Source organism: Choloepus didactylus, chromosome 18, assembly GCF_015220235.1.
Source record: "Choloepus didactylus isolate mChoDid1 chromosome 18, mChoDid1.pri, whole genome shotgun sequence".
In the NCBI taxonomy this organism is placed as follows: Eukaryota; Metazoa; Chordata; class Mammalia; order Pilosa; family Megalonychidae; genus Choloepus; species Choloepus didactylus.
Window position 1 is genome coordinate 28,120,595 of NC_051324.1, and position 124,009 is coordinate 28,244,603.

The window sequence follows — 124,009 nt, forward strand, 5'->3', positions numbered from 1 at the left end:
AAAGCCCTTCCCCCACCCTTGAGGGAAGCAACGGCCGGTGGTTGTTTCCTTGCATTGGAGACAGCTGGAACACTGGGTCAGCTGAGGGAGTACTTTCCCACATTGAGCCAGATTTTGGCCAGCAAAGTGAGGGCACAGGAATCCTGCAGTTTCAGCCTGGCTGGGTCATACAAAGCCTAAGCTCTGAGGCAAAGCAGCCTCTGAAGATGATTAAGTTACCAAGCAGTGCCATCTGCTGGACAGTCCAGAAAGTGCAAGGGGAGGAAATACTTAAAAGAGGCTTCAGACCCTTCATTAGGAACACAGGAGCTGGTCTACACACCCTGTACGGAAACCCGGCCCTGTTTTAGCTGAGAAATAGGGAAGACCCAACTGTTAAAGTGGGGCCCCAAAACAAACCCAGGTCTTGCTAGCCAGTGGAAAATAGAGCACCACTGGAAGCCAGCAGATTTGTATTACCACACACTGTGAACTTGCTGGGGTGCCCAGTGCCTACCTCCCATCTCTGTGGCAGACCATGGTGGGCACCTGGCTTTGGGGAGAAGACTGGAGGGCAGAGCCAGTCTGACAACTGGCCAGGGAGAGAAAACAGAAAAGATAGAGATCAAAGTCAACCAACCAGAAAGCCTTAGGCCAAAGAGAGGAAACAACCTTCAGAATAAACCAATCAAGGAAATCAGATGCCTAGACACCAGCAAAAAATCCAAAGCCACATGAGGAAACAGGAAGATATGACCCAGTCAAAGGAAGAAACTAACATTTCAACTGAGATTCCGGAGTTGACACAATTAATTAAAGATGTTCAAACAAATCTCCTAAATCAAATCAATGAGGTGAGAGAGAATGTGACAAAAGAGATGAAGGATATAAAGAAGACACTGGGTGATCATAAGGAAGAATTCATAAGCTGAACAGAACTTATGGGAATGAAAGGCGCAATAGAAGAGATGAAAAACACAATGGAGACATACAACAGCAGACTTGGAGAGGCAGAAGAAAGGATTAGTGAGATGGAAGACAGGAAATCTGAAATCCTGCATACAAAGGAACATATTGGGAAAAGAATGGAAAAACATGAGCAGGGTCTCAGGGAACCGAATGACAACATGAAGCACACAAATATACATGTTATAGGTGTCCCAGAAGGAGAAGAGAAGGGAAAAGGGGTAGAAGGAATAATAGAGGCAATAATCAATGAAAATTTCCCAACTCTTATGAAAGACATAAAATTACAGATCCAAGAAGCACAGCATACCCCAAACAGAATTGATCCAAATAGACCTTCTCCAAGACTCTTACTAAACAGATTTTCAAATGTCAAAGACAAAGAGAGAATTCTGAAAGTAGCAAGAGAAAAGCAATCCATCACATACAAGGGAAGCTCAGTAAGACTAAGTGTGGATCTCTCAGCAGAAACCATGGAGATGAGAAGGTAGTGGTATGGTATATTCAAGACACTGAAAGAGGAAAACTGCCAACCAAGAACCCTATAACCAGTAAAACTGTCCTTCAGAACTGAGGAAGAGTTTTAAATATTTATAAATAAACAGACACTGAGAGAGGTCATGAACAGGAAACCTCCTCGAAAGGAAATACTAAAGGGAGTACTACAGATAGATAAGGAAAGACAGGAGAGAGAGGTTTGGAGAACAGTGTAGAAATGAAGATATCAGGCGATACAAAGAGGATAGAGATTGGGCATTTGATGTTGAAGGAGTATAGAATGTTCTAGAGGACTGATCGTGTAGATCTAGAAATGGATAGCACAGTACTGTGCGATGGTAGCACAATATTGTAAGTACACTGAAAAAAGATGACTGTGAATATGGTTGAATGAGGAATCTTAGGGCTCTGTGTGACACCAGAAGGACAGATAGAAAATAAAGACTGGGACTGTATAACTTAGTGAAACCTAGAGTGGTCAATGGGTGTGACTAAGTGTACAAATATAAGAATGTTTTTGCATGAGGGAGCAGCAAGAAGGAATGAAGTTGTGAGGTTTGCAATGAAGTGAATGGACTGTGAGGACAGTAGGTTGAGTAAAATAAGACAAAAATGGAAAGATAAACATTATAATGCCTCACTAATATGAAATGGACTAATAACAATGTGTAAACTCTGAGAATTGAATCTGGAAGTGTGGGTTAAAAGGGGAGGGCTTATGTAAAGGCTCCTAGATTGTAAGCTCTCTTACATCAGTCACATTTATTTATGAGTTATAACAGTTATTTCTAAATTTTGAGGTTCTGAGCTGTTTGCGTGTGATGTGGTCAGTCCCTGGAGCTTCAGGTATCTGTGTGGCACCTGGGACTCAGAGCCAGAGTTTGGCAGCTGTGAGTGTCAGCATTGCCCCATGAATCAATTGTTAAAGAGGCTGAAAAGGGGATCAGACTTCGATTGGAGATATGAACAAAATGGACTTGGTTGAGATTGGGGTAGATCAGACTAAAGGGTAAAGGATAATATTAACTGTGTTTTAAAACTTTGCCTTCTGCATGGGACCAAAGGAAAAGATAGTTATATGGTGCAAAATCTATACTTTTTGTAGCATACTATATAATTTAACTTGTATGGTCAATTTACTCAAATGCCATAATTACATGGAATCTTGACTAGGGAGTGAGACGTTGTTGGTTTGTACAAGTTATCATGAAGCAACAAAACAACCCAGAGTAACTTAGTCAGAGAATAAAATGTGTTTGCAAAGCCCCCTTGAGGGACTTTGGGAAAATGTGGAAATATTAAACTTCCCCATCTGGGGAATTCCTGATATTCTCGCAAGCATTGGGGACCATCAGCTTAGTAGGCCAAGCCCTCGATCTGGGGGCTTGCCCTTATGAAGCTTGTTACTGCAAAGGAGAGGCTAAGCCTACTTGTAATGGTGCCTAAGAGTCACCCCCAGAGAACCTCTTTCATTGCTCAGATGTGGCCTCTCTCTAAGCCAACTTGGCAGGTAAACCCACTGCCCTCCCCTCTTCATGGGATATGACTCCCAGGGGTGTAAATCTCCCTGGCAACATGGGACATGACTCCTGGGGATGAGCCTATACCCTGCATTGTGTGATTGAGAAAGCCTTCTGGACCAAAAGGGGGAAAGAGTATTGAAACAAAATAAAGTTTCAGTGGCTGAGAGATTTCAAATGGAGTCAAGAGGTCATTCTGGAAGTAACTCCTATGCGTTACATGGATTTCTCTTTTTAGTTTTTAGTTTATTAGAATAGTTAGAAGGAAATATCTGAAACTGTTGAACTGCAATCCAGTATCCTTGATTCTCGGAGGCGATCATATAACTATATAGCTTATATGGTGTGACTGTGTGATTATGAAAACCTTATGGCTCACACTCCCTTTACCCAGTGTATGGACAAATGAGTAGAAAAATGGGGACAAAAAGTAAATGAATAATATGGAGGAGGGGGGTATGGGATGTTTTGTGTGTTCTTTTTACTTTCATTTTTATTCTTATTTTTATTTTGGGGAGTAATGAAAATGTTCAAAAATTGATTGTGGTGATGAATGCACAACTATATGATGTTATTGTGAACAATTGTTTTACACTTTGGATGATTGTGTGGTATGTGAATATATTTCAATTAAAAAAATTTTTTTAAGTGGGGAAAGGGGTATGAGTTGCTTTCAGTGTTCTTTTACTTTTATTTTTAATATTATTTTCATTTTTATTTTTTGGAGTAATGAAAATGTTCAAAAATTGTGGTGTTGAATGCACAACTATATGATGAAATTGTCAACAATTGTACAGTTTGGATGACTGTATGGTATGTGAATATATTTCAATAGAATTACTTTAAAAAAAAAAGACATGAACTGTCAGAATGGATTAAAAAACAGATCCAGGTAAAATATTAGGATAGTCTCGGTTATGCTACAGCAACGTGCACCCAGTATCTCTCACTAAGCTTAACACATCACAAGTTTATTTCTCTCTCTTAGTACATATCCTAATATGGGTTGGCAGAATTTCTGCTCATCTTAACCATAGCTGTGGCAGGCAGTGGAAAAGGATGCAATGACTTGTTCATTAGCTTTTAAAGCTGGTGGAAAGTAACAGGTATTACTTCTGTGTGTTCCAAGTGAGTCAGAGAAGTGCCAAACCTACTATGTGCCAAGGATGGAGAAGAGTTGGAAACTGATAAACAGTACTGAGAACTACATGCCATTTCCCATACTGGAAAGAGGCACAAATGCATATTATCTAGTACCTACTTTGAGCCCAGGCAAGATGGGGTAAAATAAAATACAGAATATTGTTCATTCAGCCACCAAATCAGAGAGATCTGGTCTCTGCCATTCTGTTATTTCAGTTATTGTTATGTGAACTTGGAAGTTCCTTAGCCTCTTGGGTCTTTAGGGGAGGACTTGATGTTCTTCCAGCTCTAACGTCTTCTGGTTGTAATAGACTTAGGACCAGGATAAGAGGAGGGGAGAAAAAGCAAGCCCGAGCGATCGCAAGTCGCGCTATCTGAAGACAGACTTCCTAATATTCTTGTCTCCATGCCTGTTGGGTAACATGCTTTCAGCCAGCAGAGGGCAGTAAGGAGACAGCGGCACAATCTACATTGGAACAGCGATTTAAAAAGTTATGGGGTCACGACTCCCAGGGGTGTAAATCTCCCTGGAAATGCAGGATATGACTCCCGGGGATGAATCTGGACATGGCATCGTGGGATTGAGAACATCTTCTTGACCAAAAGGGGGATGCAAAATGAAACGAAATAAAGTTTCAGTGGCTGAGAGATTTCAAATGGAGTCAAGAGGTCACTCTGGTGGACATTCTTATGCACTATATAGATCTAACACCTCTTAGGTTTTAATGTACTGGAATAGCTAGAAGTAAATACCTGAAACTATCAAACTCTAACCCAGTAGTCTGGACTCCTGAAGACGATTGTATAACAATGTAGCTCACAAGGGGTGACAGTGTGATTGTGAAAACCTTGTGGATCACACTCCCTTTATCTAGTGTATGGATGGATGAGTAGAATAATGGGAACAAAAACTAAATGAAAAATAGGGTGGGATGGGGGAATGATTTGGGTGTTATTTTTTACTTTTATTTTTTATTCTTATTCTGATTTTTTCTGTTGTAAGGAAAATGTTCAAAAATAGATTGGGGTGATAAATGCACAACTATTGGATGGTACTGTGAACAGTTGATTGTCCATCATGGATGATTGTATGGTATGTGAATACATCTCAATAAAACTGAATCCAATTAAAAAAAATTCATGGGGTCAGTTATCCTGGCTGCACATTCAATAATCTGTGGGACATTTTAAAAATTACCGGTGCTGGGGCTCCACCCCAGATAATGAAATCAGAGTGTCCTGGTGGGGCCCGAACATCGGTAATTTTAAAGGGCTACTCAGCTCATGTGCTTCCTGTATTATTTAATCTCTTATTGCTTGTTGGAGGAGCTGGTTGTCACCTAGTGGGCATATTCTCAAAAATGAGCTTCTGTGGCTGGGAGATCCCAAAAAGAGTCGAGAGGCTATCCTGGAGGTTTCTCTTATGCAAGCTCCAGCTAGACATCCCAAATGGCCACAGTATGCCATGCCCTTACCAAAAGTAGTCCCCAGATACCTAGGTTCCTACCTGAGAGTCTATAAAAGATGCATTCACTAAGTTTTATCTTTCAGAAACTTAAATCCACCGTAGTGTTCCTATACCAGACAAGTCCTAAAACCCAGAGGCAACAGCCTCTTTAAGATCAACAACTAGATGCACCCCCCCTTCCCCATACTGTCAACACCCCCTTTAATATGAACAAATAGGGTGCTCACTGCCTAGACACACCTGAAGATGAAGAAAGAGATTGAGGGGAAGGGGTAGCAACAAACAAGATAAGATTTAACTAAGGTCTATGAATGCTGAAACTATATATATATAGCTGGAGTGTTGGAAGGGCTGGAAGGAGGTAAATGACATGGTGGAACTGGAGCCTATAGCATCCTTTGGAATTTGCTCTATAACTGCTCGTTGAAGTGTGCCTTGAAAGTCTTCACCTTTCTGTACATACCTGGTATTGCATAATAGGGAAGGGACTGAGACTGTGGAACTGTATCCCATAAGAATTTTTGAAATTACCTATATAACTGCTTGTTAAGCTGTACATCGAGAATTGACACCTTTCTGTATGTACATTTTACAATAATGGAAATAGCTGAAGTTGTGGAACTGTGACCCATGGCATTCTTTGAAATTTGCTCCCTAACAACTTGTGAAATCGTACTTGGAAAGTTATCACTGTTATGTTTATATGTTAAAGTTCACAATTTAAAAAAATTAGCTCTTGAAACCGAACTTCTCTTTTTCTTTCTCCCAAGATTTGTCGGGATTGCATTTTAATGGGGACACGAAGCTGAAGGAAGCCTTTGGCCATCATTGGGTTCCCAGCGGTTTGAGGCGAGCTGACTTCCAGTGCAGGGGTGCAGTCACCAAGGATCAATTCCCGCCGGAGGATGGGCGGTTTCCAGCAGACGCCGAGAACAGAAAACCGGAAGGATCAAAGCGAGAAGGGGAAGAGGCCCTGGGGAGAGGGAGGTGGGGAGAGGAAGAGCGAGGGAGGAGCCAGAGGAGAAACTGCTGAGGGCCGGCCGTCCCCAGCCGAGCGCTGACTTCCGCGTCCCCGCGCCCCTCACCATGGCCGGCTTGGGCCCCGGCCCGGGTGCGGCCGTCCCAGTGTGGCTGACGGAGGACGACCTGGGCTGCATCATCTGCCACGGTCTGCTCACCTGCCCCGCCACGCTGCCTTGCGGCCACAGCTTCTGCCGCGGCTGCCTGGAGGGCCTGTGGGGCGCGCGGGGCGCGGGGCGCCGCTGGTCCTGCCCCACCTGCCGCCAGGGCGCCGCGCAGCAGCCGCGGCTGCAGAAGAACACGCTGCTGCAGGACCTGGCCGACAAGTACAGCCGAGCAGCGCGCGAGCTGGAGGCGGATCCCGGCCGGGCCCCCAGCCGGGTCCCGGACCCAGGAGCCGGCCCAGCCCTGGGGTCCCCGAGCCACCCCGCCCAGCTGCCGGTAGGGAGGCGGATTCCGCAGCTCTTCTGTCCCCTCCAACCTGTCCGCACCCCTTCTTTCGCCACACACCCCCTCTTTAATTCCTCTTCTCCCCTCTCCCATCCTTTCTACTTTTACATTGCTGTTCTCATTCTAAAATAGAATCCAGTCGTTGGAGAATCTTTGGAAAGTTCAGAAAAGAATAAAGAAGCAGAAAAATAAACAAAATCTTCCGCACCCGTTACGAAAATAGTTGCTCTACACCTTGGCGTTTCCTCCGTCTTTTTAAGTAGAGTTCAGATCGCATTGTACAACCAGATTTTTTCCTCCTCTTTTAAATTATAAATACAGCATTATCTCTCAGGTCCTTAAAACTCTTTGTAAGCATAGATTTTACTGACCGAATACACTTTCCACTGGCTTTTTGAATATGTGATTTTGCTTCATTTTTTTTTTAAAGGAGTAAACCAAGTGCTTTTTTTGAATTATGTGAATTTGCTTCATTTTTTTTAAAGGAGTAAACCAAGTGCTTTTTTTGAATATGTGATTTTGCTTCATTTTTTCTTTCTTTCTTTCTTTCTTTTTTTTTTAAAGGAGTAAACCAAGTGCTTTTTTTGAATATGTGAACTTCCCATTGGCTTTTAAATTAAAACGATTGTCTTTGGGTAGTAGGATAGTGGATGATGTAAAAAAATTTCTTCTTTCTCATTTGCTGTAATTTCCAATAAATGTCCATTTCTTTATGGATGAAAAAGGAATGCACTTATTTCAAAAAGTTTTGAATTTGCTCAGGTGCCTGCATAAAGGCTCCACTTCCGAGTTGCACATGCCTGAATATTTAGGATGGGAGCCTGGAAACTTAAGAGCAAATAGTCTTAACCATGGTCAGCCACCTCCCTCTGTGAAATAGCCTGATTATGGCTTCTAGAACATGTGCTCTTTTAAGGGACATCAGGGTTTCTTAGAGATGAAAAAGGTCCTGGGTCACTTCCAGTTTTTGAGATCCCAGCATTATTTTAAAAATGAAAAACGCCAAAACAAAGTTCTAAAAACTGGTTTATTTAGAGTTGGATGAGGAACATCCTCTTGTATTTCTGTGACTCTCTAAGTAGGATCCTCTTTTGGAGGTAATACAGAGTTCTCCGTTTGATTTCGGGGCCCAGCCCCTGAGGGTCACCAGGTCTTGATGCCTTTGACAGAATGTGTTGGCTGCAAAACTTATTCCTACACCTAATCGGACAGCTGAGCAGATTAAGCTCTTAAGTGGAGTTGTTTAGCACACTTATCTGAAGGTTTCTTTAAATATGAAGGATGTCAGTAAACAAAAAGCCCTTACATCTGGGAAACACTTTGAAGTCTCCAAGACTCTTTCACAATGAACAGTTAGGTTGATCTTTTCACTAAGGAAGAGGACAGGGCAGGATGGTCACCTTCATTTTTGAGGGACACAGGATGAGTCAGAGGCAAGAGTGGAGCTCCTACCTGAGCAAGTGCCTTCCACTGTGCCACTCACCCTGGCAGCTTTGCCTGCCCTCGGAAATCCTCAGGCTCTGTCTCACTTCCTCTGCACAAAATAACTGATAGGCTCTCCTTCACACGTTGCTTCCATCACCCCTCTCAGGGAGGAACTAGTGTTCCCTGTTAGGGCCACTGGAAGATTGGTAGAGGGAAATGGGGGCTGCAAAAGGTTAGGGAGCCCCCCTCCTCATCCTCTGGACCATAGTTAGTTCTTTCTTCTTTCATGTCTTCCTTTATCTTGTGTTTATGGCCCCTTCTGTCACCTGCTAGGTGCAGGGTCCAGCTTTATATTCTGGCTTTGCTCTTTTAAAGGCGGCAGCACAGAGGAGCAGAACAGAAGTTGGTCTGGAGCTGGCAGAGCTGGCAGAGCAGCTTGGACACATCGCCAAGAGCCTTCAGAGTCAGAGACCCCTCTCAGAACCTGGGCCAGAAAGCAAACCAAGCATCCTGGGCACTGTAGGCTCAGCTGGGAGAGGAGAGGATGGGTGGGGGGTGGGGTGGGGCTGGGGAAGGTTTCTGACTGGGATATCATGAATATGTTTGCAGTTGAAGGATGCAATGCATCTTGATCTTTCACCATTGAAAGATTACTTCCAAACTACCAAACATGGACAATTGGAAGTATGGAATGCTTAAAGTGAAGTCAGGAAACTTCAAGCAGGCTAGGTTCCATCCCTCATCCTCCACTTAAGGTGCTCTCTCTAGGAGGTCACCCGTGACCTCCAGGTACATCCTGCAGACATTCTAGTCCTTATCTTCATTGACCTCCCAGCAGCCTTTGACACAGTTGGCCACACCCTCATTCTTGAAGCTGCTTCTTCCTTTAGTTTCTGGGATGTAAGTCTCACAGCCTGTCTGGGTAACACCTGCTCATCCTTCAGAACCCAGCTAGATTGTCACTTCCTCAAGCAAGCCTTGCTGATTTCCTTGAACAAGTCAAATCCTCCCATTAGAAGTCTTCTGATTCCGTGTACCTTACATTTGTAGGTTATCACAGTCGTAACTTTACCCCCAGTGGACTATAAGCTTCACGAGGGAAGGGATATTAACTGCTTTTGTCCTTTTGTTCACCACTGTATCCCCAGGCCCTAGCACAGTACCTGGCACATAGTGGGTATTCAACAAATAACACTGAATGAATGAATAAATGGGTCTTCAGGGATGCTGTGTACTGGAGCAGAAAGTCTGAGAGTCTGACTTTCAGACCTGTCTTTGACTTTGCCACTCATTAGTAATATGATCTTGGGGAAGTCATTTCATCATTCTGAGTCTCAGGTCCCTACCTGTAAAATAGGAATAATGTTACTTGGCCTGCCACCTTACTGATTAGTTGTGAGGATTGAAGAAGTTCTCAACTAAGCAATGCGAAAATGTAGGATGATATAATTAAATATGACAATTTATCTTACCTCCATGAACCTCCACTTCTTCTGCAAAATGGGGGTAATTTAACCCACCTTGTAAGGTTGTTATGCAAATTGGAAATAGTAGTGCCTAGAATGTGGAAAGCATTTAATAGGTGATGTCTACTTTTATTATTGGTGAAAAGAATGGGAAAATGGGTCATGTATGCAAAGTTGGGAAGAAAAGTTGAGAAGGAGATGAGAGGCTGTGTTGGGGAATAATAGTGTCTAAAGTTAAAGAAAAACAGGTAAAAGAAAACAGTTAAAGAAAAATGGAAAGTGGGGTCTGGATGCAGGGAACACCTTCCTATTGGCTCTCAAGAGGCAGAATGATGTAATGATAAGTCGGTGGAATATTTTTCTGGCCTCTGAAGCTTATCTCAGTGGCCATTGTAAAGCCCCTGAAAGATGAGCCAAACAATTGTCAATACTTTTTGGCATTACCTGAGAAATCCATGTTCATTATACACAATATGAGAAAATATATGGCAGTTTAAAGAACATCACCCTAAATAACCATTCCTTAATATTTTTCCCATACTATATATTATTTCCTGATTGCTTTCAATTCACATGTTTTGAGGGCTTAGTTGTGTTTTTAAAAACTTGTGAGGAGGTAAGCATGAAATTATAGATGGATGGTAGAATTTGAATATAATATTTGACAGATTCCACCAGGGACTTTGAGTTACTTATTTTTTAATGATTCATCAATAGGCTTTTTCTTGTGGGATGGGCCTTTCCTTGACTTCTCCAAAACTAGTGACTTCCAACACATTTGAGGGGACAATGAGAGACATTCCCCATGCCCTAGAAGAAATCCAGGAAAAATTACGAGAAAACGTGATGTGGAAAGAGGTCCTTGAAGAACAAACACAGGGTGAGTTGGTTTTATTTGGTGGAGGAGGATTAATTTGGAAGTTTGGGTGAAATAGTAAAGTACTCCATAGCCTTGTTCTTTGAAGACAGGATCCCAGAGCATGGCTGTGTTATCATTATGGTGCTGAAAAAGAGGTGGGAGTGGGCTGGGGTGTTTTGGTAGCTGGATAGGTTTTTAAACATGGTTGGAGATGTAATATATCATGGGCCCTTGATAGATAAAAATCCAAAACCTGGACCCATTTTCTAAGACCCCATAACCCCAGAAGCTCGACCTGATTTTGCTAGCTTACTGCTCATCTGTGTTATCTCTCCTGTGAAGATTCAGAACTGGACCACTTTTTAATTTTTAATGAGTAGATATCTTTAATAACAAAGCATACCACTTTGTAAATAGTTCTTGATACATTCTATTAAAATATAATTTCTGGGGAATGTTTAAACAACATTAAACAGTAACAATGGAGAATGGAACCTTTCTATCTTGATTTTGTAGATTCTTTGTTGCTCCCTTAGAATAATGATTGAAAAGATGAAAGTCAGTGTGTAGACATTAGATTTCCTCTCTCTGGCCCCGCCTCCTGCTCTGGCCACTCCCAGATTTACATAATTTAGATACATGTCTCTTAGAGCATTTTTATTTTTAAATATTGTTGCTCTGCTTAAAATGTCATTCATTATTTAAGTGGAGAAATGTGATTCCTTGGCAGAAAAATTCTGAAAGAAATCAATTAGCAAACAGTTGACCATTTGTTCCAAAAATTAGACTATTTTTTTCTTTTTGAAATTAAAAAAATATATTAATTTGGTAACATATACAATACAAAATTTCCCAAGTTTAACTACTTATATGTGTACAATTCAACGACAGCAATCACATTCACAATATTGTGTCACCTTCACCACCATCCATTACCAAAACTAGTTCATCAGCTTAAACAGAAACTCTGTACCCATTAAGCAATAACTCCCCAATCCCCTCCCCACCAATCTCCTGGTAAACTGTAATTTATTTTCTGTCTCTATTAATTTCCTTATTCTAGGTATTTCATAAAAGTGAAATCATACAGTATTTGTCCTTTTGTGTCTGGCTTATTTCACTCAACATGATGGTTTATCCATGTTTTAGCATGTGTCAGAACTTCATTCCTTTTTATGGCTGAATGATACTTCATTGTATCCATATACCACATTTTGTTGATCCATTCATCTATTGATGATTACTTGGGTTGCTTCCATCTTTTAGCTATTGTGAACAATGCTGCTACAAATATTTTTGTGCAGATATGTATTCGAGTCCCTGTTTTCAATTCTTTTGGAGATATACCTGGAAGTGGAATTGCTGGTCATATGGTAATTCTGTATTTAACTTTCTGAGGACCTGTGAAACTGTTTTCCACCATGGCTACACCATTTTACATTCCCACCAGTAATGTATGAGGGTTTGTATTTCTCCAATGTCTATTCAAGTCTTTTGCCCATTTTTAAATTGGGTTGTTTTTGTTGGTGAGTTGTAGGAGTTCTTTATGTATTCTGGATATTATACTCTTTTTAGATGTATGATTTCCAGTTATTTCCTCCTGTTCTGTAGGTAGTCTTTTTGCTTTCTTAATAATGTCCTTTGATGTATAAAAGTCTTAAATTTTGATGAAATCCAGTTTATCTGTTGCTGTTGTTGCTTGTGCTTTTGGTGCAAAGTCCAAGAATCAATTGCCTAATACAAGGTCCTAAAGATATTTCCCTATGTTTTCTTTTAAGTGTTTTATGGTTTTAGTTCTTATATTTAGGTCTTTGATCCATTTTGAGTTAAGATACATTTTGAGTTAGTATATAGTGGAAGTCTTTCTTTCATTCCTGCCTGATTCACCTATTCCCCCATCTCAGTCAAACACTTTAATGTCCATTCAGAATTTCTTTATGCAAATAACAGGAAATATAAATTCATGTATTCTTATTTTCCCCAATCTTCTTTTACATAAAAGGCAGCATACTATATACAGTGTTCTGCATTTTGCTTTTCTTTTTAAATGAATTTATCTTGACATCTTTACAAATCAGGAACTAGAGTTTTCTCCTTTATAGCTTCATAGTATTCCAATTTACAGATAAGCCAACATTTATTTACCCAATCTTCTGATGGATGCATGATTGTTTCCAATTGTTTATATTTGCAAACAATGCTGAAGTCAATAACTATGCACAGACATCTTTTCATATGAGTGCAGATATAATTGAAGGTTAAAAACCAGTACATGCATTTGTAATGTTGACATATGTTGCCAAGTCGTCCTCCAGTTGAATTTTAACAATTTATACTTCCTCAGAAGAAGTGTGTATTCCCACAGCCTCTCAACAGAGTGTATTGTCAAATTTGTAATTTTTTGCCAATCCAATGGCTTAAAAAAGGATATATCAGTGTATTGTACTTTTAATTTGCATTTCTTCATGAATCGTCCATTTATATTTATAACTTATGTTGCTGGTCTTTTTAAAATTGATTTTTAGTAACTCTTTGTAAGTTAGGGAGACTAGCCTTTTATCTGTGATATGAGCTTCAAAATTTATTTCCAGTTTGTCATTTACCTTTTCATTTTGCTTAGGGTGAGTTTTATAATGCCATATAGTCATTTTAAAAAGTTTTGTGTAGTAAATTTTATCAGTCTTTTTTTTTAATGATTTCTAGATTTTAAGTTTTAGTTAGAAAGACCTTCACAACCCCAGGTTTATAAAGGAATTTGCCTCTGTGTGTGTGCACACACTTTTATATTTTATATTTAAATCTTTAGTTTCATGTTTTAAATTTCAATCTTGGAAATTTATCCTGGTGTGTGACATAGTGATTTTTAAATAATATGATTTATATAGCACCACTTTGGGGAAATATACCTCCTATATCATTTTTATATTTAAATTATGTTGCTCTGCTTAAAATGTCATTCCCTCTTTAACTGGAGACACATGATTCCTTGGGAAATGTTATCAATTTCTGTGATTTTTTTTTTTTTTTTCAGATTGTAAAAGTTTATTGAAACAGTCAAAAGCAAATAGCCAGAGAGTTCATTATTTTTGCCACTACAATGTGTCATTCTCAATAGTATTTTAAAAATGCATAACAAGTGATGTTTAAACCATTACTAGAAAAGTGAATTAAGAGTATACTTAAGGCTCTGTGATTATTTTAGCATACATTTTAAGGATTTTTGTAAATAAAACTTAGAAAATAATATTTTTCTAAGTATGTCCTTGCAAGAATAACATGGTTCTTTCTTTTGATTATTTGGGCCAGTCAGGAAGATTTTCAAAATGCAAGATCTGGTTATATCCCTGCTTCCTGAAACATCATCCCCTGAAGTTTTCACGAGATTGTTTTTAAGACAATAGATTAGTTGTTCTTCAAGTCAGCCCTTTAAGAGCTGCCAAACAATTTGTCTCAACACAGTTATTCCCTTTGACCATAGGTAAGTACACCATGAGCTACCATGGAAATCACACACCTAGACCAAACAGTGTTTCTCAAGGTGTGACTCTTCTGCATCAGATTCCTGTGGGGCACCAATAACAATGCAGATTCTAGGACCCAGTTCCACTACTGAATCAGCATCTCTGGGAGTGAACCCCAGGAGTCTGCATTTTTGACAGTCTTCACAAGGAATTTTGATGCACAGTAAAATTTTGAGAATGACTTTGGTGCTGCATTCCCAGTAGGGGTGATTATTTTTGTGTTATTCAGTGTTCTCTAGGGAAACAACCGACAGGAGATATGTGTAAATATTAGGAGATTTTTATAACAGCTGTTTCATGTGACTGTGGAGGTGGGCAAGCCCAAATTCCAAAGGGCAAGCCATAAGCTGGGCACTCCGATGAAGGTTTTCCATGAATTCCCCAGGAGAAGCTGGCTGGTTGAAGTAGAGATGGAAATTCTCTTCTGACTGCTGAAATCTTCCCTTCTCCTATTAAAGCCTTCAACTGATAGGAAGAGATGGCCCTCATTGTTGAAGGCTGTCTCCTCAGTTGATTGTAGATGTAATCAGCCACAGATGCAATCAACTTACTGATCATTTAAGTCTACAAAATGTCCTCACAGTAACAATCAGGCCAGTGCTTGCTTGACCAAAAAACTGGGCACCGTAAACTGGCCAAGTTCACATATGAACTTAAGCTTCATAATTTGTAATATAAATTTAATTTGGGGGAAGTAATTTTACACTGAACTTTTCTATTAAAAAGAATAGTGCTTATAAGAGATCTGTTTCTGAAATTTTAAAATTATTTAAAATGCTCAAGGGAAACTGGCTGTTTTACAAGAAGAAAAAGCCCCTGGCTTTTAGTAGATAAATGAGATTCTTCAGACTCTATTACAAAGAAAATTCTCAGTAATTAAGTTTATAGAACAAATGTTTCTGTAAAATCAACGGTTGTGGTGGCCTAGTACCCAGGCCCCCTCTGAAAAGTCCGTTAGTAACAGACCTGCTTTGGCCAAGGACAGAGGTCAAAAAAGTAAACAGTCTCCCTGGAGGGGGAGGGATGTAGCCAAGGATGAAAAAATGGCATTGATTGCATCTTAATCTTAAACACTGACATTAGTAAAACATTGGGTCTTAGGCTCCTATAATGATTATATTAGAGATCTGATATCCTCATACTATATGGAACATCTTTGCTCTGAAATCACATATTGCCTAGTGCATTTCTTTTTCCTTCATGGAGCACTAAAGTCCAATGGCCACCACCAGAGAACTTCTCCTGTTCGTAAGTCCCAATAAACCCATGTCCGCTTCTGTGCCTGCTGTGTTTTTTGGTCTAGCAGCCATACCCTCCCAGACTCTGCACGAGCTGGGTCTGGGCCCAAACAATGGCTTAATGAAAATTTTTTCTTTTACAAAACCCATCTCAGTCAGAGGAGAAGCAATCTAGTTTATGCCCAGAGAGATTAACTTATCATAACACTTCATTTTAAAAATAAGTTACCAGTATTTTATTCAATAGTTACTCAGGATTTAAGGAATGAATATCATGTATACTTTTTTTCAAACTATTCTAAAAATAAGAATCAGTCAAGTTTTGATTAATTTTTCCTGTCAATAGGAGAAAAAATTGTGACTGTTAGGTAAAAAAAGAAAATAAGTTTCTACATCCCATGCCCTACCTAGACCATCTCTTTTTGGCCTGACTCTTAGATTCACTTTTTTTTTTTTTAATTTTATTTTGAAACAAATTCAAACTTACAGGAACAGTTGCAAAAACAATACAAAGCCCATACACAGAACTCCAGCATACCCCAACCCCCCTCCCCTGATACCCCGATCCACCAACTTTAACATCCTGTCACATCTCCATTTCTTTCTTTCCCTCCCTACCTCCCTCCCTATCTATCATCCATCATCTATTGCTCTGTCTTCTGAACATATGAGAGCAAGCTGCACATATCCTTGAACAAACAATATAATTCACATCTACAATTTCCATGAACAAGAACATTCTTTTATGCAATCCCATTAAGCACGGCTAAGAAGTTCAGGAAATTCAACATTGATACAAAGCTTACATTCTATATTTCCTTTTTCTTTTTTTCTTATGTCCCAGCTGTGTCCCTTTGAGCCTCCTTTCCTCCATCCTCAGATCCCATCCAGGATCATCCTTGGCATTTAATTGTCATCTATTTAGACTTTTTCTTTTTCTGTTTTTTTTTTTTTTCAATTGTGGAAACATATATACAGCCTAAATCTTCCCATTCCAACCCCTCCCTTGCATTCCATTAGTGGGATTAATCACATTTAGAATGTTATAATGCTATTACCTTTCCACCATCCATTACTAGAAATTTCCCTTCACCCCAAACAGAAATTCTACACTCATTTCTTAATTCCCCATTGCCCCTTCCCCCACTTCTCGTATCCCATACTCTCCTTTTCATCTCTATGGTCATATTCTCTGATACTTTCTTTGTGTTTACCATGGGGCTTAAATTTAACCTCTTAAATCTATAACAATCTTGTTTTTCTTTGATACCAACTTAACTTCAATAGGACACATAAACTATGTTCCTATACTCCTCCATTCCCCCACCTTTATGTAGTTCTTGTCAAAAATTACATATTTTATATTGAGTCCAAAACTACTGATTTGTCATTAAGTTTATGTATTTTAGATCCTGTAGGAAGTAAATAATGGAGTTACAAATCAAAAATACAGTAATATTGGTATTTATATTTACCATGTGATCGTTACTGGAAATCTTTATTTCTTCATGTGGTTTCAGTAAATTGTTTAGTGTCTTTTCCTTACAGCCTGCTCAATTCCCTTTAGCATTTCTCATTGGACTGATCTACTGGTGATGAAGTCCCTCAGCTTTTGATTATCCGGGAATGTTTTCATCTCCCGCTTATTTTTACCCTTCAGTTGTTTGTGAATTTTCTAAGTCTCTGATGGTTATTGACTTCTATTTGTATTCCATTGTGGTCAGAGAATGTGCTTTGAATAAATTCAATTTTTTTTTTTAATTTATTGACGCTTGTTTTATATCCCAGCCTATGGTCTATTCTGGAGAAAGGTCTGTGATCACTAGAGAAGAATGTGTGTCCTGGTGATTTGGGAACTAATGTTCTAAATTTGTCTGTTAAATTTCTCTCTCACTCTCTCTCTCCTTTCTTTGTTTCTCTGTCAGTAGGGCTCCCTTTAGTATCTGAAGTAGAGGAGTTCTTCATTAGCAAAATCACTCAGCGTTTGTTTGTGAAAAATTTTAGCTCTCCCTTGAATTTGAAGGAGAGTTTTGCTGGATAAAGTATTCTTGGTTGGAAATTTTTCTCTCAGAATTTTAAATATGTCATGCCACTGCCTTCTCACCTCCATGGTGGCCTCTGAGTAGTCACTAGTTAGTCTTACATTGTTTCCTTTGTATGTGGTGAATTGCTTTTCTCTTGCTGCTTTCAGAACTTGCTCCTTCTCTTCAGTATTTGACCGTCTGATCAGAATATGTCTTGGAGTGGGTTTATTTGGATTTATTCTATTTGGAGTTCACTGGGCATTTATGCTTTGTGTATTTATATTGTGTAGAAGGTTTGGGAAGTTTTCCCCAACAATTTCTTTGAATACTCTTTCTAGACCTTTACCCTTCTCTTCCCCTTCTGGGACACCAATGAGTTTTAAATTTGGACATTTTATTTTATCTATTGTATCCCTGATACCCATGTCGATTTTTTCGATTTTTTCCCCATTCTTTCTTTTGTTCTTTCATTTTCTGTTCTGTGGTCCTCGAGGACACTGAGTCATTGTTCAACTTCCTCTAATCTTGTATTATGAGTATCCAGAGTCTTTTAAATTTGGCCAACAGTTTCTTTTATTTCCATAAGACCTTCTATTTTTTTATTTACTCTTGCAATTTCTTCTTTATGCTCTTCTAGGGTCTTCTTTATGTCCCTTATATCCTGTGCCATGCTCTTCTTCATGTCCTTTATATCCTGTGCCATGCTCTCATTGTTTGACTTTAGTTCTTTGATTAATTGTGCCACGTACTGTGTCTCCTCTGATCTTTTGATTTGGGTGTTTGGGTTTGGGTTCTCCATATTGTCTGTTTTTATCATATGCATTAAGATTTTCTGTTGCTTTTGGCCTCTTGGCATTTGCTTTACTTGATAGGGTTCTTTCAGGATATAAAAAAATACCGAGCTCTAATTTGTCAGATCTACAGCTTGGTGGCGTACACTTTCTCTAACTAGCCAGAAGATGGCGTCCACGAGTCACCTATTCCCCTCAAGTCAGTTCTCCCCAACTTTGTCTTTGTGGTGTGTGGGGGTCTGATTTTTGTGGGGTTCAATTGATGCACTAAGTTTGGGTGTGTTGTTGGTGCTGTTCACCCTGAATGTGGGGCGTGTGTCTGTGTGGTTAGGGAGGCAGGGCAGCTTTAATAGTCAAACCTCCCAGGTGTTCCTGGAGATTTAAGGCTGTTGCAAGAGTCTAAGCTTTCATTTCAGTCTTGCTACAGATTGTCTCTGCCACTGAACCACAAGTCCTTGGTATTGGCATAGGGTCCCTGGGATTTCCAAGCGGGTCCCCCTTCTCAGCCGTGCCCTTCCAGAACCTCTGCTGAGGGAAGATTGTGCCATGTCACAAGTGTGCATCGGCCCTCCAGGGAAGCCCTGGGCCACTGTGCTGTGCAGGTGCGTTCCCAGCCTGCTTTAAAGATGGTTGAATGGGGCATGTTAATTTTCCCCTTTTCGCACAGCTCCACCTTCCCAGCTCCAGGATAATTAGCTGTGGGTGCACTAAAGGCCACTGTCCACGGCTGATACTGTGGCATGTGCATGGTGCTGCAGGAAACACTCCCCGTCACACTGAGACCCTTGGCGTGGCTCTGAGCTATGGCTCCGGCCCAGGCAGGAGCGTCTCCAGCCCGCCGGGGAGATGGCTGCAAGGGGCGCAGTTTCTTTCTCCTTTTGGCTCCCCTCTGCCCCCCTGGCCCCAGGACAGTCAGCAGCGGGCTATCCTCCATGCCAGACACCAAGAGGTTGGCCCAGCCTGCTCCTGCCGTGCTTCACTGCGTGTCTCACCGTCGTAACCACAGCCGCTCCCAGTTTTTTTTTTTTAAAAAGAACTAGTCCATCTCCAAACGCCAACCCATAGTTTCCCCACACCGCAGCGTGGCCATGGGACTTTCAGCCAGCTCACTCACTCATCTCAGAATGCAGACTCCTGGTTTCACCAAATGCACGGTCCCTGTAGATTTAGCAGATCTTGTCCGGCTGGTGCATCGCTGGAACTGGTGTTCTGGGTCACTTTCTGGCTTTTATCTAGTATTTTTCATGGAGGTGTTTTCTTGCTCTGTCTCACCTAGCCTCCATCTTAGGTTCTCCTCTCTTAGATTCACTTTTTGCTGCTGTCGCCTCAAGGTACAGGCGAGGGCAGTTTCACCTTCAGAGTCTACTCACTGGTGTTCCCCTCACTTTCTCTTCTTTTACCTAGTATGGTGTCAGGGTTTGAAGCTGTAGGTACCCCAGAAAACATCATGTTCTTAAAGCTAATCCATTCCTGTGGGTGCAGACCTATTGTAGGTAGGACCTTTTTGATTAGGATATTTCAGTTGAGGCATGCCTCAGGTGGGTCTTAATCTTCTTATTAGAGTCTTTTATAAGAGAAGCCGAGAGAGAAGCAGACAGAAGCTAAGAGAGAAAACACATAGAGAAGCTGTGAGCCAGAGAAGTGGAGAGAGAATGACCCAGAAAACAGAGAGAAACCATAGAAACAGGAAGCCAATGAAGCCAGAAGCTGACAGCAACAGAACCTGGGAGAGAAGGGAGAGACCAGCAGATGTAACCATGTGCTTGAGGATTGCCGGTAGCCAGTCTTCAGGGAGAAAGCATCGACTGTTGATACCTTCATTTGGACATTTTCACAGCTTCAGAACCATAAACTTGTAAGTCAGTAAATCCCCGGTGGAAAAGCCAACCCACTTCCAGTATTATTGCATTCTGGCAACTTTAGCAAACTAAAACATACAGTCATTGCAATCCAGCACACACAGTTGCTTTAAGGTGAAAATTAAACTTTTGTACATTGGGAGGCAATTAGGCGGTGTTCGCTATTGAGGTGACTCTCACACCGACTCATGTTACCTGGTTTATATAACTACAGTTTACTGCATTGACGGAGTCACGGATATTCTGGGTGTCAGGGTGGCACAGTTCCCTGGAACTGTATTAGTTAATTCATTCAACATATGCACCAAATACCTCCTATTACCTGGTATTGGGCTTGGTGCTAAGAACAAGTTCCCCACCAGCAAGGAACTTAGTGCATAGCGGGGAAATGGTAAAAAAGGCTTAGAGTGAGGACGTGGGGCTGGACATACCTGGGCTAGATGTACTGTTTGATAGAGACCCAAGCCTTTAAAATGTGCTAATGGGTGGTCCCAATCAAGATGGTAGAATGAAAAGCTTCTGGGCTTTGTTCTCCCAAAGAAGCTTTGAACAACCAGTAAGAATTGGCAGAAACATCTTTCTCAAAGCTCCAGAAAACAGTTAAAGGACTGCAGTTAACAGGGTGAGTGCCTGAGAAACTGGTGGGACACCATCAAGCGTAGCATTGTGGGGGTCCAAGGAAGAGAAAAAAAAGCGAAAGGGGCAGAGAGAATATTCAAAGAAATAATGGTTGAAAATTTCCCAAATTTAATGAAAGACATGAAAATATGCGACGAAGATGCTGAACAAACTCCAACAGGATAAACCCAAATAGACCCCCTCTGCATCATGTTGTCATCAAACTCTGCCAAAGGTAAAGAATTTGAAAGCTGCAAGAGAGAAGCAATCTGTCACATACAATGGATCCTCAATAATATTAAGTGCTGATTTCTCATCAGAAACAATGGAGGTAAGGCAGGGGGAAGACATTTAAAGTGCTGAAAGCAAAAATTTCCCAACTAAGAATTCTATATCAAGCAAAACTATCTTTCAAAAATGAGGGAAAGATTAAGACCTTCCAGATAAACAGAAGCTGAAGGAGTTCATCACTATACCAGCCCTAAGAGAAATGCTAACAGGAGTGCTGCCGGTTGAAAGGATAGCAGATAATTGACGGAAGCCATGTGAAGAAATAACGATCTCTGACCATGATAATGACATGGGCAAATATAAATACCAGTTCTATTACATTTTTTACTTGTAGCTCCAGTTTTTACAACCTAGAGGATCTAAGAGGCAAATGCATAAAATGTAATGATAAAGAAATGGTTTTGGAATCATAATGTAAAAATACGTGATTGGTGACAAGAACTACATAAAGGTGGGGGGACAGAATGGTATAGGAGCATAGTTTATGTGTGCTATGGAAGTTGCAAAGTTGGCATCAAAGCAAATGAGATTGTTGTAGATTTAGGATATTAAATTTAAACCCATAGTAATCACAAAGAAAATATCAGAGAATATGCAAACTCATAGAGACAGTAAGTAGAGTACAGGTAACCAGGGGTGGAGGGCAGCGGTAATGGGGAGTTAATGCAAAATGAACATAGGGCTTTTGTTTGAGGTGAAGAGAAAGTTCTAGTAATGGGTAGTGGTAGGGGTACTGCAACACTGTGAATGTGCTTAATTCCACTGAATGGTATTCTTGGGAGAGGTTGTAATGGGAAGAATTACGTTGTATATAAGATTCCACAATTTAAACAAAAAAGAAAAACTAGAAAGATAATGACAGTTTAATGTAATACATGATACTGGATAGGACCTAAGAACGGAGAAGAAAAGGCTCAAAAGGATATTATTGGGACGTAATAAAAAATAGGAATATAGACTGAAAGCTTTATATCAATGTTAAATTTCTTGAGCTTGATAAACTGAGTTGATTACATAAGTGAATATCCTTATTTGTAGGAAATGTACAAATGTAAGTATTATGTGTTCAAGGGATATGATGTGTGCAAACTTCTCTCAAATGTTCAGCAAATAGATAGCTGATAGATGCGGTCGCAGTTGATTTGTCTGGGGGGGGGGGCGGCCGGTTGCTGAACCCTCGGCTCTCGGCGTTGCTCGGAGGGTACCGGCGGCGGGGGCTCTTTCCCGGAGGCGAGGGCGAGGCGGGGGACTGGGCCCGGTCCCCGGCGGAGGCGTGCAAGGTGTGGAGGGCGGCGAGAAGGGAAAGACAAGACACTCTTCCTCCAGTAGGGGTAGAACAAAAGGGGGGTTTATTCAGGGGGGTAAAGCCAAGAGCGTTTATTAGGGGTGAGCACAGGTTATATAGGCTGGCATAGAGGGCGGGGGTTGTTACAAGCCAATGCTGAGGGGATAAAGGCTAGGATTGGTTCTGAGAGGGTGCGGAGGTTAGGATTGGTTCTAAGAGGGCACGGAGGTAGTTTGAAAAGGGGCGGGAGTTGCTCTGGCAACGGTGTCTGGCAACAATGTATGCGCACTGGTGGTGATGGGAGTTGCACTGGCAACGGGGAGTGTCCGGGCAAGATAAGGGGGTGGGGAAAAGGCGGTTCCCTCCGGCAAGCCTCCCCTAACGGTGGTATTTTGGGTGAGGAAATGGGGCCTGCCTCCGGCCTCACTTTCTCAGGCCTGGGGGGCAGTGGAGGGCGCTGTCGCCCGTGCCCACCACCCTCCCCAGGGGCTGATCAGGTCCCCCAGCCCAGGCCCGCCAAGTCGAAGCACGTAATCAGTGTCCCGCAGATAGATAGATAGATAGATAGATAGATAGATAGATAGATAGATAGGATGATGCAACAAAGGTGGCAAAATGTTAAAATTGGTTGGTGGATCTGGGTAAATGAGGGGGTGAGGGTATGGTGTAGTTCTCTGTGTGAGGTTTGCCTTATTTTTGAATTATTTTTGCAACATCCTATAAGTTTGAAATTATTTCAAAATAAATTTTTTTAAAAATGTGCTAATGATGAGGAAGACAAGCTGTGTGACCTGATCAGAATGTTTAGATATCTTCTGCTTGCCTTTTTCTGATGGGATTTCCCCCTGCCTCCTTTTTGTTCTTTTCTGATTCCTTAGAACTCCTGGAAGCTCCATCTTCCTCACCTGGCCCACTGCCTGACCAGAGCCACCCAGCAACCAGGACGGCCTCCCAGTTTGCTCAGTGTAAGTATGTGGTTCACTTCAAACTTGGGTTTGGCCTGCTGCAGAGAGGAACTGTGTGGAGGACAGGCCATGTCCTTCTCCCTGCTGCTAAGGCTCCCAGATTTGCTTCCCCCAGCCCAGGTCCCTCCCCATGGGGAGCTGATTATAAAGGTAAGGCAGGTTGAGAACTCCCAAATCCCAAGCTAAGTCAGACCCATGGGCACTCAGAGCAGAGCCCAGGCAACCTTTGAACATCCATGCTGGGGTCACCACTTATAGCCAATTGCTTGTTCCCCAACATGCTCAGGTACTCCAGCTGTCTCAATCTGGGGCAGTCCTCAAGAGTATGCATCTTGGAGCCAGACTGCTTGGGTTTGAATCTCAGTTCCTTCATTCACTAGTTGTGTGATCTTGGACACATCACTTAACATCTTAGAGTCTCAGTTCCCTTATCTGTAAAATGGAGATAATAGTAATTCTTCCCTCATGGGATAGTCATGAGGATTAAATGAGTGAATGTAAGTAAAGTACCTAGAGTAATAAGTGTTATATAAGTGTTAGGAATTATTTATTTACTCAATAGGAGACAGTATTATGAAATATAAAAAATGAATAAGATGAGGTCCTTAACCAGGAAGCTTAAGTTAAGCAGGAGTGATATAAATAGCTATGGGTATAAATCCATATATGACAGGTCGAAGGTGTAAAGAATCATGAGTGAAGAACAGGTAAAGCGCTAGCGGGTTTGAGAAAAGCAAGAGATAACTTTTTGCTAGGTGGGATTCAGAGAGGCTTCCTGGAAGATGGCTAATGCGTTAGTGGAAATCAAGATGGAAAAGGGCCATTGTGAAGAGAAACGTTTGGGGTATGTCTAGAGAACTGCAAGTTGATACGTGGGTTTTAATGCCAATCTAACATTATTACACTCGAAGATACAGGGCTGATTTTTTTGCTATTTGAGGACCTCTTAGCAAGGGACAATCAAAAACTGGCTGGTTGTGTTCTTGTTTTTTCCCCCAGGGGCCATCAATCCAACCTTTGACCTGGGGAGCCTCTCCTGTAGCCTGGAGGTGTCCGATGATGGCCAGACAGTGACTGTGTCACGCTTCTCACAGCCCTATCCCTGGAGTCGCCAGAGGTTTGCGAACTGCCAGGTCTTATGTTCCCAGGCCCTATCTTCAGGGAAGAAGTACTGGGAAGTGGACACTCAGCACTGTAGCCACTGGGCAGTTGGGGTGGCTTCCTGGGAGATGAGCCGTGACCAGCTCCTGGGAAGGACCAGGGACTCCTGGTGTGTGGAATGGAAGGGGACTGGTCAGCTCTCTGCGTGGCACATGGAGAAGGAAACTGTCCTTGGCACTGACAGACCTGGGGTTGTAGGCATCTGGCTGGACCTCGAGGTGGAAAAGCTTGCCTACTACTTAGTGGCTGATCAGGAGAAGCTTCTGTTTGAGTGTGCAGTCTCTACCTCCTGTCCTCTGCACCCTGCATTCTGGCTGTATGGCTTACATTGTGGAAACTCACTGACTTTAAAGCAAGTAAAGGCGTAGGAGCTCTGGTGGTGCTAAAACACAGTGGTTTTCTGTCTCCCTGTCTTGAAGCAGGGTGGTAACCTGACCTAAGAATCTCACTTCTGAGGTTAAAGGATGCTGCATAAAAATATCACTGCAATCTTAGCAGCTGAAAACAACACACATTTGTTATCTCACAGCGTCTGTGGGTCAAGAGTCTGGGGATGATGTTGCTGAGTCCTCTGCCCCAGGGTCTTAACAAGCTGCAGTGAAGGTGTCAGCTGGGGCTGCAGCTCATCTGAGGCTCAACTCACAAGTTGTTGGAAACATTCAGTTCCTTGAGAGTTGTTGGACCGAGGGCTTCAGTTTCTTCTGGTTGTTGGCTGGAGGCTGCTGTCATTTTTTTACCACATGGGCCATTGCAACATAGCCGCTTGATTCCTCAATGCTAGCAAGGGAGAGAAAGTCTCCAAGCAAGATGGACATTACAATCTTATAATGTAATCACGTCCATGTAATCATGCGCATCCCATCTCCTTGGCTGTATGCAGTTGGTTGGAAGGAAGTCACATGTCCTGCCCACACTCAAGGGGAGGGTATTACACCAGGGCGTGAATACCAGGATATGAGTTCATGGGGGCACCTTAGAGTCCACCCGCCACAGTGCTTTATTTCTTACTTGATTTCCACCTCAATTTTTAAAAATTTATCTTTTTAAAATTGTGGTAAAATATATATAATATTAAAAATGTGCCATTTTAGTAATGTATAATTATAATTATTCTACAATCATCTATAATTAATTCAGTGGCATTAATTGCATTCATGATGTTGTGCCACCACTGCCATGATCTATTTCCAAAATTTTTCATTGCCCCAACCAGAAACTCTGAACCCATTAAACAATAACTCTTCCCAGCCTCTGGTAACCTCTAATCTATTTTCTATCTCTTTGAGTTTGCCTATTCTAGACGTTTCATAGAAATGAAACTATACAATATTTGTCCTTTTGTGTCTGGCTTATTTCACTTTTTTTATTCAGATATATTCACATACCATAAAATCATCCAAAGTATATAATCAGTTGTTCACAGTATCATCACATAGTTATGCATTCATCACCACAATAAATTTTGAACATTTTCATTACTCCAAAAAAAAAAATAAGAATGGAAATAAAAATAAAAGTAAAAAAACACCCAAAACATCTCATACTTCGTTTACCCCCTTTTATTCATTCACTTTTTGTCCCCCTTTTTGCTATTTATTTATCCATACACTGGATAAAGGGAGTGTGAGCCACAAGGTTTTCACACACAGTCACACCTGTAAGCTACATAGTTTAACAATCATCTTCAAGAACCAAGGATACTGGATTGCAGTTCAACAGTTCCAGGTATTTCCTTCTAGCTGTTCTAGTACACAAAAAATAAAAAGGGATATCTGTAATGCGTAAGAATAACTTCCAGAATGACCTCTTGACTCCATTTGAGCTCTCTCAGCCACTGAAATGATATTTTGTTTCTCTTCCCCTTTTGGTGAGGAACGTTTTCTCAATCCCACGATGCTGGATCCAGGCTCATCCTGGGAGCCAAGTCCCATGTTGCCAGGGAGATTTACACCCCTGGGAGGCATGTCCCATGTAGAGGGGGAGGGCAGTTGAGTTTACCTGTTGAGTTGGCTTAGAGGGCGATGGGCCACATCTGAGCAACAAAAAAGGTTCTCTGGGGGTGACTCTTAGGCACCATGCAAGTAGGCTTAGCCTCTCCTTTGCAGTAATAGACTTCATAAGGGCAAGCCCCAAGATCGAGAACTCGGCCTACTTTAATGGTAGTCCCCAATGCTTGCAAAAATATTAGGAATTCCTCAGGTAGGGAAGTTTAATGTTTCCACATTTTTCTCCAGTCCCTCAAGGGGACTTTGCAAAAACTTTTTATTCTCTGCCCAAATTGCTCTTGGATGTATTGGGGCTTTGTGCTAGCCTGTATAAACCAACTAGATCTTACCCCCTATTCAAGGTTCCATGTAATTATGATGTTTGAATAAACTGACCATATAAGTTAAAATATTTAGCATGCTATGGAAAGTATAGATTTTGCACCAAATAAACATCTCTTCCTTTGGTCTCACACAGAAGTTGGGATTTTAAAAACACAGTCAATATCATCCTTTTCCCTTTAGTCTGGTTTACCTTAGTTCTAATCAAGTCCATTTCGTTCATATGTCTAATTGAAGTCTAATCTCTTTTTCAGCTTTTTTAACATTTGCTTTATGGGGTAATGCTGACATTCATATCTCCCGAACTCTGGCTCTGAGTCTCAGGTGTCACACAGATACCCGAAGTTACAGAGACCAACCAGCTCAGCATCTCAGAATTTAGAGATAACCATTACAACTCATGCTTACAATCTAGGAACATTTACCATAAGCCTTCCCCTGATAACCTATGCTGTCAGATTCAATTCTCAATTCTCACATTATAGTTAGTCTGTATTAGTGAGGCATTATAATGATTGTCTTTTTTATTCTGGCTTATTTCACTCTACATACTGTCCTCAAGGCCCATTCACCTAAGTGCATACCTCATGACTTCATTTCTTCTTGACACCACTCAGTATTCCATTGTATGTATACACCACAGTTTACCATTTTGTTCATCAGTTGATGTTGCCTTAGGCCACCTCCATCCATTGCGAATCGTGAATGTGGCTGCCATAGACACCAGTATACAATGTCCATTCATGTCCCTGCTCTCAGTTCTTCCAAGAATGTACCCAATAATGGGGTAGCAGGACCGTATGGCAACCCCATAGTTAGCTTCCTGTAGAACCACCACACTGCCCTCCAGCTGGGCTGCGCCATTCTACTTCCCTACCAACAGGGAATAGGTACTTCCCTCTCCACATTTTCTCAAGCACTTGTTTCCCTCTGTTTATTTTTATTCACACACCGTATAATCCACCCTAAGTAAACAATCAGTGATTCCCAGTATAAACATAATTATGCATTCACCACCACAATCTATATGAGGACATTTCCATCTCTTCCCCAAAGAAAGAGGAAAAGGAGAAACAAAAATGAACAAAAATACAAAAGATCAAAGAAAAATAAAAATAAAATACAATGAAAAGGTCAGGCAACATCACCACCACCAAGAATCCCATATCACTCCCTTATATCCCCCTCTTATAGACATTTAGCCTTGGTATATTGCCTTTGTTACAATTCATGGAAACACCTTACAATGTCACTGTTAACTATAGATTCTAGTTTGCATTGATTGTATTTTTCCCCTATACCATCCAATGTTCAACACCTTGCAATGTCGACATTCATGCTCCCTCATTTAGAAACAATCTTATATTTGTACCTTTAATCACCACCATTGACCACTCTAGGTTTTGCTAAGTTACATAATCCCTGTCTTTATCTTCTTTCTTTCTGTCTGGTGTCATATCTGCCCTTAGCCTTCCTCTTTCAACCATACTCACACTCATCTTTGTTCAAAGTGCTTACAATATTGTGTTACCATCACACACTATTATGCTATCCATTGCATTTCTGGATCTATGCAATCAATCCTGTTGAACCTTCTGTACTCTTTCAACATCAAATACCCAATCTCTAACCTCTTTCTTTCCCCTGATAACCTCTGTTCTCAACTTTCAATTTCACTCATCAATGTTAGTCCATATTAGTGAGACTACACAGTATCCATCCTAATGGATAATTTCACTCAACGCAATGCCCACTATCTACCATTTTTTCTTTTGGATTTTATGTCATATCTTATTTTATTTTTATTTTTTCCTCTTTCTCTCTTTTTACCCTTAATGATAGTCTTCATTTCTACAATCATCTCTAAACCTCTCTCTCCTGTCTTTTCCTATCTGCCTGTACTGCTCCCTTTAGTATTTCTTGTAGAGCAGGTATCTTGTTCACAAATTCTCTCAGCGTCTGTTTGAAAATATTTTAAACTCTCCCTCATTTTTAAAGGACAGTTCTGCCAGATATAGAATTCTTGGTTGGCAATTTTTCTCTTTCAGTATCTTAAATATATCATACCACTGCCTTCTCTCCTCCATGGTTTCTATTGAGAAATCTGCACAGAGTCTTATTGAGCTTCCTTTACATGCGATGGATCGCTTTTCTCTTGCTGCTTTCAGAATTCTCTCTTTGTCTTTGACATTTGATAATCTGATTATTAAGTGTCTTGGAGTTGGTCAACTTGGATCTATTCTCTTTGGGGTACACTATGCTTCTTGGATCTATAACTTTGTTTTTCATAAGAGATGGGAAATTTTCAGTGATTATTTCCTCCATTATTCTTTCTGTCCCTTTTCCCTCTTTTCTTCTGGAACACCCATGACACATATATTCATGTGCTTCATGTTGTCATTCAGTTCTCTGAGACCTAGCTCATATTTTTCCATTCTTTTCCCTATCTGTTCTTTTGTGTGCAGCATTTCAGCTGCCCTGTCCTCCAGTTCATGAATCCTTTCTTCTGCCTCTCCAATCTCCTGTTGTATGTCTCTACTGTGTTTTTCATCTCTTCTATTGTGCCTTTCATTCCCATAAGTTCCCATAAGTTTTTCAAACTTTCAGATTCTTCCTTATGTTTGCCCAATGTCTTCTTTATATCCTTCATCTCTTTTGCCATATCTTCCCTGAACTCACTGATATGATTTTTGAGTTGATTTAGGAGATTTGTTCAATTATTAGTTGTTCCTGTATCTCAGCTGAAGTGTAAGTTTGTTCCTTCAACTGTGCCATAACTTCATTTTTCCTAATGTGACTCACAATTTTTTGTTTTCTAGGCATCTGGTTTTCTTGATTACCCCAATCAGATTTTCCCAGACCAGAGGGGCTCAGGTTTCAAGAGGAGTCTGTATTCAGTATCAGGTTTCCCTGGGGGTGAGACCCAGAAGGTTGTCAGACTTTCCTGAGAGGCCTCTAGACTCTATGTTTTCCTATCCTGCCCAGCAATTGGAGCTTGTCAGCCCGCAGCTCCCCACTAGTGTAAAGAGGGCAGCCCCTTTAATTCTCAGCAGACCCTGTCCTGGAAAGGGGCTAAAGGTGTCAGAATCGAAGCTTAAATTGTTTCTGTTTCACCCCTCCCCCAGGACCTTGGGTCTGAATTCACTGCGGGAGGGCTGCCACTTGAGCTGGGTACAGCCCCCCTTTTCCTAGGGAATATACACCCTTCATGAAGTTATCCCATACACTTGAATTCCTCCTTTGTCTCCCTGACTCTCTTAATTCCACCCTTGCATGGGTCATTGCTGACAACTGAAAATGCCTGAGGCTTTCCCTAATGAGCTACTTGGAATGAAAGAAAAACAAAGGAAAAAGAGAGAAAGCCCCTTTTCAGAGCCAGTCCCCAGCCCCCCAGTTTTTCTGGTTGACTTCTGTTGGTACCTGGTTCCCTGTGCCCCTTTTCTTGGGACACAGCTTTTTTACAGTATTCTGAGCTCAGCTGTCTCCAAAAGCCTCTATTTTTATTTATTTATTTATTTATTTATTTATTTATTTCCATCAGCTCCACCTCCTCTCTGCTGGGAGTGACCTCAGGGTACTTTCCTGCTTGCTCTGAGTTCATCTGTGCTTGTAGCTTGTATTCAATAGTTCAAATTTGTTAATTAAAACCACAACTGGAGCTTGGTTGAGTTACTTTCTCTTGCTCCAGGTAGCCTGCTTCTTTTTCCCACAGTGAAGTTTTCCAACTCAGCCTGCCATGCTGATGGGGGAGGGGCACCAGCTCCACAGTTTGGGGAGCTTTACTTACAGTTCTATGTTGCGATCTCAGCCATTCCACCCATTCCAGGCTGGTGTACGATGTGTGTCCAGTCATGGATGTCCCCCAACAGTTGTTCCAGACTGTTTACTAGTTGTTCCTGACTATTTACTAGTTGCTCTAGAGGATTAACTGAATTCCACACCTCTCTATGCCACCATCTTGCCCCGTCTTGGCTTATTTCACTTTACATAATGTCTTCAAGGTTCATCCATGTTACAGCATATATTACAATGTCATTTCTTTTTATGGCTGGATAATAATTTGCAGCATATATTAGAATGTCACTCCTTTTTATGGCTGAATAATATCTCATTGTATAGTTATACCACGTTTTATTTATCTACTCATCTGTTGATGGATATTTGGGTTCTTTCCACTTTTTGGCTATTGTGAATGATGCTGCATTGAACACTCATGTACAAATTCTGTTTGAGTCCCAGTTTTCAGTTCTTTTGGGGATATACCTAGAAGTGAAATTACTGGATCATATGGTAAGTCTATGTTTAACTTCTCGAGGAACTGCTAAACTGTCCTCCCACCATCAATTTATGAGGGTTCCTATTTCTTTGCATCCTTGCCAACACTTGTAATTTTGTGTTTTTTAAATAATAGACATCCTAGTCAGTGTGAAGTAGTCTTTGCTCATTTTTGAGTTGTTTGTCTTTCTGTTATTTAGGTGTAGGAGTTCTTTATATATTGTGGATACTAGTCCCTTATAAGATATACAATTTGCAAATATTTTCTCCTGTTGTGTGTCCTCTTATTTTAAAAATAAGTTTATTATATAACAAAACAGATACAGAAAGCTACACAAAATAAGTGTAGAGCTTAATAAATTACTATAGGATAAACACCTGTTTAACTACTATTCAGATTAGGAAATAAAACATTGCTACCCATCCCAAGAACTCCTTCATGAGTCTCACCCCTTTCACAAAACCCTCCCTCTGCCCAAAAGAAATCGCCACACTGACATTTACAGTAATCACTTCCTTGCCTTTCTTTAGAGTTTTATCACCCATATGCATCCCTAGCCAGGATAGTTTGGTCTTGCGTATTTTTTAAAAAATTGATGTCTTTTTTTAACAGCTTTGTTGATACATAATTTGCATATCATAAAATTCACCCATTTGAAGTAGAAAAATCAGTTTTTTTTTAGTTTATTTACAGTTGTGCAACCATCACCAAAATCTTCTTTTAGAACATTTTTATCAGCCCCCAAAAGAAACCTTCTAGCATTAGCAACTGATATGTCTTTTAAGACTGTGAATCTACAGGTTCTCCTTCATCCCTTTCTTTTCCTTAGAATTTATCTGTAGAAAGACACCAGACTGGATTAGCACCTTTTTCAAAGGTGTGGAGATTCAACTCTATTGGACTGGACTGAGGAAAGGTCTTGTCTCACAATCCAGCCAGGCAACCTTTGACAGTGCATTTAGCTTTTCTTTGCTGCACCATTTTACATTCCTACCATTAGTGTAGGCAGGATCCTCTCCAACACTTGTTATTTTCTGTTTCTTTTTTTTTTAATTAATAGCCATCCTAGTGGGTGTGAAGTGGTATCTCATTGTGGTTTGATTTGTGTTTCCCTAATGGCTAGTGATGTTGAGCATCTTTTCATGTGCTTATCCATTAGTTCTTAATTACTCAGTTAATAATCAGTTTATGCTTGTAAAAATTCAAAATTGCCAAATAAAGGGTAAAAGTTATAAAATTGCATATATCATACTTAGTTTTTACATAGTTGTAGTTGTGTAGATGATTTTATATTCTATTTTTTCAATTACTTTGGAAAAATACTTTCCTACATCTTTAATAGTCAAATTTAATTTTAATGACTGCAAAAATTTCAGTTTATTTCATATTTAATTTATTCTCTTACAATTTTATATTTTTCCATTTTTAACTATGTGTAATGTTGCTATAAAAATTTATATGTATAAATATAATCTTTTTTCTCTTGAATTATTTTCTTGGAATATGTTTAATTCTGGTGATTTCTGCAGAAGTAAACAGAAATTGTAAATTTACTATCCTATTTGGAATTTTTTTAATAGAAATGTCCAATATCCTAAAAGTTTTTGAGACTCATCGGTTTGTATAAGTCAGCAAAAAAATTGTAATGGCCCTAGAGTGATTAAAAACTATGATAAATGCATTTTTGCATTTCACAGCTTACAGTGTGGGTAGGCAGGTTAGTCATACGCTCTTGGAAAAGTAATGCAAGTCAGCAAATGAATTCCAAAGAAAAAATGCAGCTGTTATGGGTGATTTATTAAGGACTGTGATAAACGCTTTACCGGCATTATTTTATTTAATACTCACAAGTGCCCTATGTGGTTTATGTTTTTCAGAGAGGTTATGGAACTTGCCCAATGTTGCACAGCTACCAAAGTTTTGGAGATGAAATATTGACTTAGGAGCTCACACTCTTAACCACTCCACTAAGGGAATTCAGAACATTTTAGGGGTGGGTGGTCAGGAAGACTTCTCAGTATCAATTATGTTTTAATTGAGGGTATATTTTTTCCCCAATCTGTATCTAAAAGGAGCTTGCAGAAATTAAAAAAAAAACAAAACAAAAACAAAAACTGAATGCAACCTTATCAACAGATAAGGCACTTGTCTGGAAATTTCCTTTCGACATTGTTAATTATCAAATGCCTTTTAATAAGTAATTGTGCTGAGCGATGTACCTTCTGGCCAAATCCAGCAAACAGAATCCATGTCCTCTAGATATGCAGAGGATATGGATGCTTTAATAATGAACAAAGAACTAGTGCATTAAAAGGCAAGATAAAATATTTGCCTGGTATCAAGGCATTAGACTTTTCTATTCCATCAGAGTGGGCTTGGCAGGAGAAGAAGGCTTCCTGGAAGGAAAGGAAAACAAAAGTTATCAAAGGGCAGATGATGGACACTGCTTTGGGTTTAACTTGAGAGAGCAAAGACAGATGGGTCTGGAAAGTGGGACTGATGCCAACCCAAGTCTCATGTGGCCACTTGCCCAGGACTGTTTCTAACTCACCGATCAGAGACCTTCCCCTTGTTTCACCCAATGTCAGTCACTTAACATGCACCATATCTTTTACCAGCAGGCCTGCCCACTGGCCCTGGGTGTTCAGGTCCTCGGATTCAGACAGAGGCTGCATTGCAAGTTCCCCCTTCAAGAGGCATAGAAGATGGATCCTCTTATCTCCTGGCAAAAACACTCTGTTTAGACCTCCCAATGCCTCAGCACAGTCAAGGAAGCTAGGAGCCTTCCTTGTGAGGATAGTGCTCCTTCCTAGCATTCTAGAGGAAAATTCCATCAAAGCCTTTTAGATGCCAATCTGTCCAATCTATTTATTATATGGTAACCAATCTTATTATTCATACAGTAAATTCCACGGCCAACAACTCCATTTTCTGGTTTATGCTTTGTTGCAGTGTGTTTCGCAAGTGGATCTATCCCTCAGGCTCAGAGAGATGTGCAAAAGCTGCTTATTGCTTCTCTTACAATTTATTTACCCAACATATATTTCCATATACCAGGCACTATTCTAAGTGTTTTCCTATGATATTGACTCACTTAATCTTCATACCAATACAATGAGGCATTTCCTATTGTTATTCACATTTGGCAGATGAGAAGACTGAGGCACAGAGAGAGTTAGTAATTTGCCTGATGTTGCAGAGCTGGAATTCAGGCCCAAGCAATCAGACTTCAGAGTCCCTGCTCTTAACCACTGAGCTAGGCTACTACCAAGAGAACTTCAGAGTGACTCTTGTTACTGTGACACTGTTAAAGTCACAAGAAGGCCATAAGGCTCAAGGCAAACCAGGAAACCAGCGTTTCAGAAGTATTGTTGGCCAGGAATTGGAAAGGAGCTGGGAAAAGAAACTTACATAGCCAGGAAGGTATGCTCTGGCATGCTAAACTTCTCTTCTGCTCCATTTAGCTAGCGTTAGCCTCCATTGTACCAAACCATTTAGTCATTGCCAGCTGAAATTGCTTGCTAATTGCCTCTTTTCTGCAGCCCTTGTGTCTGGATTTTTAAGGAAGTTTTATTTACAAGAGTTCTTTCCAGTATTATCTCTACAATACCCCCCAAAATAAACCCTTCCTCCCAGTTCCCTGCCTTCCAGACATTTCTCTTAATAAAAATGCCAAAGACTTTTTCCCAGCACGCATCTACAACACCATGAAGGCCTGTTCCTCCTGGAACTCCTGGAGAAGGCTCACTGAGTGTCATCAACTGGCAAGCATTGCTGGGCACAAGCAGTGCCCTAAAGAGTCTGCCCCTCTGTAAAGGCTTTTGCCCTTTCTGATCTGATATGCAATTTTTTTTAAGAAAAAGCTTTTTCACATTCAATACATTATTTCCTGGGATCCTCCAAACAAATTCTACCCTGAGGTAGAAGGCAGGGAAGAAATTAGAGCCTTCATATGGTGGGGGGAATTGATGTGACTTGCCTCAGAGTCATGGGCTAGGGAATCACAGAGCCAGGGCTCAACCTCAACTGTTGTGCCTTCAGCAAGCCATTGTATCTCTCTGGGCCTTGATTTTCCTACCTACAGAGTAATGGGATTGGAAGAGGGATAAAAAGTCCTTCCAACTCAAGCATTTTGTAATACTAAAATTCTGAGGAATATTTTCTCTGAAAGATTAGGCAATTGACTCTCCTGAATTTCACTTTTCCACTCGCTGAGACCTGGGCAGGAGGAGGGAGGCTAAAGCCTGTTATTTGTGTTGATCCTGGTGCATGCCTTCATCATCTTTCAGTGAGCAAGGAGGGTGTCTATCCTGTCTCTCTTCTTATTATATCATGGAGAGAGTGGTTTTTGGAAGGCTCTCCTCCCCTTTGCTCCTTAGGGACATCATGTAACTAGGATGTGGAATACTTAGAAAACAAAACAACATATTTGCCTCAAAACCTGTGTATATACAACTTTTCAGTGAACTTCTATAATAATGACAGCTGAGATCAGTAGAGCATGTATTGCAAGTCAGGCATTGTACACAACCAATTTAAGAGGTAGGGATTATCATCATTATTGCCATATTACAGAAGAAGACACTGAGGCTCAGAGAAGTAAAAGAACTTACTTAAGATCATAGTTACTAAGTGGTGGAATCTGGACTCAAATCCACACAGCTCTTAACTGCTGCACCAGATGACAGCACTTCTCCTAGGAGAAAGGGGTTGGTATGATACACATTATATTTTCTTTTTAAATTTATTATGTAATATTCAAGACAGAGAGAAGGTACATTATGCACAGACAGTGCCAAGCACTGTTCCAGCACTAGGGATGTAGCAACAAATTCCTCCAAGGAAAGGGCCAGGAGAAAATCAACGCAACATTGGAAAAATCAGTAAGCATTTATTATCCAGGGTCAACTATGTATCCAACACCATGCTAGACAAGAGAAGTATGAGATCGTACCATAAAGTAAACCACGGACCGGGAGGGAAGTCACTTAGTTTGTCTACAGTGAAAATGAGTCTGCTTACACAGATGGCATAAAATCTAGCCTCATTATTTGTAATCATACTTTATGAGCACCCTAGGTAAAACGCAGCTACCAGGTGATGGGCTCTGAATAGTGCAAAGCAGCTGACCCTAGGATGCAGGCATCCTTCTAATGAAGCATTTTCCAAGCTCATGTCCAATGAGGTGGGGATACAATTGAAAACCAGGTGGACAGGTCGCTGCCCTCCTGGAGCTTATAGTCTGGTGAGAACATGCCTGCTCTGAGTCACTGCCAAGCTATAGCTATGTGACCTTGAACAAATCGACTTCTGTCCTTATTCTGTGAAATAAATGGAGCTAAAGCAGCCAAACTGTCACTCATTTCCCCGGCCCAGAGTGTATTTCTGGGGTCGCTGTGCGCAGAAGAGGGTGGGCGAGATTCCTGGATGCTGCGCTGCGGTGAATCTAACAGCCGGGGCGCCTGTTCAGGCCCGAAGGGCGCGCGCGTTCGGAAAGCACTTGTCCCTCGCCGCGCTCCGTCAGCCCCGCCGCCGCCACCGCCCGCGGAGCCCGAGGAGGCGGAGCTGGCGCTGGCCGGGCTCCGGAGCCGGGAAGCAGCCGAGGAGGGGGCGGCGCGGCGGTCCGGGCGGCCGAGGCTCGGGCAGGGCGGAGGGGAAGGCTGGCAGGCGGTGTCGATAACGCGTGGAGAGCGGCGCCGTGGGGTGAGCGCTCCCGGCGGGAACAGTCCGCTCCATGCGTGCGGGCCGAGCTCGGCCCCTGCGAGCCACCAACATGAAGAAAGACGTGCGGATCCTTCTGGTGGGAGAACGTGAGTCCGCGCGCCCGCGCCGCCGAGGCCTCCGCTGCCGCCACGCTCTCCTCCCTCCTCGCACCCAGGCCTCCCAGTCCCTTCGCTCTTCCCGTTCGGGTTCCTGCAGGCGCTCCTAATCCCCACAGCTCACCTGGGCTCTCCTCATGGGGCTCCTCCCCTGCTCTCTAGTCGTTCTCCCAAGCCAGGTCCCCACCTGCCACTAAGCGCTCGGCCTCATATCCTCCTTTCTCTTGGAATCTTTTTCTCCTGGGCCTCACAGTTTCCGAGGCTGCCTCCTTTCCTCTTCAGACCCTCTCGTCTTCCGTGGAGACTCGCTTGTCCACTGCCAGGCAGGTGCTGAAACAGGCAGACTGGCTATTGGGATTGCTTGAGCCAGATCCCGGGGAAGCTAGGGGGAGGGGGTGCAGAACTATCTGTGGACAAGGTCAGGTTTCTGGATTTTTGTGTTTTAATTTTTCCTTCTTTGTCTTTGCTCTCTCTTCGTATGCATTGACATCAAGATACAGAGTTTTTTTTTCCTTTTTTTTTTTTTTTAAGGTACTTAGACTTTGCAGTGGAATCACTTCTAGCACGCGCGATATTTCCCCCAAAATTTCTCTCAACCTCAAGTTTTACGAGTTATACAAGCAATGAATGAATGAATAATTACATGGGGGATTCCTTACTTGAGGAAATTATGGTTACCCTAAAGCATAATTTTTTTCACCTCTCCTTTTAATCTGTTTTCATGCCGTAGCTACTAATGTATAATTATCAACAAACATGAGACCCAAATGGGTACACATACACATGAGACGTCCTAGAGAGTCTTAGATTTCAACTTTTGAAGATACAGCAAAGGAGAAATTCCTTCCGCTCACTGACTTGGGTCAGAGCTGCAGGGGCTTGTTGACACCACTGTGCAAGTTTCATGACTCAATTGGTAGGACTAAAATAAGAAGGAAGTGGGCTGGGGAGGACTGGATGGTAATTGTTTGTTTTAAAGTACATTAGTTAATGCTTTGCCATTACATTTGAAGCATTCTGTTTTAAACCCATTCGGTTCACTGGACCCAGGTCACTGTGATAAACTTCAAGGAAGAGAGCTAACACAATTTTGCCCTCTTCAGTAGTGTTCTTTGTGTTCATTGAAATCTGTTCACCTCCTGTGGAGAAATCTTTCTTTAGAGTAAGAATTTAGCCAGACACAGTTTGCTTTTTGGTTTGTAGTTGTGAAATTTAGCCTTTATTTATAAGCATATCTTGATCTGTATTTTGCATCGACTTCCTTGACCAAGTTCAGGAGGGTGTTATTTAACATGATTCATGCTGATTCATTTGGAGCAAGGTAGGGAATGTGAGTAGATGACCAGTTTAAAAAACCAATCCTTAACTGTAGAAGATTATTTTATAGTGTAGTGTTTTTTACACTAAATTTTTTAGAACAAAATTTTTTTAGTTTTGAATATATGAAGCAATTATTTATACCAATTAGTATGTAAAACATCTAAACAGAAATGCTGTATATATATGTAAGATGTACATTGTCATTTGTCAGTCTTAGGACATTTAAATTAAAATATTAACGGTCTTATTTAGAAATACATAAAATTAAACATTTCTAGAAAAATTACAAGACACATTCTGTAGAAATCAAAGTGAATAAAGTTGATAAAAGTGTATGCGTAAGAATTTTCTGATCAAAGAAACATAGAGAGTAAAACTTGACCAAGAGAAAGCCTTAGTTTTTGAGGAAGACATTTTTCTTAAAAGGGTGGTACCAAAAGCTTTAGGCAACTACCTACATGTATTTTTTTTTCCTTTTTTTTTTATTGTGAACTTTAACATATATACATAACAGTGATAACTTTCAATGTACAATTTCACAAGTAGTTAGAGAGCAAATCTCAAAGAATGTCATGGGTCACAGTTCCACAACTTCAGATTTCCATTATTGTAAAATATAATATACATACAGAAAGTTGTCATCTCTCAATGTACAGCTCAACAAGCCGTCATATAGGTATTTTCAAACATTGTTATGGGCTACAGTTCCACAATTTCAGTTCTTTCCTTATTATGCAATATAAGGTATATACAGAAGGGTGAAGACCTTCAAGGCACAATTCAACAAGCAGCTATAGAGCAAATCCCAAGGGATGCTATAGGCTACCGTTCTACTAAGTCATTTACCTCCTTCCAGCTGTTCCAACATCCCAGCATCCACAAATAAATATATATATAATCATATAAAGTTTCAGTATTCATAGACCTTTGTTCAATCTTTTCTTGTTTGTTGCTACTCCTTCCTCTCACTTAATCTCTTTCTCCATCTTCAGGGTTGTCTAGGCAGTGAGCACCCTAACTTGTTCATATTAAAGGGAGTGTCGAAAGTATGGGGAAGGGGGCCACATCTGATAGTTGATCTTAAAGAAACTATTGCCTCTGGGTTTTAGAACTTGTCTGGTATAGGAGCGCTCTAGTGGATTTAAGTTTCTGAAAGATAAAACTTAGTGAGTGCATCTTTTATAGAATACCAGGTAGGGACCTAGATAAGTGGAGACTGCTTTTGTAAGGGCATGGCATGACCAGTTGGTATGTCTAGCTGGAGCTTGTGTAAGAGAAGCCTCCAGGATAGCCTCTCGACTCTATTTGGGATCTCTCAGCCACTGTGATCTCAGCTTGTTACCTTTCTTTTTATTCCCCCTTTTGGTCAAGTAGGCATTTTCAATCCCTCTACATGGGATTTCACATTAAAAAATATTAGAAATAGAGTCATTCTTAATTGAAATAGGTAATTTTAATCAGTTATTGAAAAATTAGTATTTGTTGAGGGGGTTGATAGAAGCATTAGTTTTTTGAGATTTACTGTAAATATTTGACAGCTGTTAGCTTGGCTATAGCACTTTAAATACTAGGTCAACATAAGTGTAACCAAAGCTATTTTCATATTGGTCTGTTACGTGTATTTATTTACATCATTGATGTTAAGAAAAAGTGGTAACAATTTCAGTTATTGCTTGTTGAGTGAGACTAGTTTCTAGATGTAGTTTTAACTAGCAGGAGTGGGGAAAGCAAAGTAAAAGGCGCATTATCTTTGGTATTATTGTCGTAATGCCTGTTCATTCTCTCTCACCTTAGGACTCTTTATTGTTGTCAGTGTCTGTCCCTGAATCACATAACAGCAACTTCATTCACTGAGGCTCTGAAATACTTGTGAATGGTTTCAACATTCTGTTGGCTAAACCTGTACTGTTCTCTGGAGGTGAAAATATCTTTTCTTGGCCTACTTCTCATCCATCCAGGCTTTAATACTAATTGCTTAATGTCTCTGTGGTGCTTAGATCAGAGAAGTTAGGCTGTCTATGAATTTTGAGGTACTTATCTGCAGAGAAAGCCAAAATTTTAAAAACATCACCTGTGTCTTTCTTACCTTATTTGTTAAAAATATCAAATACCATTCAGGCCAAATCAAAATTCAATTGCTATAAACAAAACAAAATTTTAAAAATCTTTGAAATTGTATCCATGCAAAATTTGGCTCTTGGGGTCATAATTTTTCATAGTCAAACTAGTTAGCCAGAATTTGTGTTTAACTAGATTTGCATTAATGTGCTTAACAAATATTATTGTCACAGTAAAATTAGCGAGAATCTTCATTTAATATCTTTTTTATATAAATCATGTAACTACATTAAAAGTACACAGGATAATTTTAGTTTTTGTTGTCTGTGGCCTAGACTATTGTAATATCCCCTTAACTAGTCTCCCTTCTTCTACTTTAGCCCTCCTGTAGTCTGTTCTCCATGTAGCAAGCAGAGTCATCTTTAAAAAATATCTCAGATTCTGTTACCCACTTTAAAAATTCTCCAATGACTTCTGCTTTGACTTACAATAAAGTGCAGACTTTTTATTGAAGGCCTACAAGGCCCTTCACAGTCTGACCTTTCCTTTCCTCTTGTACCATGTTCTCTTTCACTGCTGTTTCTAAGAGAAGGCCCTGACCCAGTCAGTGTCTCCATTACTCTAGATTTGTTTACTTGTTTACTTGTTTGTTTGTCTCTTTGGGTAGTAAAGAAACTTCATCAGGGCAGGAAATTTGCCTTGTTTATTGCTGTATCCCCAGTGCCTAGAAGAGGCCTGGCACAAAGTATGTACTCAGTTGAAAAAATGAATGAGTTTCAGCTAGATCAGGTTGTTTAGATGTTCCTTGTTTTTCAGACCACTCCTTCAATCATAAAAATTGATCATTCTCCTTTCTTAAATCCATTCTGATATTGGTTATTGTTAGGATTTGAAGGGACAGCATTTGTCCTGTCTTTTGTTCCGTGTCTTTAACTTCGTCTGGGAGATTCCTTGTTCTGGCAGTAACTTATGATGACTTCTGATGATGATGCCATGCTTTTTCATGACTTGGCTGCCAGGAATTATAGCCCTTGCCAAAGAGGTCAGCTTCTCCTTGAAACACCACAGGCCATCACAGAGGTTTGAAGGGGGTTGGGTATAAAGTATAAAGGTTTTAAACTAAAGCTAGAAACAAGAGTTAAAGAGACTTGAGGTCCAAGCTAGCATTTATTAGAAAAAACCTATCTAAGGTCATTTTGATGCCATATTGCTCTTCATTTTGGTCTTCGTTAGAATGGTAATCCAAGATTAAACTGCTCCAGTTTCAATTATACTGTGTTCTACCTGGATGATGACCTATGGCCAAGGATGTTGAATAGAGAATCTGTTCTACATCATATGACATATGTCTTCATTTCTTGTCTTGAATCCTATGTCTTTTTTGCTCTTCTGGCAAAAGTTGGGCACTAATGTTGATCTGGTTTGAAGGAGAGAGATGAGCTACAGTTGTGTGATAGTATTTGCCATTGTCTGCATATGGTCAATAACATTTTCCTTTGGAACAGTGTTTGGCTATTTCCCCACATGCTAAAGTTTTCCAGTTGAAATTATAACTCCATACTCACCCCACCCCGCAGTGTATTCTAACTATAAGAATTTAGGAAGGGCTAACAAGGCTTCTTAATAACAAATCAGACAAAAAATGAGGACTAGGTCCCTTTGCCACTTGAAGCAAGGGGTGTTTGTTATCAAGAAAAATAGCCAACATGTTTGGTAGGGTGGTAATTGGAACCAGAGATGTTATTTCTGCTTCATGAATATTAGGAATTTTGCTCTCATTTAGAACTAGATGTTCAAAGGATGTGATGAAAAGACAAAGAAATTTGTAGCCTGGATAAATTTAGATAATTTGTTCTATGGTGATGAATTATCTTTCCATGGATGACCTACTTAGAAGCATAGAGTCTCAAACAGAACTGTGGTGTGTAGTATTAAACCAGATCACAAAAGGCCTCTCTCCATGGGGTAACTGTGACCTTGCTTTTTGTTTTTATAGATTGCTTCAGTAGTTCTCAGGCAAAGTAGAGGAAATAGAGACCACCAATTGCCTGGCTAACAATGGATAATTTTTTGTCCTCCATATTAAATATCAATTTTAATTAGTAAAATGATTAGAGAAGACCTTGGGATTTTTTTCCCTAATAAAAATAATTTTTATTTTCTGGAGCAGTTAAAAATATTTAGTGTTTATACTCATATCTGCCATTGTGAGGAAACTATTTTTGATAGGCTTATTTAAATAGTTTTAAGAATTTAATATCTTAAAATGTTTTCCTTATCCTTAAGGCACTTTTATTTATTTCTCAATTAAAATTAGCTTAAAATTGGCCTAATTTAATTTTAAACCTGCTGCTTCATTATTTCTTTGATAGTTTCGCTGAAGGTTAGATAGGTAGGTCTTAAGGGAAGCAAAAAACCCTAGTTTTGATACACTGAAGCATTTCTTAACTAAATCACATCTGTTTAATCTCTTATTTAAAGTAGCTATCATCTCACTGCCCTTTCAAAAGGAAACCCAAATGATACTGATGAAAATGCTCATTTTCTCCCAAGTTCACTATAATTTAACTCTCTTGCTCCAATTTTGAACTTTATTTGAAAAGTAAACCACTCTTGAATTTTTGTTTGGAAGAGATTCATGTTCTTTGATTTTTAAAAGGCCTTGTATTATACAATTACTTCAAAACTAGATGGAATTGTTATATTGCAGTGAGAGCTAAACTGTCTCAAAGACTTTTCCAAGTGAGGCAGGATATGAATAAATAAATAAAAGTATCACACTCTAAAAGGTAGATCTGATGTAAATAATTTAAACAGAACTATTCCCATTCTTTCATACCACTGTCTTATGTATTATGTTCAACCATAAATAAACACTTGAACACAGGTCTTGATATGCATATGCAAGTATCTTGCTGAGTCAACATTATTTTAAGAAGTGTATAACAAGAGTGAGGCCATTCAGACTGCAGGAAAAAGATAATTTTTAGATATTTTTGAAGTACAAATAATTAGAAAAGAAAATACTTAAGGGAAAGGAAAACTAACATTTTCTAAGTATCTGCAATGTGCTGGATCCTTTAATACTCCCAGCAACGTTTTGGGGTAGGTAATATCATAAACCCTGATTCACAGAAGAGGATACTCAAGTTTAAAGAGATTTAGTAACTTGCCCAAGGTCACTTTAGCTAGTAAGTGGGGGACTAAGGATTTGACCCAAAGTCTGCCTGATTCTTAAATCCGTACTTTTTCCATGATGTCAGTTGTAAACGGTTATCTTAAAAAAATCATCCAGTGCTGATGGTCATTTCAATTAATTTTGCTATTTTACATAGTCGCTGAAATGTACAAAGAATTGTCTTAAGGACACATCCATGAAAAATTAAACTGTTTTGTGTCAGTTGTATATAAAATCAGATATGTTAAGGTGTTTTTATTTTATTGTATTCATTTTATTGAGATATATTCACATACCACACAGTCATACAAAACAAATCGTGCATTCGATGCTCACAGTACCATTACATACTTGTACATTCATCACCAAAATCAATCCCTGACACCTTCATTACCACACACACAAGAGTAACAAAAATAATAAAGTGAAAAAGAGCAATTAAAGTAAAAAAGAACACTGGGTGCCTTTTTCTGTTTGTTCGTTCGTTTGTTTGTTTCCCCCATTTTTCTACTCATCCATCCATAAACTAGACAAAGGGGAGTGTGGTCCTTATGGCTTTCCCAATCCCATTGTCACCCCTCATAAGCTACATTTTTATACAATTGTCTTCAAGATTCATGGGTTCTGGGCTGTAGTTTGATAGTTTCAGGTATCTACCACCAGCTACCCCAATTCATTAGAACCTAAAAAGGGTTGTCTATATTGTGCATAAGAGTGCCCACCAGAGTGACCTCTCGGCTCCTTTTGTAATCTCTCTGCCACTGAAGCTTATTTCATTTCCTTTCATTTCCCCCCTTTGGTGAAGAAGATGTTCTCCATCCCACGATGCTGGGTCTACATTCCTCCCCGGGAGTCACATTCCACATTGCCAGGGAGATTCACTCCCTTGGGTGTCTGATCCCATGTAGTGGGGAGGGCAGTGATTTCACCTTTCAAGTTGGCTTAGCTAGAGAGGGCCACATCTGAACAACAAAGAGGCATTTGGAAGGAGGCTCTTAGGCACAATTATAGGGAGGCTTAGCCTCTCCTTTGCAGCAACAGTCTTGCCAAGGGCAAGTCCTGTGGTGGAGGGTTCAACCCATCAAACCGCCAGTCCCTTATGTCTGTGAGCACATTAGCAACCCTCGCGGTGGGGCTGGCCAATACCCCTGCATTCTCCACCAGCTCCTTAAGGGGACTCTGCATATTTTTTTCCTTGTTTTTTTTTTTTTTTTTTTTAACTTTTTTTTTAAATCAACTGTATAAAAAATAAAAATATATATTAAAAAATATAAAAAAACATACAATAAAAGAACATTTCAAACAGATAAGGTGTTTTTAAAATGATAATTTCAAAAGCTTTAGAACATGTGCAGAGTACTGAATTGCTACTGGACAGAGTAGTCAAGGAGAAGTCAGGATTGATAGTCTAATTAGACCAAAGGTAGCTTTGAATAGAGGATTTTCACTTGAGAGAGGTGAGTGTAGCACTAGGATTTGGAGTAACTAACCTAAGTTCCAGTGCATTTGCAGAATACCTTGCTATGGAGAATCACATAGGCAGGGAATGAGAATTAATGGGGTTCTTAGTAGTTAAGGTGGATAACAGTTTCCAAGTGGGCATGTTAGTTCAGTTGAGGGTCAGATCAGCAAAGACAAGAAGGGGTTAGAGGTCTGTCAGTACCAGCAAATTAATTGTGACCAGTTTGAGTTGTCAGGGGTTAGCAAGTTGAGTGCTTGCCTCTAGAGGAAGGCAAGCTTTAATGGAAGCCAATGATTTTTTATGATAGCTTAGGCTTTGCAGGAGTCTTTACAATACCTCCTCACCTGCCAAGTTGTTTCTTTTCCTGTCTTTTCCTGTCTCTGAGGCCTGTGCTGTTGAAACAGACCTGGTGGGAGATTTGTACTTTGTCAGGAGTCTGCCTGATAAGTTGAGCTGTGAAGAAACCTGACTTAACTCAGAATGTTTTCTTTCTGTTCTGAAAATATCTGTGGGGATATAGGGAGTGCATGGAAAAAGCAGAAAGGGTCTCTGACCAGGAAAAGAGTTGTTCTAACGAGTTCTAGGAAGAGAGATGAGCTAAAGTGGTCTACAAATTCAATGCAATCCCTATCAAAATTTCAGCAGCCTTTTTTGCAGAAATGGAAAAGTTGATCCACAAATTTGTATGGGGGCTCAGGTCGTCTTTTAGAGAGCAGAGTGAGAATTGTGCAGTCGCAGAAGCGGTTCGGCTGGACCCTGGAGAAATTGCTCCATGACAAGAAGGCAAAGGCACTTTAATTTCACCCTCCCTGTGGACCAGATTGGAAAATAATTGAGCCAGACCAAATCATCTGGATACACAACTTCGGGAACTGATATCCAGTTCTCCCAGCAACATTTGTTGAAGAGACTGTTCTCTCCCAGTTGAGGGACTTGGCAGCCTTGTCAAAGATCAGTTGGAAGTGACATCATCAACATGGCAAAGTAAATAGTGCCAGAAAACTTCCCTCCAGAGATTCAACAACAAAAAGGACAATTCTGAATTGTTTGAAACACTGGAGGAAGATATAGACTGCAGAAGGACCCTGCAAATGCCGAACTGAAGAAAGAGAAGAAATAATAGGTGGGCCCCACATCGAGCTGGATTTTGGCCGGCCAAGTGAGGGCATAGCAGTTCTGCAGTTTCAGCTTACCTGTGTAGATGCAGCCTGTGCTCGGAGGCAAAGCAGCTTCTGAGAATGATTAAGTTACCGAACAGCGCCATCTACTGGACAGCCTGAAAGATGCAAGGGAATTGAAACACTTTTTAAAATTTAAATTTAAATTGTTTTAAATTCAGCTGCATTTATTTCTACTTAGCTAGGCCAAAGATGCCAGAATTTTAAATTTAAGTTTAAATTATCAGTAGGCAATGAGATTTATTTTTTTTTAACTTTATCAAAAAATTTAAAAAAACATTTTAAACAAAACAAAACAAAGGAATAAGAAAAACAAATAGAAACACTTTCTAAAAAGATGTTTCAGACCCTTTCTTAGGACCACAGGAGCTGGTCTACATACCCTGTATGGAAACCTGGCCCTGTTTTGGTTGAGGAATATGGAAGACCCAACTGTTAAGGCAGGGCTCTAAAACAAAACCAGATCTTGCTGACAGGAGGAAAATAGGGCACCACTGGAAGCCAGCCCAGTTAACTTGCTGGAGCACCCAGTGCCTACCTCCCATCCCTGTGGCAGACCACAGAGGGCACCTGATTTTGGGGGGAAGACTGGGGGGGCAGAGCCAATCTGAAAACTGGCCAGCAAGACAAACAAAGAAAAGATGGAGCTCAAAGAGAACCAACAAGAAAACCCGATGCCAAAGAGAGAAAACAACCTCCAGAATAAACTAATCAAGAAAATGAGAACCTAGACAGCAAAAAATCATGAGCCTCACTAGGAAATAAGAAGATATGGCCCAAAGGGAAAACTAACACCTCAACTGAGATTCAGGAGTTGAAATAACTAATTAAAGATGTTCAAACACATCTTGTAAATCAATCAACGAGTTGAAAGAAAATGTGACAAAAAAAAGACACTGGGTGACCGAAAGGAAGAATTCATAAGCTTGAAAAAACAAATGGCAGAACTTAAGGTAATGAAAGGTACAATAGAAAAGATGAAAAACACAATGGAAACATACAAACAGCAGACCTGGAGAGGCAGAAGAAAGGATCAGTGAACTAAAAGGACAGAACATCTAAGATCCTACATACAACTGAACAGATAGGGAAAAGAATGGGAAAATATGAGCAGGGTCTCAGGGAACTGAGTGACAACATGGAGTGCACAAATTTACATGTTATAGGTATCCCAGAAGGAGAAGAGAAGGGAAAAGGGGCGGAAAGAATAATAGAGGAAATAAGCAATGAAAAATTCCCAACTCTTATGAAAGACGTAAAATTATAGGCCCAAAAGTACAGCGTACCCCAAACAGAATTGATCGAAATAGACCTACTCCAAGACACTTGCTAATCAGATTTTCAAAGGTCAAAGACAAAGAGAATTCTGAAAGCAGCAAGAGAAAAGCAATCCATCACATACAAGGGAAGCTTGATAAGACTAAGTGCAGTTCTCAGCAGAAACCATGGAGGCAACAAGGCAGTGGTATGATAAAGTCAAGATACTGAAAGAGAAAAACTGCCAACCAAGAATCCTATATCTGGCAAAACCGTCCTTCAAAAATGAGGGACAGTTTAAAATATTTACAGATAAACAGACACTGAGAGAGTTTGTGAACAAGAGACCTCCTCTACAAGAAAATCTAAAGGGAGTGCTACAGACAGATAGGAAAAGACAGTAGAGAACGGTTTGGAGGAGAGTGTAAAGATGAAGATATCAGGAGATAAAGGATAGAGATCGGGCATTTGATGCTGAAAGAATACAGAATGTTCAACAGGATTGATTTTATAGATCCAGAAATGGATAGCACAGTACTGTGTGATGGTAGCACAATATTGTAAGTACTTTGAACAAAGATGAGTGTTAGTATGGTTGAAAGAGGAAGGCTAGGGGCATGTTTAACACCAGAAGGAAAGAGAAGATAAAGACTGGGATTGTATAACTTAATGAAACCTAGGGTGATCAGTGATCGTGATTAAGTGTGCAAATATAAGAATGTTTTTATATGAGGGAGAACAAATGAATGTCAACTTTGCAAGGTGTTGAAAATGGAATGGTATTGGGGAAAAATACAAACAATGCGAACTAGAGTCTATAGTTAACAGTAACATTGTAATATGCTTCCATTAATTGTAACAAAGGCAATATACCAAAGCTAAATGTCTGTAAGCGGGGAATAGAAGGGAGAGGTATAGGATTCTTGGCATTGGTGTTGTTGTCTGACCTTTTTATTGTTTTTTATTTTTCTTTTCTTTTTTCTTTTTCTTCATTTTTTTTTTCTTTTTTTCATTGTTCTCCTCTTCCTCTCTCTTTGCGGAAGAAATGGAAATGTCCTTATATAGATTGTACTGGTGAATGATAACTATGTGATTATACTGGGAACCATTGATTGTTTACTTAGGAGGGAATATATGGTGTGTGAATAAAACTGTTTAAAAAATAAAAGAAAAAAAAATTTTTAATCAATTGGCAAAAAAAAAAAAAAAAAAAAATTTCATATGGAATTGCAAGGGGCCCTGAATTGCCAAAACAACATCGAAAAAGAACAAAGTTGGAGGACTCACAATTCCTCTTTCAAAACTTACTAGAGCCCTGCAGGAGGATGCCGGCAGGCGCCTCATTTGGAGCTGGACCTCAATCATGGGAGGAGTGTGAGATGGCTGATTCTGGGGGAATCGGGGAAAGAAACTATGACAACATGTTGAAAATGCTGTTAGATCTGAATAAGGACTTGGGAAAGCTGTTAGAAGAGATGGAGAAAATCTCAGCTCCTGGCATTCAAGGAAAGCTCTGCCATAACATTAGCTGGATACAGGCTTAAAGAACAGATGCCCCAGAGTCTAAATTCCAGTGATAACAAGTGAAAATATCAAAATGCCCAAGTTTCAGCAAAAGATTACAAAACATACAAAAAAAGAGGAGGTGATGACCCAGGCACAGGAGAAGGATAAAGTATTAGAAACCATCAATGGAGGATCAGACCTGGAACACACCAAAGACTTTTAAAAAATGGTCCTAAATATGTTCAAAGAGCTAAAGGAAAATATGGACAAGGAACTAAAGGAATCAGGAAAACTACAGATGAACACAAAGAGAATATCAATAGAGATGAAAATTGTGGAAAGGAACCAAACAGAGCTAAAGAGCAATTAACAGAAAATTTAAAATTCCCTAGAGGGGTTCAATAGCAAATTGGAGCTGTCAGAAGCAAGAATCAATGCACTTGAAGATAAGGCAATTAAAATCATTCAGTCTGAGGAGCAGAAAGAGGAAAGAATGAAGAAAAGTGAACAGAGCCTGGGGAACATGTGGGACACCATCAGGCATGCCCATATACACATTGTGGGAGTCCCAGAAGGAGAAGAAAGAGAGAAGGGGGCAGAGAGAATATTCAAAGAAATAATGGCTGAAAACTTCCAAGATTTAATGAAAGACCCGAATATACACATCCAGGATGCTCAACAAATTCCAAACAGGATAAACTGAAATAGACCCACACTGTACCATGTTATAATCAAACTGTCAAATGCCAAAAATAGAGAATTCTGAAAGCTGTGAGAGAGAAACAGCATGTTCTGTATAAGAGTCTCAATAAGTTTAAGTGCTGACTTCTCATCAGAAACTTGGATGGAGCAAGAAGGCAGTAGGAAGATTGAAGTATAAAATTGCTACCCAAGAATTCTGTATCTGGCAAAACTGTCTTTCAAAATTGAGAGAGGGATTAGGACATCCCCAGATAAACAAAAGCTGATGGACTTCGTCACCACTAGACCAGCCCTACAAGATATGCTAGAAGAGAGTTCTGCAGGTGGAAAGGAAAGGATACCAGACAATAGATTCTTGCTGCATGAAGAAATGTGCTGCAACATGGAAGAACCTTGAAGACAATTATGCTCAGTGAAATAATCAAATTTTATTCTAGATGGCTAGAAATAGCAAATTCGCAGAGATAGAAAGCAGATTAGAGGTTACCAGGGGAATGGAGAGGAGCAGGGAAGGGAGAGTGTTTGTAAAAATTAAAAATAAAATAAAAACTTACCACAAAGCTACAGTAATTAAAACAGTGTGATACTGGCATAAGGATAGATATATAGACCAATGGAATAGAATTGTGAGTCCAGAGATAAATCCACACATCTTTGACCAGTTGATTTTTGACATGGGTGCCAAGTCCATTCAGTGGGGAAAGAATAGTCTCTTTAACAAATGGTGCTGGGACAACTGGAAATCCACATGCATGGATTAATTAATTCCTGCCAGGGACAGATATATTACTGGTGTGTGAACTGGATGTTGTGATAAGTGCCCACCAGAGTCAGACTCTCCAGTGAATGTTTACATGTGCTCAGGACAATAGGGGGAAGGAATGTACCTGCAGTCCCCTCATCAGTTAGGGGTTTGTGTTTTATCCCACCTGGTAGGACTGCCTCCTACCACATAACCTTTTTGAGCTGTGAATTAAAAGTTACGTAAGTTCCTTCTTAAACTGGTGAAGGTCTTGGAATAGTGGGATGCAAGCAAAGTTTTACAAAGGTAATTCTGAAAAGGGGATTCTGAGCAGAATCAAGGTCTAAGGGTATTGAGATAGGCAAATTTCTCAAGGAATACGAGTAGGACTTGTTTCCTTTTGATTGCCAAGGAGCACCTGAGTTGTGGCTGATTCATTTTTTGCATTCTTAATATAGTCGGTCAAAGATAGGAATGTAGAGATGTATGAGATATCCGGGAGAGCTCTTTGGAAATGGAAAAGTGGGAACATCTGTGCTGGTAGCAATTGTGGGATTTCGGAAATGCAAGGGAAAAAGCAGGCATCTCTACTGGGGCAAGAAAGGCCCAGAAGTTCAAAGGTCACAGAAATTGTTCAGGCATTGGATCTTCCAAAAGCCTTGTTGTTCTGTGTACCTAGGAATTACACTACTCCTAAATTTACATAAAGAACAGACCACGGTGGACTTGATAGGACTTCACGACAGAGGCACTCTCCTGTCTGGTTATCTACAAAGCACTCTACTGTGTGCGATTCCTCTTAAATGGGACATTCCACTCTTTGCAGGAACCTTATTAGGGCTCTCTCCCAGATGCAGTCATCTTGCTCTACAGCATCAGTTGCCAGGAGTAGAAAATAGATGGGGGGTCCAAGTTGTAGGTTTCCCGATGGCTGAAATAAAAGAAAAGTGGCTTGGCCTATATTAAAGATAACTGTTTTGCCTCATTTTGCATAATAACGTGGAATTAGGGTAGACTAACATAGATGTTAAGATGAAGACTGCTTTGAAATAGCTGAAGGTTTGGGGTTGCTGAACATTAAATATTAAGGCCATGATGAAAAGAATTATTTAAGGAAAAAGGGTTATGAAATGCTGAATATAAGTCAGTAAGGTCTCGAAATTCTTGGGTCCCACATAGACTTGAAGAATCCCACGTTGTTCTTGTAGATCAGTGAATGTTGCTGCCAAATCACTTTCCTATATCCTGTTAAAATGGATACAATTTGGGAATCTATCTTCCATTTCTAAGGTGCTGTAAAATACTTAGTGTAACATTCATTTTTTTTCTTGTGTCACAGGCCTGTTTTCTAGGTTTGCTTCATGATAGTTTAATCATAGGATATTAGCATTTAGATAGCATCTAGTCTAAACCTTTTTTTTTTTTTTTTTTTTTTTTTTTAACTGATGAGAAAATTGAAGCCCAGAGAGAGATAATGACAGTGCTCAGGGACATACCATTAGTGGCCTAGCCGTTTCCCAGATCCAGATTTTCTGTCCCAGTCCAGAGCTCACTTAATGCATTGAAACACATAACTGCAACGATGACTACTACCACTAAGCAGGGGATAGCGAAATACACATTCTTTAGTCTTTATGGAGTTGCTCAGGTAATGAGTAGGAAATGTGAGGTTTTCATAAAGGAGGTCTAAGAGACTCCACAAGGGCAGGGAACATGTTTTTCTGTTCACTGCTGAATCTCCAGCTTCTAGCACATCACACGGCACTTAGTAAGTGTAGCTGTATGGCTCAGTGGTTAAGAGCTCAGATTTGAAATTCAGGAAAATGGTTACTTTTGAGGGAAAGAGAGGGCAATGCAATGGGAAAGGAGCTTCAACTGATTGGTCATGTTTTATTTCTTTAGCAGGATGGTGGGTGTTTGTTCTATTTTTCTTTATGTCTTTTATATAGACCTTTCACCAAAAAAGGGGGGGGGGGCGATATAGACTTTGGAATCAGACACAATTGGGCTGGAATCTTAGTTACAGCACTTATTAGTTGTTTTTCCTTGAGCAAGACATCAAGCTTCAGTTTGTTCATCCATAAGATATAGTACTGAAGTACCTCATAAAATTGTTAAGAGATTTAAAATGACAGATGTGTAATGCTTAGCACAATACCTGGCACACATTAAGTACACATAAGATAGTAGTTGCTGTTGCTATTTTTATTATTACATTCAGGTAAATATTTACCAGATGAACTAACAGTAAGAGTCTGCACAAAAAAGATAGGTCAAAAAAGAAGTATCAGTTAATACTCTATGTTTTTCACATTATTTTTTACTAAAATGAAGTAAAAAAAGTAATTAAAAAATTTTTTTGATTGCCTCAGTAGCTACCTACTATTCACAGTTCTTTAATTGCTATTAATAAAAGCTATGAGTGGGGGAGTTCTAGAAGTGCCAGAAGGGGGAATTAATTTTCCAAGAGGCAGTGCTGAAGCTATAGCAATGCTATTGTGCTTGGGTGAGGTAAAATCAAGCCAAGTAGTTTAGTGTGGTTGATGTGCTAGAGGTCCTTCTCCCATTCATATAATATTAGAAAATTCTGTTGCTTATCCATGTGTTTCCAAATATTTGCTTATTGTATTAGTGTAGACTCACTCATGGTAAGCCTTTTAGCATCTACCATATATCATAACATTTTAATATGTTATGTGGCACAGGAGTGGTTTAAAGGAGGTTAAGTGAAAGCTTCAGTAGACCTGGGATATCTTTAGGGATGAGGTAGAATTTGAGCTGTCCTTGAGAGATGGTTAAGATTTGGAAAAGTAGAGGGAAGGATATTTTGGATGATGAAAAACAGTGTGAGAGGGCAAGGCTCAAACCCTAACCCTAACCCTAACCCTAACCCTAACCCTAACCCTAACCCTAACCCTAACCCTATCATCATGGTTTGTTTGTGTCTATACGAGCAGAATGGCCTTATTTTGTGCAAATTGTAGTATTAGGGTTCTCCAAAGAAACAGAACTGACAGGATATATGTGTGTGTGAGAGAGAGAGAGTGCACATGTATGTGTGTGTGTGTATATATATATATATATATGTAAATATTAAGAGATTTACTACTTGAATGGCTCATGCACCCATGGGAATCAGCAATTCCAATTCAGTAGGGAAGGCTGCAAGTTGGGACTCAGTGGTGATGTTGAATTCCCCAGAAGAAGCTGGCTAGCTGAAGTAGAGAGAGAAATTCTTCTTTCTGACTGCTGAAATCATCAGTTCTCCCATTACAGCCTTCAACTGATTGAATAAGATTGAATAAGATTGCAAAGGCAATCTCCTTTGTTGATTGTGGATGTAATCAGCCATAGATGGAATCAACTGACTGATTTAAATCCACGCAATATCTTCACAGTAACATCAGGCCAACGCTTTCTTGAACAAACAACTGGAAGCCAAAACCAAGATGACATATGAAATTAACCATCACATTGTGTATGTAGAGAATAATGGGAAATGAAATTAGATTGGCTACTTGGGACTAAATTGTATGTGACCTTCAGAGTCCAGTGGAATAGTCTGTTTGATGTAGTAAGTAACTGGGAGTCAAGGAAGGCTTTTGATCCAATGAATTGGAAAATGAAAAGAGTGTGTGAGAAAGATGGATTGGTGGTTATATTTTTGATAGATTAAAGAGGGGAAAGACTGGAGAAGGGGGTAGAAAATTGAGAACTGAAGGTGTTGCAATAAAAGTACCATAATTAGGGGAAAGGGAGAACAGAGAGGAAGAAATGAATATTTAAAATTTCAAAGAAAAATTTGACAGAGCTTTGAATACTAAGTACAGAGGAGAGGTGAATCAAATATGAGTAGAGTTTTTGAGTCAAACAATTTTGCTTTTTGTCCTGATGTGTAGGAAGAGTATTTACTTTATTGGCAATAACTTCATAATTCCATTAATGCAATCTCCATAATAACTGTGATATCCCCAGCACCTGAAAGAGTACCTGACATATAGAAGTGCTCAAGAAATATTTATTGAAGGGATGAAAGAATACTTTTAACATGTTCAATGATTTCTGGTATTTCCTTCTAGGTTTTTTAATACACTAGAAACTAAAAAGAAATACCTATATAATGAGGCAGTAGTCATGATCATTTGTTAAAAATCCTAATTTCTCAGTTACACCTCCTTCCTCTCATTTACTCATTCTCTCAATCTTCAGGGATATCTGGGCAATGACCATTTTAACGTCTTCCTGCTGGAAAGGAGCATTGACCTTATGGGGTAGAGGAATGAAACTGGTTGATGTTCTTGGAGTGACTGGTACCTCTGGGTTTCAGGGCTTGTCTGGCATAGGAACAATCTGGAGGCCCTAAGTTTCAGAAAAAGTAAACTTACTAGGTGAAACATTTGTAGCATCTTAGATAGAGCCCAAGGTATTCTTTAGGGTTTTCAGGAATACTGTTGATTGGGGCTTGGCATACTGACAATTTGCAGTATCTGGCTGAAGCATAAGAGTGACCTTCAGAATGACCTCTTGACTCTATTTGAAATCTCTTAGCCACTGAAACTTTATTTTGTTCCATTTATTTCCCCCTTTTTGGTCAAGAAGGCATTCTCAATCCCATGATGCCAGGGCCAAGCTCATTTCTGGCAGTCATGTCCCACGTAAGGGGGTTGGTGGAATAGTGAGTTTATTTGCAGAGTTGGCTTAGAGAGAGAGAGGCCACATCTGAGCAACAAAAGCAGTTCTCTGGAGGTGACTCTTAGGCATAGTTAAAAGTAGGCTTAGCTTTGCCATTGAAAGATAAGTTTCATAAGTACATTTATATTGTTCATATATAATTAATCATACATCATAGAATGGATTCTTGTACAACTGTCAAAAAATAATGCAGAAGGTTTTTATATATTGATGTGGAATACTGCCCCAAACATAATTAAGTGATAAAGGAAGGTTGCAAAATAGTATGAATACTTCGATTCCACAGTGGTAAATTATTATGATATGTTAATATAAATGTAGGAAAAATCTGGGGGTGAGTGTATGTGTGTATACATATATCAACTGTTAATGGGGGATATTATGGGAAATTTTTTTAAAAATAATAGGAATGTATTACTTTTCCAAACAGAAAAAAAGATTTTAAAATATTGTACTAAAACTTCATAATTTGGGTACCTCTAATTATAGCTAACAAATACAGTAACAGGATTTCCTGTGTGGTTGCTGAGTTGAGCTTATGTCAAACCAAACACTTTAAAAAGTAATAATTTTTTCTTTTCACAGCTAGAGTTGGGAAGACCTCACTGATTATGTCTCTGGTCAGTGAAGAATTCCCAGAAGAGGTAAACATTTTTATTTCTGTCCCGTATTTAAAATTTTATCAAAATTGAGTTAGAATGAAATCAGTTACGCCCTTTTTTGCATGCATTTCCTTTCTAACAGTTATGACTTTTTAAAAGGCTCATATTAGTTTATAAAGGACATCCCTCAGATATAGTGGAGGAGAAAGAACTAAACTAGGTCTGAGTTCAACTAAGTTCTTTGCCTTTCCTGCCTTTGACCTTATCTAGAATATTTGTCATGTCTTGTCCTGATTATCCCAACTGTAAAATGGGAGCTGAAAGGGATCTTAGAGATTATGTAAGTCATGTAACCCTTTCTTAAAAATAAAATGTAATTTATAAATCCAACATATAAAACAGATGAGTGTTCCTTTACTTGAAGTTAACGTGAAAGATCTGGATCCCCCTTGGTTTCCTGCTTGATGCTACCTGGTCTTTGAGGCATTTCATCAGAAACACTAGGATTTTGACAAACATATTTGAAAACCTCATTTTACAAATGGAGAAACTAATTCATTCCAGCTCTGCCTACCTTAAAGGATTGTTGTGTTGTGGATTTCAAATGAGATGAGTGTAATAATAGTAAAGTGTCACCAAAAGTAAGATGGTTTTATTATTACTGGCAATATGTTTATTTACATTTTAGAAGTTCCAGTATGAGGGACTGCTAGCTAAGGCCTATGTAAAGTTAAGGTATTTTTGTAGGAATGAGATCAGAGCAGATGGGATGAACATTGTTTCCATTTATTCTCTTTCTTTCCATAGGTATTATTAGTGCCACAGTTTGCATTTATTCTTTCTTCATTGTTGATAATATCTGTATAATTTCTAGTTCAGACAGGAATTTGATGTATCACGTAGTGTTTTCAACATTTACAACTATCATATAACCATTTATTGTTTCTTTTGCTTTTTTCCTCTTAAATGGTTAAAGTAATAATTTAAGAAGTGAAGTATATTTTTAAGTGTGGTTTGTGGAATAAATAACATTAATTTATAATCACTCCAGGTATAATACCTGAAAGTTTTCTGTGATATTGTAATTTAATTTAAAATTGTTGTTTTAACATAGTCCTTTTACATGTGAAAAGAGTTTCTAACTGATTGAAAAATCATATACTCTTTCTTTAAAAATGGAATCATTAAGCATAAAGCCTTATGTAGCCTATCAGTTATCCTTTGGAAGAAATGAATTTTGATAATTTTTGTTTCATTTGGGGATTATCTTTGATTAGCATAGCTCCTCATTTGCAAAGTATCTTAAGTTGTCTTAAGCCTTCAACAAAGTAGAATGAAGGCAACTTGTGTGAAGCACCAAATTAATTTAAGTATTGTTATAGGCTATGTCATATCTAAGTTTCCTTAATATACCCTTGTCTACACAGGTAGAAATGCTCATGTTTTTTTAAAAAACTTTTTATCATATGCTTTTAATGTATATTTGCATCTGTGGTAAAGCACAAAAATAAGCATTTAAAAGTACACTAAGTACCTATAAGGATAAGGTATGAGTAAAAGAGGTTTATGTAGATAAATTTGCGTAGTCTGTTAAATTTGTTTGGTAATATCCAGAGGGTTTTCCTTTTTTATATTTTGTTTGCAAACTAAGGTTCCTCCCCGGGCAGAAGAAATCACCATCCCAGCTGATGTCACTCCTGAGAGAGTTCCAACACACATCGTAGATTACTCAGGTAATGAATGTCCTCTTGTAGGTGAAGCTATAGGATTAATTTAATATTCCTCAAAAAAGTTACTGAACTTTAAAAAATGTTGAAAGAGAAGTAGCCCTTTCCAGCAGTAAATGATAATTTATTATTCTTGTCTCGTACCTCTCTGTCCTCCTACTTCTAAGTATCCTTCTTACAGTTCTCTGTCCCCAAATTACTTAGCTGAATTCCGTAAAAATGCAAAGGAAGGAGGAATGGTAAATGACAAGTAGTAGATAAGTCCCTGTCCTACTTGAACTGGTATATTTGTAGAGATACTCGGGGTCAATTTTGTTGTTAGGCATGCTGTTATGATTTAGAAAGAGTTCTGAATTTGAGAATTTGTTGGGTTCTGAATTTGTTCTTTAACTTGTTAGCCTTTGTCTCAAATAGAATAATAATTAAAACAGTTTCAGCTTGCTTACCATTATTTAATGGTACATCGGTATTGCTTTTCAAAATTAAAAAAATTTTCTACAGATTACTATTACTTATTTTTTAACCATTTTGTTTTGTTCTGGCTTTTCTTTTTTAAAAAAATATGGGTACAAAAAAAACAAACAAAAAAAATAAACAAAAAAAAGAAAAAAGAAAAAAGAAAAACAGAAAAATATGGGTATAAGACATTGGTAATACTTGACTAAGCTGGTGTTCCATATTTCTAGAAAAGAAGTACTAAAACTGCTGCTTACACGTGTGGCTATTAAACACTTGAAATGTAGCTAGTCTTAATTGAGATGTGCTGTAAGTGTAAAACACAAATGGATTTCAAAGACTGTATGAAAAAAGAATGTAAAATATCTAAATAAATTTCTATTGGGTACATGAAGAAATGATAATATTTTGATATTTGGGGTTAAATAAAAAATTAACTTTACCTGTTTCTTTTTATCTTTTTTAAGCTGACTACTAAAGAATAAAAAATTAGTTATGTGGCTCTCACTTCTTTTGCATAGCATTGTACTAGAAGTTGAGGGAAATTCTGCTATAATCAGTCTCATAACTACTGTCATTTACAGAGTTACTTGTATTCGATACATGTAGCTACATAATTAGATTCACTTCAGTATTAGAATTGAATTAACTCATCAATTATTTGCATATGGAAAGATCATAAAAATATGGCCAGTTATTTAGTGTAATATAAAATACCATAGAACTCCTTTGTGACTAGTCTGTATGTCAGAAATAAACAGGCCTTTTGTAGAAGACATATTAGACCTAAAGTGATCTAAATTAATGTCATAATTACTTTGCTCTTCATTTCTTCACTTCCTCATTCTACCCATATCATGCATATTCCTCACATCTGTGGGTTTACAGGCACATCCATCCATTGAGACCAGTTCTAGCCAGAGATATGAGGAGTTCTTTACGCTTCATTATTGTGTTCCAGTTTTGCTCTGGGGTCTGGCTATTACTGCTCAGACGTGCTATCTAGATTTTAATATTGTATTGCCTAGATTCTCACCTGGCCTTTTAACTCTGAGTGTGCAGACTATTTGTCTAGGTTTCTGACTCTTCAGCACCCCATCTTCTAGCTTGAATCCCTTCTTAACTCTGGACCAGATGACGACCTAGATCTGTCACACAGTGCCTTCTGCTTGAGTTATCCTCTTGTAGACTTGTCTTTCAGTGCCAGCCAGCTTCCTTATCATAGTTCAACTCCCTTCCACTGGCTTGCCTTGTCTTTGCCACCTGGTCCAGCTCTGCACCATGTCATTTTGAGGGCTGATAGATGGGTATTGCATAAATTTTAGCTTGGCCAGTTGTTTTTATGAAAGTGTTTAAAACATTAATACCCCCCGCCTAAAATTTTTGTTGTTTTTGTTAACATTTGTAGAAGCAGAACAGAGTGATGAACAACTTCATCAGGAAATATCACAGGTGAGTTTTAAAAAGAATAATGTGATTTTTTTTCCTGGGATAACCATGATGATCCTATGGATTGACTTTCATTCTGCCCTTCACCGAGGGGGCTTTTTCAAATCTTTGTTGTTATCACTGACTTTGGATATGAATTTTGTTATAAGTCCTTAGGAACATTTTACTCTTAGAGTCAGCCTAGGTTTTCTTTCACCTTTTCATATTTTGTTTTCCTTTTTCCCTTTGATGCCAGTATATTGACTAGGTTTAATTAAATGCTACTGTTTACTTTTTAAATTTTTCTTCTAGGCTAATGTCATCTGCATAGTATATGCTGTTAACAACAAGCATTCTATTGATAAGGTATGAATGTGTGAATTTTTTCACTATATTTAGTTAAATTTTAATGAGACACTTTCCAAATTGATCCTCAGTTTGGAATTTTAGGGGTCTAAGGGCAGGGTATTTTTCAAGAAGGTCCTCATCATGGCTTAGCTCTTGTTACTTTTCATTTTAGGTAACGAGTCGATGGATTCCTCTCATCAATGAAAGAACAGACAAAGACAGCAGGTATTTTTTTTTCCATAAACTTTGTATATTGGAAATTTCAAACTTACAAAAAAGGTACAAGAAATAATACAATGAACATCTGTAAACCCTTTGCTTAGATTCACCCATTGTTAACATTTTACCACATTTGCTTTATCTGTCTGTCCATCTGTCCATCCGTCCATCCATTCATTAGCCTCTGGTGAGTTGTGGCTTTTTAACCTTAAATTAATGAAAATTAGATAAAATTGAAGTTCAGTTCTTTGGTTACACTTAGGCAATCTCCAGTGCTCAGTAGCCACATGTGGCTAATGATCACCATAACAGGCAGTGCAGAGAAGGAACATTTCCACCATTACAGAAGGTTACATTGGACAGAGCTGCCACAGAGGACCGAGTACCCATTTGCTCCTGATACCTGCTCTTGCTGATGACTTGAGCTGTTTCCAGGAGGCCAATTTTGCCAGAATCTATCAAGCACTAGCTTGGGCCATTGAATTCAGAATTTGGGCTTTACCATTACAACTTCTCTCTCCAATACTTACCCTTTGCTCAGTACTCTACGGCCGTTATGGCATTTTTCTGTTTTTTAACCCTACCAGGATATTTTATCAACTTGGGACCTTTGTGCATGCTGCCCCTTCTGCCCGGCAAGCTCTTCTCTTGCTCTTCACGCAGCAGATTCTGTCTCGTCTTTCACTCCTTGGCTTAAATGCCACCTTCTCAGAGAAGATTCTCCCTGATTGCCATATCTAAGTTAGCCGCCTCCTGAAACTCTATCCCAAAATCCACATATTTATTTTCTTCATACTACTTATTGGATTGGAAATTTTCTTGTTTATTTGATTATTGTTCATTTTCATTATTAGAATGGGCAAGGATCTTGTCTGTCTTTTATCCTTAATACTAAGGATAGTACCTGGCATATAATAGGTGCTCAATAAATATTTGTTGAATGAATGAATGAACGTGTTGCCTAGGGTCTTAATCTGACTATAGCATAGGGTTCATGTTGGGCAGATTAAATAAAAGCTTTTTAGTTAGAATGGGTTATAATATAAATTAAAATATAAATGTAGAGTCTTGCCTTCCTTATGACAATGTGCCTGTTTGTTTCAGGCTACCTTTGATATTAGTTGGAAACAAATCTGATCTGGTGGAATATAGTAGTATGGAGACCATCCTTCCTATTATGAACCAGTACACAGAAATAGAAACCTGTGTGGAGGTATGCCTTATCCTTTGTTTTTGAAATTGACTGTTGGTGAACTCTCACTAAATTGAGGTTTGGGATGGGAGGAGGAAGATAAGGGTTGGAATATCTTTCCTTTTCTCCATGAAGTCATATAAGCCAAATAAAACAAAGAACTTGGAGTCAGCCTCTGAGCTCTTTTTAGGCATTCATATTGTGATGACCACAAAGAAAAATGAATTTTTCCATTTCTTCAGGGAATCTTACTGCTATCTTATATCAATAGTTTAAAAATTCTTGTTAGGTCTTACAATTGATTTCAGAGTATAAAATTTTACACTTTTTTTGTTTTCCCAGTGTTCTGCAAAAAACTTGAAGAATATATCAGAACTCTTTTATTATGCACAGAAAGCTGTACTTCATCCTACAGGGCCCCTGTACTGCCCAGAGGAGAAGGAGGTAACCCCCCATGCTGTGTTTGTAGAGACTGGAATGTATAGGTAGTAATTCTAGTATGGTAGTAATTTTTAGTAACTCTTAAGTAGTTTTATAAAAATGAAATAGTTTAAATTTTAAATTTATTGCTTATTAAATTGTTATATTTTCTAGATATGTTTCTTCAAAGACGTGGTAATATTCATATTAAACAGAACAATATTCCAGCTCAAATACTAGTTCAAGAAATGCCATTAACACAAACAGAAGAATTTGCAACAATAACAACAAAAATTCTGAAGACTTAGCCAACAGTCTACTTAAAAATACAAACGCAAAGAGAAAATCAGTGTAGTTTTTTTGACATGGATATGACATTCTAATACAACTTGAAGATTTCCTTTTGTTTCATAGTTAGGGAACACAGTAATTACTTATTGAAATATCTAAAAGTTAACAAATTTTTTGCCATATGTTTTTTGTTTTTTTAATGCAATCTTATTGAGATATACTCACACACTATATATTCCATCCAAAGTATACAATCAGTGGCTCACAATATCATCATATAGTTGTGCATTCATCGCTACAATTTTTCTAACATTTTCATTACTCCAAAATAAAGGAAAAAAATAAAAATATTAAAAAAAATAAAGAACACTCAAACTATTCCATACCCCTTATCCTTCCCTATTCCCCTATTATTTATATATATTTTTGTTGTTATTTTGTTACTCAGCTGCCCATACACTGGTTAAAGGGAGTGTCAGTCACCAGGTTTTCACTATCACACAGTCATATGATAAAAGCTATATAGTTATACAAGTTATCATCAAGAATCAAGTCTACTGGGTTACCATTCAACAGATTCAGTTTCCTTCTAGCTATTCAAATACACTAGAAACTAAAAAGGAATATCTATATAATGTGTAAGAATAACCTCCAAATTGACCTCTTTAACTCTATTTGAGATCTCTCAGCCACAGAAGCTTTATTTTGTTTCATTTCTTTTCCCACTTTTGGTCAAGATGGCATTCTCAATTCCTTGATGCCAGAGCCAGGCTCATCTCTGGGAATCCTGTCCCTTGTTTCCAGGGAGACTTAAACCCCTGGGAGTCATGTCCCACGTAGCGGGGAGGGTAGTACCATAGGCTTTTTTTTTTTTTTTTTTTTTTTTTTGAGATATATTCACACACCATACAAACTATCTGAAGTATACAATCACTGGCTCACAGTGTCATCACATAGTTGTGCATACAACCCCTGATCAATTTTAGAACATTTTCATTACTCCAGAAGAGAAATACAAATAAAAAAGAAAACCCAAATCCTCCCATATCCCTTATCCCCCTGCCCCCATTATTGACCCATAGTATTGGTATAGTACATTTGTTACTGTTGATGAAAGAGTATTAAAGTATTAGTATTAACTATAGTCCATAGTTTACAGTCAGTACCTTTTTTCCCCATAAACCCCTCTATTATTAACACTTTCCAAAAGTGTCATACGTTTGTTCTAGTTCATGAAGAACTTTTTAATATTTATACAGTTAATCACAGGCATTGTCTCTCATTGATGTTTTTTTAATTCAGTGTTACTGAGGTGATTTCACATATCATACAGTCATCTGTGGTACACAATCAACTGTTCACAGTACTATTACCTAGCCATGCATTCATCACCCCAATCTATTTTTTTTTTTAGCATTTTCCTTATACCAAAAAAAGTAAAAACAAGAATGAAAAATAAAAGTAAAAAGGAATACCCAAATCATCCCCCCTCTCCCACCCTATTTTTCATTTAGTTTTTGTTCCCATTTTTCCACTCATCCATCCATACACTGGACAAAGGGAGTGTGATCCACAAGGCCTTCAAAATTACACTGTCACCCCTTGCAAGCTATATTGTTATACAGTCATCTTCAAGAGTCAAGGCAACTGGGCTGCAGTTTGACAGTCTCAGGTATTTACCTCTAGCTGTTCCAGTACACCAAAACCTAAAAAGGGTTATCCGTATAGTGCGTAAGAGTGCCCACCCAAGTGACCTCTCGATTCCATTTGGAATCTCTTAGCCACTGAAACTTTATTTTGTTTCATTTCGCATTCCCGTTTTGGTCAAGAAGATGTTCTCGATCCCACGATATCAGGTCCAGATTCATCCTTGGGAGTCATAATCTGCATTGCCAGGGAGATTTATACTCCTGGGAGCCAGGTCCCACCTAGGGGGGAGGGCATTGAGTTCACCTGCTGAGTTGGGTTGGCTGGAGAGAGAGGGCCACATCTGAGCAACAAAGAGGTACTCAAGGAGACACCCTTAGGCACAATCATAAGCAGGTTCAGCCTTTCCTTTGCAGTAACGAGCTCCATAAGGGCAAGCCCCAAGATACAGGGCTCGATATAACAAACAGCCAGTACTCAATTTTTGTGAGAACACCAGCAGCAATCCAGGTGAGGAAGTCCAACACCTCTGCATTTTCCCCTGGCTCCTCAGGGGGGCCCTGCATATATATTTTTATTCTCTGCCCAAATTACTTTGGGATATGTCACTATTTCACAATAACCTGTACAAACCTACCAGGTCTCACTTCCTATTCAAAATTCCATTTAATTATGGTATTTGAACAAACTGTATGAGTTAAATTGTTTAGGAAAAATAGATCCTGCACCAAATAAACATCTCTTCCCTTGGTCTCACATTGAAGTTGAAGTTTTAAAACACAGTCCGTATTGTCCTTTACCCTTTGGTCTGATTTGCCCTAGTCCTAACTAGATCTGCTTCATTCATATCTCTAATTGAAGTCCAGACTCCCCTTCAGCTTTTTTAACAATTGCTGTATGCGCTAATACTGGCATTCATATCTGCCAAGCTCTAGCTCTGAGTTTCGGGTGTCACACAGGTACCCAAAGTTCCAGGGATGGATCAGGTTTATACACAAAGGGATCAGCATCTCAGAATCTGGAGATAGCCATTACAGTTCAGGAATAGATGTGACTGCTGTAAGAGCTTACAATCTAGGGACCATTACAATAAGTGTTCCCCTAATAAGCTGTGCTCTAAGATTCAATTATGAGTGTACACATTGTAGTTAGTCCATATTGATGAAGCATTATAGTGTTTGCCTTTGTTTCTGGCATAGTTCACTCAAGATGCTGCTACAGGATCCATTCATCTCCTTGCTTTGGGTGTCTCACAGCTTCACTCCTCCTCTTAGTTGCTCAGTATTCCATTGTATGCACACACCACAGTTCACCATTCTGTTCCTCAGTCGATGTACCCTTAGGCCACCTCCACCCACTGCAAATCATGTATACTGCCTCCATAAACACCAGTGCACAAATGTCCATTCATGTCCTTGCACTCAGATCTTTCAAGCATATGCCCCCTAATGAGGTTGCACGACCTTATGGCACCCACCTACTTAGCTTTTTGTGGAACCACTGTACTGTCCTCCAGAAAGGCTATACCATTCTATCTCACCATAAGCTTTTAAAATTACTTTTCTTATTTAGATTCACATATCATAAAATTTACCTTTCAAAATGTACACAATTCAGTGGGGTTTTTTTTAGTGTATTCATAAAGTTGTGCAACTGTCACCACTGTCTAATTGTAAAACATTTCATCACACCAAAAAGAAATTCTGTACCCATTAGTAGTCAATTCCTATTCCCCTTTACCCCCAGCCCTTGGTAACCACTAATCCTGAATGTATGGATTTGCCTGTTCTGGACTTTTCATATAAATGGAATCATACAATATGAGACCTTTGTATCTGGCTTCTTTAACTTAATGTTTTCAAAATTTATCTGTGTTTTGGCATGTGTTAGTACTTTATTCCTTTTCGTAGCAGAATAACAGTCCATCGTATGGATACACCACATTGTTTATCTATTCATCAGTTAATGGAGATTTGGATTGTTTCCACTTTTTGGCTAATGTGAATAGTGCTGCTATAACCCTTGTGTATAAGTTTTTGTATGGCATCTGTTTTCATTAATACCTAAGAATGGAATTGCTGCATCATATGGTAACTCTGTGCTTAACTTTCTGAGGAACTGCCAAACTGTTTTCTACAGCACTGCCCCATTTTCTATTTCTGCAAGCTGTGTATGAGGGTTCCAGTTTCTCCACATACTTGCCAACATTTTTTATTGTTATTCTTTTGATTATAACCATCCTAGTGGTTGTGAAGTGTTATCTCATGGTATCCTTGATGGCCAATGATGTTGAGCATTTTTTCATGTGCTTATTGACCATTTGCATATCTTCTTTGGAGAAATGCCTATTCAAGTCCTTTGCCCATTTTTTAGTTGGGCTATTTGTCTTTTTATTTTTTGAGCTGTAGGAGTTCTTTATATATCTTGGATATTAAACCCTTAGATATATGGTTAGCAGTTATTTTCTCTAATTCGGTAGGTTGTGTTTTCACTTTTTCAGTAGTGTCCTTTGACGTTCAAAAGTTTTTAGTTTTGATGAAGTCCATTTTATCTTTTGTTACTCATGCTTTTAGTGTCAAATCTAAGAAATGACAACCAAATCCAAGGTTAGGAAGTTTCCCTCCATGTTTTCTTCTAAGACTTTTATGGTTTTAGCTCTTATGATTAGCCCATGATCCATTTAATTTTTTGTGGTATAAGGTAAAGATCCAGTTTCATTCTTTTGCATCTGAACATATCCAGTTTTCTCTGATTTACTCTTAATTTAGTGTTTCCAAACTGGCCTCATCATGATATGTCACTTGGCATACTTGTTAAAAGCACAGTTTCTATTCTGATTCATCCAGGTGCCGTATCTTACAATGAAGGAAATTTGGGTATCAGTCTTACTCTCACACTGTAGGGATTTACCCCTGAGGCCTTAGCCCAGCTGTACCTTAAATCCCTTCTAATCCCCGTTATTAGTTTGTTCTCAATTCTTTAATTGTTACTCTTTTTTTCTGAGGCCTATTATTAGTTCTGCTAATCTGCTAATCATCCCCTCCCCACCCCATAATCTCACAGGAGTAAAACATTTTTCACCATCTGTTATTTGTTTCTTAGGTGCACCTGTCTGATAGGTAAAACCTGCAACTCTTAGAGACTGCTTTGATTTACACAAGTGCAAACTTTAAGCTTTTACCAGGATCTTTAATTTAATTTAGATAGTAATAAGCTTTTAACATAGAGTTAAGGTAGAATCATCAAAAACATCATATTCAGAATGAAGCTCAAGCTGTAAATATGTTTACAATGACGATTGACTCTATATGAAACTCCTGGAGTATGTACTGACCTAATGATGAAAAATGTATGACTTCTGTGTAATAATGTTATTGTTTGAGGATTTAGATTGCTCATATATTCAATGTTTTAAAATTTATTACTGTAAAAGATTTTTACAACTTTAGTGCTGTATAATTTTAGTAGTTTTAAAATGTGGTCATTTTTTGTTGCTATATTTTAAGGTGATTAATATTTAAATATCACATTAAGCCAATACCTTGGAGCTCCTTAGCTTCTGGTATGTTTCATACTTTATTGAAAAGTGTATCATGTTTATTTTTCTTCACATTTTTTTCTTATTATTTCTTTTTAGGTAAGGGAAAACCAGTTGTACAAAATAAGTTATTTTTAGGCTCTGTACATCATTATATCTATGGCTACTTTTTGAAACATTTAGATAATTGTGTAATAGGTTTTTTAAAAGAGAATAGATAAAATATAATGCAATTTTTATTAATCTTGAATGTCTAATATTAGGATCACATTTATAGAAGCAAAATCTTAACATTCTTTAAAAAATCACTTATGATTGTATATGGTATAGGTTATATTCCATTTAATACTCTTTTATAAAGGGAGCCCCATTCAGTGTGCTCTGAATGTTTCTTTTGACCTGTTTTTTCTCTTTCTTTCTATCTTAATTTTATCTTTCTTTCGCTATATCAAATTGCTCCCCAGAGACCCTAGTTAAGATAGAAAAGAAGCGGTTATCTGTGTATAAAGTTTGGGAAGATAACTTTTCCTCAGAAAAGTATCCCTTTTCTGTATTTGTGTTTAATGGCATGATCAAAACTGTCATCATTACTATTTTGCTCTTAATACCCATATGATTGAAGTAAATAAGTATGCATTTTCTGATTTAGAATCCTGTTTCTCTGATCCAGAGGGGTCCACCAAAGATCTTCCTCTAAGTTTACATAAAGTTCAAAGATCCTCGTGAATATTGTATTTTATTTCAAAATTAAGACAGTGATTACTGTATAGCAGTTAAATAAGTTAGAAGCATATGGGCCTTATTTTTAAATAATCAAATATATAGTCCATAAATTCTAAAACAAAAATTGAGGAAGTTGTCAAAATATATTTTCAGCAGCATGCATTGTCAAGTTTTGCATAATCATAAAAGACAAGAAGTAATTCTTATACTAGGAAGTTAGTAGGTTTTCACACTTACTAACTAGCACTATTTTGCCACCTGTTTGTGCATAACCATATTTTATATTCCAACTTTGACAAATACACACAAGGGACAGATCAAAATATTTAGTCCCATTCTCTTACCAGAAGGATGATAGTCAGAAATCAGAAGTTGGGGAGGAAGCCCTTAGCATTATATTATGAGTCAGCTTAAATCTTTCTAGAATGAAGGAGGGAATAAATAAATAAATCATTGTTTTTTATGTGACTGGAAGAATGAATCTCCCCTAAACATGAATTTCTCCTTTCTCCATCCTTTGGGGATTGGTGGAGTCATGAGGGAAGAGTTTGACCATTCAAAATAATGTTGCAAGTATATATTACCTCATTGGCTTAAAAAGGTGTGAGTATAAAAATAATTACTTGCTTTAGTTCATTTTTCATGTTGGTTGTATTTGATGTTATATATTTGACAGTGAAAATAATTAGAAATTATTCCTGTTAATTATGGAAATAATGAAAAATCCTAACTAGTTTAATTTAAAAAGTTGTTTGTTTTCTCAATGATTTATAGATGAAACCAGCCTGTATAAAAGCCCTTACTCGTATATTTAAAATATCTGATCAAGATAATGATGGTACTCTAAATGATGCGGAACTCAACTTCTTTCAGGTAACTATGTTTTATTTCAGTCACTTGTATATCTGGATTTCTTTGCTGATAAAAGCTATATGAAATTTATCAGCTTAAACAATATAATAAACATACACCTCTTTCTTGTAAAACTATCTTTCACATCAAGCTATTTAACTGTGTGTAATGGGTGTATTAAGAATGACTTGAAATCTGAACTCTGAATTGTTTTGCCTTCTTGGTTTAGTATTATATAGCTGCACAAAGAGCCTTGTGTTTTTAGAAATGGGATGGGGGAGGAGGATAGGAAAAGTTTCTTTCCTTCTAAGTATGACATATTTTACTTAAATAATACAAAGCAGAGACTAAATCCTAATTTAGAATTTTCTTCTCTTAGCTGCAACTCTTTGATTTAATGTTGCTTTGTAGATTGTTTTATATTGTGGTTTTAATGCTGGTTTGTTTTTAAATTGATTTTTATGCTTTTTTACCAGAGAATTTGTTTTAATACTCCATTAGCTCCTCAAGCTCTGGAAGACGTCAAGAATGTAGTCAGAAAACATATAAGTGATGGTGTGGCTGACAGTGGGTTGACATTGAAAGGTGGGTGAATGGTGTTTTTCCCCTTTTGAACTTAATATTTTCAAAATTTGACAGAAGGTGATGGTCCTTATAGCATTACTTATGCTTTAGGGAAATGTTGGTATTTAGTGATATCCCTAAAATCTGATTTGTATATTTAAGAGTTGGAAGAGACAAGGCCATTGGTGGGGATAATTATCCTATTGTCAGTCTAAATTATAGGTAAGGAAATTGGAAATCAGAGATACGGAGGTCCACCTGAGAGAAAGAAATAACTGGAACAAACAAATTTGTCTTGAAATTCTTCCTACTTAGAAAGCTGCCTTTATTATTATTTTTTTTTTTGTTACACATTTAATACACACAAAAGAACATTTACATCATGTATAAGACATAAAGAATAATAATATAATGAATAATCTATGTACCTACTACCCAGCCACAAAATACAAAATTACCAGTACCTTTGAAACCCCCTTTGTGGCTTACCCCAGTGACAACCCACTTCCCTGTACCCTGCAGAGAAAGCTGCCTTTAAATAGAAATTATTTTTAGGGAAGACGTTTTATCAGATTTACCAAGTACAAAATGTTCCCTGTAGAATGTATTATAGAATCACAGTGAAATAAGAAATGAAATTGAAAATGAGAATTTTCCTTTATAGAAGTAAGAGCAAAGATCCATAAAACCATTTCATTTGTTCCTATCATATAACTTTGTGAATGTCAGTGTATATCTGTTTCTCGGAATGTATTTTTGACCTTTTCAGCTGGTGCTCTCCCTTGCTGAACTGGGTGACCATGTGAAGCAGTGATTCTGAAATCAGCTCTGTTTTATTGAAACACTTGTGAAATTTATTTTATTTTGCTTTTCCTTTTGCAAAAACTGATATACATTGATGATGCTCACAAATCTAGCTCTTGCTGTTTATGTTTTGTATGCTTTTCTCCCATGTGACTCTTTACCCTTCTTCACATCAACTGTATTTACTAATTTACTTTATTTCAGGCTTTCTTTTCTTACACACACTTTTTATCCAGAGAGGGAGACATGAAACTACTTGGACTGTGCTTCGGCGATTTGGTTATGACGACGATTTGGATTTGACACCTGAATATTTATTCCCCGTGTATGTACCTTTGGCTTTCTAATTGATTTCATTTGCCAAGTATTTTAAAGTTTTATTTAGCACATAAATAGGCAGGCTTCAAGCTACTGAGGAATAATTTAGATTTATAGCAGAGGTTTATAGCAGGCTTTCTCATTCTTGGTGCTGTTGACATTTTGGACTGGAAAATTCTTTGTTGTAGAGTCTTTCGGATGTGTTGTAAGATGTTTAGTACATCCCTAGATGCCAGCAGGTCCTTTTTCCCCAGCTGTGACAACCAAAAATATCTCCACATATTACCATATATCCCCTCATGGGCAAAATCATCCCTGGTTGAGAGCCACTGATTTAGAGAATGGCTCAGATTTTTTTCTCCTCTTCTCATGGAGAGTATAGGTGTCCTTTCTTTATTCATTGTACTGAGGAAGGAGAAAGAAAATACTAGATAAACTTGGTTTAGGTGTCAAGAGATCAGAAATGTGCTGGTTGGTGGTTTTCTTTCTTTCTTCCTTTTTAATTTTTTTCCAATCAGTCCTTCTCTCTCAGTTTTATAGCCTATTCTTAGTACAGGATAAAATAAGTAGTTTTCCTAAACAACCAGTCTATTTGTGGTTATTTCTCTTTAGATAATGGTATGTTTGAATTTTATTTGTTTAAAAATGGACCCAGTGCCACCCCCAAACAGAAGGCTCCCTTGCTGTGCATGACTTTCCTGTACTCCAGGGATGTGATAGTTTCAGGGATGGTGATTTCTAAGATCAGGCCTTGGTGTCTTCAGCCTTTCTTCACCTACTTAGTGGCACATTGCCTTCATTGTGTTGTTTTTTATTTTAGCATAAAACACCCACAGATCTCAAGGACCTTGTTGTTTTTTCCTTCCCCATCACTGAGGAAGCAAAGTTCTTTCTGAATGGATTCCTGGTCCATTAATCAATTCTAAGTTGACACTTCCCTTATCAAAGCTACTAAATCTTGGTTCAAGTAATTTTCCAGATTCTTCTATAAATATGTTGAATGAATGAATTTATCCTAGGACTTTCTGTCATGTTTTCTTCTCTGTACCATTTATGTGGGTAGTTAAATTCTGCAGGAAGTTCCTTACTGGTTTCTTAAGTTTGACAGTTATGGATCTCCATATATTAAGGTTTTGTGGCTTACACTAATCACCTTTACAATTTCTTTACTCTCTGCTTTTAGTTTTCTGCAGAATAGCCCCCTAGAGCCACCACTTGAAGCTTCTTATTGAGCTTTATGCTTCTATCCTTCATACTGCTGCTGGATTAATAGATATGTAAATACAAATTTGACCATGTCACTTCCTTTCAAGACATGGGATAAAGCACAAGCTTCTTAACATGGTATATGAGGTCATTCATAATCTGCTTACCCTCACCCCCATACCCCCACATCCCCTGTTTTAGAAGTAAATACCAAACTATTTATAGTCCACCAAACATATGTTGTTTCCAGCTCTAGGCTTTTGCCCTTGCTATTTTCTCTTTTTCCCTCCTTTTCCTCCTCCTCCTCCTCCTCCTCCTCCTCTAACCTAGTTAATGCCTCTCATCCTTCAAGTCTCAATTCAGGTGACAGTGTCTCTCAGAGGTGTTGACACCTTTCCACCTCCAGGCCAGAGATGTTCCCTTTCAGTCGGCTCCCCTAGTATCCTTAGCTTACCCAAACTTAGCACTTACCTCATTCCATTGAGATATGGTTTATGGTCAGTCTCCCACTCCAATGTTGTTCCTTTCAGGAGGGAGCCTGTGTTGTTTTAATGTCCCTAAAAAACTCTGCATTTGATAAATGTTTATTGAACTGAATTTAAGATGGGTCAAAAAGGTCAGATCAGGCAGAAATAACGTCTTTTCACATCATTTCCAATTCCTTACTAAAGTTGGCTTTACTATAAAGACCATAATTATGCCTTATAATTTGTTCATAGGAAGAACGAATCCATTAAAGTTTAATCAGTATTATTATTATTTTTTTTTTTGTTAATTCTGTTATTATTAAGGGGCCAATAGTTTCCTTTTATTCTTTTTTTTTTTTTAATCTTCATTTTATTGAGATATATTCACATACCACGCAGTCATACAAAACAAATCGTACTTTCGATTGTTTACAGTACCATTACATAGTGGTACATTCATCACCCAAATCAATCCCTGACACCTTCATTAGCACACACACAAAAATAACAAGAATAATAATTAGAGTGAAAAAGAGCAATTGAAGTAAAAAGGAACACTGGGTACCTTTGTCTGTTTGTTTCCTTCCCCTATTTTTCTACTCATCCATCCATAAACTAGACAAAGTGGAGTGTGGTCCTTGTGGCTTTCCCAATCCCATTGTCACCCCTCATAAGCTACATTTTTATACAACTGTCTTCGAGATTCATGGGTTCTGGGTTGTAGTTTGATAGTTTCAGGTATCCACCACCAGCTACCCCAATTCTTTAGAACCTAAAAAGGGTTGTCTAAAGTGTGCATAAGAGTGCCCACCAGAGTGACCTCTCGGCTCCTTTTGGAATAATCAGTATTATTTGAAGAATTTTTATTTCAACTTCTCCTTCTGATGTTTAAGAAAACTTTATGCATTGGGAATGAGCATGATTTTGACTCTTCTGAGGATTGCCATACCCACTCCATACACTAACCTGGGAAAGTCTAAATGGCTCCAGTGAAGATATTTTTGTAATATTGTGTCATCCCACAAAACAGCTATTTGCAGTTATATGTTCATTTTTTAAATTAAATTTTAATATTTGATTAATGATTTATTTTACTGTTAAATTTTTTCAACAGGCTAAAAATACCTCCTGATTGCACTACTGAATTAAATCATCATGCATATTTATTTCTCCAAAGCACTTTTGATAAGCATGATTTGGTAAGTTTTTAAGCTGCAGTTTTTCATGATATATGGTAAAATGTTTTTCTGTGAATGATTTAACCATGTTTCTTTAGCTATGGGATGCTCATGTCATATAGGCAAAAATTGCTCAGATGCTCAACTAGCAAAAATAATTTCTATTTTATAATTTCTAATAGTATTTCTATTTTATTTTCTCAAGATGTTAGTCAAGTCCCTGATAGACTGTTTCATAGGTTTTCTCATATACATATAAGGAATTTTCTTGATAAAATGTAAGATTTCTTTTCATTTGTTAATTAGTTTTTAGTAGTATAGCTTTACTAAACCTAGGGGTCTCTTGTTTGGGCATTATTCTCTTAGATGTCTAAACATTATGTACACTTCCTTTGTATCCTCAGGATAGAGACTGTGCTTTGTCACCTGATGAAATTAAAGATTTATTTAAAGTTTTTCCTTACATTCCTTGGGGGCCAGATGTGAATAATACAGTGTGTACAAATGAAAGAGGCTGGATAACCTACCAGGGATTCCTTTCCCAGTGGACGTGAGTATAGAAATCACCTCTTTCCTCTAGAGTTACAGCTAATTTTAAATTATAGTGCGTTATATTTGTAATTTCTAAGTTTGTCAGATCTTCTAAGATGCTTCAATCACAACTACCTATAAGCAGGATGTCTGGTGCTGCCGATAGCCCTAAGATGGACTATAGGTGTTTTGTGAATTTATCAGTAAGGGATGTGTATGCTTTTGGGTGATGTACATGGAAACAGTAACAAGTTTTGCATCCAATCCGAATTGAATTTTTTGTACATTTTTGTTTGACAAAGGGATTAGGAAATGTCATTGCTATTGCACAATTCTATACTTGCAAAATAGGGGTAATTGTAGGAGTAAACTGGCACTTAAGACTTATTTTGAGATTTGTTTGTTTGTTTGTAATGAATTCTCTTAGTAAGACAGTGAGGATTTGTTTACCATCTAAAATTATAGCATGGTTGACATTGTACTAAGGTTCTGAGAAAATCCTCTGGTCTTGCATGTTTACATAATTACTTTAGCCTTGGTGAGACTTTCTCGACAGCAGCATCTTTTCTTTTTTCTAATACATAAGAAAGACTAATTTCAGGTACCTTTCAGTTATTTTTGCGCCTTTGGCAAACTTTTTCAGATTTGTTTAATTGTCATTAAGTCTTCAATTAGCCAGTATTTGTAGGACACTGTATGTAACTTGGGAAGCAGATAACATAAAACATACCTGCTGTAGATTTTGCAGAGGCTCACTGCTCGTCTATGTAGCCTTGCTCTCTTTGGGCAGGTAGACTAGATACAGGAGCCACCCCCTTTCATTCTTCTCTGCTTTAAGAATGGCAGGGTAGGAAAAGCCATGGTTGGAGGCATATGTGGGAAATGAAAACTGTTGGACAATGATTTTCTGCTGCATCTGGTGATAAAATTATTTGACCCATTGGAATTTTTCCCCTTATAAATGCGCATTTAGGAATTTTTCACGCTTAAAATCTTCCCTTTCCTAGGCTTACAACTTATTTAGATGTACAGCGGTGCCTGGAGTATTTGGGCTATCTAGGCTATTCAATATTGACTGAACAAGAGTCTCAAGCTTCAGCCATTACAGGTAAGTGTCTGAATACTCTTCAGCTTGTACTTGGAAAAATCTTCTTAAACCAATTTCCTAAGTAGCAAAGAATAAAAATAAACTCATATTCATTAGTCTTCCATGTCTACACTCTATTAGTTTTCCCCTTGATTTGATCATTTCTTTTGAGTTGAGATGCTTGATTTTATTGTTTGGTTTAAATGTTCATCAAAAAATGAAAGAGTAGAGATTTTGCTTCTGGTGTACTCCTTGGGGGTACTCCACAATGAAAACGAGAAAGGGCTATGGACAATAAAAATATGGACTGAAAGTCCATCTGCATTTTAATTTTCTTTAAACTTACAAACAATTCATATTAACAAATGATCCTGATCTTTTATATCTCTGCGCTTTGTGACTTTTTTCCACATTAATAAAACTTTCATGGATCTTGTAAACCAGGCATTCTTGCCACAGCAATGTGATCCACTTAAAGAAAATCCATAGGTATGGGGGTAAATTAGACAACTAATCATTTCAGCAGTTACTTATATCCCAGTTGGTAGAAGTGCTGCCATATCTGGTACAGACTTTCTTAAATTAACAGAGCAAGTACCCTTTAAAGTACTTAAGCAATTAGACATTCATTTCAACAGCAAAAAAAGTTGGTAGCCAGTGTGAGGTTCTTTACTCGACAACTGTTGCTATATCAATATGTATGTCAATAAGTATGCTTTTGTTTTTTTAATGTTAAATAATGTGTCATCATATGAATGTGCTGTAATTTGTTTAGCTATTCCACAATTGTGTGTTTTTATAGTTTTTTTTAACTGTCAATATTGCCTTGATGAGCTTTTTTATAGTTGAGTTTTTGGGTACAGATTAAGGAGATCTGTTTACCTCAGAGTGGCCCCATTGTTCTGATGTTACAGCATTGTTTTCTGGCCTGCCTCATTTACAGATTTACATTCAGAGGGTCAGTTAATCCCATAATGCATATCCCTTTGCCTTTACAGATCCAGATCCAGGGAGTACAGGTTTGAATTAGCATTTTTAGTTTGTAATTTGTTATGATGATAGCATCATAGAAAAAAATAGATGGGATTTAATATTGGCTATATTCATTGTATTTTTAATTCACCATTAGGCAATCATTTTCCTGTTGAAGGTATATACTTATTTTATAATGAAATAAATATCATTTGATTACTAGAAATTCACTTTAGAGCCAACTTTCAGAAATGCGTATTTTCCACTTAGACCCTTCTGTCACATATAGCTGGCTGTTTTATAGTGTGTTTGTGTACACATCAAACACTTTATAAAAGTGATAAATAGCAATACTCTATTTTGCAGAAGGTGATATGGATGCTCAGTGAATCTAAATAGTAGGTAACTTAGTGGGTTTTTTTTTTTCCCCTTTTAGTAACAAGAGATAAAAAGATAGACCTTCAGAAAAAGCAAACTCAAAGAAATGTGTTCAGATGTAATGTCATTGGGATGAAAAACTGTGGGAAAAGTGGTGTTCTTCAGGCTCTTCTTGGGAGAAACTTAATGGTAAGAGTTCTCTGATAACAGAACTTTATCCAACAAAGTTTTCTAGTCATGTGTTTATGTAATTTTTTCATAGCCATTAACCTTTTTAGATGATTACTCGAATTCAGTGGCCTGCATGTATTAGTAAAGTACAATCTAAAGTGTACCAATAATCCTGTTGAACTGCTTTTATCTTTGTTGCATTGGTGTTAGCTGTCATTTGTCTTTTTTTCCCCCCCTAAGGTGGTGTTTGGATGGGGATTAAATAGATACACATGTGACAGCATCTAGCCATGCTTGGTATAAACTAAATGAACAGTAAATATTTTGAATTCAATACTGGTATCCAGTTCTGACTCCTGCCTTTAGTAGGAGTCTGATATATTTCCCAGATGAGTTTCATATCAGACCAAATTATAATATAATGAGAATTGCCGGCAGGTGGCTCTGGAATAACACTTCCAAAAATATGGTTTACTTTCTTTTCAGCTACTGCTTTCACTTTATGCAGAACTGATGCATCCTTTGTCTTAGGCCTTAAGAACTAAGTAATATAAAATCAATATTCCCCTTGTACTGACAAATAATACATAGTGTAGGAAGAATGCCCTTTTATTTATAACATATATGCACAGACACACAGAGGTGTGTGTCCATGAAAATTATTGTAATTTCTTACAGTAAATATTGAGATTTTCTATTCTGTTTTCAGAGGCAGAAGAAAATTCTTGATGATCATAAATCCTACTATGCGATTAATACCGTTTATGTATATGGACAAGAGAAATACTTGTTGGTAAGAAATTGTGTGGCATACAAAGATTTTTGATTATTAGGTACATTTTTAAATGACTTTGAAAACTTAATTAGGTTTAATTTAATTACTAGATGTAGAACTTTTGTGTGATTTTTTTTTTTCCACCTGGTTTATTCATTGGAACTAATTTTAATTGCCTATCTGTGTGGTGATTATTTGAGTGTAGATATAAGTAAAAATTCATCAAGCTGTGCTCTTAACTGTATGTTAGTTATACCTCAATAAGAAAGTAAAAAAAAAAAAAAAATCCTTAACTCCCCTTTTACTCTTTTTTCCACTCAATTTAAAAACATTATTTCCTCCACTAATGACTAGAAATTAATATGAAAACCTTAGTGCACATGCTTTGTAGTTTATGATCTGATTAGAGTTTTATCTGTTTGGCGTGGGGAAGTACAGTTAACAAATGTTTTAACCTGAGAAATGAATGAAAGAAGGGTATGACTGAAAAAGATGCTATGAAATACAATAGAAAGAGGTTATAAGCTTTCCTTGGATCCAGTCGGATTTCAGTTTGAACCCTGGTCCACCATTGATTAGTTGTGTGACCTTGGGCAAATTGCTTACTCTCAAACTGCATTTCTGATTAGTTCAGCTAATATGAGAAGCTTCTGGCAAATGATAGATACTTTTAAAAGTTCATTCCCTTTCCTTTTTTCTTCAGAATTAGTTTAATCTGTCAGTCAGATGGTCATATTGAGTTTTATATGTATTTTATTCTTTAAGATGAAAGTTGTTTGTTAGTTTCTTATTGAGCCTTGTTTGTGTTTCATTCTTCTGTAAGTACTGTTCTACACATTGGGTACTCAGTAAATATTGTTGACTTAATTTTCCTGATTTCCAGTTCTTCTCTGTTCTTTGCAAACTGAAGTCTTTCGTGTCTCCCTCTGAATGTGTATGCTAAAATAGTGCTTTATTTGGAATATATTGTCACTTCTCACCCTTACATTCTTTTTTATTCTTCTCATCAAGAGCATTCTATCTTATACAACTCAGTACTGAATTTTTCTCTTGTTGGATCATTATCCTATCATAGATGAGAAATTTGTTTCAGAGAGTTTTATAATAAACATTGAAAAGAGCAGGCAGTGAAGTAGAACAAAATGACCTGTGTAAAGAGTCATTTGTTTTTTTTATTTGATTAATGGGGAGAAAAGGTAAGGTGGAAAGAAAATAGACTTAGGATTATATCTGAGTTCAAATTTTGATCCAATGACTTGTTAGATGTGTTATGGGCACTTAATCAGTCTGAGTCTGTTTCTTTATCTGTAAAATGTGAATAATGTGTGTAAAGGGCTTATCTAGCACACATTAGTCACTCAATAAATGTTAGCATCTTTAGAACCTTAATCACCATTTTTAATCTGCAAAATCAGAAGCTGCTTATTTATCTATAATTCCCACTTTAAAAAAATGGCCAGTACAAGTATGTTTATCTAGTATGTTTTTATCAGGAAGTCAAGTTAAGCAAGTAATAAAAGCCTCAAGACTTTATGCATCACTGTTACAATTCTTGTTTCTTATTTTTTTTTTTTGTTTGTGTTTTACAAGTTGCATGATATTTCAGAATCAGAATTTCTAACTGAAACTGAGATCCTTTGTGATGTTGTATGCCTGGTATACGATGTCAGTAATCCCAAGTCCTTTGAATACTGCGCCAGGATTTTTAAGGTTTGTTGCTTTTATGGTCTATGATATTTAGCTTTGTATGGTGTTTAATGGAATTGCAGTGTGGTGTTTCCTAATAAGGGAAATGCAGCAAAGTCATTTGTGGGACTCTTTAAAAAAATGTTTATGTTCTAGTTCCATTCTGAGGTGGCAGAGTCCCAGACATTTCTATTTTTTAAAAGTTTCTAATGTGCATTTCTGGTTAAGAACTTCTGTGTTAGTGGAAGATCTTCTTGGCTATTAGGAATGCACATAGGTCATATATTGCCGGTTATACCAAGAATAACAACCAAAGCAGAGGGATAAACCAGAGGCTTGAAAGGTGTGTCAATCACTTTGAGATTATCAACAATATTCAATTGTTGCAAAAAAAACTGTATATATGAAACTATTTATTCTAGCATTGTGTTTAATAGCAGACAACTGTGAAATAATGTAAATATCTAACAATAGGAGAATGGTTTATGAAATTAAGATAAAATAATCCAATGGAATCATAATCAACCAATAAAAATAATAGTTTTGAATTCTGAAGAACATGGAAGATGGAATGGTACATTTTCAAATGGCAATGTCCAGCATAACTACAATTATATAAACATAAAACCTGAGCATGTGCTCAAGGACTAGAGGTAATATGAGAAAATGAATATACTCTTTTAGATAGAGGACTTTAAGTTGATGTCTTTTTATTTCAAGATTTTTATTGTCTTTTTAATTTAAAAATTTTTTTTTCAAATTGTAGTAAATTTAAAGAGTAGGTCTGTTTTGTTTCCATCATTAGAAAAATGTTTCTGGTCTTATATATTATGAGACTGACCTGGACCACTGCCAAGCTTTGCCTTTTGGTTCACTTTTTCTCTTTGAAACTACTGATACTTTGACCATCCAGAAAGAATTTTTAGTTCACATTTAATTAAATAGTATTTTTTGAGCTTATCATCAGATTTTGATTACATTTCTTATTCTATAGCAACACTTTATGGACAGCAGAATACCCTGCTTAATCATAGCTGCAAAGTCAGACCTGCATGAAGTTAAACAAGAATATAGTATTTCGCCCGCTGATTTCTGCAGGAAACACAAAATGCCTCCACCACAAGCCTTCACTTGCAACACTGCTGATGCACCCAGTAAGGATATCTTTGTTAAATTGACAACAATGGCCATGTACCCGTAAGTACTTGCTCTGTCTTCATTTTTATATTGCATGATTCATAATAACATTGCATGCCATTATAAGCCATGAGGATGGAATCTTTGTCACATAGAAGTTGTTCAGCAACAGAAAGAGACTTCATAATGAGAAGGTACAAATTTGAGTAAATGCAAGTTTGCTTTGAGTGTCATAATAAAATGATGTAAACATTGCTTCTGACAATATTTTTATATTTTTGAGCAGACTCTGTCTTTACAGGAAAATACAGTAAAACACAGCCCCCTTCCGCTTCCCCCTCCCCAGCAAAAAAAAAAAAGAGAGATTTCTTACTGTAATAAAATGGGCTTGGCATTAGGTTGCTTTATGTGTCTAAGGCATTTCCATATGAATATAAAGTTCATTTTTCTATTTTTCTATCGATTAATTAACCTCGGTTATATGAAGGATTCTAAAATGTTTTACGAATTTATGTTTAAATTATGTGTGCGTTTGAGTTCAGGATATATCTTTTTTATGTGCTGTAAAAAGTAGTTATAATTGGAATTTCCACTATGTAAGTATTATACATTAACTTATAAGCCACAAATTTCATGTACATTTATTGTATATCTATACATGCATATGCACAAACACATGACTGTGGTCATCTTTGTAGTTTGCTAACTGCCTTAAAATTGCATGGTTCTTAATGGCATTCTCTTTAAGTAACGCTTTTGTGTAAATTCTGTTTTGTAACAAGATAGTTTTTCCAGCAGTGCGTTTCTCAGTACTTTCGAGCTTTTTTTATATACTATTATGTTAGCTTCTAAATTATTTTTCTTATGTAAACTGTAGTATAAAATAGATTAATAATTAGGCATTGCTATAAATCAACACTGAGGTTTTTCAGAAAGGTGTTAATTTGTACAGATTTTTAAAAATGAAAAATCTAACTTTGTTGGTATTTCAATAACAGTTTTTTTTAAATGCCACAAACCCTTGAAATTCTATTTGTGTAATAATTGGAAGACAAGTCATTCCTATTACTCTAAAATAAGCAAAAACTTATTTATGTTTTACCTTTGCTTTAAAACTCTCATGTATGTTATCTACAGAGAGGATCATTACAGAGACAGACTCTCCCGAGACATGGGCAACACTGATAGAATAGAGAATTTGAGAAAAATCTGGGTCTTTCTAAAAACTGCTTTGTAAGTTACTTTATATTTATGGCTTCTGTGGGATTTTGTTGACATTTTCTTATAGGAGTACCTAATTGCCTTTCTTGACCTAATTAACATTTATTTATTATCCAGAAATGCACTGCTTGGTCAGGCTTACTGCCTTACGGTATATCGTGGTGTCTTTTTTACTATGTAATAAACTATTTTAATCTTATAAATAACCACAACTGTGTTTATACATAGATTTGTAGCTTTAATATATTTTACTGTAATTCTTGTATGTGTGTGTGTATATATGATAAATGTACATACAAAGACACTTCTTCATATGGTTAATCCCAAACTACTTCTCATGAAGCATCTCCCTGTTGCTAAGCATACTTTGCATCCCTCCTTTTTGGTGGGTGGAGCCTTGTGTACGTTGAAGAGTCAGATTCAATTTATAAAATAACAGATGGATTCCAGTATGACAGCTGGCAATGACTTAGTAGCAGTGATATATTCGTCATTACAAGTCAAATTTTGAAAAGGAATATCTTGAGCCTATCAAAAATTTTTAAAAGATTAATTCTTGTTTTTCTTCATGTTGGGAATTAGGCATTATTGGGATGCTGCTAATCTCCACAGCCTGCCAACGTGTACTGTGCGGTCTCATCAGATCTCATAAACTAAGCCAAGTCAGATTGGGCCAGTCCTTTGACTGAGAAGCCTCTAAAAATGTTCAAGTGTTACAGGAAGTGATGGCATTGATTCATCAGGTGGCGCTCTTCCGAGTGGGTCTGCGCCAATACCTCTTCATGGGTAGTGTGATGGACTTGTATCTCTGAGTGGCTCTGACCACTGAGCAGTCATTGAAGACCCCTACTTCAGTTGTTAGGGCCAACTGAAATGGATTGCCCATATGCCTGCACCGACTAGTGCAACTCCACTCAACCAGAAAGGAGTCAGAAAGCCTCCCAAAATTTGATATCTAATTTCAATTGGATCCATTGTTGAATTTTTATGTTCTTATTCAGAGTTTCATACTATGATACTTAGCTGCTGTGTTTTGTTAGCAGATTAAATTAACCCTGTATTTTGTTTGAGTGGAAATTTATGAAGCACTTTGATTTCCTTTGGGATCCAGGGTGCTTGATGAATTAAAGACGATGTTGTTCACATCTCCTCAGGGTTGAATATACTCGTCTTTTGACTCTTTTGTGTATTTGTCACTCTTCTCCTTCCTGGTTTTCAGGCATGTGTATGCTGAGGGAGGAGGAAGAGGGAATGGTTATTTAAATGCTAGCAAACTTTGTCCTTTGGCTGGGTGCTATGGCTTACTCAGTTTCTCTTTTTATTAATTTAGATGAGGGTGCCATCTATTGCTGTGCACTAAGACTCTTGAGTAATATTTCTCCTCCCCCTCCAAAAAAAGCAAAAGTGTTAGTTGATTTTCTTTAGATTTTCTACAGAGAGGGAGGAGGGAGCTATTACTATTTCCACATTTTGGTAAATGTGGGATCCTGCACAGCTTTAGCATGCCCCACACTATCCTTTTCCCTTTTACAAAAAGTGTTGCTTATGCCTAAATCATTTTTTTTAAGTTGGCACACCCTAACTTGTGCCATATTTGTAAAAACTCAACTGCTGTCCTTCTGTGTGTTTTCGCAGCCATGCCCGGTTACGCTGTATGTGCACCTGCAACAGGTGTACATTTTGCATCTGTCAGAACTTCCTCAACTCAGACTTGCTGCAATCTGTAAAGAACAAAATCTTCACTGCAGTTCTTAACAGGTTCTTAACTTTATTTACTGGATACCAGGCATTCTGTTAAAATACAAAAGAAAAAAGTGGATAACTATTTATTATACAGATACCACAAAGAAAACAAGCCCAACTAACTTCCACTGTGATGACAATGTTTAGTTTTGGAATCATTCTTAATAATGTTTTAAAAGAAAAATATATTTAGGAGACTAGAAAATAATATTTAGGATTATTTTTTCATTAAGAAAATTAAATTATCTTTCATATTAGGAGATATATGTAGAAAGATTAAAATCTTATAGCTGTGATTTGTAGAACTAGATTAGATCTTTTGTAGTAAGGAAATGATACCTTGATCCCAGATAAAAGATATTGCTTTATATTATACTCAGCTTATATTCAATTATTACATCTTATTAAAACCACACTAATTTTGGGTTTAGAAGCATTCTCTATTCTTGAAACCATTTATAATCATATCTGCTTTTACTTTTAAATATCTGTCTAGAATGTTTTTTCATAGTAACGTTTCTGGAAATGAAGATAATAACCAATTTTAAGGACTCAAAAGAATATGGGGAGAAAACAAAAGATCTGTAGTAACAACAACATTGGTTTTCAAGGTCTTTGTAATTGAACCCAAAATATGAAGTATGCCTATAATGTTCTTTTAAAAAAGAAAAACAAAACAAAAAATAGGATATATACATTACCTCAAAGCAATGGACTTGAAAGGTTATATTTTTATTCTAGTCATGCTACCTTTGTTCAAATTGATTTTACAGTTTTTGAACATTTAAGAGCCTGTGCAGTATTTATTTGTAGCTGATGTCAACTTTTTATGTGTGTAAGGATGAATTAGGTTTTTTAAATCATTTATATGTCCTTAGGACCTGGGCTTGATTAAGATGGAAGATCAAGCTAGTTAGATCAAATAAGTTATTTGTTTCACCATTGGACACTCACCAAGGACTAGGCAAATGAACAGGAGAGTTTGTGTCCACCAGCAGTGTATTAGCCGTGTCTATGAAACGGTGAGTCTGTTTCTTGTGTGAGAAAAACAAACTGACTTTGAAAGCATTTTAAAAGGGTTCAGCAATGTTTTGAGCACTAGAAGCTCTGTGGAATAAGAACTCAGCTGTCTCAGGTGACTGCTTTGAAAGGGATCACCACACTGTTTGGTGGTAAAGTTCTCCTCTGTCCTTTGAGTGGCATCTTGTAAAGTAATAACCCCAGACTGACTGAGCAAATGCAGGGTAGTTCAAACCAAACAATGCTCAGGAGCTCTGGTGTCGGGAATCCTAGAGTTGAAAGAGACTACAATTATGTGGCCTAACCTGGTACAGTGCCTTTGCAGTCTTCCTGAGAGAGTGTTCTTCTGGTGAAAGCTTTCCTTATTAGAGAAGCTTCTTTGCTTTTGCTTTTGCTTTTTTTTTTTTTTTTTTAAACTAAAATGTTCTCCCTATAACTTTCCTCTAGTTTTAGTTCTGTCCTTTAAAACAACATACAACCACTCTACTCCCTCTTCAACATAGCAGTCGTTCAGACATTTGAAGACGGCCATCATGCCTCCCCTAATTTTCTCTTCTCCAGGTAGAACATCCCCATTTCTTTCAGCCTTTTCTTAAATTGGGTGGTTTAATGACCTCATCATTCCTGGTGGTTTTTATCTTAATGCCCCTTAGGTTTTCGGAGTACCTCTTAAAAGGTGTACCAGAATGGAGAACAGTGATTCAGAAATGTTCTGACTAGTCTGGAACACGGGGCAGTCATGTTTCAGTTAGGACAGCATCTGTCTACAGCATGAGTTAACTTTTTACCAACTGCATCTGCTGTTGATGCGTATGAATCTTTGTGTCAGTTGATATCAGGTTCTTTTTTTATATGAGCACTGTTAACCAGGTGTCCCTTCTTCTCTAATTGTGTATTTGACATTTTTAGTTGACTCTTTGACTCTAAATACAGATGACACATTTATCCCTATTAAATGTCATATTCTTCCTTTTGATCCATTTGTTCTAGCTATCCAGTCATTTGTCCCATTATATATCTCTTTCAGCATTGTGTTATTTGAAAATTTGATAGATATGTCTTCTTTATCTTTCAAGTTGCTGATTAAAAAATAATGTTGAATACCCAGAGGATGGAGAGAGAGAGAGCTAACGCAAGCAAGCCTCTCCCCCATCATACAGGTTCCACTCTTACCCCATCATACAGTTTCAGAATTATTGGGGAAGGATTTTTTTAGTCAATTAAAAATGGATTATTATCCAGCTCACATTTTATCTTCTTATCAGAAATTTTATGAGGGGCTTTTCTGAAATCTACTGTTTTCTTCTATCTACCTAAGTAGTAATTTTACTTAATTGGAAGTGACTTCTGTGTGGTGAGTCTACCTAGGTTCCTAGTAATTGTTGTTCACAAACCACCTCTTTTGATATCTATTCTAGAAGCCCTTGATTGTCCAAAATTGCAGATTGATTTGTTGTCTGCGTCTTTGGTGGCAACAGTTTTATTCTTCTGTTGGTTTAGTCAGCTCCCAAATGAAATAGTTGGATGTGTATTAAATGGATGTGCTTGTTGATAGTAAATTACTCTATCCAGTGATCCTCAAAGAGAAATCAGTACATGGTATCACAGGTATTTATAAACTGAAAGTAATTCAATGATCGTGTCAGTGCATGTCACTGACATCTGGTAATCAAGAATGGAAACAATGGAAAAGATGAAGAGGGAAAAGAGTGGAACGTTAAAAAAAGTTTCTGATTCCTGTTAGTATTTAAGTCATCCATTTGATAGAAGTGCAGTGGAATTTTAGGGCTTCTATATTGAAGTTTCTTCCAGTTTACAAAAGACTATAGGTAACGTAGGTGGGAGTGGGGACCAAAAACTCAGTACCTATAGGGACTGGATGGATAATGTGAAAGGATGAGGGCAGCCAAGTATAAGAAATGAGAGAGGTGTGGTCTCGACAGGCCCTGTCTAAAAGAGGCCTCTGCCGCCACTCAGTGGTCATTTGTGGTGCTGGCCTAGTATTGCCAGATCCTCTGATTCTTTGAGGCCCTGGAAATCAGGATTTTATGTGAAATTTCCTGATATTTAAATAATGGCAATTAATTAATAAAAAACTAAATGCTAATCAGAACAAATAAAGCATGTTTACTGGCCACCCACTGGTTTGCTACCTCGGTCTTAAGGTATTGCCTTGAGTTGTGAAAATGCATGCAAAAAAAAAAAAAGACATCTAGGGAATGAAAACATCTTCCCCCACCACCTCCCCCCTTCAATATTTTACTTCTTTTCCATGAAGAATTTGAAAAAGTTATTGGATGGTCTGTTGAAAATAATCACCTCTCCCTATTATTTTGGGAGGGCCTTTACTTTTCTGGTTTCGGCAGCCTTTAGTGGTTGGTCACTATTGGTATGTCATGCTAGATATCTTAATGTTACATGAGCAGAAAAAGATTAATTAATTAATTGAGTAAAAATTTAAGGAATTTTCACTGTATTTCAGTAGAGAGTATTCCCACTAAACACTAAGTCTTAAGTTTTTTTGTTTTTAGAAATCAGAACTGTTATGTCTAGTGTTTAAGAACTGCAAAAGAGCAGTTCTGAAATGTTGGTATTTTTACTTAAGCAAGAAGTTTCATTAAATTTCTGCAAAAAATTACACTAGTGGACAAATATTGGTAAATACATGCCAAAGTCATGTTTTAATGTACTTCTAAAAATTGTGGTCACTGAAATAGAAATCATTCCAGATGTAATAACATGCTTAAAGCCACATACTCCCTCACCCCACCACTTCCACCTTGATTTGTTCACTCAGGATACTTAAGTTAAGTACCTGCTTTGGAGAGGAACCTACTGTGAGCTAGGGCAGAATATGAAGATGAAGAAAATATGGTATCTGTGTTTGAGTACCTTTCCAAATATTTTGTCATTTAAAAAAAATTTTAAACCTTTGGTTATATTTTCAGTGAGCTTAGTGTCTCACTTTAAAAAGGAAAGTGCTATAACGTGATCACGAAAGGATTTAAGCTTAATTAATTTACACTTACGCAGTTTCAACAGATTCATTTCTGAAATTGTCAACTTTAGCCAGAAAAGATTAAGTATCTTTTTCTTGAGCTTATTTACTGACATTACATATTTTAAGTAGAAAGTAGTAACAATTTTTTTCTTTCCAATTTTAACTGAATTATTATTGACTTCAGCATGTAAGAGGAATATTAAACTATTTGCACATTTATCTTAAATGATTTAGTTCTTTAGTAATTGTAGTCCCATTCCTCAACTCTGGATAGGTTTGTGTTTTTCTTTAGAATAATATATAAATAACTAGAATTATTTGAATTTAAATATATTTGGAAGATGGTTAACGTGTGGTCAGATGATTTTAATCTTTGGAACTGTTTTCATTTGAAACAATGTAAATTAAGAGGGAAATACTTTTCAAATATATTTTATTTAGGTACCTTTTAAATGTACTCTGTCACATTAACTTTTTTTTTTTCCCCTTTTAATCAGATAGTGATAAAGTGATTATGTAGGAGTGAACTTGATTGTTGGTTTGAACTACCTAGGATTTTATGTTATTAAGTATTTATTATTCCAACTTCAGAACACTCCCATTTTGTGCATGAGAATGTTACTAAACAGTAGTGTGCTGTGACCTTTTAATTTGTCCTTTCCTTTAGGAGTTCATTTTCATTTGTCTGTGCCATTTAGTCTTTTTTTTTTTTTTTTTTTTTTTAACTCCTCTTGATATCTTTCCCAGCTGGATTTCTGTGCATAATCCCCACTTCTCTTAACCTGTAATTTAATCAGAAATGGTTTACTTTACAATTTATTATTTTGGTATGTTTTACTTTGGTGCACATTTTGATTTTAGGGTTTCTTTCATTCCATCTTATTATTTGCATTGGCCATATAAATTATTTATTCAGGTTACTTCTTTGGTTCAGAAGCAGCATTTTACTTTGATAAAAAAGTACATACGTAGTCCATACTGAGTATTTACAGAGAACTTACCTATTGTTCTCAATGTATTTTTCAATTGGATGTATGTGACATTTATTTTAAGCCATTCATTGATGATCTATTTCACTTGCCTATATTAATGTTATTGCTTTTATAATCACCCAAGTTCCTCCTATAAGTAGTTTAAAATTGTTACTTAATATAGAAGCCCTTTTTTGTAGAAAGAATTTTGCTGTTGTCCAATCAAAATGAACTCCTTTTTCGTGGGTTTGCCTTATGAAGAGGATAGACACCTAGAAATCTAATGTTACAGAGATTCTTTTGAGAATCTTAGAGTTCCTAGATATTATATTAGTAAAATACTGTATCCAAGGAAATCCTATGTTATAATTTCATATGAGACTTCTATGTTCCCATGTATGAAGGTCCTTAAAGGCTTTTCTTTGGATTTAAATACACAGTCATAAATTTAAAATTACACAATAACTTGTGTTGTAAATTCTTATTAATTAAGCAGCTACTGCTTATAATTTTTAAAATATTTGCCATTTGATTAGTATTTTGAAGGTCATGACAAGGTGGAGTTTGCCAAATTTGGTCTTTTAAAGCATTGGTAATTAACGTACAGATATTGGAACATTTCCTCTGTTGCTATGATCATCTATAAATTTGAATTCTTCTGATGCTTTGGCAAAGCATTTCTTGACATTGGTGCACACCTATGTCCTTTTCCAAAGTATGTTATTGTTTAGGCATGCGCAGTTAACAGCTTGCTTGTGGTTTGTGTTGCAATTCATCTTTGTTGGATGCTGTATTTTGATTTCTTAACCTATTTTGAGAAGTAGCTTATTAAAATATTTTATGACTGCTAGTTCTAGTAAGAGAATTGTCATTATTAGCAGTAATGGCATTGTTATTAGAAATAAATATAGAAAATACTTCAATAGGCAGACACAATTGAAGAAATAAAAGCAAGGGGGTCCAGAAGATTTTTTTTTTAAGTGGAATATTTAAAAACAGAATTCTTAACTATAGTTTTGTTGGCCTCGGTATAATTTTTAACTTGATAATGTAGTTGCAAATAGGAAAAAGCTATATATGATAGCTTTGAACCCTAGTAACTTTAGGTACATGCATTACAGTTAGATGGGCTGTTTCAAGGTATTTTGTTATCTTGAAAATTTATATCTAAGATGCATATATGGATAGAGTTGGAAAATTAGAAGATCATTCATATTAGCAACCATTGTTATGTTTGGAAAGGATAAAATGCTGAAATGGGAAGAATGAAAAATAGAAAATTCAAATTCATTTAAGAGAAATTATTTGGGAGGACTGATAAAAGTGACTCTCTGAGAGTTTTGTGCATGGAACTGCTTTTCCTAGTTTCTTAGCTTGTCTGCTTTTAAATATGTTCTATTCAACTTTTCCTTCCTCTGCAGAATAGCTCACACTCTAAGACAAGGTTATTTGATACCTGGACCTTTCTGAATTCTTCCCCATCCTCAAATTCTAATTTCTGCAGACTTTTAGGTCCTTAAAGGCTGTACAGTTTTTATACCTCAGAAGGACAGTCCTGTGAACGATTATAGAAAACGATTCTAACTGTAGTATTTAAAATACCATATTTAATCCAGCCAGTTGAAAAACAGCTCCTTTCCCCAAGTTGTTTTCTTATATTTTCCCACGGAGAGAAGTTTGGTGCTTTTGTGCTGTGTCCCCAGGGCTTATTAAACAGTCTCCCTGTTAAAAAACAACAAGAACACAAAACCTTTTTGGGATTAGCTAGAATGGATTGAATCCTATTGTGCCCTTTACAGTTTGGTGTTTTACATGTTTAAATATTACAATGTATATAACATTCTCTTTATTATTGCTTAAATACATTGAACCAATAAAGATTTTATTTCATCTTTAAGTAATTCTCAGCATAGGTACACTGGAATTTTGGTCTCCCTGTAAATGCTTTGTGTGGCTGCTTATACAAATAGTTCTTCATTTAACTCTTTATTGGCTGGATTTTAAAGCATTTTGTTCTCTCTGCATTGTTACGTAGCAGCCTTAATAATGCCCAAGTCCAAACATGCTGATTGGTCTCCCACATTTGTGCCAAGGAACACTTGCCATCTGATACACACATAGGACACTCAGCAGTTCTTAGTCAAAAAGCCGGCATCCTAGATGCAGGAATTTTCCACCTAAGAACTGGAAAGCTTCTGACAAGCTGCAAATGATTAATTAAAGTTCTATTCTAGCGTTTACTCATTATTTCTTATGTTCTAAAAAGAGATATTGCTGAATTAAATGATCTTATTCCACATAGAGTAAAGAAATTTGGTGATTCTTGTATATATATCACCAGGTAGAAAAAGAACCTTTGTATGCACACACTCAGTTTTTGACCTTGTAATTCATTTTTGGGAAATTTATCTTGAAGAAAATGTCCTAAATATGGAAAACAACTTTATTATTAAGACATTCATTACTTTATTTATAGTCACCAGTAAAAGGAGACAGCCAACAATAGGAGAATGGAGTATAATACAGCTATTTTAAATGGATTTCCATAATATATGGAAAAGTTCTGATACTTATAGTAGGTTTTAAAAGGGATATAAAAGTGTATAAACTATGTAACATTGTGTTTGCAGCTATGTAAAAAATACATAGAAGAAGTCTAAAAGGAAATATGCCAAATTTTAGGTAGTTGCCTTTGGGTGATGGCACTTTCGTTGATTTTTTTTCCTCCTACTTTTCTTTATTTTCCATATATCCTATAATGAGCATATTTTACCAATTACATAGTCAAAAGAAAGTAAATTTTATTTAAGAATAAGAAAACATGTAATATTATAATTTATTCTAAGATGATATTTTATGTGAGTTATTTTGAAAGAATTATGCTTTTGAACTGTGGACGAATTATTTATGCTTGAGTTTAGAAAGGAACTTGGAAGCAGTTTTATAAACTGTTACTCTGCTTTTGCTTGAGACCTGAAATGACAAACACAAATCAGTTCTTGATACTTACTTAGGGAATGCTAACTTAGGCTCTAAGAGCCTATTATTCTCTATTCAGTGTTTTCAGTTAGCTAATCAATGACAAAGAGTTGTCAATTATAAATGTTTGCTCTTTTATAAATAGAGCCTGGTTAATGCAGCTTTTAAATGCATATCATAAAGGCATAAAATCTTTCTCTAGGTAGCTTTCCATGCCTAAAAGTGTCTTAAACAACTGCTGTAACATTGATGGAACCACTGAAATTTCATGAGTTAATAGTTGCCTTAAGTTTTAAACCAGCTATATCTTAAGCATGTATCTCTATTGTTTCTCATTAAAAAAATACAAAGGCTAGACTATAGCTTGGGGGAAAATTGTGAATATTGTCTTGAAATGCAGAAGAAAACTAAGCAATAAAGTCAGTCAGAATATATTATTTCATGAATGGGAATACTTTCTTAAACCATAACAAAATGAACTGTGTAAAATGGATATCCATATTTGATGAGAAATGGATATCCATATTTGAAAAATATATGAGAAATCATTTTGACTGAATTGGTAGGATTATATTAATGTAATTACAGCTAGCTTTAACCCTAATCCCTTTTTCCTCCTACATTAAAAAATAACTGTAAAAATTGTTTTACAAAAAGTCCTCCCTTAGTGAAGAGGCATGATAACCATGGGGAGACCAAAGCTGAAGCAAAAGCTGTGATACACTTTTAGCCTGTGTTCTCACTTTAATTCTTACATTCCTGTTGACTTGGAGGTGTAAACTTTGAAACTCATATAGGTCCATGGCAGTCTATGATTTGGGATGTTGAACTCAATTTTTCATAGATGTGTGTTTGTAGTTTTGGGTTGTCCAAAATTATAAGCATCTATGAATTTCATGACTAGTATTTCATAGCCTCATTTTGAATGACTATGTATGGTCACCACATATTGTCAGGTACTCTATAGCATTGTTTTCAAGGACTTCTCTTAGTATTTCAGATATACAAAGAGCAGCCTCAGAGGGATATGTAGAGGATATATGTAACAGCTGTAGGTTTCCTCATGCTGTATGTGAATATTTTTAAAAAGTACGTATAGTTAGATTTATTTTTAAGTTTGGCAATTCCGCTACAGAATACATTTATTTAAAATAGAGAAAGCATGAGATGCATTTTATCAGGTGCCAACTCAGTTTATATGTGCAATGTTTAATTGAGAGATGTTATTTTGAGTCCCTTCTTTTGTGAGCTCTGCTGTGAACTGCAAACTGTGTGCATGTGTATAAAAGGTTAAGAGCCCGGGTGGCTGAGTGGGGTGCCATGCTGTTAGCAGACGACGAAGGCAGTATTACTCACCAGGTGCACACTATCAGCTCTATAGAAGATTCCATCTTCATGGAGTCATCTCATGGTCCACTTTTTCTTGAAGCCAGGTAACATTGCCCACAACATTGGCCTTGTTGGAGTTTTTCCAAGTGGAAAAACTATAACCCAAGTATTCTCTTCCCTGATGTGTTTTTTGTTTGTTTTTTGTTTTTTGTTTTTTTAATAGAACATGGCCTGTTGGAAAGAACTAACTTGCAAGGTGGAATGAACCTGTGTTATCACTTTGTTTTATTAAAAAAAAATAATTATGTGAGGAGTGATATTTTTTAATAGAAACTGGGGAGGATGAGAAATTGGAGTGCTGTATGTTGCTTTGCCGTGGTGATAAGCATGGAACACTCTAGCTTGTTTTGTAGACTTTTGTTTCTAGGCTGTACAGATAACATTTTCTGGTAGCTAATCTCATTGTTCGCTCTGACTATTATTGAGGCAAAGTAATTTTTAATACAATTTATATTCTTGGCTCTTAATTCTTGCATGTGTCGCTGTCTTTGTCTTTTAATGATGTCAGACATTTGCTTCTAATTTATTTATTTAACATAATTGTAAAATAACCTGATCTAGACAGTTGCTCTAAGCTTTTAATTCTGCAAGTTTTCTACATCACCTCAATTGTGTTCACTTAACTAAAACTTCAGTGTCTCTTCAATAAAATATTCCAACTTTATTTAAAGCTTTATCCTCTTCATAATAAGCTGTCATACTTGAGACTCTTGAGGGTACTTAACAGTGTTATTGACTGAGCATGCTTACAAACTCAGTTTGTGGTAAACACTGTCCCTGTTCTTCTCATGCATAATATGGGTTCTTTATGTCATTTATCTTCCAATACACGTTACATTATGTCCTTTAGTTGGTACCATTGTCATTGCCTGTCTGACTAACTCCAGGGTTTTGTTTTGTTTTATTTTATTTTATTTTATTTTGTTTTATCAGCAGTAAGTAAATTAATACAAACTGGTAAACTTTCCTCTTCCCGTTGGGGATTTTTTTGGTAAATTTTTATTGGGGCTCAGTGTTTCCAAAATTGACTTTAATTGTTGCTCTTAGAAAAGTATTGACACTTGTCACTTAACTGCTTACAAGATAGCTTTGTGGTTTCTGGGGACAGGAGATTGCACACTGCTATAAGTTCCATGAAACTGACTCTCAAAATTGTGAGAACTCAGTCTTACCTTTCATTTTGAAGGAGTGTGATGGTATTCAAAAGTGGTAGGTTGATTTGATTTGTCTAACTTACACATTTTCCATGCAAAGAAAATGCGTAAAATTTTAAATGTTGTCTACATCACAATAGTGGCTAATCACAAAGACATTTGTCTTTATTAAGGTCTACACTGTGTCTTTTCCTTAACATAATGATTATCTAAGCAATGTATGCTTGCTATATTGATAAATGTTTTTGGTAAGCATTACTGTATGCAATTAGCCTGACAAGTGTGCTAATACTTCCCTAAAAGTAGACTGTTACATAACTGCTATAAGGTTTTGACATTCATCATATTTTAAACATTAATTATATTTTCTGACTACAGGCATGTGACACAAGCTGACCTCAAGAGCTCCACGTTTTGGCTTCGAGCAAGTTTTGGTGCTACTGTTTTTGCAGTTTTGGGCTTTGCTATGTACAAAGCATTATTGAAACAGCGATGATTAAAAAATACTGGCCCTACCCCAAACAAATACTTTTATGTACATTCTGAATGCTTTAAATTCTGCTGGAAATACTGAAATATTTGTACATGCAGAGTTACTTTACTAATATTTGTAATTCATGCGTAAGAGTATTTTAATTATAGCTATAACTGCAGTATTGGCTAGCATATGGAAAGAAAATAGCTTAACAGCCAAACTAAAATGGCTACATTTCAGAGGCCAAAAGGGAATATTTTGTAAATAATGTACATATTCAGGCAAGATATGGTCTCCCAAACTCAGTTCTGGAAATGATGTTTGTAGACATTTTTACATGGTATCTTGTTAGTGCTCAGTTGGCTCACTCTCCTAGGTTTAAGTCAACCCAGAGATTGTATTTAATTGTGGATCACCTATTTATTTCACATTGACTCAGAATGATCCTTTGGGTTCTGTAAGTACATAAGGCACAATTTGCCATTTTCTTTCTGTTTTTAAAAACAAGCAAGTCAGTGTCAGCTTTTTTTTTTTTCAGTTCAAGAAAAGAGGGCCACTTATGGTTATTCTGCCTTGAAGCCATTGTACAGTCTAGAAAGTTGTATACTGAGTGTGAGGCTCTCCTTTAAGGAAGGGGTAAGCTAAAAGCAATTAGAAGAGGCATTATCTATATAATTGTGTTGCCACATTTGTCAGTATGTTGAATTTTATAACCCTTTCAATCAAATGAGAAAAACAAATTGTAAATTATCAATGTTTTTAGTTTAAATAAACAGTCACCATTACTACTGTTGAATTTCTTCCTGAAGTATAAATCATTCTATAATGGCCATGTCTGTGATAGTATAATTATAGTACCTGCATGTGACATGAAGTGTTCTATGTCTGGCTAGGGTAACCTAGAGGAAGCACTTTTTTAAATGATAAAATAAATCTAATGAATATAAACTCTCATGATAAACCTATTTTTTTTCATCATCAACCTTTTCAAGTATTTAAATAAATAGCTGCTATATACTGTGATCTTGAGTTTTTATGTTACAAAGTAAATATTTCTGTATATATGTGAGTGAAGTCCTCTGATTTCTATCTTTCTTATCTTGAATGTTATTTTCTTGTACAAAAAGATAGTACTCATTAGGATAGAAGACAAATATGATTTGTATATATAAGAGGAGATCTATTTAAAAAGTTGTGGGGAAATCTGTTCTTTAAAAAGTCCATTTGTTTTCTCCCACTCATACCTGACTAATGTGTTTTCTACCATGGTTACATGTTTATTTGTTCTTTTAACACACATTTTAACACAGACATTTTCCCGCATCGTTCTGAGGGACATTTCCTCACAAAATCACATTTCTTGAGCAACTAGTAAACAGCATAACTCACTTATAAAATAATATGTGCCATATATACCTTCATACCTTCCCTGTCTCCCCCTACACCACATTTCATTCTAAATTTGAGGGAAAGGAAAGTTAAACAAAAATCTAGTGACTCCTCATTTTTATTATTTTCTGAGAGTTTCCCATTTATCAAATTTTTCAGTTACACAACTTTCAGTCCTTGTTTAGACTAAAGTGTTGTCTTAAATGGATGTACTTTATTGATTGTTATGTTTATGAGAAACAGCAAAGAAGGTAGTTTCCCAAGAAATGAAAAGTGGTATGTTTATTTATGCAGATTTTTCTTTCTTAATTTTTTGAAGTTTAATTATCTTTGATTCAGAAGAAGACAGACCTGGCTCTTGGCATGTCCCCTCACTAAGCCTGACAGCCTTCCTCACACTGTCAGTCCAAGAAGGGTGGATTAGCAGAGAGAATGCCCACTTGTTTCTCCTTTTCACCTACAGACACATGCACGTATTTTTCTCTATTTCAGATCCACGTTAGGGACTAAATGTGAGAAAATAAGTGAAAAAATACAGTAATAGACTTCTGGCTTCTATTAATTGTTCAGAAGATGCAAGCTATAAGGGTACTAAGGAAAAATGAGGAAAATAGGAACTTGAGCACTGAAAGGAAATCTTTCACTTCACATCAATTGCATTCTCTTAAATGGACAATTCTGAGGCCACTTGCTGCAAAGTCTTAATGATATGAAGAAACATCACTTTGAAAGTTTGTAGGCCAGTGGCATAATGTAGTAACTTAGTCTTACTTAGCACATCAAGGGTTTATTGCTTCTTTCCATTCACCTGGCTTCCTTTTTCATATTTGACCAAAAAATGAGCATCCCACATTGTTGATGCTTATTAATGTTACAATAGGAATGGGCTTTGATGTTAGGAATTTGGGGAGTACATAACCATTCTGAAATGGCCTATGAAAAAAAAAGGGAGAAGGAGTGTGGATGTCTGTTTGCACATATCTATACATTACTTGTCAGGGGACATACCAAAAAGAAATTATACAGATGAGCCAAGCCTGAATGAAATGAAAACTTTCCTGACCTGAGGATGGCAACTGAATAATGACTAGCAGTGGGGGAAATAGAGGTAAGTGGCTTAAGCTCTGTAACAGAGCATAAATCTTTCCTAAACAAGTCCTCAGAAGGCAACTGGTATTAGCTTTAATGCCCCTTTTGTCTTACTTGTATTAGTAAAAGTCACTATAAAGGTGTCTTTAAAATATATAAGCGACCCGCCTTTCCCCGCCTCCGCCGGGGCGGGACCAGGTCGATTTGGGGGCGGAGGATGGAGTCGGGGAGGGCCCGGCTCCCGGGCTGAGGCCGAGGCCTGGCAGTCACCGGGATGAGCTCCGGGGCGGGTGGCGGGCCGCGAAGCCGGAGCAGGAGCTCGGAGCGCCAGGGTACCACCAAAGAACATGATTTTGGTTTAGGGGCTCCAGTTTCTGAAGCTGAAAAATTCCAGAATAATCTCCAACTAGAACAAGAAGTGAGAAACCAAGATAGATTCATCGATACATTGAAATTACAGATTGAACTCATTTGCCAACGAAATAATATAGTAGTATTGGAGGATACAATAAAAAGGCTTAGATCTACTTGATTCCTTTGTCAAGACTTTAGAAGCAGACAGAGATTACTACAAGAGTGAAGCTCAAAATTTGAGAAAGATGATCAGAAGTAGATCTAAAAGTCCAAGACGGCCATCTCCATCTTCCCGGGCTGCAAATTGTGACGTAGAGCTTTTCAAGACCACAAGAGATCGTGAAGAGCTTAAATGCATGCTGGAAAAGTATGAGCGTCATTTGGCAGAAATTCAGGGTAATGTCAAGGTTCTCACATCTGAGAGAGACAAGACCTTTCTTCTTTATGAGCAGGCACAGGAAGAAATTGCCCGACTTCGACGAGAAATGATGAAAAACTGCAAATCTCCTAAATCAACAACAGCGCATGCTATCCTCCGGCGGGTCGAGACAGAAAGAGATGTAGCCTTCACTGATTTACGAAGAATGACCACAGAACGAGACAGTCTGAGAGAAAGGCTAAAGATTGCCCAAGAGACAGCATTTAATGAGAAGGCTCACCTGGAACAGAGGATAGAGGAGCTGGAGTGTACAGTTCATAACGTAAAGAAAAATCGCTTTTGTGCTTTTGGCTATTATCTTTTAAAGGCTTCCCTTTCTCCTTTTCTGTGTTCAAAGAAGTTGTTCTTTTATTTTTCTGAGATAACTTACTATATAGTGTTTGTAGTCCTAAAATGTGTAAAGTGGTACGTATGGTGTAATTGGTCACTTTTTCACTTGTTTGTTTCCTTCTAAAAATGTGAGTAAATTCTTTTGTATGTTAGGTTGTAAAGTGTGTTCTTTTTTTGTAAACCATTTGGGATACATTCTCAGTGGTTTTAGCAACTTTCTCATCCTCCTCTTTCATTAAGATAATATTGTCAGATATGGAGAAAATGGCTTATTCTACCTAAAGGTTACAGAGAGTAGAGAGAAATATGTAGAAATCAAAACTAATGAAAAAACATAAGTCTCAATATGAATCATCACCTTTTTACTAATCAGGGATTTAAGGTGCTGTGAATATCTATTTGAGATGCTGTATAAATACAGTTAAGGGAATTTGATTTTGTTACCAAATTTGATTGAATATTTTTTAAGTTCATTTGTAATATGTTATTGTGAGTTAAAAAAGCAGTAGATGGGAGAAACAATTGTTATTTTCATAATACCACTTTATTGTGTAATTTGTTAATGTTGGGCCACAAGGAAAAATCCTTTTGCAAATAAGATATGTTTGCTATGGTCACATTGAACTGGATGGAAAAATGTACACTGATGTACCATGATAGCTTTTATAGAAACTTTATACAGTAGCTTACTTGTTCATACTACACAATCCCTCATCCATAAAACCTCTCGAAGTATTCAGGTCTAACCTGATCTTCTCTTTATGTAAATCTTGCCATAAACCACATATTGTACAAAGTGAGTATGTCTCTTTTGGATGATTTCTAAGGCTTTTCAGTGATGACGGTAACCATGTGATTCTACTTGCATAGCTTGATGATGAACGTATGGAGCAAATGTCAAATATGACTTTGATGAAGGAAACCATAACCACTGTGGAAAAAGAAATGAAATCACTAGCAAGAAAGGCAATGGATACCGAAAGTGAACTTGGCAGACAAAAAGCAGAGAATAATTCTTTGAGGTAAACTAAATTACCTTTAAACAACTAGTAGTGTACTAATAGCTCTGCTTTCTGTAGTGTACTTTATAATGAAAATTAAGTTATTTGTTGACTTTAATTTCTAAGATGATTATTATGAAGCAGTTGTAGAAACCTCAGTACACATTAAATGATTTCCCCAAGATCAATCAAAGTAGTGTGTCACACTTACCTACCAGTCTTAATCTTAAATTTTGCAAAAGCCTCAAGGTTTAACTGAAATAGCTTTTTCAAAGCCCTCTGGGTAGAGAGCATCTTTGTCTTTGGTACTTAATTATTTAATTTACCTTTGTAACTTTACTTCTATTCTGTTATGTGAACAATGTAAGAAAGCATAAAGTGCAGGTTTGACAATAGCTAAAAAAAAAGGTGATTTAGGAAATAATGAAAAATCATAGCAGAGAAATAGAGATATGTAATGGAACTTGGCATTTCCTGCATACTGGTATGGTAGCAGAAGAAATACCAGTTAAAGAAGCCTACAGTTAGTAAGTATAGGGAATGAGTTTTAAAAAACTTATATGTGAATGATTATACTTATAGTATCTGTTGTGAGAATTAGAAGTTCTGTAGATTCAGGAATGTTGAATTTCAGTGCATCCATGAGTATTTGAAAACAGTTCATGTGAGTGTGAAATATGTTATTAAAACTACAGAAAATACTTTGTCCCCATATGAACTCGAAGAGTCCTGCTTTGGTCCTTCAGGGGTCTGTGGTACATGGATTGTAATCACTTGCCAGGACAAATAATCAATCAAGTTCTTTCCCTGCACTTGTTTTCTAATTTCCTGCTTGTAAGGATATTGCAAGCTCAGGTAAAACAAAAATGATAATAAAACAAGACAGCAACAACAACAACAAAGAAAACCTTGGAAAAAGAATATGAAGAAAATTGAAATCACCCATAATTTCATAACACAAAGAAATCTGTTATTAATATAGATGTTTTCAAGCAGAAATTTTTCTGTGTGTATGTAAGCTTTCTGTGTATTTGAGATCATCCTGAATAAGGCTGTATATTTGGCCACTTTCACTTAATTATATACTGTGAGCATTTTCCCATGTTATTGGAAGTTCTTTGAAAGCATTTTAGTAGTTAATTAAAATATTCCAGCAGAAAAAAAAAAAAAAAAAAAAAAAAAAAAAAAAAAATATATAAGCAACTCTTAAAAATCAGTTCTTGTTAACATATTTACTTATTTGGTATTATACTTTAATTTTTAACAGTCCATGTGTTAAAGCTGGCACAAGGCTAGGTATTTTTTGAGAAACACCGCCAGTCAAGATGCTAAATGTATTTAATGTTTATAGTTTGAGAATTCTCCAGACAGGTAGCATGACCTTTCCAAATGCCTTGATCCCCGGATTCAAAGTCCCAATAACCCAACTTCTTGAAACCTCAAGAGCTGCAAGTAATTCTTGTCTTTTTAACTCTTTATCAAAAGTCACCATCAGTGAACATGGATGTCTGTTAACCTGTTTGGCTCTCAGCTTTGTGGAAGTCTCTGACCTGTGAGTATCACAGCTATGTATCACAGATTTCTCTAATGCAGTCCCAATTTCAAAAACTGTCTCTTTGCTCCTCTGGTGACACACTCAGACTTGTCAGTCCGTTTGCCCCAGTTATTTTTGGTTGAGAACATATGGGCACCTTACTGAAAGGAGAGGGTTTTGGTTTTGTTTTTGTTTGTTTAAATGTTTATTTTTTATTAGAGAATTTGTAGGTTTACAACTTCTCTAATAAAAAAATACAGAAACCTCATGCATAAAATACAGAGTTCTTATTTACCACCCTGTTATTAGCACCTTGCACTGGTATGGTGTTATTTGTTGCAACTGATAAAAGAATATAAAAGGAGAGGTTTTGCATAGGGAACACTTCCTAATTTCGTGGTGCCGTTTCAGTTCCTAGCTGTATTTCCCAAAGGCAGTATTTTGCTCTGGAGATTTTATCTTCTCCTTTAGCATAGCCAGTGGCTGAAGTCCAACAGTGAAGATGGCATATATACGAAGAGGCACACAAATATATGTATATAAAAGCACAAACATTTATTTACTAACCAAAAGGATGGTCTTAATTAAACCAACACTTTGAAATAGTTGCATGCAAAGTGTTTGTGGTAAGGATAATTGAACACAATAATGAAAAAAAAAAAAAAAACAGTATGGTATTTGCTCATTGGACTGAGCTTGTTCATTCTCACAGCTAATTGCTACCCAAAGGTGATGGTGGAAATTTTGTTCTACTTTTTCATAGGTCCAAGTACTGGTGACATTGTTCCATAATGTATTCTATCACTGATTTCAGTTCCTCTGAGGCATTTTGCCTCAATTTCTGATAGCTTGTCACCAGGTAATTGATGGTGTCTGTTTAGAGGAATGAGTTAGGTTGATTTCAGGTACAGATAATCAAGGGAAGTAGGAATAAAACTAATCTTTTTAAAACACTCAACACTTTTTAATTATTCTTTAGTTGTTAATTTTGAAAAAAATTGCTTCACTTTTTATTTATAAATGGAAAAGTACTTTGGATTAGAGCCTTTAATAGGGGAAAAACTCCCACCTATCTCATTCTCTAATCTGCCTCTGGGATTTCTTTAACTTCTAGCCAATTGCATCCCAGCCACTTCCATGTACTGTCTAGATCTTAAGTGTCTGTGTGTATCTCCACACATCCACTTACTCTATTTACTGACTCCTTCTCAGATCTCTTATTTTTCCCCCAGATTCTCAAAGTGTGGTCAAATCACCTAGGAACTTGTAAGGAATATGCTTTTCAGGTCCCACCCCTGACCTACGAATCAGAAACTTGGAGAATGCGGCCCAACAAATAATGTGTTAACGACCCCACCCCATGATTCTGAGGCACATTCAGATTTGAAAACTACTACATTAGATATTGAGGAAATCAAGTACAGTTGATTCTTGTTATTCATGGTAGTTATGTTCTATAAAGTCACTGAGAACACTGAATCAGTGAATACTGAACCATTGCTTCTAGGAGAAATCCAGGGTTAGGTTTCTGTGAGCCTTTGATCGCATTTCAACAACTGATCAATACATAACCTTGTTTTATGTGTGTTTCTGTTTAAAGACATTATATGTTGATTAATTAACTTTGAACTTGTGGCCAACAGCACTGTAACTCATGCCTGAAGGAAGCTTATCTGAAATACGCATTTTCTCTCAGGCACATCACAACCTTCTTGTGCTTAAGAACACTAGACAGTACTTCAGCTCTATGCTTGGGGGCCTTTTTAAACAGTGAAATCACCCACAAAAAAGCACAAAAGTGCAAAAAGTGTGGTGCTGAATATACCACAAAAAGGAGAGAAACAAGAAGCGGAAACAAGAAGGGGGAGTGTCCCCTTGTTTGACTTCAACTGGAAACATGTGCATTGGGTGACTCAAATTATTTTGCCATTTTGCATGTGTTCGGGAATGACTGAGAATATGGAATATACAAATAATGATTGACTGTAGTTCACAGTCTTTGCCCTCAAAGAGGTTACCATATGTTTGGATAACTAAGATATAAATCTACTAGCAATACAGTGGTCAATTTTTTAAGGCAATAATTATGCATATGTATAACTGAAAAAAATTAAAACAACCCTTCAGTATTTCCCTTGTCCTGAGAATAAAATTCAAATCTTGAGGTGGTTTGCAAGGCCCTGCAGAGCTGGCCCCAGGTTTCTTTGCAGCCAAATCTACACTCTCCCTGTGACTGTGCTGTAGCCATGGAGAATGTCTTTCAGTTCTAAGAGTGCACCTTGCTCATTCTCTATTGGAGCTTTTGTAGATGCTGCTCCCCTCCTTAGAACCCTGTCTTCTCGGCTTCTCATCCTTTCCATCTCAGTAGGGTCAAGGCCAGGCTGCCAGCGTCTAGGAGCTGAATGGGTAAAGAGAACTAAGAGTCCTGGCATTTAGTGTGCATCTGTCCACTTTATCCCCCTAATTGCAATATGTACCCCTGCCCTCACCTGTGCTTTGTCCAGAGACCCTCTCTTTTGCTCTCTCTAGAGAGTTTTAAGCAGGAAAGTAATGTACTAGGTAGGTCTCTGCAAAATGCCCTGTCCACTTCCCCCAAGGGACTGAACCTAGGGAAACTGATCCAGTCTCCACAGTGCCCGGCCACAGCCGTACTGGCAGTGACCTGAGTCCCAGATCTTTGCCCCTGCCTGCCACATTCCTGCCTACTTTTAAAGTACCTAGGGGGGGTGCGTATCAGTCTGCATGCTTCTAATTCCATTTTCTTGATTTGTGCAATACTTTGTTGAGAAGTAACTTTGCTCAGTCACTGCAGTCCTTCTGGGACTATGACTAGTATCTCTGGAAATTAAATGATCTCTTAGTGGCATTGGGAGTTCACTAGGTTGTGGGTGGAGAAGTAGGAAAGAATGGACTTAAGAGTTAAGACCTGAGTTTGAATCCCAATTTTGTCATGATCCTTGTGCAAATTACTTGACCTTTCTGGCTCTTCTTCCCCATTTATAAAATGAAAATTAGGACTGTTGTGCACTTTCACTGAAATCCATTCCTGGTATGAAGTAGCCTCCTGGTGGGTGTTACTTCAACCTTCTTCCCCAGGAGTGTAGATCTGCTTCCCCACTGTGAGTACCACAGGGCAGCAAGCCTCTGCCCTTCTTGCACTTGAGAAGAGCTGAACCACTAATCTAGGAGTGCTGGAGAAGCAGGGGTGCCAGCCAATTTTTTTTCCCCCTAAATGTATCTGAGAAATGTCTTGTTCAAGCTCTCTGAGTATCACGGCCAACAAAATGTCCCTCACCCCTATTGTCTTGGCAGGCAGCACAAACAGCTGCATTCTATCTCACTGGCAACTTTCTCAGTCTCTTGCTGGCTATTCAAGCTCTGCTTAATCTCTGAATGTTGGAGTGACTCAATGATAGAGTAGCCCAAGGTTTGATCCTGGCTTAACTTCTCTATCTATATGCTGTCTCTATGTTATCTCAGTTGGGACCCTTATTTTTTTTTTTTTTAACTTTATATTTTAAAATAATTTCAAACATTAAGAAAGTTGCAAAAATAATAAGATTTACCTATTTTAGCACTTTGTATAAATGGAATAATAAAATTTGTGGTCTTTTGTGACTGGCATAATATTGTCAAGGTTCATCCATCTGTACCGTGTTAGAACTCCATTCCTTTTTATGGCTGAATAGCATTGTATGGATATACCACCTTTTGTTTATCCATTTATCATTTGATGGTCATTTGGTTTGTTTCCACTTTTGGGCTATTATGAATAATGCTATGAACTCTTGTATGTAAGTTTTATTATGGACATATATTTTCATTTCCCTTGAGTATATACCTAGGAGTAAAATTGCTGGGTAATATGCTAACTCTATGTTTCACTTGTTGAGGAACTGCCAAACTATTTTCCTAGCCCTGCCCCATTTTACATTCCCATGAGCAATGTATGAGGGTTCCAGTTTCTCTACATCCTCGTCAACATTTATTATCTTTTTGTGTTGCAGCCATTCCTAGTTGAAAGTGAACTGGTATCTCAATGTGGTTTTGACTACTGCTGATCTCACCCAGAACAACTACTGTGGTATTTGCCAAATTTTCTACTTCCATCATTCCTTTTACATTTTTTAATTGGGAATCTGCTATACGGGAGAACAATGCCTTTTTCCCTATTCAATTATTTATTTACCCTAGTGTGGACTCAGGGTATTTACTTTATTTTATGAAGTCATAATCTATTACTATCATTATTTTGTTGCTCAACAGTTGCTCCTCTGTTTTTATCCCAGATTTAGCCATTGGGCGCTTCTTCAAGTTGGCTCCTGTTCCTTTTCAACATGTGCCCCATTATTTTCTGAGCACTTCCTTACTTTCTGTCACTACAAAGTTGTTCCAGGCAACTTGTTTTCTTCCCAGGCAACATCCTCTACTTTCCGCCCTAATCCTGGCATTGGCCATTTCTCTAAGTTACTCTGGAGATACATCTTGGAGAGTGGTAGTTAGAAATTAAGATCTTGGCACTTGGAATAGCTCATTTCTATTAGCAGCCCCTTGACTTTAAATACAATCACCACTGACTTAAATAGGTGTTACTAGCCCTGACCTCACTCCAGAAATACAGACTCCTAATTTCAATTTCCTTCCTGTTCTTTCCTCTTGGATGTCTTTGGCACCTTAAACAGAGCCCTTGATATCCAGCACTAACTTCCCCTTTCCCCGGGTCTTCTCAGTTTTAACAGAGAGCACCGCCCATCTACATAATTGCTCAAGGCAAAACTCTGGAAGTTATCTTCCATCACCATCCACAAGTCCAGTTGATTCTCCTTCCACAACATGTATCTATCCACTTATGTCCATCTCCACTACCAACAGCCAGGTTCAGGCCTCCACCCCTTTCCACCTGGACTAATACAACAGAAACTATTGGTTTCTCACTTCTGTTCGTTTCCTTTTAAAGTCCATTCTATTTACAGCAGCCGTCTTGTCACTACTATGCTTAAAACCCTTTAGTGTTTTCCCATAACACTTAAACAAAATTCAGACTCCTTACCCTGGCTTAAAAACCCTACTTGGGGAGAAACTAAGATGGCGGCTAGCTGAGACAGGGTGAAAAAAACGCCTCCGTGAAAAACACTAGCTAAAAACTGGAAAGTGACCTAGAATACCGGTTACAGCGATGCGCCAGCTGGACGAGGGCTCCTAGCTCCAGAGGGGCTATATACTTGGTGAAAACAGGAGTTGGCATTCTGAAACGAGTGAGTAAGCTGGCTGGAAGACCCGCAGCCGCGTGGCGGGCTGGGGAAGCCAGGGTTCAGCGTTTGGAGACCAGCTGGCTCTTTAAAAAAAAAAAAAAAAGGGAAAAACCCAGGAGCGGCTCCAGCTGAGATTGTGGGAACCATGCAGTAAAACACAGCAGAAAGGGGCTGGGCCAGCCTCTCGGTGTCTGGCCAGGAAGATAGCCCGTAGCAGATACCCTTGGGGCCAGGGGAACGGAGGGGAGAGCCAGAAGCAGAAAGAAACCCCACAGCTAGCAGCTGGCCCCCCGGAGGGCTGGATAAATTCCTGCCCGGGGCCGTGCCCAGAGCCCAGAGCCCCGCCAGTTGTCCTGGAGCTGGGAAGGAGGAACTGTGCGAGGAGGAGGGGGCTGAGACGCCCCGTTGGGCCATTTTTGCCTCAGGCTGAGAGCACGCCACCACACGGCCCGGCAGCCTGGGGCTTCCCTTGACGGATGGCACGCACTGGTGACGTAGCATGGCATTCCCTCAGCTGAGCTCCTGGAGGATTGCAGCTGGGAGAGGGGATCCGCTTGGAGAACCCAGGGACGCTACGCCAAGTCCGGTGGTTTGTGGATCAGCGAGAGAGAGGGTCTGGGGCTGAACTGAAATGAAGGCTTAGACTCTTGCGGCGGCCTTGAATCTCTGGGATCCTGGGGGATTTGAACATTAAAACTGCCCTTCCTCCCTGGCCACCCGGACACACGCCCCACATCCAGGGCGGGCGGCTCCAGCAACACACCCAAACTGAGTTCTCCAACTGAACCCACAAGAATCATTTCCCCTCACACCGTGGGAACATGGTTGAGAACTGACTTGAGGGATATAGTGGCTCACAGATGCTATCTGCTGGTTAGTCAGAGAAAGTGTATGTGACCAAACTGTGTTCCTGAAAAATTAAATCGATATCCCTTTTTCTTTACAAGTTGAAAGAACCCTATCAAGCAAAACAAATGCCAAGAGGCCAAAAACAACAGAAAATCTTAATGCATATGATAAAACCAGAAGATATGGAGAATCCAACTCCAAACACACAAATCAAAATATCAGAAGATACACTGTACCTCGCAAAATTAATCAAAGAACTACAATCGAGGAACGAAAACATGGCAGAGGATTTAAAGGACATCAAGAAGACCATGGCCCAGGATATAAGTGACATAAAGAATACCCTCGAAGAGCATAAAGAAGACGTTGCAAGAGTAAATAAGAAAATAGAAGATCTTATGGAAATAAAAGAAACTGTTGGCCAAATTAAAAAGCCTCTGGATATTCACAATACAAGACTAGAGGAAGCTGAACAACATCTCAGTGTCCTAGAAGCCCACAGAACAGAAAATGAAAGAACAAAAGAAAGAATGGAGAAAAAAATCGAAAAAAATCGAAATGGATCTCAGGGATACGATAGATGAAATAAAACGTCCAAACTTAAGACTCATTGGTGTGCCAGAAGGGGAAGAGAAGGGTAAAGGTCTAGAAAGAGTATTCAAAGAAATTGTTGGGGAAAACTTCCCAAACCTTCTACACAATATAAATACACAAAGCATAAATGCCCAGCGAACTCCAAATAGAATAAATCCAAATAAACCCAGTCCAAGACATATTCTGATCAGATGGTCAAATACTGAAGAGAAGGAGCAAGTTCTGAAAGCAGCAAGAGAAAAGCAATTCACCACATACAAAGGAGACTAAGTAGTGACTACTCAGCGGCCACCATGGAGGCGAGAAGGCAGTGGCATGACATATTTAAAATTCTGAGACAGAAAAAATTCCAACCAAGAGTACTTTATCCAGCAAAACTCTCCTTCAAATTTGAGGGAGAGCTTAAATTTTTCACAGACAAACAAATGCTGAGAGACTTTGCCGATGAAAGACCTGCCCTACTTCAGATTCTGAGGGGAGCCCTGCCGGCGGAGAGACAGGGAAAGGAGAAAGAGAAACAGAGAATTTTAACAGACATATATAGTACCTTACATCCCAAATCACCAGGACACTCATTTTTCTTTAGTGATCACAGATCTTTCTCCAGAAGGGACCATACGCTGGGACATAAAATAAGCCTCAAGAAATTAAAAAAAAAATTTTTTTTTGAATATACTCAAAGCACATTCTCCAACCACAATGGAATACAAATAGAAGTCAATAATTTTTGAACTGTAGTTCCACTATTTACTTCCTACGTGATATAAAATACACCAACTCTAAGGACAAATCAGTGGTTTTGAACTCAATGTAAAATATGTAATTTTAGACAACTATATAAAGGTGGGGGAATGAAGGAGTATAGGAACATAGTTTATGTATCCTATTGAAGTGAAGGTGGTATCAAAGAAAAACAAGACTGATATGGATTTAAGAGGTTAATTTTAAGCCCCACAGTAAACACAAAGAAATTATCAGAGAATATAACCATAGAGATGAAAAGTAGAGTTTGGGTTAAGAGAAATGGGGGAAGGGGCAATGGGGAGTTAAGAAATGAGTGTAGGGTTGCTGTTTGAGGTGAAGGGAAATTTCTAGTAATGGATGGTGGGAAAGAGCATTACAACATTCTAAACATGATTAATCCCACTAATGAAAGGCTAGGGAGGGGGTGGAATGGGAAGATTTAGGCTGTATATATGTTTCCACAACTGCAAAAAAAAAAAAAAAAAGTCTAACTAGATGACAATTGAATGCTAAGGATGAACTTGGATGGGTCTGGAGGATAGAGGACAGGTGGCTCAAAGGGACACAGTTGAGACATAAGGAAAAGGAAATATAGAATGTAAGCTTTGTATCGTTGAATCTCTTGTACTTCTTAGCTGCACTTAATGGGATTGCATAAAAGAATGTTCTTGTTCATGGGAAGTGTATACGTGAATTATAGTGTATGTTCAAGGATGTGTGCAGCTAACTCTTACGTTCAGAAGACAGAGCAATAGATGATGGATGATAGATAGGGAGGGAGGGAGGGAAAGAAATAGCGATGTGACAGCATGTTAAGGTGGTGGATTGAGCTATCGGGGGAGGGTGGTCAGGGTATGATGGAATTCTGTGTATGGGGCTAGTATTGTTTTTGCAACTGTTCATATAACTTTGAATTTATTTAAAAAAAAAAAAAACAAACAAATCCTACTTGGGCTGCTCTTGCTTGTTTCTCTGACCTCCCTGTTTCCTCTTCCCCTCACCAACCACTCTCTAGTCCATGGGTCTTCTTTCTGTTGCCAGACCTGTTTCATGCCTGCTTCAGAGCCTTTGCATTAGTTGTTCTCTGCGTGGGATGCTCCTTCCTCTGATTTTTCAAAGGTGCCTCACTCGTCATTCACATCTCTGTTTAAATGTCATCTCCACAGAGAAAAGTTCTTCCAGACCATCTAATCTGAAGAAGCCACCCAGAAACTCATTCTTACTTCACCCTGGATTCTCTGCATCTCACCACCTGGTTTTGTTATATTTTCATGTGTGTTTAGGCATTTGTTGAGTGCCTGTTTCCCCTGCTTGAATATAAGCTCTGTGAGAGAAGGGCTTTGTCTGTCTTAACACCACTGTATCCTCAAGGCCTAGAACAATATATTTGGCACATAGTTGGTGCTCAGTAAATATTTTTTGAATAAATAAATGAATGAATGAGAAACTTCAAACCATTTGCCTTAGAACTCTGTGGAAGTCAGAGCAGTTTATTGGACAGAATGAGGAAATAAAACTGAAGGGAAACAAAAATATTTCTTGCCTAGAAGGCAGGACAGCTGAGCATTAACAAAATCAACTTCAGAAAGGCAGGGGCTCAGACAATTCGGATCCAGTGGTCACAGGCCTGAGAATTGGAGTCTGAGTCTTTCTTCAAGTCACCTGGTCAGCCAGGCTCCCTGCCTGAGTTCAACACTCTCTTTCCTCCTGCTATACTCAGTTTATCAGAAGGGATTCCATACTACTTGGTCATTGATTCATTCAGAAACATATATTTGCAGCTTTCTGTATACAAGGTGCTATGCTGGGTATTGTGAGAAATAAAGATGAAATAGTTATAGTGAAGAGTGCTGATTCAAAGATCTTCCAATAAAGTAGAGTGGCAAGATATAAATATCTATTACAGGCAGAAAAATGATAAAAAACTATAAGGATAAAATCAAGTGCAATGGGAATTCCAACAAAGGGAAAATTTTCTCCAGTTGGGAAGCTCCCAGAAAGCTTTATGGAAGAAGTGGTGTTCAACTTGGACCTTGAATGATTCATATATCAAAAGTATTTAGTTTCATTTGGGCTGAAGGAATTCAACTGCCTCTGTGCCTCATACTTCTGGGCCTGGAGATCAGCAATCACCTCACTGAAGGAAATTCCTCCAGCTTGGTATATGTGCCGGTTTGAATGTGTTATGTCCCCACAAACACCATTATCTTTGAGGTACTCTTGTGTGGGCAGACCTATCAGTGTTGATTAGATTGTAATTCTTTGAGTGATTCCATGGAAATGCGCCCCACCCAACCGTGGGTGATAACTCTGATGAGATAATTTCCATGGAGGCGTGGCCCCACCCATTCAGGGTAGGCCTTGATCAGTGGAGCCATATAAATGAGCTGACGGGCAGAGGGAACTCAGTGCAGCTGTGAGTGACATTTTGAAGAGGAGCTACAGCCAAGAGAGTCATTTTGAAGAAAGCACAGGAGCTGCAGATGAGAGACATTTTGAAGATGGCCGTTGAAAGCAGACTCTTGCTCCAGAGAAGCTGAGAGAGGACAAGTATCCCAAGTGCAACTAAGAGTGACATTTTTGAGGAACTGCAGCCTAGAGAGGAATGTCCTGGGAGAAAGCCATTTTGAAACCAGAACTTTGCAGCAGACGCCAGCCACATGCCTTCCCAGCTAACAGAGGTTTTCCGGACACCATTGGCCATCCTCCAGTGAAGTGACTCGATTGCTGATGTGTTACCTTGGACACTTTATGGCCTTAAGACTGTAACTGTGTAACCAAATAAACCCCCTATTATAAAAGCCAATCCGTCTCTGGTGTTTTGCATTCCAGCAGCATTAGCAAACTAGAACAGTATGTACAAATTCAGACACATGTTCTTTATAAAGAATATCAAAGTAGGCGCTGAATTTGAAAAGTATGCTGTGGAATGATGATGTGCTTGGAACAGAATAGGTGTTCATCTCAAGCAGCATGAAAGCTGTGCTCACCTATTGTGTATAAATGGTAGCTGAAAATTTGCTAGGTTGTAACTGTTGCCAACCAGGTGCAGAGACAGCATCTTTTTTTTTTTTTTTAACTTTTTATCTTGAAATAATTTCAAACTTACAGGAAAGTTGCAAACATAATGTAAAAACAATATAGAAAACTCCAAAATACTCCCTACTCAGATCTACCAACTTTTAACATTTTGCCACATTTTCTGTTTTTCTGTATTCTTTTTCTATCATCTGTCTGTCTACCTACTTACCTGTCTGTCATCTATCTATTTTGTAAACATTTGAGAGTAGATTGCAAATATCATTCTCCTTTAACACTTAATACTTGCATGCATATTTCCTAAGACAAGAATATTCACTTATGTAATCATATTAGTACAGTTATCAAGGACAAGAAACTTAACATTGATAAAAAGTGTGCCGTCTATATTCCAATTTTTTCAATTATACCAATAATATCCTTGTTCTAGTTTGCTAATGCTGTGGAATGCAAAACACCAGAGATGGATTGGCTTTTATAAAAAGGGGGTTTATTTGGCTATACAGTTACAGTCTTAAGGCCATAAAGTATCCAAAGTAACACATCAGTAATCGGGCGGGTACCTTCACTGGAGGATAGCCAATGGCGTCTGCTCCAAAGTTCTGGTTTCAAAATGGCTTCTCCCAGGACATTCCTCTCTAGCAAGCTTGCTCCTCTTCAAATAACATCACTCACAGCTGCACTGCGTTCAGTCTCATTGAGTCAGCACGTTTATATGGCTCCCCTGATCAAGGCCCACCCTGAATGGGCAGGGCCACACCTCCATGGGAGTATCCCACCAGGGTCACCACCCACGGCTGGGTGGGGCACATTCCAAGCAAATCTAATCAGCACCAAAAGTCTGTCCCACAAGACTACATCAAAGACAATGGTGTTTGGGGGACAAAATGCATTTAAACCGGCACAATCCTATTAGGTATTTTCTCCTCCATTATTAGATTCACTCCTGGATCATATATTGCATTTAATTATCATTGTCTCAATCTTTGTTTTTTAATTATGGTAAATATATACAACCTAAAATTTCCCATCTCAACCACTCCCAACCATACAATTCAGTGACATTAATCACATTCACAATATTGCAATACCCTCACCCCCATCCATTACCACAACTTTTCCACCGCCCCAAACAGAAACTCTTATGCTCTAACTCCCCATTCTTCATGCTCCCCACCTCTGGTAATCAGGACTATACTTTCTGTCTCTATAAATTTGCATATTCTAGTCATTTCATATACAGGTATACCTTGTTTTGTTGTGCTTCACAGATATGTGGTTTTTATAAATTGAAGGATTGTGGAAACCCTGTGTCGAGCAAGTCTATTGGCACCGTTTTTCCAACCGTATGTGCTCGCTTCGTATCTCTGTGTCACATTTTAATTAAGGTAATGTACATTGTTTTTTTTAGACATAATGCTATTGCACCCTTAATAGACTACAGTATAGTGTAAACATAACTTTTATATGCACTGGGAAATAAAAAAATTTGTGTGACTCACTTTATTGTGAACTCACTTATTGTGGTGGTCTGGAACTGAACCTGAAATATCTCCGAGCTATCCCTGTGAGTGGATTCATACAATATCCATCCTGGCTTATTTCACTCAATATGATGTCTTCAGGCTTCATCAATATTGTCGCATGTATCAGAACTTCATTTCTTTTTTATGGCTGAATAATATTCCATTATATGTATATACCACATTTTCTTTATCCATTCATGTGTTGCTAGACTTCAAATAGCATCTTCCATTGTAGTCAGGACTCTGCCACATTTTAGAGTTCACATTTCTGGGGCCAAAAGTCACTATTTCCCAGAAATGACACTTGCAAGCCCAAACAAAGAAGCCCTGCCCACCTGGCAGTCCATGACAAAGAATTGGAAGGCATGTTACCTGCCAGGGAGGGTCTTCCTTACCTGGCAGGACTATGGTGACCCCAAAGTCAAGGGACCTGGGAAGCCGGCCACGAAGCTCTCTTTGGGTGTTCCCTGGCTGGGCTGAGGGTGGGAGGGACAAAGACAGCTGTATGTATTGCTTCTCTGGTCCTTTAGCTGTATTCATATGAGGATTAACCTCCAGCTGCTTTCCTGGAACAGTTCAAGTGCTACTTATGTTGTGTTTCAATTCAAGATCTCAAGAGCTAAAAGAGAACAAAAAGAAATCCCTTGATTTTGATTCTGCATCTCCAAGCAAACCTAGGACTGGGGGGAATTGACAGAAAAGGATTTAGGTGAGTGGGCAATCATTGTTGTCTTGTCTCACCTTAGGTCTGGTCATGTGTGCAGGGGTGCTCTGTAGTGGTATATCCATTTCTTTCCTCTTATGTGATATTTCAGTGATGCTTGTATTAAAAGGACTCCCAATCTTCATATCTTTACCCATTTGTCACTATGAGTTAATAATTTCCCAGCTAGCAGGTTGGATGGCTCTATTTGGGTGCCCCTTCTCAAAAAATAGAAACAACAAAAAAGGCAACATATCCTTCCGAGAAAGGCTATGGGGTTACGGCAGGCAAGAGTAAAATTCCTGTCACAAAAGACAAATTATTTTGCTCATCAGTGAGTCATCTGTCTTGACTTCTCAGGGTCCTGGAGTATCAGGAGCTCAGTTAGCAGTGTCCTGAGGGGACCCCTCCATGTGCTTCAAGCAGTGGGGTAGTTTGGTGTAGAAGGGAAGGTAGTGCTCCCTTCTTTGTTAGGAAATGACTCTTGAACTCTTGTAGAGGGTGTTACAGCATAGAAAATTCTGGGGTTGCAGGATGAAAATGACTGCACCTAATATGCTCCCAGCCTTCGAGGTACAGTCTGAAGCCCTGGGGATGGACAGTTTCTCAAACGCTTTGACCTCTTGCCATGACAAAGATGGAGAAGTGTTCAGAAGGATCCTTCTAGGTCTCCAGTTTTCCAACCCCACTCCCCAGCCCACACCCACCTCAGGATCACTCAAGACCTATATAAGAACTTTAACCCTTGGGGAAGACTGCTGACCTACAAACACACCCCACACTCTCAGAAAACAGCCAGGGCAGAGTTTTGACCGAACGAATCATCCTCTCTTTGGGGCCCTTTATTCCAGCTTTCATTTTCCTTCTCTTGTTTCCTTTATTTCTAGGATTCTGAGAACTATGCTGTTCATTGTCTCTGTGCATCATTATTAAGGGAGAGATATGGAAACATTCCCATGGTAACAGCTTCATCTCAAAATATCTGAATGTTATTAGCTGCCTTCCCACTCCAGGGGAAAAGACAATCTTTTTTTGTCTTCATCATCAGAGTACACTTGACAGGTCCTTTCCACACTGCAGCGAGGCCTGCCCAGATCAGCAGCAGAGACAGGGAAGGAACCCAGATAGCCAGACTTGTTTCTTAGCTGATGTAACTTTCTGAATAAAATGGAAACATTTCAAACACTAAAAAGTATATGTCTCTCCACACTGACCCATAGCATTTCTGGTGGAAGCACTGATGACTATACCAATATATCTTTAGGGGAAATCACCTCCTGAGAACAAACAAGATGGGCCAGCACAGCCTTGGTTCAAAGACCACGTGCCACACGGTCTTACTGCAGGGCAATATGGCTTGAGCACCTTCAGAGGTATGTGCTGGTCACTCTCAGAAAGTGGGGGAGAGAGGATGGGACAAGAAATCATTATCACATCTTAAATCCATGACATGCTTTATGGCTGACAGAGGACTTTTCATGTTGAAATGGGATGATAGGGGAGATGGGAGACATTTATCTTAAGCATGTGTATTAATCATCTATTGCTGCATAACAAATTATCGCAAAACTTAGCAGCTTAAAATAGCAAACAGTTGTTATCTCAGTTTCTGTGGGTCAGGAATTTGGGAGCAGCTTAGCTGGGTGCTTCTGGCTCAGGGTCTCTCTCTGGGTTGTGGTCAAGATGTCAGCCAGGCCTGCAGTCATCTGAAGGCTTGACAAGGCCTGGAGGGTCTGTTTCCAGGATGGGTCACTCACAGGCTATTGGCAGGAGGCTTCAGTTCCTCCCCACGTGGGCCCCTCCAGATGGCTGCCTGAATGACATGCAGCTGATGTTCTCCCAGAGCAAGTGATCTAAGAGATAGAGATCAAGGACACACATTACTGTTGCTGCCATTTTCTGTTATTTAGAAGGGAGTCACTAAGTCCAGTTGAGAGGGGAATCAAGCCCCACCTCTTGAAGAGAGGATATCAAAGACTTATTTTAAAAACCATCACATCATGGTAGTTATGAAAAACAATGAGACAGTGCTGTGTGTACCAAAGAAAACAATCTCCAAGATATATTTTAAGTGAAAACAGCAAGATGCAGAATAGTGGGTAAGTTTGGATACCATTTGTGGTCTTAAAAGAGAGAAAAGGCATATATTCACAAATATACCCAGATATGCTTGTTATATGCATAGAATAACTCTGTGATGATATACGATAAACTGGCCTTGAGGAGAAGGACGGAGTGGGGGGGTGTCAAAGGTAGGCAAGAGATTTACTTTCCATACATTTTGGATACTATTTGTGCAAGTTACTCTTTATTATTCTTCAATAATAAAATAAAATTTAATTATAAAAATAGATTAAAATATCATAGAAATAAATAATCTTGTTGAAAGGATTCAGAGTAAAACAATGACCAGTTTGGATTGGAATTATTTTAAAAAGCGATTAGGGGTATATGATTTTTCATGATGTAATTGCTTGCTTGCTTGTTTTCACTTAAGTCAGTTTACTGTCTTTGAAAGCAAATGTTGAGATAGGAGACCATATGCAATATGTTCAAAGAAAACAGACTGAGCTCTCTGAAGGAGAGCACTTAGAAGAGAACTTCCTCAAGCCCTCACACCATGTATATACTCACCTATCTGCATCTGTACATATCTGTTCTACCCTCTCCTATTACTATAGACGAATCGTGCACAAGGCAGCCCTTCCACATAAGCACTGAATTCCAGCCCCTCTCCTCTACATCCCTCCAGCAGTTCTCTCTCTCTCTGCTGCATGATCAATTTTTTTCTCTCTCTCCTGGATCTTACTAGTAAGTACAAATATATTATTTTTCCAATATGTCTCCTTCCACTCTCTCTTTTTCTTTTTTATTGAGATATAATTCACACACCATAAAATTTCACCTTCTTAAAAGTGGACAATTCAGAAGTTTTTAGTATGTTCACAAAGTTATGCAGCCATCACCAATATCGAATCCCAGAACATTTCATTACCCCAAAAAAGTAATCCTGTACCATTAGCAGTCACTTCCCCCAGCCCCTGGCAAACATTAATCTACTTTCTGTCTCTATGTATTTACCTATTCTGGATCTTTCACAGAAATGGAATAATACAATATGTGGCCTTTTGTGCTAGGCTTCTTTCACTTAGCATAATATTTTTAAGGCTCATCCATGTTATAACATGTGTCAGTACTTCGTTCCTTTTCATGGTTGAATAGTATTCCATTTTATGGATACACCACATTTTGTTTATCCATTCTTCAGTGGATGGACATTTGAGCTGTTTCTATTTTTTACATATTATGAATAATGTTGCTATTAATATTTGTTTACATGTTTTTGTATGGACATCTGTTTTCAGTTCTCTTGTGTATATACATAGAGGTGGAATTGCTGGATAATATGGTAACTCTTTAATTTTTTGAGGAACTGTCAAACTTTTCCACAACTGCCCAATTTTACATTCCGAGGAGCAATGTACAGGGTTTCAATTTCTCCATCTCCTTGCCAATACTTGCTATTGTCCTTGTTTTAAAGTTCTAGCCAGCCTGTTGTTTGTGAAGTGGAATCTCGTTGTGGGTTTGATTTGCATTTCCCTAATAGTCATTAGGGATGTTGAGCATATGTTCATGTGCTTATGGCCATTTGTTTGTCCTCTTTAAAGAAATGTCTGTTCAGATCCTTTGCCCGTCTTTAAATTTGAGTTATTTATCTTTTTATTGTTGAGTTGTAAGAGTTCTTTATATAGTATGGATATTAGTCCCTTATCAGATATATGATTTACAAATATTTTCTCCCATTCTATGAGTTGTCTTTTCACTTTCTTGATGGTATTCTCTGAAGCACAAAATTTTAAAAATTTTTACAAAGTTTCATTTCTCTATTTTCTTTTATTGCTTGTGCTTTGGTATCATATCTAAGAAACCATTTCCTAATCCAAGATCACAAAGATTTGTGCCTATTTTTACTTTTAAGAGTTATAGCACTTATATTTAGGTCTTTGATTCATTTTGAGTTCAGTTTTGTATATGGTCTGAACTGGGGGTCCAACTTCTTTTTTTTTTTTTTTTCCTCATGTAAACAGTCAGTTGTCCCAGCACCAATAGTTGAAAAGACTGTTCTTTTCCCCATTGAATTATCTTGTTGTCCTTGTCAAAAAATAAGTAGAGGGGTGTAAATATCCCTGACAACATGGAATATGACTCCCAGGGAGGAATCTGGACCAGGCATCGTGGGATGGAGAACATCTTCTTGACCAAAAGGGGGATGTGAAATGAAATGAAATAAGTTTCAGTGGCTGAGAGATTCCAAAAGGAGCCAAGAGGTCACTCTGGAGGGCACTCTTATGCACACTATAGATAACCCTTTTTAGGTTCTAATGAATTGGAATAGCTAGCAGTAAACACCTGAAATTATCAAAATACAACCCAGAACCCTTGAATCTTGAAGATGATTGTATAAAAATGTAGTTTATGAGGGGTGACAATGTGATTGGAAAAGCCATGTGGATCACACTCCCCTTTGTCCAGTGTATGGATGGACGAGTAGAAAAATGGGGGTAAAAAAAAAAAAGTACCCAGTTTTCTTTTTCACTTTAATTGTTCTTTTTCACTTTAATTTTTATTCTTATTATTTTTGTGTGTGTGGTAATGAAAATGTTCAAAAATTAATTTGGGTAATGGATGCACAACTATATGGTGGTACTGTGAACAATTGATTGTACGCTTTGTATGACTGCATGGTATGTGAATATATCAATAAAATTGAATTATTAAAAATGTATATATGTATCATTTAGAGGGAATTCTATTTTACTTACATGTTAGCTTAGGCTATAAGTTAACATCCCAGATCACAAATTCAGATGTAGAAAATATATCTTTTTTTCATAATTTAATTTGTCTTCATCTTGACATGTTTCCCCCCTCCCCCACTTAGCTTGGTGGCAAAAATGAAATAAAAATATAATTTTATTAGGAAAAAAAATAAGTAGAACAACAACAACAAAAAAGTAGAACATAAATGTAAGGGTTTATTCCGGACTCTCACTTTTATTCTATTGAGTTATATGTCTATCCTTATGCCAGTATCACAGTCTTGACTAGTGTAGCTTGGTATTAAGTTTTGAAATCAGGTGATATGAATCCTCCAACTTTGTTCTTTTTCAAGACTGTTTTGGCTATTCTGGATCCCTTGCATTTCCATATGAATTTTAGAATCAGCTTGTCCATTTCTGCAAATAAAGATAGATGGGATTTTGATAGGATTGCACTGAATTTGTAGGATATCGTTTTGTTGTTTTCTTCTCTTCTTCTTCTTCTTTTTTTTTTTTTTTTTTTTCCATTTTGGGTGAAGATAATGGTGGCCTCATAGAATGAGTTGAGAAGTATTCCCTCCTTTTCAATTATGTGGAAAAATTTGTGTAGAGTTGATAATTACTTATAACCCATCTGTGTCTCTATATTTAAGATGAGTTTCTTGTAGTTAGCATGTAGCTGGGTCTTGCTTTTTAAAAAATCTAATCCAACAATAACTCTGTTTTATTTTAGCAGTTACTTTAGGATTTGTAGTTTACATTTTTAGCTTCTCACCATCTACCTTCAAGTGACATTATACCACCTTCCATATCATATAAGAATCTTACAATTATACTTCTATTTCTCCCTCCCCAGGCTTTGGGCTATTGTTGTCGTACATTCTACTTTTATATATTTTATAAATCCCACAATTCACTGTTTTTATTTTTGCTTTAAACAGTCAATTATCTCTTAAAGAGATTTAAATAATAAGAAAACAGGCACATACTTAAGTATCCTTGTACTTACCATTTCTGGTGCTCTTCATTCCATCTGGTCCTTCCTTCTGTCTGAAGGACTTCCTTTAACATTTCCTGTAGTGCAGATCTGGTAGTGATGACTTCTTTCAGCTTTTGTATGTCTGAAAAAGTCTTTATTTCAGCTTCATTTTTTTTAGAAGATATTTTTGCTGGGTGAAGAATTCTGGGGTAACAGTTTTTTTTCCCCTTTAAGCACTTTAATAATGCTGCTCCACTGCCTTCTGTCTTGCATTGTTTCTGATGATAAGTCTGCTGGAATCTTCTTTCTCTCTCCATATGTGTCTTTTTTCACAGATTGTTTTTTTTTTTTTTTTTTTTTTTTTCATTTTGAAATAAATTCAAACTTACAGGAACAATTGCAATAACAATACAAACCCTATACACAGAACTCCAGCACACCCCTACCCCCTCCCCCGATACCCCGATCCACCAACTTTAACATCCTGTCACACCACCATTTCTTTTTCTCCCTCTCTCTTTCCTTCCCTCCTTCCTTCCCTCCCTATCATCCATCATCTATTGCTCTGTCTTCTGAACATATGAGAGCAAGCTGCACACATCTTTGAACAAAGAATATAATTCACATATACATTTCCCATGAACAAGAACATTCTTTTATGCAATCCTATTAAGCGGAGCTAAGAAGTTCAAGAAATACAAAGCTTACATTCTATATTTCCTTTTTTTTTTTTCTTATGTCCCATCTGTGTCCCTTTGAGCCTCCTCTCCTCCATCCTCAGATCCCATCCAGGATCATTCTTGGCATTTAATTGTCATCTATTTAGACTGTCTTTTTTTTCCAATTGTGGAAACATATATACAGCCTAAATCTTCCCATTTCACCCCCTCCCTAGCATTCTATTAGTGGGATTAATCACATTTAGAATGTTGCAATGCTATCACCTTCCCACCATCCATTACTAGAAATTTCTCTTCACCCCAAACAGAAACCCTACACTCATTTCTTAACTCGCCATTGCCCCTTCCCCCACTTCTCATAACCCTTACTCTACTATTCATCTCTATGGTCATATTCTCTGATACTTTCTTTGTGTTTACCATGGGGCTTAAATTTAACCTCTTAAGTCTGTAACAATCTTGTTTTTCTTTGATACCAAATTAACTTCAATAGTACACATAAACTATGTTCCTATATTCCATCATTCCCCCACGTTTATGTAGTTCTTGTCAAAAATTACATATTTTACATTGAGTACCAAACCACTGATTTATCATTACAGTTTATGTATTTTAGATCCTGTAGGAAGTAAATAATGGAGTTACAAATTAAAAATACAGCAGTATTGGTATTTATATTTACCATGTGATCTTTACTGGAAATCTTTATTTCTTCATGTAGTTTCAGTCAATTGTTTAGTGTCCCTTCCTTTCAGCCTGCTCAACTCCCTTTAGCATTTCTTGTAGGACTGATCTACCGGTGATGAAGTCCCTCAACTTCTGATTATCCGGGAATGTTTTCATCTCCCCCTCATTTTTACCCTCCAGGTGTTTGTGAATTCTCCAAGTCTCTGATGGTTATTGACTTCTATTTGCATTCCATTGTGGTAAGAGAATGTACTTTGAACAAATTCAATTTTCTTTTTTTAATTTATTGAGGCGTGTTTTATGACCCAGCATACGGTTCATTCTGGAGAAAGATCTGTGATCACTAGAGAGAATGTATGTCCCGGTGACCTGGGATGTAATGTTCTATATATGTCTGTTAAAATTCTCTATATATCTCTCTCCTTTCTTTGTTTCTCTGTCGGTAGGGCTCCCTTTAGTATCTGAAGTAGGGCAGGTCTTTTATTAGCAAAATCTCTCAGCATTTGTTTGTCTGTGAAAAATTTAAGTTATTCCTCAAATTTGAAGGAGAGTTTTGCTAGATAAAGTATTTTTGGTTGGAAATTTTTCTCTCTCAGAATTTTAAATATGTCATGCCACTGCCTTCTCACCTCCATGGTGGCCACTGCATAGTCACTACTTAGTCTTATGTTGTTTCCTTTGTATGTGGTGAATTGCTTTTCTCTTGCTGCTTTCAGAACTTGCTCCTTCTCCTCAGTATTTGATAGTCTGATCAGAATGTCTTGGAGTGGGCTTATTTGGATTTATTCTATTTGGAGTTCGCTGGGCATTTATGCTTTGTGTATTTATATTGTGTAGAAGGTTTGGGAAGTTTTCCCCAACAATTTCTTTGAATACTCTTTCTAGACCTTTACCCTTCTCTTCCCCTTCTGGGACACTAATGAGTCTTAAATTTTGATGTTTTATTTTATCTATCATATCCCTGAGATCCATTGCAATTTTTTAAAATTTTTCCCCATTCTTTCTTTTGTTCTTTCATTTTCCTTTCTGTGGACATCAAGGAGGCTGAGTTGTTGTTCAACTTCCTCTAATCTTGTATTATGAGTATCCAGAGTCTTTTAAATTTGGCCAACAGTTTCTTTTACTTCCATAAGATCTTCTATTTTTTTTATTAACCCTTGAACTTTCTTCTTTATGCTCGTCTAGGTCTTCTTTATGTCCTTTATATCCTGTGCCATGCTCTTCTTCATGTCCTTTATATTCTGTGCCATGCTCTCTTTGTCTGTCTTTAGTTCTTTGATTAATTGCACCAAGTACTATGTCTCTTCTGATCTTTTGATTTGGGTGTTTGGGTTTGGGTTCTCCATATCGTCTGGTTTTATCATATGCTTTAAGATTTTCTGTTGTTTTTGGCCTCTTGGCATTTGCTTTATTTTACCTCTAATTTGTCAGAACTACAGCTTGGCAGTGTACACTTTCTCTAACTAACCAGCAGATGGCGTCTGTGAGTCACCTATTTCCCTCAAGTCAGTTCTCCCCAACTTTGTCTTTGTGGTGTGTGGGGATCTGATTCTTGTGGGGTTCAATTGGTGCACTAAATTTGGGTGTGTTGTTGGTGCTGTCCGCCTTGAATGTGTGTTGTGTGTCTGGGTGGTTAGGGAGGCAGGGCAGCTTTAATAATCAAACCTCGTAGGTGTTCCCAGAGATTTAAGGCTGTTGCAAGTGTAAGCCTCCATTTTAGTCTTGCCACAGATTGTCTCTGCCTCTGACCCACAAGTTCTTGGTATTTGCGTAGGGTCCCTGAGATTTCCAAGCGGGTCCCCCTTCTCAGCTGTACTCTTCCAGGACCTCTGCTGATGGAAGGTTGTGCCATGTCACAAGTGCGCGCCAGCCCTCCAGGGAAGGCCTGGGCCGCCATGCCGTGCAGGGCGCTCCCAGCCTGCTTTAAAAATGGTTGAATGGGGCATGTTAATTTCCCCTTTTCGCACAGCTCCGCCTTCCCAGCTCCGGGACAATTAGCTGTGGGTGCACTAAAGGCCACTGTCCACGGCCGATGTTGCGGTGTGTGCGCGGTGCTGCGGGAAAGACTCCCCATCACACTGGGTTTCTTGGAGCAGCTCTGGGCTGTGGGTCCGGCCCCGGGCAGGAGTGTCCCCAGCCTGCCGGGGAGATGGCTGCAAGGGGTGTGTTTTTTTTCTCCTTTTGGCTCCCCTCTGCTCCCCTGGCCCTGAGACAATCTGCAGCATGTGTGAGGAGGACTATCCTCCAAGCCAGACACCGAGGCATTGGCCCAGCCCGCTCCTGCCGTGCTTCACCGTATGGTTCTCCCTATTGTATCTGCAGCTGCTCCCAGGTTTTTTTTTTTTTTAAAGAACCAGTCCGTCTCCAAACGCCAACCCACCGTTTCCCCAAACCGCAGCACGGCCGCCAGACTTTCAGCCAGCTCACTCACTCATTTCAGAATGCAGACTCCTGGTCCCACCAAATGCATGTCCCTGTGGATCTGGCAGACCCCGTCTGGCTGGTGCATTGCTGGAAATGGTGATCTGGGCCACTTTCTGGTTCCCATCCAGTATTTTTCACAGAGGTGTTCCCCTGTCTTGTCTCACCTAGCAGCCATCTTAGGTTCCTCCTTCACAGATTGTTTTTAAGATTTTCTTTTTATCATTGGTTTTAAGCAATTTGATTATGAAGCATAGATTTCTTCATGTTTCTTGTGCTTGCAGTTCATTGAGCTTCTTGGATCCATGCATTTATAGAAATTTTTCAGTCATTATTTCCTCAAAAAAAATTTTCTGCTTTCCCCTTTTCCTGGGACTCCAATTATACGTACAATAGGCCACTTGATATTGTTTCACTGCTTGCGCATTCTCTGTTAAATGTTTTTTTAGTCTTTTTTTGCTCTGTATTTAATTTTGGATAGCTCCTATTACTGTGTCCTCAAGTTATTTAATCTTTTCTTCTGCAGTGTCTAATCTGCTGTTAATTCTATCCAGTGTATTTCTCATCTAGACATCATATTTTTCATCTCTAAGAAATTCAATTTTGGTCTCTTTTATATCTTCAAAGCCTCCCTGCTTCCGGCTTTGCCAACCTTCAGGCTTTTCTCAACACAACAGCCAGAGTGATCCAATTAAATTATTCAGATAAAAAGCCAACATTCTTAAAATGACTGACTATATGACTTCATCCAACTTCGCCTACTACCTACTACCTCTTTACATGACTTTATCTGACTTCATCTCCTACCCTCACTCCTCTGCAATCACACTAGTCTCCTTCTACTCCTGGAATTTATGAGGTATGTTTCCACCTCAGGGCCTTTGCATTTGCTGTTAACTCTGCTGGAAATGGTTATCTATCATATATCCACATGCCTTATCCCTCACCTCCTGCGGGGCCTTACTCAAATGTCATCTCCTCAATATAGTCTTCTTTTCCACCTGATTTAAAACTGCAGTCTCTAGCCATGCAGATAGTTCCTACCCAGCTTCCTCACTTTATTTTCCCCTCTAACTCTTATCATAATTTATATATGGTACTTTTAAATATAATTAATTTTATTAATTGGTAGTCTCCTCAACAGTGTAAGAGGCAGGGTTTTTGTATGCTTTGCTCACTGCTTCATTCACAGCTCTAAAACAATCCCTGGCACGTAGCAGACACTCAAATATTTGTTGAATGAATGAATAAATGAGAACCTGTTGGCACAGGGAGTGAGTGAAAGAATGTAATATAAAGAAAAATAATTAGCACATTTTATAGCTTTATTGTTCCCAGACCCTTTTTCACATACTATTTAATTCTCACAAGCAAGAAGTGTAGCTATTGCCATCATTCCCATTATAAATAAAACAGAACTGAGGCTACAGGAGTGTGAATACCAGTCACAGGCACAGCTAGGTAGCAGGACTAGGACCTGAACCCACACCCTTTGTCTGCAGGTGCCATGTTCAAGGTTGGCACCTAGTTAGTGAAGGCCTTTAGGGATAGGCAGAGGGCACCTTTCAGCTTTGATTTTGTTTGTGACCATTTCCTGAGGAAGGACTTGGTACAAGCACTTCCATGTTTCTGAGTTACAGCACCCTAAGAAAACCGCAACATGACAGAGCAAGCACACCACCTGCAGATGCCCAGGAGATCCTGGGACTTATTTTTAGACAGGCTAGGAAGAGTGCCGAGTATCTTCTAGGAGAGTTGGCATCTGGCAGGCTGCTGATACAGCTGTGTTTATGTAAGCCTGCAGTGGAAGGGAGCATGAGGGTTATAAAGCAGGCAGGAGGTGCT

At 38.0% G+C, this 124,009-nt stretch overlaps 3 protein-coding genes and 1 long non-coding RNA gene across 11 annotated transcripts; all 4 read left to right on the forward strand.

Annotated features, from left to right (window-relative positions):
* The first annotated feature begins 6,599 nt into the window (after positions 1–6,599).
* On the forward strand, positions 6,600–25,890 carry RNF135 (ring finger protein 135). Of its 2 annotated transcripts, none has more exons than XM_037810067.1 (5): positions 6,600–7,035; positions 8,845–8,988; positions 10,653–10,815; positions 23,300–23,386; positions 24,386–25,890. In XM_037810067.1, the coding sequence occupies exons 1-5, from the start codon at positions 6,661–6,663 to the stop codon at positions 24,913–24,915; spliced, it is 1,299 nt and encodes a 432-aa protein (XP_037665995.1). In that variant the 5' UTR covers positions 6,600–6,660; the 3' UTR covers positions 24,916–25,890. The 2 variants fall into 2 exon arrangements, with proteins under 2 accessions (XP_037665995.1, XP_037665996.1); XM_037810068.1 differs by having other exon boundaries at positions 8,845–8,974; positions 10,699–10,815.
* A 10,833-nt stretch (positions 25,891–36,723) lies between these two features.
* On the forward strand, positions 36,724–94,757 carry RHOT1 (ras homolog family member T1). Of its 7 annotated transcripts, XR_005212662.1 has the most exons (22): positions 36,756–36,960; positions 55,650–55,708; positions 57,318–57,399; positions 59,258–59,301; positions 59,590–59,643; positions 59,798–59,850; positions 60,949–61,057; positions 61,379–61,480; positions 68,430–68,528; positions 68,984–69,092; positions 70,080–70,200; positions 72,981–73,065; positions 73,449–73,594; positions 74,583–74,683; positions 76,071–76,201; positions 76,893–76,976; positions 78,549–78,668; positions 79,639–79,841; positions 80,919–81,014; positions 82,638–82,760; positions 83,624–83,767; positions 93,638–94,757. XR_005212662.1 is itself a non-coding variant. In XM_037808985.1 (21 exons), exons 2-21 carry the CDS (start codon positions 55,676–55,678, stop codon positions 93,753–93,755), a joined length of 2,013 nt encoding a protein of 670 aa, XP_037664913.1. In that variant the 5' UTR covers positions 36,724–36,960; positions 55,654–55,675; the 3' UTR covers positions 93,756–94,757. The 7 variants fall into 7 exon arrangements, 6 of the variants coding, with proteins under 6 accessions (XP_037664913.1, XP_037664908.1, XP_037664910.1 ...); XM_037808985.1 differs by lacking the exon at positions 83,624–83,767 and having other exon boundaries at positions 36,724–36,960; positions 55,654–55,708; XM_037808980.1 differs by lacking the exon at positions 83,624–83,767.
* A 1,587-nt stretch (positions 94,758–96,344) lies between these two features.
* Positions 96,345–99,487, forward strand: LOC119513726 (testis-specific gene 10 protein-like). The gene is made up of 2 exons (XM_037809164.1): positions 96,345–97,267; positions 98,206–99,487. The coding sequence occupies exons 1-2, from the start codon at positions 96,812–96,814 to the stop codon at positions 98,359–98,361; spliced, it is 612 nt and encodes a 203-aa protein (XP_037665092.1). The 5' UTR covers positions 96,345–96,811; the 3' UTR covers positions 98,362–99,487.
* Positions 99,488–99,530: 43 nt separating this feature from the next.
* On the forward strand, positions 99,531–113,719 carry LOC119513937. Its single transcript, XR_005212724.1, has 4 exons — positions 99,531–99,888; positions 111,620–111,736; positions 112,484–112,583; positions 113,465–113,719. It is a non-coding gene; the product is annotated as an uncharacterized LOC119513937 (long non-coding RNA).
* The last annotated feature ends 10,290 nt before the right edge of the window (positions 113,720–124,009 follow it).

What these genes read in the sequence shown, in the direction of transcription:
- LOC119513726 (XM_037809164.1), top strand. Translation starts at nt 96,812, where the DNA reads ATGATCAGAAGTAGATCTAAAAGTCCAAGACGGCCATCTCCATCTTCC. An exon ending in TGGAGTGTACAGTTCATAAC is followed by an intron (nt 97,268 to 98,205) that starts GTAAAGAAAAAT and finishes CTACTTGCATAG; the next exon opens with CTTGATGATGAACGTATGGA.
- RNF135 (XM_037810067.1), top strand. Translation starts at nt 6,661, where the DNA reads ATGGCCGGCTTGGGCCCCGGCCCGGGTGCGGCCGTCCCAGTGTGGCTG. An exon ending in AACCAAGCATCCTGGGCACT is followed by an intron (nt 8,989 to 10,652) that starts GTAGGCTCAGCT and finishes ATTCATCAATAG; the next exon opens with GCTTTTTCTTGTGGGATGGG. An exon ending in CCTTGAAGAACAAACACAGG is followed by an intron (nt 10,816 to 23,299) that starts GTGAGTTGGTTT and finishes CTGATTCCTTAG; the next exon opens with AACTCCTGGAAGCTCCATCT.
- RHOT1 (XM_037808980.1), top strand. Translation starts at nt 36,885, where the DNA reads ATGCGTGCGGGCCGAGCTCGGCCCCTGCGAGCCACCAACATGAAGAAA. An exon ending in GATCCTTCTGGTGGGAGAAC is followed by an intron (nt 36,961 to 55,649) that starts GTGAGTCCGCGC and finishes TTCTTTTCACAG; the next exon opens with CTAGAGTTGGGAAGACCTCA. An exon ending in AGAACAGACAAAGACAGCAG is followed by an intron (nt 59,851 to 60,948) that starts GTATTTTTTTTT and finishes TGTTTGTTTCAG; the next exon opens with GCTACCTTTGATATTAGTTG.